The following is a 144,179-nucleotide window of genomic DNA, read 5'->3' as shown; positions in this document are numbered from 1 at the left end:
TGGAAGTACCTTGAAACATTTACAGGATCAAGAGAGCACAGTTCCCCTGGTGTTTTCATGTCCACACCTGTTTTTATTTTGTTTGCTAGTCTTCCCATGCACACTCTGCACAACTTAGGTAGCAAACCATGTGGGTGAGCCAAGGTTGCATAGCATACACCGTACATTTGTGTGCCGTCGGAGCCAGTACTCTTTTGTACCAAGCATGTTTGCCAAGAGATTTGTAATACTTGACTGTAAAACTTCGTCCTTGTCTTGCACCTTTTGAAGTAGCTGTGTAGCAGACATGTTTTGAAAATGGGAACCTGTTTTCAATGTGTGTGCAACTCCATAACATAGCGTTGCTAGTTCACTTTCAAAGAGGAGGTGAAATATGTATTGCACGTTTTGTCTAAATCTAAGGTCTTCAGAATACATTTGTAAAGAGCGGTATTCTGATGCTGTTATTTGTGTGCATCTTTCATCGTACCTTCCACTTTTTCCAGTCGGGAAGAGTAGAGGAAAGGCTTGTGCTTCTACACTTTTTTCCCATATACTGATTGGTGCTCCTTTGGCTTGCTGCATTTGATATGTTTCTAGTGCATCGTCTATGGTGTCTTTGGAGTGCAGTGGATGAATTTTATAGTGATCTAAAATTTTGGAGGCTGCAGTAGAATCTAGAATTTCAAATTGGCCAGTTGCTGAGGAGTCTTTAATTATTTTGGTGGTTTCTCTCAGGTTTACTTCAACATTTATTTCTTTGTAGTATTTATTGTTCTGTTTAGGGTATTGCAAGGCTTTCCTAACTTTGTTTAAGTCCACTAGTAATCAAATATTGCTCTACATTTTCTTTGAGATCTAATGGTAAATAAACCTCTTTCTCACAAATGCCTCTTAGTAATTCGATGGTAGGCAATTTTGCAGTTTTTGGTTGAAGTCGTATTATTGCTTGAAATTGGTGTACTGTTTGGATTATAATGCTCACATACAACTTAAGCTGCTGGAGTGCATTTAGCAGTGGAAATACTTCCAAATTATTACTGATAGCCCGTGAAGGCATTTGGTTATTGTCCAGTTTTACAGTGCAGTATGTGCACAGAATGGAGGTGTTAATCATTTCGTATTTGTTTTCAGTTATAAGGAACAGCGCTAATTATTATTATTTATTATTATTTATTATTGAAACCATTGGAATTCCTCATTGTCTTAAATTTTGTGCATTATATCTATAGTTTTGGTGTTCTTTCTATAGAAAGTTCTGCGACACCACACACATACTTGGTTTGGCACTTCAGTAGATGTGCTTTTGAATTTTTGTATTTCTTTTTTGTATGTGTGACATAGGAAGTTGTCACTATTGTTGTCTGAAAGTGCTGGAGTTTTCTAAGTGCTCTTCAGTTCCAAAATATTTCCTTTGGATATGCTATATTTCTTCAAGCAGTTGTTTGGCTGTACCGTGTAGGAGCATATCATTTAAATGTTGGCGTGCTAAAGCTGGACTTTTGCATGGTACAGTTTATAAACAAGATTTCTTACAGTAGAATGGTGTGTTGCTAACATTTTGATATGGTGGAAGGTGCTTTTGCAATTAGGTCCAGAAATACAGGCTAAGGAATGTCCTTGTAGTCCTGTGTATTTGGGCACTAGACAGGAGTCCATAGTTTGTAGAATTTAAATTTTTTCTTGTCTCGTTCACTTTCACATAGTGATTGAGGAACTTCTGCAAAGATTTGATAGAGTGTTGGCGAACGTTACACATTGATGTGCAGGCCATTTGTAGGTGAGGTGTATTGTTTCGGTGGAATGGAGAGTGGCATCTAAGTTTGATGGGGATATTTATGAAAGCAGTGTTTCTTTTCCCATTATGGTATTGTGTACCTTTGCATACCCTCATCCAATGCTATGAATGGCAATTAGGTTTGTTTGCTCTTGTATGTATGATTCTTCATTGAATTATGGCTCTCTGGTGGTGGTGTGACTCTACTCACCTGTACAGATGTTTCCAAAGGTATCTATGCTGATATTGCATTTGTTTCGAAGTAGCGGTTGTAGTTTATCAATTCATTTTGTTAGTGGTTTCATTCTGTTTAAAATTAATATAAACAATTTCCATTTCAGGACCATTGCACTGTCTACAAGAGCTTCCAGGATTACTTTTCTGCAGTAAGTTTTAGGGGTTGAGCGTGATTTCTAACCTCTATTTATAATGTTCTGAAGGACTCTGTAGTGGAACATTTATTGTAATTTAAAAAAAATTGGAATGCTTTCTTGTGGTTACATTACTATTTGTATGTGGTCTGTTAGCAGTAGTGCGAGTTGCACTCTTTTGAGTGCTTTTCTTTTATTGCCACATTTTGACAGAGGAATTACAGTGTCCTTACTGGTAGATGCTTCCCTTTTCGTTATTGACTGTATTAGCTCTTCTCTTTGAACATTCTGTATAAATTCTGGTAGGGGCCGATGGCTACTTTCTATGCTTTTAGGTTTAGCTGATCTAGTTCTGTGTTGTTTTCTATGGAGTTGCTGTTTGGTAGGCATTCTGTAGTAGCTGTCGGAGAAAAAAGGAAAGAGTGGGTGTGCAGGTTTTGAAATCTATATGTGTGCAATGTGCATGAGTGGTGGAATATGAGGGTAGGCATATAAATGGAAGTGTGTCACTGTGTAATGGGCTCTAACTTTCAGTTGGGAACGCTATATTAGTATCTGGGGGTTAGTATAATGGTGGCGAGATGATAATATACAGTGAGGAACTGTAGAGGTTTCATGAATAAGAATGAAGCACATACCGGTGGGTTGACGCAATTCTGTATCTTACAACACAAGAACACTGCACTCTCTCTTTAACACGTAAAACACTCTGATGGTATTGTACTTACTTTGTTGGTTGATGAGAGTAGGTTTATTCTAGGTTGTATTTTCAAGTTCACATCCCAGTGGCTTTCGGGAGAGAGGTGGGTACTGCAACTGTATAAGAAGATCGTAAGAAAATGTTTGTTAATGGCATAGTGACTGCATTTGGAGAATACATTCTTTAAAAGTGTAGGGGGACATCTTGGCAGGAAGAGTTAGTGTGTGCGTAAAAATGGATGGCATAGTCTATGAATGGGGGCTTGGGAACATCAGCATGTTTGATAAGGGGGTAAGTGGGTTATTTGGAAGTGTGTTGTATGACATATTCATTTGGCAAGTGTGTGCATTGGTGTAGGACTATTTACTTTGAAAATTGATTACTTCTCACTGTAGAAGGGTGACAAAAACATTCAGAAAGATGTACAGATTGCAAAGGAGAATCTTTTCGTGCATTTACTTTTCTGCATATATATGCTTGCTTCATGAGTTGAGGAATTGTTTTAGTTCTTTCATTTATTCATGCACATTTATGAATGGTACTGTTATCAATGCATACATCATTTTTTTAGTTTTTTAAGTAATTTTGAAATCTATGAAGTGGGCAAGGTACGTGGCAGGCAACCTAAGCCAATGTATGCACTTGGCTTAGTTTGATAGGATACATTTACTGATCATTTTCTGTGCAATTTGTACAAATTTCGTAGGAGGTGCGTTAATGGGGAAATGATCCTAAAATTGACTGAAAGGTGGCATTTGATGGTAGTTGATGGCAGAAATGACAGTATGCTTTTTGAGTACGTTATGGAGGTTCAGTGGCAGGTACCCTGTTGCGAGGCACTTATAACACAGTTGCAAATGTACTGTACAAAAAGTATTGATAAGTGTAGGTTGTGGTGATGGGTGGCGATGTGGATGAATCTGGATGCAGAAAACGTAGATAGTTTTACAGTACTTTCCAGTGGAGGTGCTTTTGATTCACAGAGCACTTGTACTCTGAGTGTTTAACGGGTAGTATGGAGTGCTCAACAGAGATGATAGTGTTAGATGCTGAGGTCTTAGATAGGATTGGTAGATGCGTGTGTGACTGTTTAACAGTAGCCAATGAGGGAGTGCTGGAAAAAGAGTACTGGAAAAGGAAGAAGAACTGCCCCTGCTTTACTGGGGCACGGTCCTCGCGGTAGTTGGGGAAGCCCACGTGCTACATACAGTCCTTCTTTCTATACTTGCCATGGAAATGGGACTGCGGATTATCCAATCAGGTGTTGAGGGTGTGCTTAACAGGAAGGGGTGGTCATACTTATTTAAATTACTGTGTACCGTGGTGGTGGAAGAGATGCAGAGAGTCAGAGTGCTCATCGTCGGTGATTTCTTTGTGGGTGACCAGCACCCATATGCCCAGCTTATTGGTGTTGATGAAAATTCTGGTGTGGACGGAGTGCACACTTTGTGGCGCATTGTGACTCTACCGAGTTTACAAGCTGTAATTGCAGAGTGCAGAGATGTGGACACTTGGAGTACTGTTCACATACTAGTTCTGCATTGCGGAGCACTGAATTTGGCTTTTCGCACTGCTGCAAGTTTGCTCGGTGAACTGAAGGAGGCGCTGAAAGTAGTGCTGCACATTTTTCCCACTGGGACAGTGATTTTTTTTCATGCATACCACCAAGACTAGTGTGGAACAATCCTGATGTACTTTCTTCCGAGGTAGAGAAGGACAGGTGTCTTGTAAATGGTGGCATGTCTGTTAATTGCTGGGATGTTCTGCTGTGCCCATGAGAACCTTAGTGTTTCTAATGCGAGGTTCTTCAGTGGAGATTATTTTTTTTTGTCCCACATTGAAAATGCTCTTGTGTTCTAGAATCTAAAAGATATTTTGGAGAAGTGCGTGTAATAATGTAAAAAGGAGAATACGAGAATAATCCCCACCCAAAAAAAAAATAGGTGTTTGTTTACAAGCAGCTTTACAAAAAAAACAAAAATAAAAAAACACACTTTTCACAACTACCAATAAAGAGGGGATTCTCTACCCTGCTTGAAATGTGTTTCCACACCCGCGCACCAAGGACAATATGTCCGCGGACACCGCAGCATTTGGAGGTGCGCACGTGTCACATGCAGGTCTTTTGATAGTGGCTGGCATGGAAATGGGACTGTGCAGGCATGGGGATTGTTTAATAAAGTTTCCTGGGTGTGGTGTGTAAGAACAGATTGTGCCAGAAGGTGTGTTTGCAAATAGGAGTGCACATGGCTATGGTTATGTCTGTGCTGTTCAGGAGGCAGAATATGGCTTTTGGGTGACTCCTTGATACATTGGGTGAAAGTGTACACAGAACGCTGTGGAGTGGCTGCACACCTTGGGTTTCATAATGTGGATGTGCAATGGTACGGAGTACGTGGGATGAAGTGGCTGCATGTGGGTCCTCTTTGTGCCACTTTGGTGATACTCGATCATCCAGACATTATTATTATTCATTGTGGAGGGAACAGTTTAGGACATGTTATCGGCATCTCACTGCAGTTTGCGATGAAGGAGATACTTTGGCAACTCATGGAAATGTTTCCAAAGTCGCGTGTCATTTTTTCACGCATTGCCCAGAGACAGATGTGGCTGCGTTCTTCCTCATTTGGGCCACAAATGGAGAAAGCGTGATACAATGTGAACAAGGCGTTTTGCACCTTTTTGCGAGACGCTGGCATGTTCTTCTTCCACAATGAAAACATTACGTTTCGTAGTACCAACATTTTTCGTACAGATGGAGTCCATCTCACTCATGCTGGCAATACGCTGTTTCTGCGTAATATCCAGAATGCAGTGCAGCTTTTCTTGCAAGTCTAGCTAGAAACACTTGTGTGTAGGCGTGTTACAAATGCCATATCATATCAAGCATTTCCCCAGTGGGTGTTCACCACTTCAAACCTTCCAAACACAAACAGCACAAAAAGGCTCTTTTCAGAGCCACCACTTCCTTTTGGGAATGCCTGCAATGTTTGTGACAGAGCCACACCTCACATTTTTTACTGCGCTGTCCGCAGAGACTAAAGCTTGCCGGATGGCCTGCATCCCTTCATTGGAAATCTATTTTTGAACTGTGAAATGTGGCTCCGAAAAGAGCCTTTTTCCCCACTTTCTGGTTATTTTGCATTTTTCATATTCTTCTAACACATGACACAGAAGGAAAGGAAGGGAAGGGAGGTTAGGGAAAGGGCACCAACCACAGGGATAAGAAAGGGCAAGTGGAGAGAGGAAGATGTTGGGTGCACCTTACTTAGGTAGGGATGCTCGCGGACCGAAGCCCCACTGGAGTGTCTCTAGTGGTGGCAGGAGCAGATGCAGAGCATGCTGTAGAGGAAATTAACCTACTGCCTTGTTCGAAGGGGACAACCCTCCGAACTGCTGCCTTGTGGTTCGATTTGAGGTGCCTCCGCATGGAGGTGGTGCGTAGCTGTACAAGCCAGGTTTTCCGCGACTGAGTGCTCAGTGCATTTCACCTGGTTAGCATAAGATTTGGGCATGTTTCCTACAGTGGTAAATAGTTTCCACAACCATGACTCACGCTGGCTGCAGGCAATGGGGAATCGCTCTACTTTATCCTCATTTTCCTCTCGATCTCTATCTACATTACCACGCCTGTTCCCTTGTCCGGGCCCTTTGGAAGGAGGTGGTGGTGAGGGTGTGGGTGCTGCTGAGTTAGAGGCAGTAGTAGCAGCTATGGTTGCCATTAGTTGGAAAGGTAATATAGCAGAACAGAATTGGTCACAAAGCAATTTCAGCACAAAGCTATGTGCACCGCTGCTCTGTACCGGAAAGCCAAATACAGAAAGCAGAGCATATGGCTGCTGTGGAGCACTTGCAACCAGAAAGCAGCCCTAAATATTTCCCAAAAATAGTTAGATGTACAAGGGCCGAGTGTAGGACCTCTGTAAGGATGCACTTTCACAGTAACACTGCATACATTGTAGAAAATAGTACTTTTTCGATGTCCAGGGGCCCGGATCGTGTGCGGGAAAGAAGGACCTACGCACAGCGTGGGTATGGTGATGTTGTGAATGTTCTCGATTGGGACGGGTGTCAGCAGGACGCATATTGGGCAGTATGATTTGTGCGCATGTGCAAAGGTGTCCAACGGACACCATTGGGATCCCCGGACTAATTAAAAGTGTGACACAAGTGCCCCGAACATTTTTGAACAAGCTGGGTGTTTGTAAGGTACAGCAGGTGGGATGTTCAGGTGCACAGCTACCCGCAGGACGTGGGTGGGCGCCTCAAACTACTAAAAGTACATCACAGGTTTCTTTGCATATCTTAGACAGGGGCGGTGTTACCAGGACACAGAGGAAGAGATAAGCATTTGCAAAGTTGCGCGACGGACAAACGTGCGCTCATACAACTAATTACAGGTGATTCACAAGATGCAGACATGCAGCCCATAGTGGCGTCCTATGGATGCCTCCATTGTGATTGCGGATAGGCCGGGCAGGTGCGGTGTCCATAGGACACCTTTATTTTGCTTATTTGCGGTCATCCCCACCGCAGAGTCATAACAGGATTTTAAAAACAAAGGAAAAGCCACATATACACTCAGCAACAATTTACATATCAACCTTTATTTCCACACATTCATAGATACTATTAGGAAAGGGAAGGGGTACCAGAAATGGATACATATGAAGGGGAATTGGGGATTTGTACACATTGGTCGTGAGGGGAGGAAGGGATTGAGGACTCATCGAAACGTCACTGATGACACGGAATTTGGGGGGATGGCAGGCTGAGAAATTGCAAAGGGGTATACGTGCAGGTGGGGCAGTGGTATTTTATTTTCTCCATAATATGTCTTTGTACGAAATCTTTAATGACGGCAAAATTGTTCAACAATTCCTCCATTTTGGCATCCATGCTGTCCAGTTTGCTATCTTCAGCGTTTCCTTCCGTTCCTGTGGCCGTATGCTGTTGTGGAAGAGGTGCCGCTTGTGGTGCATTCCTTTCATTTCGGGTATCGTCTGCTAAAGTAAAAAAATGTGTTAGGTGTACATGAATCAATATATAGTAATATTTTACTTTTCACACTGCAATGCCTACCAATGGGGTTATTATTGTAATTTATTTCATCGTGATGGAAATTCTCTTCCAGCCATTCCAGGGTGCTTGCCATTGCTGCGTACAAAAAAAACCATTATGCTTTTTAATGTACACTGCATAACCTGTGCAATTATAAGACAAACTTTGGTGTACTTACCACGTTGTAGTGACGTTCTGCTCTCAGTACTTTGCAGTCCTTACTCTGCCACTTCGTTGTTCGTTGCTATGTAAAGCAGCAGTGCGGTAAGATTGTTGAAGGCAGACGCTACTTCTCTTGTTGGTGCATTCCATTAATCTGCATAACCTATGCCTTGGCTGTTTGTTTCAAAAGTACAGAGTTTGCAGAACTACTCTATTTTTCCTTCCAATTCACGTACATGGTGTTGTTTGTATATTTTCCTTGTCTTTGCTGCATGGTACCACTATGTAAGAGAACCCCTGCCTTTCTCAGCAGGTTGGATGCCACCCGATGTCCGCAAACAGATGCATAGTCCGCGACAACTGTGCCTATTAACATGGAGCAAGCGGGTTCAGTATGCTGTACAATACATCTATACAAACGGAGGGTATCCTGGTAAAAACCAGCTACCTTGCAAGCGATAAAAGAGGCTGTTGATCCATATCTTTTTAAGACAACAGTACTCTGTATATAATGCAACACAACACTCTGCAGGGGGGAGCAATTTCAAAGTGCTTCTAAAGCTGTAATCAAGGAGTATTTGAAACACTGCCACCTCACCTAGATGTAACACTTGTGCAATATCTTCCCCTGCCACCTGCCCCTCCATATTAGTGCTTGGTTCTCTTCCCTCATTTCTCTCACCACCTCACTTTCGGACCACTTTTGAAAAAAAAAAGAAACTCAAAAAACAACAGAAAAAAGGTTCCTTTATGGACCACCTTTCAGTTAAAAAATAGAACTAAAAAAAGAATCTTATAGACTCCATCTACTTTCCATTTCACAGTAAAATAGATAGACTCAACAAGATTTTCCAACATTTCCATTAGCATTTTGAGGCTGGAACGGGGATAACGACCTAGTAGCCCAAGTTATCAGCCCAAGCTGATATTAGGATAGGACATTACCATGCCGGTTTGCCAAAGCGGTGACCTGGGGTGCTAATAAAAGGAATTTCTTTCCTACAGCGGGAAATTCGCGGCATCCCACTGTAGGAAAGAAAATCCTTTTCTAAGATGGCCACCATGTAAAGGGAAGGCAGGGTTTTGTACAGAGCCCCTGTTCCCTTTCCATGGTGGCCTGCGGTAGGCGAACCAAAGGAGCAAATGTGGTGGCAGCACTCACTGCCACTGAAATAAGGTAAGTAGGTGGAGTGGGGAGTGAAAAAAATAGAAAATGGGATGGAGAGTGGAGAGTAAGATGGCAGAGAGAGCTGGCCCTCAGGCGGATTGGAACGCAGGCTTGTAAAGGTGGTTCCTAGCCACATGATTGGCTTCCCCCCACCCCCAGAGTGCTAATATACAATTGTATATTAGAGAAAAACAAAAAAGACAGAAACAATTTACTGTCCCAAATACATTTTGCTAGCATAAAATAAGGACCATAATCGATGGACCTTTATAACTATCCACTGTGTCCCCAGTCCCATTTCCACGCCATGGATCATTAAATGACTCAGATGTCATCTGCACACCATCGCACAGGGCAGCCCTTCTACCCTTTTTAATTTTACATTTGTAACATTGCCTCAGTGCCTGCTTTCAAACAGTCACACGTGCATCCACCAATCACTTCCAAAAACTGTAGATAGAACCCTATGGCCATTTAAACATCCACACACCAACTCCCACTTAACAATCTTTTACACATCATTTGCATCTGCATTTCCCTTACTTATACAAAGAAAATGTACACAATGCTCCTATAAATGCACATATGCATTGTGCAGTGAGAGAAGTGCATATATTGAAGGGGCAGGACAGATGGTCAAGTGCTCATGAGAACCCAGGAGGGAAATGCCAAGGTATACCAAGTTGGGGCGCCATTGGGTAACTACTGGAGCAGAGAAGTCTCTCAGGTAGGCTGCATCTTAACTATAACATCCCTTTAGCTAAGTTTTCAGTCAATGTGATTTTTATGTGTGGAAATGTTTCATAGTGTTACATCACGGTATATATGTTATTAATAATTCTTCTTTTAATATATATAAAATAACTAAAAACCTTCTTTACAAAAGCTATTTTTTGCAACGCATACTTATGTCTGTCGTTATCAGCAGAACATGCTGGGGATGGAAATTATCATTCAATTGCCTATATCATAAGGCTCCACCATGACCCCAGCCGAACCAAACCACCCATTGTGTACTTACATTTTACACTTAAAAAAGAAACACTGTACATATTTGCAAAACCATGCTTTTCAGTTCTTGCTGACCCTCCTGATGCATATTTGCTGAAATCCCATCCAGCACTTCAACCTGTACCTATTTATTTTCAGTTTCAACCTATCCCAATTTCGATAAAACATTACCACATAGCCGGTCTCTGGTGGCCGTGCCCCCTTTAACCCCATTGGTTGTCCCTCGTGGTCATTGCCCATGGCCACAGGCTGTACCTCAGTCACCAAAGGTATATCACAGGTTTTTGTTCCTACATTATGACACTTTAAAAAAAATAAAACACAGACACATTTGCGAACCGTGCTTTCAAGTGCTTGCCAATGCTCCTTACAGACGTAGTACTGCAAATCCGCCTATGTTTTATTTTTTTAAAGTGTCACAATGTACGTACATGCCATAGTCATATAACTCAGCCACCACTTGACAAAATACATTCAGACTTTGCACAAACATTCAAGGTTGGGTCTATAATCTTTCTGAAAACATTTATCTACATTTGTCAAACGGCAACGTTACAAGCCATCTAGAAATGTTGAGACCCCCACTCTAATTTTGCCCCCTCTTGACAAAATCCCACCAAACGTTCCCAAAACATTTATATCTAGATTTAAAATCTTTTTGCAAACCTTTGGGCAGATTCATCAGATGGCGCCACATTCATAAACCTTTACAATATTTAGGACCCACTCTCTAATTTTGTTCCCTTTTGACCAAACAGCACCACACTTTGCAAAACCATTCAGCCTCCAAATTCTATCAGACTTGGAGGATCAGCATACTCTACCCTGGTACCTACTCTATGGAATTTGCTACCTCCTCATATTCGGCACAAGAGTCCTCTTATGGCCATATACCCATCCCCCTATGGCCTTTGTCCTATGAGAATCTGCACTAACCCGAAACAAAACATCACTGGAAAATCATGCAATATCCCAAGAAGTCCCCAACAACCCAACTCAAAATCCCTACAGGGACTCTGAAAATCGTCCCTCAAAGTCCAACCCCAGAGCGTCTTAAAAAGGACTGTGGGGTCTGAAATAAATCAACAGACCCTTACCGGCCAGGAACCACCCACCGACAACCACAGACGCTCATTCCTAGCATTATGCTCACTCTCCTCTTTACATCAACAAACAATAGAAAGCAGCTACACCCCTCAATCAATTCGGCCTAGCTGCACACAAATCTATATCACTCATAAAACACCACAACGGCCTGGTAGAACCCAGCGGTTCTACATATTCTCTTGTACATGCCTCACAGCAGCGAGAATGCAGACTCGAGACCAGCCTCCTTGCTACACACATCACACTGATTCTTCACACCCACTGCACCACACTTAGCATTAGAATGCAGCCAACCCACAAAAACTGCTCTGGCTGCTCACATACCAAGTGCACCCAAGCACTATATGCTTCACTAGTCTTTCATCTGATATGGACCAGGGTCCCCGAGGGGGTTCAACCCACAGCGCTTTGAGATAATACCAATAGTACATGAAGCGCGATACAAATGCACTATGACATAAGATAACATAACATAACATAACAGTCACAATAAGGTCTAGAATTAAATTACACAATTTCATGCAGTTTCATTGAGTGGCACCAAAATTATTAGCCATCCAAAACTGCTTTTTACCAACCCTGTAATGCAGAAATGGGCATAGTTGTCCCCGAACATCTCAGATGTTCGCGAACATCACAGGACTGCCTCGGACTGTTCGCAGACGTTGCAGAAGGAAAAAAATTAGTTTTCTGGTCTTTTTAAGGCCACATCCTATCCTATCCTCATCACCCCTCACCTCCCCAGACATTTTTTGATTAGTTTGAGAAGTGCAATATTGTGTTTTTAATCCGTTTGTACTGCATTGTTTGCAGACAGCAGCCTGTGTCCACGAATCCAGAATGGCGGGCGTTTCCAAAAATATGGCGCACTTCGCGCTTTTCACCATCCAATCTGTGGGGGTGTCCGATGTCCACAGACATTACGGCGCCCTCTGGTCAAATCAGAAGCCGATCTATGGACCAAACAGGGAAGTGAGTCTGCGGACTGAACCCAGATATCACTAATTTATTTGTATCTACTTTTTGGCCATTTAAAAAAACAACTACTGGACCGATTTACACCACATTTACAAAAGCACACTTTCGGAACCAAGCCACAAATTTGGTGAAAATCCATCTAGCATAAACATACAAACATATTTTCCATTCCACTATGGGAAAAACCACACATTTTGGGACTCCTCCATAACTTTGCCCCCCCTGCATGACACTTCACTGAACTTTGCAGAATCAATCTGACAGGCCATATACTTTTTTGCAAAGTTTCGTGAGGATTTATGCACCATAAAAGTACAATAATTTTAATCTGATAATTTTGGCTAGTAAAATAATGAATGCTTATAACAGAGTTTTGAGTAATGTTAAACATGGAATAAATAGCTGATATTTAAAGACTTGTGTTAGTACAAACAATTCATATGCAGTGCACTGTGGCAAATTTTTGGGGTTTTTCGGTTTTACTTGTGTGAAAAACCTGAGGGTGTTTCACTGCCTAGAACTAAGGGATCCCTTACTCAAGTGGCCAGGGTACGGCCAACGCCTTTGGATCCAGCCCCTGGGGGTAGATAAGTGCGGGAGGATCACCTGGGTGAGGGGTCCTCAGGGAGTGGGGGAGGAACACCCGATGGCAAGACATAGCATCCCCTTTCCCAAATACTCCTTTCTCATCCTATTTTATAGAATATTCCAACTTGCAAGATCCCCCCACTCCTTTCCTACACAAACACTGAGCTGAGGAAGAGGAGGTCTGAGGCTAAAAGGAGTACCACGCATGAGATAAATTGGGCAGGTCCCACTAATAAAATCAGGCAGGGTCAGGCACTTGATCTTAATTACATACACCTGGTACCTATTAGCTCTCCCCACATGGTTAAAAGGTGGAACACTGAGACACACTCGGAGCAAGGCAATGCATGAGAAGGAGCCGTTCTTCCAGGGTGACAGCGAACCAGGCCGAGCAAAGTGTCAGGCCGAGAGACGGAACCTAGGTACGGAGAAATCTTGGACACCCCAGCAAGAGATTGTTACCTCCGAAGGGCCTTGAAGGTTGCGCAAGGAAGCCCAGCCAGAGTGGAAAGACAACCTCTTGTGTGTTGTAAGGACACCCTCACGGGTGAATGGCAGAGTTGGGCAGGTACAGCGGCAGTGGTGGTATCCACCTTGACTTCAGGATCAGAACTGCAAAAGGCAAAAATGAATGAACACAGCCGGTGATTTGATGAAAGCAATGAAAGTCGGATCTGTGTTCAATGAAACTTGATGGCAACAGTATCCGACAAATGAAGGTTGCATGTGTGCCGATAAGACGCGAGAAAAAGCAAACAATTGTTAAGAACTGTAAATTAAAGATACAAATTAATAGAGTGGTCCGGCATTCACAAAGCAAAAGAGCACAGGGGAGAACAGAATATGTTCTGCCCATCACCCAACAAACACATATACATGAAACATTACTTATATTTACTGCACCCAAAAATACCTTCTTGTACAGATGATTACTTGAAAATGTATTTTTTTTATGTATAACACAATATAATGGAATGAACCAAACATAAACCATAAATTTACACCTCATATTATCAGTTCAATACAGCTGTTCATAGACTCACATACACAAAGTGCTTATTCAAAAACAATCCCTCACCAAACAGTAAGCACAATGTATTTACTTATTTTTTATTGCCATACATTATGTAGAGATTTCTTATAAGCAAATATTACGATTTTTTTTAATTTGAACAGAAATGGCAAACACACTTCAGTGGTGGAAGAAAACTTTCCAGCAGAAGAAATGAGTGATGATAACATCTCTAATGTTAAACAATACATCTTTTAATCTAAAGAAATAATGTAATTTGCACAGACCTCAGTGAAAACATTCTCTCTTTTTTTCTTATAGTACATATTTTACATCAAGAAACAACACACCAATTTAATTATGGAGAATCCGAACAATCAAAAAGAGCAGCCCTATCCCCAAATGGACATAATGAAATCATGATTTTGTCTGCAAAATTGGATAAACTTAGCAACAACTTGAAAGAACTTTTACATTTTTTTAAAAATCATATTATTAAAAATGTTGATTACCACTGTCCTTCTTGCACCTGTCCCCCTTGTCCCGATCAATCATCCCCATCAAATTCCCAAAATTTAAATGAAAGACGCTTTGATGAAACTTCACTCTCTTCCTCCCCTGATCTTTATTGTAAAGACATTCCAAATTCTCCCATTTATGTTTCCAATTTTGATACCCCATCCCTTTCATAAATAAATGTATTTGTTATACTATAAATATCTTGTATATTGTTGTCCCATAATTTCTCTTTTTTTAAACCCCAATTAATAGTCTACGGACAGCACGATTGTCTGTTCACAAAATGGGGGTGTCCGCAGACAGCAGGCCGTTTCCAGACATGTCAGTTTTCGCATGATGCACTTTTAATTAGTCCACGTATAGCGCGCCTGTTCTATGGACACTCATGCGCATGTGCCCTGAGTTGCACGGTCCACAGGCAATTCCTCTGAAGGGACCCACCCATTACTTCCAGTCATTCTCAATTTGGCTATCTAGGAAAGAGCAGCTTTCCGCACCTGCTTTGCAAAAGGCAATCCAATTGCATCTGCCATGACCATCCCTCCTCCCCAGCGGCCACCACCAGCACCACCCCCATCACCACCTGGAGGGCCTGGAAAGAGGAACAGGCACGCGGATGTAGAAGAGGATAAGGAGGAATACGAAAATGAGATAGAAGAAGTGCCTACCTCCAGTACCCGGATTGAGTCCTGGGTTGGTGGTTTTTCACCACCGTTGAGGGTATACCAAAGTCTTGGCAGCCAAGGTTAGATGCAAAGTTGTACTCATTCATGGAAAAGCAGGGCTGTACTCCTATGGGACCACCTCAATGCGCCGCCACACCAGATCCAACCACCCGGGTACCAAAAGGCAGTACCTTTTGCAGGGAGAAGCAGGTTGACGGCCTCTATCCCATCTTCCTCTACCGCTCCTGTCAACACACAAACTACTGCTACTCTCAGAACTGTCGGTCACCTTAGCCTCAAACAGAGGAACCTCGGACCCGAGTCCAGTAACAACCCCCTCACGAGGGGCCTCAAACCTTAGTTTGGTACAGAAAGCCTCCACAGAGGCCCCAGGGCGTATCCTGGTGTCTGTATGGGAAGCTCGAGACAAGGAGACCTCGAAGCAAGCTCCGGTACCCACTGCCTCAGTAGAACTGTGCCCACAAACAGCCCCCACAGGAGGGGCCTCGGATTATAATCCGGTGTCAATAGGCCCCTTATGGAGGCCCTCAGAGAAAACTCTGGTACACTTGTTAGGCCTAGAAGGCACCTCAGGGGAAACCCCGGTAACAGAGCTTTTGAAGCTCCTCCCGGACCAGGAAGACTCCAGGAAGGAGTCCCCCAGCCGGGGTGCTCTAAAAACTAAAGATCTTACCGGGCGTCTATTCTTCTTGTCGATGAAGCTCTGAAAATGCAGAGGAGGAGTGCGCTGAAACACCTCCTCCCACCGCTCAAGACGACGTTGAAGCACCCGGACCGAAAGGGAATTGCAGTAGAAGCACGAGTCCCAACGGTGGTCTGTACCCAAACAATCTAAACAAAGAGGATGGGGATCCGCCCTAGCGAAGCGTCGATCGCAGGAAGAAGAATTGGGAAAATCTAACCGGAACGGCATAGATGGACTACTACGCGACCACTAAGTTGGAGCAGGAGAGAAGGACACTGGAAGGAAAAAATCTCCCAAAGATGCAAGTGTGTCCAGTCCTGTTCGTGCGGAGAAAAGGACTGATGGGCGTTGTGCTGGGTGGAGCTAAGAAGGGCGGGGTTGCAGCTGCGTGCGGTACCCCGCGTAATGAGAGAGGAAGGACACATTTTTGAAAAATGTGATGCTTTTAACAAAGTGCTCTGGTCCCGTCCCACAGGACGGAGGAATGTCCCATAACTATGAAGGAAAGGGGACGGGACGTAGGAGTAATTAAACTTACACACCGAGTGCCACTTAAAAATGGTCTACAAATATTTTCCATCAGCTTTTATTTTCTTTTAGAAAAAAGTTACATACAGAGCTCCTATGAATGAACATATGCATTTCTTTAATTTCATGAACATGCTCCTAAAAAGAAACATTTTTGAACAGTCATTCAATATAAAAGTCACACTTTCTAACCTCACCCATCACATCCCTTACACTGCCACCATTCTCCATCTGCTCACACATATCTGTATACCGCCAAAGTATCTATATACAACACTTCAACTTACATATTAAGTACTCGTCTTTCCCAACCTATACTATAAAACACCAAACACTGCTGCAACAACAATCCACCATTGCATCACCACTAGGCCACTGTTTCCCTATTCTTTAAAACACTGCATCACAATACTAATACATTACACCACAAACAGAGCACTTCTTTTATTAAAATTAGCAGCACAGAAATTCTAAGGAGCAAAACAGAACTACTTATACTCCAATTCTTCTAACAACATAGTTAACACACTTTACCACACCACTCAAGACAAACTTTCATTAACGTTTTTTCCCAAGAACGCCTCCGATTTTCATAAATAACAACCCTGCTTACTAAAAGTACTTCACCATTACCACATATACCCACTAATTTTCTTTAAAATCAAAGGAAAAAAGATTGCCAAAAACAACTACGTAACAGGAAAAATACCACAGACCAGTTACCCATCCTAACACACAGAGGCGTCAAAAAGCCACAATCAAAACACTTGTACAGCTGACATAGCTAATAGAGACAAGGGTACCATGGAACATAACAAAATACAAAAAACAATTTCTAAAAACCAGGAAAACAAATCAGTATAAGTCAAACAATGGGAACACATGAGAAAATCCTGCCTATCACAAATAAATTTTGGCAGGTAAGAGTGAGGTTAGTACTTCAACGTGAGTAAATATAAATATTTAACCGTCATTGGCTTGTTTCGACATTCCTTTTTTCATCATTAGCATGTTTCAGATATTTTTGGAACAGCAACATTGTGTCGACCATTTGATGTGTTTCTAGGTCCTTGTGAGAAAATCTCACCAAGTCAGGAACTAGCGAAAAGGGCCTGGATCCCTGGAGCTTTAGCTACCTCATCGCGGAGATAGCGACTTACAGAAACCAATGACAAACAGGAGAAACACCAGGTGGAGCAAGACTCTTCTCCGGAGCATCGCCAAATAACGTTGGGCTCATGGAACACGAGAGGCTTCACTCATCTTCTCTCACCCAGTGATGTAAATCTAGGTGATTTCAACATTTCATGACTTGGTTAACTGAAAAACCATATATGGATGGCTACAAGACCTTTATTTTGCCAGCTTTGAAAGCTTCACACTGCCGACCATCATCAGGCTTGCTGACCATGATTTGCTCAGGTAGTAAACTTCATTATGTACAAACCCTGGTCTCACACCTATATTTCCAAGTGGTACACCAAAACTGGAGACACAAAGACCTCTTAGAACGTGAGGATCAGGGGGATGATATCATTATAATCAATACATATTGGAACCCCTTAGCCTTGAGCAACGCAAAATGTATGGAACTGGCAGAAAACATACTGGAAGAAATTTACACAGACTTGCAGCCAAAATATATAGCCTTATGTGGTGATTTAAATATGACCTATCTGAAAATTGCAAAAATTAATAACATAAGCAAAACCAGGTCTGCAGCTCTGCAGAGAGGCATTATGTAGGTATCTCTAATGAACTCACGAGAGCTATATAATCTTCACTTGATATTGAAGACCGATGAGGATCACACAAGCCTGGGAAAGGGATGGAAACTCTGCTGTAATAGATCAGATCTTTGTGTCAAGAGAACTCCTCGCACACATTAAAGCCTTCACAATTGTACGGACTGACCATAGTGACAATAACTTATTGATGGCAAAGTGGAAAATGAGGTGTGACATAAGAGCAAAGATCAAACCGATGATAGAAGAATGTGGGGGCAAAATACGCCTAAGACTGTCAGCAACTGCAGTTCAAAACTTAACATCTGCATACATCTCAACCGCCGTGAAGATCGATGATTTGGATGTACACAACATCGATTACAAATCACTGTTAGCCATCTACCGAGCAAAAGGCAAAAAGGGGAACACTACACCAGGAAACTTCAACAGACATTCTTATGATAAAAAAATCATTTTGGAAAGAAGATAACTAAGGGCAGTAAAATGACACGCAACAAGAACTAAAAACATGGAAGCCATAAAAACAGCTGAATTAGCAATAAAAACATACAAAAGCTGGCTGAGATCCTATCGAGCAACATTATATCAGTCAGAGGCAGATGATATGCTAAGAGTAATAAGTGGAAGAAAACAAAGAGAATTTTGGTCACTTATTAAAACATCAACAAGGGACACAAATAATGCATTACAAAATAACGTTATAGAAGAAGTCTGGATTGAGCACTTTGCAGTTCTTTTTCAAAAACCTCTTTCACTTACTCAGAATCTACTGGAATCTCCAACATTAGTCCCTAACACAATGTGGGATATCCCGTGTGATAGGGAATTGATATTGGAAAAAATTCAGAAACTCAACACCTCAAGGGCCCCTTGCCCTGACGGCCTAACCAACGCACATTTGAAGGAGTTTCCTACAGAGTGGGCTACCTTAATTTCTGAGGTTATAAGAAACACTATCGAAACACGGTCCATACCATCATCGTGGAGAACAGCTACAGTGGTGCCAATATTTAAAAACGGTCCCAGAGATAATGCAGGAAACTATCGTCTGATAGCATTACTGGACTTTATTGGAAGGATCTTTGGCTTGCTGCTCCTGGACCGTTTTCAGGCTTGGACTAAAGCAGAAAAGGTGGCTGACTCTTTCCAATCGGGCTTTGTTAAGAACGCAGGAACCTCAGTGAATATTCTCCTTCTTAGTGCGTTGAAGGGCAGAACAAATGATGGCAGCTCTTGGATTCATATGGCATTTGTTGACCTGGTTCAGGTGTTTGACCAGGTCAACTGTGAAATCCTTTGGGACAAACTTACTATGAAGAGATGCCCTAGGGAAATACTTGAACCAAATCAATCTTTACATAAAAACACGTCAAAGAAAGTCTGATTGGATCAAGTGGGAACTTTGCCTAAAGCAATTCTGACTACGAGGGGAGTTAAACAGAGATGTTCTCTCGCTCCCACCCTTTTTAGCTCATATTTGAGGGACTTCCGGGATTCAGAAGCGGACGGAAGATCTTTCCCTCCTGTAACAAGGTGGGTTAAGCTCTCTCATTTACTTTATTTATTTTATTTTATTTATTTAAATTTATATAGCGCGCAAGCAGCCCAGGGGCATTGAGGCGCTGTTACTTGCAATTACTTAGTTACATGGTACATATGATAGCGATTGTTGACACATTATGAATAGTACAAGAAATCATACTGTTGTTACAAATATTGCATTTGGTCGTATATTACAAACATAAATGATAAGTATTCGTGCTGATGTGTCGGTCCTTATGTGAAGAGGGTAGTTTTCAGTGTTTTGCGGAAGGTGGTGAGGGAGTCCTCGCCACGGATGGTGGGGGGTAGGGCATTCCAGAGGGTGGGCGCGAGGTAGGGGAAGCTGTATCCACCCGCTTTTACTCTTTTTACTAGTGGCACAGAGAGCATGTTGGTGTACGGGGATCTGGTTGGCCTGGTGGTGGAGACAGGGTGGATCCTTTGAGAAAGGTAAGCAGGAGCAGTGAAGTGAATGCACTTGTGGGTCAGTGTCACAATTTATGCGGATGATCTAATTTTATTAGATCAAACCGCTATAGGTCTACAGCGTCAGCTGGACAACTTGACTACATACATCAAAAACAATAACCTAGGGATTAATAAAAAGAAGACTAAAATCATGGCGTCTGAAAAAATCTCTACGAAAACCGAAAATCTCAGTGGTATTTGGAAGATGCTAAGATTGAACACGTCAAAGAATTCAAATATTTAGGAGTCATACTGAGCAACAGCCTAAGAGAAACAAACATGCAAGAAGCACTGCTCAAGAAAATTAAGAAATTATCAGCCAAAGCCAGGGCAAAAGACACAAAATGTTGTCATTTCACTATGGCACCACTAATACAATTTTAGAAAGCAAAGGTCCTTCCTTCCTTGACCTACGGGGCGTACGCAATGCCCATGATCCCTGTCGAAATCTGGTCTAAATTGGAGGGCTACTTTTGGCGTCAAGTTTTGAATTTCCCAAAGTCAACTTCATTAGCACCGATATGTCAAGAACTGTGCATATTATCACTGCAGTCTACGGTGGACAGAAGTAGTGTGATGCTATTTAGGAAAGTAATCCTACCAAATCGCACCGAACTCTTTGACATAATTAACACAGAGATGCAAGTAGGCAAGAACAGATTACTCTCGGAATGGACCCAGAAAAATCAATCCAAATTGGAAGAGATAGATTCCACGGAAGAGGAATTAAAAACCAATCCAACCAAGGTGAAAAAGAAACTGGAAGAGTGAGACTGGATTCCAATATTAGAGGAGGCCTCGGAATACAAGCTGGCAGCCCATCTCCCTCAATCAACGAAATGACTCAACGACATCAGGGCATCCTGGGGGAAATTCCCCAATAAAACCTTAAGAGCGACCTTCATGAGGGCACGGCTAAACCTCCTTCCGAGTAATGAAATAAGGGCCATAAGAACAATCTCATCCACCAATGCTTTTCGTTTCTGTACAAATTCAAATCAAGTGGAAACACTAGGACACTTGCTTCTTTTGTGTAAAGGTCTGTCAAGCGAAAGAAACGTTCAGATGGGTCACTTATTCAAAGACCTGTTAATACATGAAGAGGAATCCTGGTGGAAACGCCTAATTGAAGGGGAAAATACCAGTGAGGTGATAGCAGTGATTAAGTGTCTGCAAAAAATCAGCTTTCAAAAATAAGATATAAATGGAAGGAGAAAAGAGTCTAGACTGCGAACCTTGAGATTTGAGATGTCGAAAACATCTAAGGATGTATATTATAGTTTTCTTTCTCTTTCGGAAAAGCTGCACTCTCACCTGTCACTGTGAGCCTTCTAACTTGGACCCCTCTCAGTTTTTCTTTTGTTAGTTGGTGTTCTGATCTTCTATTTCAAGTGGATTGGAGGATAATATCCTGTAAACATGGTTTCAATTAAATCAAGTAAATAAAAAAATGTAAAAAAAGATATTAGATTTTAAAGAAAATGTACAAACTCTAGTAGTACAATGGCCAATAGATAACTCTTTGATTGAACGAGTTAATGGTGTACTAACAAAAGACGAAAGAATTTGGCAACAACTAGTTGACTTAAACAAAGTTAGACAAGCCCTACAATATCTGAAAGAAAACAATGAATACTACAAAGATATAAATCTAGAGGAAATCTTTTTTTTAAAACACCCAAATAATTCAAGATTCACCAGCAACTGGCCAATTTGTACGTGTAGATCCTGTTACTGCAGCCAACATTTTAGACCAGTATACAATTCACCCACTACACTCTGAAGACACCATTGAAGATGCATTAGAAACATATCAAATGCATCAAGCCAAAGGATCCCCAATGCGCTTGTGGAATAAAAGTATAGAAGCACGTTCTTTTCTCTACTCTTTCCTAAAGGAAAAGGAGTAAGGTAAGGTGAAAGGTCCACACAAATTAGTGATCAGAATATCGCTCTTAACAAATGTATTCTGAAGATCCCAGCTTCAGATAAAATGTAGAATACATTTTCCACCTCCTGTTCGAAAGTGAACTAGCAACTCTATGATATGTAGTTTCACACACATTAAAAACCAGCTCTAAGCTTTTAAACATGTCCGCTACCCAACTGCTTCAAAAGATAAAAGACAAAGATTAAGTTTTGCAGTCAAGTATCACAAATCTCTTGGCAAAACATGCGTGGCTCAAAAGAATACTGGTTCCAACGTCACGCTGATGTACGTTGTATGCTAAGGAACCTAGGCCCCCCACATGGTTTGTTACTTTAATTCGTGCAGAGTACGCATGGGATGACTTGCATGACTTCTTACATGCTAAAAACCAAAATAAAGATGGAATAGATATAAAAACACCAGGAGAACTCTGTTCTCTTGATCCTGTCAATGTATCAAGGTAAATTCATCATTGCTTTATTTCCATGCTGTACTTCAATACTGCAATAAAACAACCCCTCCGCTTAGAGAAGTACAATACTTCTTTTGGAGAAAAGAATATCAATCCAGAGGAGAACTACACAACCACATGCTTTTGTGTATAAAAGATGCTCCCAAATTTGGCCATGACAGTGATGCCACTGTTTATAGTTTATTTCAAAATACATTACCTGTAGCCTCCCTTCAGAAACCACAGATAGTGACCTATGTACACAGATCTTAAGATTCTAAAACAAAGGCAAATACTATACCAAATGTCGCTTTGCTTTCCTTGACAAGTTTGCAAAAAAGGACAAGCAATTAGCTTGATGTCTTCTGTTAGACAGAGTGTAAAAGGCAAATCGCATAAAAACACATACAAAATTAAAAGGGTTGACACATTCAAGTACATCAATGCAATCATTGACCTCTTGTGGAATGAAAACATAGACATGCAATCCATTGCAGACAATTCCACGGCAGTTGCAAATTGCAATACACGTCACAGCCTATCTCACCAAAGCTGAAAAAATAGAGCTAAAAGACCTTTGTGGTGACATATCATCTGACAAAACATTGTCACAAAGATTGTACAGCTTCGGTATAAAAATGCTCTCCCATAGAGAATGCAGGTGCTACGAAGCTGCAGACCATTTGACAGGTACAGACTTATATGGCAACTCTGAACACATTGGGTCTCATTACGAGTCAGCCAGTCCGTAAATAACGGTGGCGGTAAACCCGCCGCCACTGTTGTTTCCGGACCGGCTGATCTCGAGTTCTGCAGGTGGGAGGTGTCACTCCCACCAGGTCTGACCTGGCGGGTTTAACACCACCCGCCTGTAGGCGGACGTGGAAACACCGGCACCATTACAGCATAGTGCCGGTGTTTCCACTTCCCCATTCTCATGGAGTCCTATGGGACTGGAGAAGTGGAAACACTGGCACCATGCTTTACCCACAGTCAAGTATCACTTGGCAAGAAAACCTTCACAATAGTAGGCATAATACACCACACTAGTGCCACAACCACTTCAGGGAACTATACTGCATATGTCAAAAAAGAAGTGGCTGGTTTGAATGTAATGACACCTCACAAAATGTAGGTTACCAGCAAATCTAACAAATGCCTACTTAATATTACTTCAACCCAAATATATGCACCAAACACATATACAATACTACAATAGTACTTCTAAAAGTCAAGATAGTTAGAATATGCCAACAGGTATCTGACTACTTCAAAAAGACCCTTAATTGTAATACACTTCAAATATGCCATCACAGTTCTTGTTACTACAAAACTTCTTGTAAAGTATAATGTAGTTAGAATATGCCAACAGATATCTAATTACTTTAAACATTCCCTTAATTTCAACACTCCCTCGATTGTGCAGTCACCACAACCATTTTAAGATGGCCATTTTATTGATGTTAAATACTTGGTTCGGATCCCCCGACCAGAGACTCCCATCAAGGGTCGCGACTTTAAGGGCCTGTCTGCAGCTACTTTCGTCATTTCATCAGGACTCCCTAGGCAGGGCAGGAGCCCCCCTTCATCTGCAGAATCAGCGTTCTGCATCGGGATGTGCCTGCATCACAACGGAAAGAGACCAGCTAAGCCAGTTCTTTTTCATTATTACCTCTCCACAAGCCTTTCACTCGCTACAAAAGCTATCCACCACTGTTCCCCAGATTTCTGCATCAGAAGCAGTTTTATGCCTGCTGATTGTGCAGGCAAGAATACTTGCACCAATACTTGGGTCAGATTTCGACCAGAGGTGGAAGCTGGTTGCTCCCATCAAGGGACGTGAATTTAAGGGCCTGACTGCGGCTGTCCGCGGATTGGCCGTGAGGTGGCCGTGTAACCCACCAGACTTTCGTCACCCAGCTACGGATCCATATCCTGCATAAAAGAACGTTATCCTCTTTTGCAGAACTACCATGATGCCAAACTTTAAATTTGATTTGTAATTAGAAACTGTCGTCCACAGCGACCTACTAACCTACAGTATTGCCTAGCATGAACACTTGTATTGTGATATTCCAACTCCATACGTGAGACTGATAAACACTGTAAACACTCAATTGTTTTGCTCATGATACTTTCATATTGCACTGACAACTATACTCGCATATGCTATCAAAATGCTATAATCAGGATGGTACACTTATGGGAGCAATGTTGATATGCTAGCACTTGACCCTTATGCTTTTCTGAGATACTTAATAGATGCTTCTTAGCCAATATTGCAATGTTGTCGTAAATATTCCAAACCAGGTATATGTCACCAGACGAATACTTGTTAAACTGTTACCTCCAAAGTCATTTATAGTGCCTCGCTATTACTAAGATCTGCATGTGGCCACCGTGTGTTTATAAAATGGTGTAATAACTGCGTCTTATAACTTGAGTTAATCACCACACTAGCCAACCATTATAGGGCATATCCGTGCCACCACAGTGTCCTGACACTTTACTTTAGGACGTATTTACTCTTAGTTTACTGCCAATACATTACTAGTTTCCTACTAATTCTAAGCCATGCCAGGCTGGCTAACGCTCATTTTGTTCCCTTTTTGCATTATACCCAATGATCTACAGTGTACAGGCTCACATTTTCTGACCCACCAGAATGGTCTTTTCAGATTAGGGTACCCCCGACACCACCCTATTCCCTGTCCTACTCCTTTCTTACCCCACACAACTCCTTTCCCACCCACCCATTACCGGGCCAACACCCCTATTGACTCCATGAGCGGTCACAAGCTTAAAATGACCATCACTCCACCCACTCTCACCATTTTAAACCTCAGCCAAGAGGATCTCCTATCCTGTTCAAGGCGTATAGAGATGCGCCAGACTCAGTTCACTGACTCACACCACCGCATCCCATTTAGACCCAGTCCATTCCAAACACAAGCAGTCTAAACTGATCCCCATACAAGGCAGAACGAGAACCCAAAGGCTCGGGTCACGGACCACAAGCTGCTCTGGCAATAACCCCCCACCACAACTACCACCATACACACCAAATCCATGTCTGATCACCGACCTAAATCACCAAAAACAAATACCATAACAACTACCAAACAACATGCAACCCCACATGATGTCACTAGTTCACATTTAACACCAGTAGCCCAGACTTTACCTCCTACACAGCTCAAAGGAGCCCTTATCATCGCATGCTCTATAGGAGCCCATGCCCCAGTAAAACACGACTATATTATTGATCAGCAATTAGATTTGCTTATAGTGACAGAAACCTGGCTCCACCAAGCTTCTGGACCAATACTCACTATTGCCATCCTGCCGGTTTATACTAACCTTAGGACTGATAGAACTAAGACGGTAGGTGGGGTAGTAGCCATTATTGCTAAAACCCATCTCAAATTAAGAGCCTGCCCCATTGAAAACTCAGATGGGTATGAAATTCTACTAGCAAAGCTTGCCACTAAACATAAAACTACTATCAACATAGTAGCTATATATAGAGCGCCCAATACCAACTCACAGCCCGAGACAGATCTACCCCTACTACTAGCTCCACTCATCAAACCTAAGACAAAATGTATCATTCTTGGCGACTTGAATCTTAGAGTCAACGATAGCCACGATATAAAAGTAGAAGCCTTCCACAATGCTCTCAAAGATATGCTATTTACACAACTTGTGAATGCGCCTACCCACACCAAAGGTCGGATGCTGGAATGGATATTAGCCCTCAATACCACATTATCCATAGAATCAATCAATCCATTACTCTGGACAGACCATCACATTGTTAACTTCTCTATCATTTGTAATGAACCATGCCTACCTATGTCCACCACCCTGGATTCCTATGTAACTAGGAATATTTGCAAACTCTCAGCTGAGAATCTAAACCCAATTTTAAAGAATACCCTCACAGACAAGGAGATCACCAATGATAACATGGGCTCACTTGCAGATATTTACCATAATTGCCTTACCAATAATAGATACTGTAGCACCCTGTGCCACTAAAACTAGACATACCAACAAAAAATCCTCTTTCTGGTTTAATGATGAACTAGTATCACTTAGGTGATCTAAACATTTGCTCAAACACCTCCACAACAAATCCTGTACTCTTGAGTCTGCTGACGCCTTTAATACTGCTAACAAAATCTACAAAGCAGCTATCATTGCACATAAAGCAGATGCGTTCAATATCAGGATCAGTAATGCATCCTCAGATTCAAAAGAACTGTTCTCTATTCTTAGAGAATTGGAAAACCCTATCCCGATCGCTAACCCAGTTCACTCGAGCAAAGAATGGTGTACCACCATTTTAGATGCTCTTGCCTCCAAAATCGAAGTGCTGCAAAACAAAATCATCACCAAAAGAAAAGTACTAGCTGAAAAACACACCATCTCCAATACAACCACTAGACCCAAAGTATGCAACCCTCCAGCATTCCATTTCTTTTCAGTTTCCCAAGAGGTAGTGTTTAACACCATAGCTAAACTGAAAGCCTCTAATTGCAAAGGGGACAACTTCCCAGCCCACTTAGTTAAATGATGTGCCCCTACCCTTACTCCCAATATCACTAACTTCGTTAACGCCTCCTTTAATTCCAATTTGGTCCCAGCCAGTATCAAAGAGGCCTGGGTCACACCACTATTAAAAAAACCTTCTCTGGATCCATTAGTGCCCACTAATTACCAGCCCATAACTACGGTCCCTTTCCTTCTCAAAATTATTGATCAAATAGCATACAATCAAATACAAACACACCTTGAACAGAACAATCTCCTAGGAGACAGACAATCCGGTGTCAGGCCCAACCACAGCACAGAAACCGCACTCATCGACCTGAAAATCCAAATATATTATATCAGAGATTCAGGGAAAATGGGCATACTGCTGTTGCTGGACTTATCAGCAGTGTTTGACCTTGTAGACCATGACAAACTTTGCGACACATTAGCAAAAGGCTTTAGATTCTCTAACAATTCCACACTCTGGATTAAATAATTCTTAACTGAACGCACGTCCATAGTCACCATTGGCAAAAATGCCGCTGATCCCATAGCTGTCCCCATCGGAGTCCACCAAGGATCATGCATCTCCCCCACCCTCTATAATGCCAACACAAAGCTCCTATTTTCAGCACTAGATGATATGGGTGTCATCTACATAAACTTTGCAGATGACACTCAGATCCTCATCCCCATCACTGTGGACCAAGCCCAAGACACCCAGACAATCAACAAAGTCTACTCCATTATCCAAAATTGGATGGCAATGAATAGCCTCCGCCTTAACGATGAGAAGACTGAGGTTCTCATTGTAGGCCCCCAATCCAGATTAGGCACCCTCCACCCAGACTATGCACCCAGACTATGCAGCCATCAATATTGACGGCACCTTGATCCCAGTACTTAAGCAAGTCAAAACCCTTGCCAATCTCACCATGAGCAAACACATTTCAGCCCTCTCATCCTCCACAGCATACACCGCCAAACTCATTGCATTAAGCTGCCAATTCCTTACACCCACTAACTGTATTACGTTGGCCAGAGCTCGGATCTTAACTAAGCCTAACTACTGCAACACCCTCCTACTAGGAACCTCTAATAGCAATATCAGTAAGCTACAACTATTGCAGAATGAAGCCCTAAGAGCTGCTCTAGGCATAAAAAAATTTAGGAGAGAGACCCACTGGCTGCCGAATAAAGCCAGAATCATTTTCAAAACCTTATGTGTCCTATACAAATGTCTCATGAATAAAGCCCCTAGTTTCCTCAACAACACTATAAAGAAAAAACATCCAGTAGGACCCTCAGATCCAACAACCATGCACCACTGGTAATCCTGCTGTATAAATGCACCACAGCAGGTGGTAGCAGCTTTAGAGTCCTCTCTCCCGCTCACTGAAATTCTCTACAACTCAGTATTAAAAATGAGAAAACCATCTCAGGCTTCAGAAAAGCCCTGAAAACCTGGTTCTTCAACCAAGATTGACAATTTGTGCTATACAGCCAAGTCCTAACAAATATCGGCACTGGGATTCCTCGACCTGAACAACTGTAACCACAAGTGAATGTTCTCCTACACATTTATCATGTATTTCAACCTGTAGCACACTATTATAATCAGTGTGGCCAGTGGCCAGATTCTTGGGGGCATGGCCACAGGCCACAACCACCACAATAAAATAAAACCAAATAACAAGTACGTACACTACACTTTCAAATAACTAAACTCATCCTGACCCTCCTGCAATTGAAATAATGTCAGCGGACACCAAAATTGACCATAGACTCTGTGACATCTGCAAACCATTTTTTCACCTATAAAAATAACTCCATATCATCTTTGTTCCACCCCCCTACCCTTTCCAAGCCCTCTTTCAGCCATCAAATAACCCAAATGTGTTTTCCAAAGTGTATGTTGACAGCACTCTCCGCAGACTCCTGCGATGTCCGCGGATAGGGCAGCATCCACATCCACACCCACTTTTTCTCCCCAGAAAAACAGCTCCATAACATCTTTATTCCGCCCACCATCATTTCCAGCCCCTCTTTCAACCACCAAATAACATCAAATGTATTTTCCAGACATTTACCCCACTGCACGGACCCAAATGGTGACTGTTTAAAAAAATATGACACACCTCACACTTTTCGCCATCCAATCAGCAAGCGCATCTGATGTCCGCGGACTGGACCCAGATATCACAAATGTTTTTGTGTCTGCTTTTTGGCCATTTGAAAAAAAACTACTGGACGGATTTGCACATGATTTACAAAAGCACACTTTCTAGACCACGCTGCTGCTCCTGGTGCACATTTGGTGAAAAATTCATCCAGCGCTTTATCCTGTAGGCGTGAGCAATTTTTCCATTGCGTCTATGAGAATGTCCACAAATAGTGGCACCCCCTATAACTTTGCCCCCCTTGACGAAACCACAGCACACTTGGCAGTATCATTCAAATTGAGACATATACACTTTTTTCCAAAGTTTGGTGAGGATTTGTCCAGTGGGGTGAAGTCAAAAGCCACTCAAAAAGTGCTCTTTCTATGAGTTGAGCCACTTTACCATAACTACCGCAGGCCCTGTAGTACAAATGATATACTATCTCACTTTCTACAAGTATATCTATATGACAGGTTAAATAGTAATGTAAACAGTTGTATAAAATAAACATTGTGTCAAAAAAACCTAAAAGAATAACACTTTCAAAGAGAAGGGTTATGTACAGTGTAGTATAGACAAAAGAAATGCTGTATTATTACCTCAACTACACTAACCATTTAGGTAACTACCAACTTGGTTTTGTATCAGCAAATTCTAAATAGAATTGGCCACAATGTCAATAGTTTGTGCACCTAAAAAGGCATTTCACTACAATGAAGATATGTTTCAATAATGTCAAACTTGCAGATTAATTTATGCAACCTTAACCATGAAACCAAGACATATAACCTAACTATGTCTTCACTTTTACAAATTAATGTATGAAGACATGCCAACATTGTAACATACATTTGAGTACAAATCTTTTTAAAGTATACGCATATCAATATTTTAAATTCTAGGTAGACAATAAAAACCTTTGTGTGTGTAAATGCATTCACACTTAACAAAAGCTACACTAAGAACCTAACAAATGTAATTTCCATACTTCTTATGAAATCGATGAGCATCCTTTGTTTGGTCCTTGCACACATGAGAAGTTAATAATGACATTTCAAAATGTACACATCATATTTGAACTTTTTTTTAAACTAGGAATTGTTATTTAAACTTCTTTTTGCACAGATAGTTGTGTGCAGTGTGGAATTTCCATTACAATACTTCTTTATTAATTTGGTGTTCGTCCTTTTTTTGGCTACCTACACACTTAAGAAGCTAATGACAATGTTGTCAAAAAACGTCCATGATGTAATAACACAATACATTGTACAACTTTTGTGACAAACATCCACACTGCAAATAGAGCATCTTCAAACATTAAACAAACTAACACTTAAAGTAAGCAGTTTTCATTTTTTTATTGAAATTGAAAACTTTTTAAGAGGTTATGTGTGTCCTTATTTTGGCCTCCTACACACATGACAAGTAAACACAGTATATCTACACCCTTCCCTAAAACTCTTATTAGTAGTTAGTTGTCATTTATTTTTACAAACATTGTACTTTATTGTTTTTCTATCTACATCCAATAATTTATGTAAACAGTCACGAACTTCTACACGTGCAAACACTTCAAATAATGTACATTTAACAATTTTTGTAACCTATCTCTTATAGGGAATACTTGTACATATTAAAATATACAATGTTTTACACAATAAAACAAAAGTAGAAGATTGCAGAATGTTGTTTTCTCTTCTAATTTATGTAATCTTACAAATATTATCTGTACATTTATTTCTTACTGATTTTAAAATACACCCTGGTAACAATCCATCTTCTACTTTTCAAAAAACACTTATTAGCCTATTCTTTCATTTTATAATTTATGTTGATATTCACAAATAATGTACTACATATATTTGAAAACTTTGGTTCTAACAACATTAAATAAGCATCCTTTAAACTCTTTGGTGATCTAGTTTGATGTGTGACTATAGAATCATTACAAACAAGCCAATCTACTTCTGTACGGACTCATGTTGGGAAATGTCCACAGGGAATGGATGCCCCTCGTGAAAAATAATTGCACACGTCTTAAAGGTTTTCTTACTAATAGAAACTTGACAATTCACAACATGTATTACTGACGTATTAATTTTCCTACCATCAACACTATATATTTGAAACATAATCAATGCCTACTTATTAAAAACTAGATTTTGCAGTGTAGATTGTAAATTACAACCAAAGTCAGTGCATTGCATGACATGGAATGCTTTAGTTCTAAGTTCAGATTAAAAGATACACTTTTCTGATCAGGAATAGGAACATATACACATCTTTCAGAAATGTCCTGACTAGTGTAATCTTTCTTACATTGCGGACACATCTGAGTCCACTCATAACTAATTCCTACATACCTACACTAAGAGTTTCCTGCGCTAGTACATCGAAGACAGTAATTAAACATTCTTGACTATCTTCCTGTGTATTTTGAGAGAATTGCTGATTTCTATTGTCACGTTGCTCAACTTCCGCCCCCTGCTCCTCACCTGAAGTTTCTTCTTGTCTTTCTTTGATGGTTGAAGGCTGCTTCCGTGATACCTTGGGATGCTCCTTGGGTGGTTTCTCTCTAGACTTCCTGTCATGTAAGTAAGGCCTGGCTCCCTCGGAGGCCACCTCGACAGGAAGTGGGACCTGTCTTGGAGGGCCCCGAGGAGCCAAGTCCCAGGGGACAGGGAAAAAGCTGAATGATGGCACAAAAAACCCTGCAGACTGTTCCAGGAAGGATTCTTGAGTGGAGTAGTGCTGTTTGATAAACGCCAAAATGAGGACACTGTAAGTTGCCAGCCAGTAAAAGTTCAAGAGTGTCTATACTTTCATGAGATAGCGACACTGAAGCAACACCGGTAATGTCCCAGGTAGAGTATTTGGTAACCGTGTCCAGAGGCAGTAGGCAGTAGCTGTAGGCTACCGTTACGTAGTAGAAATAGAACAGAAGGATCCATTCCTATAACAACGAAGGACAGAAGATGAAGGAGCGTAGAAGAAAGGTACAGTCCTTAACCCAAAAGGATAGGATGAACCCCGAAGCGTACAGAGAGGAACGCAAGGAGTCGCGAGAAAGGCGGAAGAGGTCGCGAGTCGGAACGGCAAGACGCCAAAGGTAAAGGTTTAGGAAGCATACAGAGAGGAACGCGAGGAGTCGCGAGAATGGCGGAAGAGGTCGCGAGTCGGAACAGCAAGACGCCAAAGGTAAAGGATAGGGTGGAAAGAGACGAGCGGCAGAACGCCGTAGAGCAGAAACGAAAAAGTACAGATTAAACAGATGTCGGGAGCAGTGCAGGAAGAAAGGTGAGCGGGGAAAACTGTAGAAGGCAGGGAGGGAGGCTAATCGGAGGAGTAGCCGAGCGAGCGTATCGAAGAAAAAATCCACAGATACAACGCGCCGGAAGGAGGTCGGGGCTTGCTTAAATAACAGCGGCCGCCATCTTGGTTGAGGGCTAGTCTGTCACTGCCAGGTTCTTCGTGACAGTGCTTTCCAATCATTCCAAAGCTTCCAGGGATGGATCCTGACAGTATGACCTCTCCCTCCCTGGAACCCCCTGGGTTTTCCTGGATATCTCAGATGGAACCTCCTCACCAGCCTGGGAGTGTGTAGATGGTAACTGGGTTCCCAAGTCCTTTCTTCTATGGAATAACCCTTCCAATGGACTAGATATTGGAGAATTCCCCGGTAATAACGTGAATCCACTAAGTATTCTACCTCATATTCTTGGGATTCCTGTACTGTCAGGGTTTTAGTCCTCTGAGTCTTGCATTGAAACGGGTCCTCCTTGTATTCCTTGAGTAATGAGGTATGGAAGACTGGGTGTACCCTCTGAAGGCCCTTAGGCAGACGTACTTCATAAGCTACAGGATTTATCTGTTTTATAATGGGATAAGGACCCGGAATTGAGGCGCAAACTTGCCGGTGTGTATCCATCTAGGTAGATACTTAATGGACAACCAGACCCTTTGTCCTGACTTCCATTCCGGATTGGACCATCGACTTCTGTTGGCCCACCTTTTCTGTGTTAGTTGACTGTCTTCCAGTGTTTCTCTAGCCATCTTATGAACCTCCTTGAGTTCAGACAATCTGTCGTCTATGGCGGGTGATTTGGTAGGCTGCATTCCGGTCCAGGGCAATTGTTGTGGATGATACCCGTAAGTGCAATAGAATAGACTCATGCGAATGGATGTGTGATAATTGTTATTGTAGGTGAATTCAGCCTGTGAGAGGAATGCTGACCACTTCTCCTGTCTGTGGCTACAAAAACACCTCAGATATTGCTCCAATCCAGCATTGAGTCTCTCGGTTTGACCCTTACTTTGGGGGCGAAAACCAGAGGAAAGTGCTCGGCTGATACCTAATTGTTGACATAGTAGTGTCCAGAATGTGGAGGTGAATTGGGTACCTCTGTCTGATATTATGGTCCGAGGTAAACCGTGTAGACGTATAACATCTCGGAGAAAGACTGAGGCCGTCTCTGGAGCTGACGGAAGACCTGCAAGAGCAGAAATATGGGCCATTTTACTGCAGGTGTCCACGGTTACCGTAATAGCAGTCTTACCCTCGGATTCTGGCAGGTCCACAATAAAATCCATGGATATCTGTTCCCAAGGTCTAGCGGGTAGGATGGGTTGCTGCAACTTGCCCAATGGTTTTCCAGTTTGGTATTTATTAGCAGCACACACGGGACAGGTTGTAACATATCTTTTCACATCCTTGGGTAGTCCCGCCCACCAGAATCTGCGGCTTATGAGTTCTTGTGTTTTCTTGATACCCGGGTGTCCGGCAAGGGGGGAATCGTGGCACAATGATAGGATCTGTTCTTGTAGCTCTCTTGAAGGGAGAAACAGCTCTGTCCCGGGGTAGTACAGACCGTCATTGGCCTGCGTGACAGTGGTAGGTATGGCAGGTAGATGATCATATTGGGTTACCAGTTCTTGCAGAAGTGGTACGACTCTTGCCATAATCTTCAGATTTGGGAACAAGAGGTTGTGATCCTGGTGTAGGTCGACATCCTCTCCCTGACTCCTAGAGAGAGCGCCAGCCATCTTGTTTTCAGTTCCAGGTACATATGAAATGGTAAACTCGAATTGGGAAAAATAATATGCCCATCGGGCATGTCGAGCATTGGTGCACTCCATCTGCTGCAACACTCAGAGTTTGCGGTGATCTGTTAGTATCTGAAAGGAATGAGCGGCTCCCAGAAGCAAGTGTCTCCACTCTTGACAGGCCAACTTTATGCCCAGTAGTTCTCTTTCCAGACTGAGTAATTACATTCACTCTTTGTCAGAATCCTTGAATAATATGCAACTGGATGTTTGAGGCCATCGGCCACCCTTTGCAGCAGTACCGCTCCCACTGCTCCTCCAGAAGCGTCAGTTTCCACGATAAAGGGTCTTGTTTGATCAGGTTGCACCTGTATGGGAGCTGAGGTAAATAACTCCTTGAGGCGTAGGAATGCCTTCCTTTGTTCCGGCCCAAAAACATATTTTACTCCTTTCTTGAGTAGACCTGTAATGGGTAACATCAGGTCGGAATAATTCGGGATAAATTGATGGTAGAAATTAGCCAATCCCAAAAATATTTGAACCTCCTTGACTCCTCTTGGTTCTTTCCATTCAATTATGGCTCTAATCTTCTCGGGTTCCATCTGGATCCCTTCCTTTGAGAGGATATAACCTATGTAAGAGACAGAAGTTACTTCGAACTGGCATTTCTCTGGTTTCACTAGGAGGTAGTTACTCTGGAGTCGGTGTAATACTCTTCTAACATGTTCTTGGTGTTCTTGGAGTCTTTCAGAGTAGATAAGGATGTCATCCAGGTAAATGACAACTGACACAAACAACATGTCAGATAAGATCTTGTCTATGAATCTTAGGAAGACAGCCGGGGCATTCACGTGACCAAAGGGCATAACCCGGTATTCGTATAACCCGAATGGGGTTCGAAATGCGGTCTTCCATTCGTCATCCCTCCTTATTCTGAGAAGATGATAGGCTCCCCTGAGGTCTAGTTTTGTGAAGTAAGAGGCTCCACTGACTGCTTCCAGGATCTCTCTAATCAGTGGCATGGGATAACGATCACAAACTGTGACCTGGTTCAGTCCTCGGTAATCTATAGAGGGTCGCAATTCGGTGGTGTCTTTTTTGGAAATAAAAAATAACGAGGCTCCCCCGACGACCTAGATTCTTGAATAAGTCCGTTTTGAAGATTTGCATCCAAGTAGGTCCACAAAGCTTGTCTTTCAGAAGGAGACAAAGGATACATCCTACCAAAGGGAACCACAGACTCTGGATGGAGCTCCATGGCACAGTCTTCTGGCTGATTGGTAGGTAAGAGCTTGGGTATGGTGTCCTTAAACACTTCAGCATACTCCTGGTATTGCTGGGGAATAGATGCTACCACCTTAAGCTGGGGTGGTCTGTACTCCTTGTTCTCTTTCTGGGTCTGAGGATCAATGGTACAGTAATCCTTGCAATAAGTAGAGTCAAAACTAACACAATTGGTGGTCCAGTTGATCTGAGGGTTGTGTCTTCTTAGCCAAGGGATACCTATAACCAAAGGAAAATGTGCTGCTCGAATTAGATCGAATACCATTGATTCATGATGTTCTCCCAAGGCCAAGTGTAAAGGTAATGTCTCGGATTCAATGGGGCCTGAGGATAAGGGTTCACCATCTACCCTTCTACAGGGATAGGTCTTTCCTTTCATCTTATAGGGATTCATTGTTCCTTCACCCATTCCATATCCATAAAGTTTCCGTCTGCTCCGCAGTCTAGCATAGCATGAACCTCTATGTGAGAGGAATCTGTAGTCCATAGTCGAACTCGAAAGATCATCAGACTGTTGTCTTCCCTTACTTCTGAGGGTGTGGTAAGGTTGCAAGGACTGCTTCTTGTTCCCCCGAGACCTTCCTTGCAAAGGTCCGGGGGTTGGAGTTTTCCTTCCTTCGTGGAGGTACTTCAGGGCAGTCTCTGAGTAGATGCTTCGAGGAACCGCAATACAAACAGAGACCAGAGTCCCTCCGTCTCTTACGTTCTGCAGGCGTTAAAGGACCTCGGGCTGTTCCTATCTGCATTGGTTCTTCCGATGTAGACAAGTCTCTGGGAGGGTGTGGAGCAGGGCTAGGTGACGGTAGGTTGAGACGAGGTCTTCTTCTTTCTTGGCGGCGTTCAGATAGTCGGTATTCCAATTGCAGGGTCAGTGTCATGAGCTCTTGGAATGACGGGGGGCGAGCTACTCTAGCTAACTCGTCCTTAAGTTCGTCTTGGAGCCCTCTCCGAAATATCGTTTGCTTAGCTGAATCAGGCCAGTCTGTCTTTGCTGCTAGTCTCAGGAAGTGAGATATGTAGGTCTGCACGTCTGTATTCCCCTATGTCACATCGAGTATTGCTTCCAGAGAGGTGTAGAAGACCTCAGGTCGATCAAATCTCCCCTTGAAGAGTTCCAAAAACTGGTCATAATTTGTCAGAGCGGGATCAATTCTTGTCACTAAAGGGGTGGCCCAAGCCAATGCATTCCCTGTTAGGTTGGTGATAAGGAATCCAACCTTAGCTCTGGCGGTTTCAAAGACATGAGGTCGAAAGATGAAGTGAATTTGACAGGTGTCTAAGAATTCCTTTAGACCCCCGGGGTAACCATCGTACTTTCCGAAGGATAAGGGCGTAGGTGGTAAGTCCCCTTGGTCGTCTCTATGGAGGACAACCTGTTGGCGTAAAGCAGCATTTTCTCTTTTCAGCGCTTGCACTTCTAGGGTTAAACCCTGTAATGCAGCTACCAACTCCTGGTACTGTTCTAGGGAAGCCATGAGATTGTTCGGGCGTTGTATTCTGTCACATTGTTCACCTTCCGCCCCCTGCTCCTCACCTGAAGTTTCTTCTTGTCTTTCTTTGAAGGTTGAAGGCTGCTTCCGTGATACCTTGGAATGCTCCTTGGGTGGTTTCTCTCTAGACTTCCTGTCATGTAAGTAAGGTCTGGCTCCCTCGGAGGCCACCTCGACAGGAAGTGGGACCTGTCTTGAAGGGCCCCGAGGATCCAAGTCCCAGTGGACAGGGAAAAAGCTGAATGATGGCACAAAAAACCCTGCAGACTGTTCCAGGAAGGATTCTTGAGTGGAGTAGTGCTGGTTGGTAAACGCCGAAATGAGGACACTGTAAGTTGCCAGCCAGTAAAAGTTCAAGAGTGTCTATACTTTCATGAGATAACGACACTGAAGCAACACCGGTAATGTCCCAGGTAGGGTATTTGGTAACCGTGTCGAGAGGCAGTAGGCAGTAGCTGTAGGCTACCGATACATAGTAGAAATAGAACAGAAGGATCCGTTCCTACGACAACGAAGGACAGAAGATGAAGGAGTGTAGAAGCAAGGTACAGTCCCTAACCCAAAAGGATAGGATGAACCCCAAAGTGTACAGCGAGGAACGCAAGGAGTCGCGAGAATGGCGGAAGAGGTTGCGAGTCAGAACGGCAAGACGCCAAAGGTAAAGGATAGGGTGGAAAGAGGCGAGCGGCAGAACGCCGTAGAGCGGAAACGAAAAAGTACAGATTAAACAGATGTCGGGAGCAGTGCAGGAAGAAAGGCGAGCGGGGAAAACTGTAGAAGGCAGGGAGGGAGGCTAATCGGAGGAGTAACCGAGCGAGAGCATCGAAGAAAAAATCCACAAATACAATGCGCAGGAAGGACGGTGGGGCTTGCTTAAATAACGGCGGCCGCCATCTTGGTTGACGGCTAATCTGTCACTGCTAGGTTCTTCGTGACAGTGCTTTCCAATCATGCCAAAGCTTCCAGGGACGGATCCTGACATCTATTTGCAACAGCTACTACATTTGGGATTGACATTACCGAATGTCTACTATGTGGTTTTTCATCTACAGATATTTTAAGAAATGAAAGTTCCACACATAGCTGCTTGTCTGCTGTGGAAGCTATTTCTTGCATTAATGGTGTCATTTGAAACAACATAGACAAAGCTGCATTAGAATAGCATTTGACTCCTGTTTCATTTCTAAATCTGCAATTAGAGTATGTCATGATTGAACAACTCTCCAACTCCGGTAGAGTCTGTTGTTTTTGTGACTTAACAGGAATGATTTTATTTGAATGTCGTTTCACTGACTCCTTATGTTTCCTGGGTAAGTGCTTAGCAGGTACAGGTATAAGGTTCAAGTGAGGACCATACAATAGACGTAACCTATTATATTCATCAATTCAAGAAATGTCAGCTGTCACTTTTCTTTCATCAAACTTTGTTAAAAATAAACCTTCAATATGTTTCACATGTGACAGAGCTACATATGACATTCCTTCTTCAAACAATGTACAACGAATGTCAATAAGTGCTTCTTCTAAAGTCAACACTTTTGATTTATGAATAGTAATAGCATATGCAGAGCACTCACAAAGGTATCCTTAAAAAGCATGAAACGTGCAGGGGGTCGGAGAAATCAAATACATTTCTTCTACACAATCAAACTTTACTTCTACGTGTTCAATATTTGTACTGTGCAGAAAAGTGTGAAATGCAATCACTCTTCCCATCACTCCATTGACTAGACTAATTCCTACATTCAAGTTCCTCTTTAACATTACTTGTGCAATGATGCAGTTCTAGACCTGCTGTTTTAGAAATTGAATTCTCTAGTTGAACTAATCAAGCTTTTGCTCTCTTATCCAACTCTAATGGCATAACGCAACCATCTAAAACATCACACAACTTTATCTCCACAATATTTTACTTCTCTGACAGTAGCACTGTAGAGTCAAACTTGTTACACTCTGCAAGTGTGCACATCAAAGCAACACAAGAAATGTTTATTTCCTTAAGAGTCAATATGACATCAGATGGACTGTGATCTGCATGAAGCATGTTCGAAATCAGTCTTCCCTTTAAGACTGCTTTCACATTCTCCTCAAGATCACCTCACATTCTCCTCAAGAGCACCTATACTAATCTTATCAAGCATTTCTGCATATTCTGAGTCTGCAGAGTGCCTCAAATTAATGGTAAGTTCCTGGAATTCAAAACAATTGCAAAGGCTAAAATTACCAATACTTCCTACAGTTTTTTGACTATCCTTAGATTGCAACATTTTGAAAACGGGGTCTCCTTTCACAGGAGTTAATTGTAACAAGTCTCCAAAAACAAGTACATGTTTATCTCAAAACAAAACGTTGAAGTCAGTCTTCAAAACCTCTTGCAATCGCAAGTGAATGAAAGCTAGCATCAAGTTAGACACCATGCTTACTTCATCTACAATCAAGGTATTTCATTTTCTAAGAACCTTTCCTACTTCTTATGCTGCACTTGATACAAGTTTTCGATACTCTAGTTTGTGTGATGCTCCACTGGTAGCATCAACAGTCTATTTATAGTAACACCTCTGACATGAATGCTGCTAAACCTGTAGAAGCAGTTACAATACATGACAAAGAGCAAACAGTTACATATTGGATCATAGCTATTATTGCATGAATTAAAACAGATGTACCTGTTCCACCTTGTCCACTAACATAGAACAATACAGGTTTGTATTGGACACAAGAACATTCATGCTTATCATGATGTAAACCATGTAAGAACCTATCTTTAATTTTATAATAAACATTTGTTTGCTCTATATTAAGTGTACTATTTCATCATAATTTGCATCTGCAACTTTAGTTTGCTGCATTGCACTTTCTACTTCTGCCATGGCAAGCTGAACATCAGTTGAATAATTGGCTCACCAAGCACATTTTGACTTCCTGCTGCAGAATATTGACTTCCCTCAGCAGTCTCTTTTGCCAATTCAGATGGCAAAAGTTCTTGACGTAGTTCTTTGTCCGGTAACTCCAAGTACTGCTCAAACGTTGAATATGTAATGTTGCTTTTTTTTTTAACCAAAAAATGATTCTTCAAATGTTTCAAAACATCCAAGATAATCACTCTCTGGATGCCATGGGAAGAACAACTGCAAAAGACAAACATGAAATAATTCCCTTTTCTCTGCAGTTTGGCAAGACAGTTTCATGTGGTTGACGAGACTTGACTTCTCATGTGTCACTCGACAACCAGTACATCCATGGACTTTAAACTGTGCTCTGTCACTGTTTGCTTCCATATTTCGATATGAGTAGCGTTCTGCTACTTCATTTCATCGTTGCGTGATCTCAATCTCATCTGGCCTAGTTGCGCAATCTCAATGTCACCTGGCCTAGTAAGATCGTTTGTCTCTGTTTTCCCTCTGTTCCCCTCCCTTTGCTCATCGCGCCTTGAAACACTAGTGTAGAGGCGCGTTATAAATGCCATATCATGTCATATATCATGGGGGGCGTGGCCTGAGCTCATGGAGTGAAGGTGTGCCTTGGTGGAGCTCCTGCCCAGATCATTCATCCAATCCTTAAAAATCATACTTTTCCATGATACTGTGCCCAGCAAGCACCACTTGGCGGTAAAGGAACCATTTACGCATACAGCGGGTGAAAAGTTGGAGAAAATCAGGGACTGCTTCATGCGAAACAGGGCTGCCGAACACAGTCCCGTGGGCACACAAGATGGCGGTGTGATGCTGGAAATGCATCGGAGGGACAGGGCCTCCGTATCCTTGTCCTTTACTGCTTTTCATCGTGTGATCTCTCGTGTTTTCCGCACAGGAGTTCATGTGGGACTCCTGGCGGTGCAGCTCTCTTTCTTTTGGTTTGGTGAACCGACCTGTGGGATACCCTTATGGCACCCCTGGGTGGGGGTACAACCCTGTGCCCCTAGTGTATGTTTTTGGGCATCTGTGGGTGGCCCACAGAGCAGGGTATGGGCTGGTGGCAGCTCCATGCTGAATTTGACAGGTGCGCGGAGTATCCTCCATTTTGGGATACCCCGGCCCTGCTATTGGGATCAGTTGATTCCTGATGGAAAACAAGATGGCCCCGGTGGCCTCTTGCTTTCTATTACCCATTACCTTGTATTCCCAAAGTCCTGGGAAGCCCTGACTCTGTCCCTTCCCCCTGACTGGCTGTTGGGTGGAAGTGCCATATATGGTGTTGTTGTGAAGGCCCGGTCAGACTAGCTGGAGCCTTCCCGGTGATGTATGTTGTGGGTACCTCCTGTGGGTGGGACCTGGGTGAATAGAGTGTGTGACGAATATGTATTCAGTGTTGTGGATGTCTAGCATATGGTGGTTGACACAATGACTGAGACAACCCTGCCCGAAACCGGTATGAATGCAGCTTGGAGTGTTGAATGGCTCGGTGCTTGTCCCAATACACATAACTTGTTGTGAGTGTCTGAAGAGAAGTGAATGGCCTGAATACCTCGTGTGCCTGATTGGCTGCCTGTCTGCATAAATGCCCATAGTCATGATTGGATGCTTGAGTGTGGCCCAGCGGAATGAATGGGAGATCAACAGTATATCTGGGGACCTCTCACTGCTAGGAATCGTGTTCAGAAGCTGAAGTCCACTACGACGAGTAACTGGATTAACTGATGCTTGACCTTGAAGCCCTGCTGGATGAGAAGAATTGCTGTTGCTCTCCTTCACAATCCGAAAGCTGTGTGCCTCCAAGGACTGACCCAGAGAGGACCTGGTAAGGCGTCCTCTTCCTGAGCTACGAGGGACCATCGTGCACAGCTGATCTTTGCCAACGCTCCCTGGTAGACAGACCTTCGACAGGCTGCCGACCCGATCCGGGGACTGCTGCGGAACTCCAACGAGAAGCACTCAGACTGTTGTCTGCCACTGTCGACGACCGCCGTCGCCGACCGGAGCCGCCGTGCTCCCGTCTGCCTAAGAACTTCCATTGATCATCGGACGCTCTCGTCTGCATCGTCACCCGCTTGTCTCCCGCTGGAGAAGGCTTGACCGTCGACTCGCCGAGGAGCATCCAGCGGTGGGTTTCCCACCATCTAAGGACCACAGAGACGCCGACGACTCGATGCCTTTGCTGGGCCACAGTTCTTCATCATCTCTTTGCGGTCCAGAACTATCGTCACCGAGGTGCCCTGCACGCCTCTTCCTTGCAGGACGCCGACGCTCTGTCATCGACGAGCACCGCTAGGAACGAAGCTGTCACTTCCCTGCCGTAGTTCACCCTGTTCGCCGTCGAACGTTCGACGACCCGTGACTCCCGCCTTAAAGGGAGGGCACTCAAGAAGGGCCGTCGATTCCCCGACACCGAACGCCAAGTTCCCCGACACCTCTCGATGATCCGTGGCTCCCGCCTGAAAGGGAGGCACACAAGAAGGATTGTTCGGTGCATCGTCGGAGAACTCTACTCCACCAGGTACTTTGGGGGGGTAAAACCTTAATAGGAAGAAGTGAGACTATTGAACATATGGACTGGGCTTGTGCGATATATCTTTTATTTACAGGTTGCCCAGGTGGGGGGATCTCCACACAGAACTGCGCCTAGAGGTAGGGGACAGTGTTCTGCCTACTGTTTCAACCATCTTGCGTTCCTTCCTATCTCTATTGCTGGTTTCCTCGTTATTAATCTTTGTGACTTTTTAACCGCACAGTTGATGCACTTTAATGGGATTTGATAACGTTGGTGGTACCACTTTAGAATTATATATATATTCATCATTATTGACTTCTGAGTACAAAGTGCATTATTGTGATCGTGTACATACCTTTTAATATTAATTATATAAAGACTGTGTTTTCAGTAATACAGTGTGTGGACATTACTTTGTGGGGGTTCAGGGACTACACTGTACTTAAGAACCAGCCTGCATCACCTCCTGAGAAGCTAGGCCTTGATTGCTCGTCCATTGCTACCGTAATAGAGAATCTTGGCTGTGGTCTTCTGTGCCTCTCCTCTACCATATAGAGAGCGTAAGTACAGACACCCCCTACCAGTCTTTACAGGCGGCCTGAGAAGCGGCCCGGAACGTTGCGGATGAGGGGTGTCCCAAGGCGAAGGCACCCTGGAAGATGTTGAGGGAGATGGCTGCACTTCCCTGCGCTGTGGTTCTTGACCTGCCTGCCCACGGCTGTGCTGGAGCGACACGAAGAACCGAGGAGTAACGAGCATTGGACATGCTAATGAGGAGCCTCTGGACCAGCGCGGCGGCGGGGATCTGGACACAGGAGCCACTAACGAGGCTGCCTGCTGGGGGAGCAGCGGGATCGTAACACCGCTGGGGGCAAGGGAATCACTGAGGTGCTCGCTGCCATGGCGCGCCCCCGGCACCCCACGGAGCGACCACTGCACTTTGACGGCGACGACTAGAGAAAAGACCCGGAAAACTTGGACTGTGCCGAAGGTGGCTCTGGTGCTCGGAACGAGGGTAACGGTGCGCACTGAATGCAACACCTGTGTGAAGGCAGCTAGCTGTGGGAGAGCAGCACAGGGATCGCGGGACGCCTGCACGGTGATCTGCGGGGGCGGACTGCGGGATCGCCTGGGCAGCCGGCAGTGACAGGGAGCAGTGAACTACACGGTTGGGACCTGGACCAGATCAGTGATTGCTGTTAGCAGCGAGGAACCGTCGGGGCTGGCGCTGAGGCCAACACAGCTGGGGCCCGTGGCACTAGATACATTAAAACACTGAGCCACATTTGGGGAACCTATAGGCAAGGAGGCCCTGTCCAGGCCCCTTTCCGGAGACTGGTGAGCCGCAGCAAGCAGAACAGAATTGAGGGAGCTGTGCTGTGTCACACACCCCTCTCACGCATGTACCCGGCGACCTGGAGCCCAGCACCAAACAAAGAACTAACACTGCACAGCTGAGGGCTCACAGGGTAGCCCTCTACTAAGTCAGCGGTACGTCTGCACCTGACCCTGAACACACAAACTCCACTAATGAATCCAACAGTGGTTGGTGGCAGCACAATACCACAGCCCACAGCACCACAAATGGGGACAGGCCCAGCCTGATGCAGGGTGACACAACACTGCACTGTAGATACGACAGAGGAGAGCTTTGGGCCTGTGTCACACACCCTCTTGTGCGGGGACCCGGCGGCTAGGTCGAGCCCGCGGGGCCAGCGCCAAGCAAAAGACCAATGCCCCATTGCTGGGGGGCTCCCTGAGCACCTTACCACTAAAATCAACCGGTCAACTGCACCCAATCCTGAACCCACGAACCCCACTAAAGAACCCAATGGACTAGCAACTGGGGGCGGCAATACACTACAGTCTGCTCCCAACAAAGTCCAAAACATTACAATTGAGGACAGGCCCAGCCTGACGCAGGGTAACACAATACTGCTCTGGGGATACGGCAAAGCAGAGTTGTGGGACGCCAAATAGCACATAGCCTCAGCTGATCCCTGCACACCAAACCGACTCACGGCGAAGCCCTGGGACTTGCGCCGCCCAGTGGACTGCTGTGCGTGTTCTATGCCCGGCATCACCTGGTCCTTCCGCCTGCGACATGCACTCATCCAAAAAAAAGAACAGCCCCACTATAATGGAGTCTTTTGCAGCAGCCAGGCCGAGAGACCAACCGTCGGGCACCAAGGAGGCCCATGCAGACCAAACCAGCCTAGAGCAACCCAACAAAGACAAACAAGTACTGGAAGCAATCGCAGGTCTGCGCTCCTTCATAGATACCAAAATAGAGGAAGTCAAAGCAGACGTGCAGGTGATGCGCCAAGATATGCGCAACCTCATTGAACGGGTCACTGCCACCGAAGCTGAACAAAAAGAAACTGCAGACACGCTGCAAGACATGCAGTCTAGGGTATAAGACCTGGAGAGACGCAACAAGGTATTGTAGGAGAGGGCTGAAGACGCGGAAGGTAGATCTAGGCGGAACAACGTGCGCATCTTAGGTGTGCCTGAGGGAATGGAGGGTCCCAACCCCACGAACTTCATAGAAACCTTGTTGCAACAGGAAATAGGAGCTGGTCGCCTCTCGCAGGGCTTTGCGGTGGAGCGGGCCCACAGAGCCTTACAGAAAAAACCTCGGCCGGGATCACACCCGCAGCCAATGCTAGCCAGGATCCTGAATTTTCAAGACAGGGAAACTATACTTTCATGGGAGGGCGGTGAGATAAGGAGAGACAACGCCAAAATAGCCATATGCCCAGACTACACACCAGCAGTTCAAAGAGCGAGAAACTCCTTCATCCCGGTCAAGGATCGACTTCGGCAATTAAATCTCAAATACATGCTAATGTATCCGTCCCAGGTCAAAGTGATATATAAGGGGAAAGCAGTGTTCCTCAAGACCCCTGCATCTGCCACCATGTGGCTGGAACACAACAACATGGCGGCGGGTGAGGAGAAGGTGACATAGCAAGAGATACAACACCTAAGAGCCCGCGCCCAAGGATTAAGACACCACGCAGAACCACGAAATAGTCTGCTACTAGGAGCACAAAAACTCACTGCAATGGAACATGATTAGCACAATGGACAGGCAGCACACCTGGGTGCCTGTCCAGAGCCATCAGGAACATCTCCCACGAAAGGAACAGAGTCAGCCTGTTGCTGACTGGACACGTTCCGCACGGGAAGGCTCAGATGGGCCAAGAAGGTGCGAGGGCACCTGGGCATTGTTTCTGCGGAGCAACTGCTGGGTGCAGTTGGTTACCTTGTCTGGTTTATGACAATTGTTGTTTTACGGTGTTCCAATGTCTTCACGATGAGAAAAGGTGGGTGAGAAAAGTCCAAGCTCATAACACACATTGGGCTGGGTGTACAATGGAACGGGGAAACTGGAACCCCCGAAATGTAGGTCAGGGACAAGCGAGGGGGGCGGGGGCATGGAGCTTGAAGGTATCAGAAACCAATCATGGCAGCGCAACTTAAGATCATGACATGGAATGTGCGCGGGATGGGTTCCTACCTGCGCAGAAATAGAATTAAATCCTACTTGCACAGAAAAAAGGTGGACATAGCACTACTCCAAGAAACCCACCTAACGGCTGAAGCTATGACCAAGCTGATTGAACACTGGGGGGGCCAGGGACACAGGGCCACCTACTCCAAATTCGCAAGAGTGGTGTACACTTTGGTTAACCCGGGAGTATCTTTCTGACTGCCGGGAACTGAAACTGACATGGAAGGCAGGTACCTGGTACTGTGGGGAGCGATAGAGCAAACAGTGATCTGCATTGTAAACTCATACTTCCCAAAGCATGGTATACCCACACACTTGAAAATGCTTCACACCAAAATACTCCAGCACCAAGCGGGTCTGTATATATGGGGTGGGGACTTTAGCTTTGTTAAAGATATTGACCTGGATAGATCGGCGCCACCACGAAACCGGGCTGAGGCAGCCCCATTGGCGCTGAACTCCATGCTAGAGCAACTAGACCTGGTAGATGCGGGGAGAGAACACAACCCCAATTTCAGAGCCTACTCGCACTACTCCTCACCACACGGCCTGCACATGAGGTTAGATTATTTCTTCACAGGCAGAACACACCTAACACGAGTAGATTCAATACATTACATGGGTAGATCAATTTTGGACAATTCCCCATTACTCATGCACTGGACGATGACAGGTCCCAGGCCACCCATACCAATATGGCGAATGCCCGTGGATGCACTCTGACCAGGCCTTCAGGGGAGAGCTTGGGGAAAAACCTGAGGAGTATTTTATGATAAATCAAGGCAGTGTAGATCACTGGAGCACGGTATGGGAGGCCCTGAAGGTAGTAATAAGGGGGGAGGTTATTGCAAGTGCGGGAGGCATCAGAAGGTTACTGAAAGAGGAGCTAGAGGAAAGAGAGGAGGACATAAAACGGCTAGAATCTGCCAACCGGGGGACCAGGCAAAAGGAGGCAAAACTGACAGAGGCCAGCACTAGCTGTCAGGGCATTGGGTAGATTATCCAAGTTCGACTGCATAACACGCACCGCCAGAGCACACAAAGAGGGGGATACGCCTGGTAGGCTGCTTGCATGGCTGTGCAAACGAGAACACCCTAAGCACCCAACGACAACACTCAAAGACGAAAACAGGACACTGCAAAACACACAACAATCCATCAATGATACCTTCACGGCCTTTTACGCTAAGCTATACGCGCACGACACCCCGGTGCCATTGGCAGACATATGAGACACCCTGGAAGAAATCGAGCTCCCCACACTGGGTGAATCACAAAGGGAGGTATTAGATGAGGAAATCACTACAGAGGACATCACGGATGCTATCAGGTCACTGCCCACCTGCAAGACCCCGGGCAGCAACGGGCTCCCTCCAGAATTTTATAAGGCATACGAACCAACACTAACTCCAATACTCCATGAGGTGTTCAGGGAGGCATACAAAGTTGGATCATTGCCGAAAAGCATTAGGGAAACACTGATAGTACCGATACCCAAACCAAATAAACCAGCGGATGAGTGTGACTTGTATCGCCCTCTAGCTATGCTGAATTATGATGCTAAAATATTAACCACCATACTGGCCAAACGCCTGTCTAGAGTGTTGGGGAGTCTGATACATGAAGACCAAAGTGGATTTGTGCCAAGCCGAAATACGACTGCTAACCTACGCAGGCTTCAGCATATTATGGCACAAACACAGCAAGCAGGGGAACACCTTGCAGTAATGTCACTTGACGCCATTACGGCATTTGACTCCATATATTGGGAATGGCTGATTGAGGTCCTAAGGGCATTTGGGTTCGGGGCATGCTTTGTGAGGTAGGTCCAGGTGCTGTATAGTGCCCCGGTGGCAAGGGTAAAGACAGGACGGATGATATCTAAAGCCTGGGACATTCAGAGGGGCACCAGACAGGGATGCCCGTTGTCACCCATGCTATACATCCGAGGAGTAGAAACCATGGCGATATACGTCAGAAAGCACTTTTTCGATGCTGGGATAAAAATAGGTGGGGAATACCACATTATATCACTCTACGCTGACGATGTACTGTTCTACTTGCGGGACCCGCAACACAATGCCCCAACAATACTAGAGTTACTAAACAATTTTGCACGCTACTCTGGGATATGCTTCAGTAAGCAAAAGTCTTGCATGTTCCTGCTTGCAGGCCTAAGGGAAACAGAGACTGGGAGGTTACCGGAGGTGGGAATACGGTGGCAAGTGGGCACATTCAGGTACCTGCGGTATGGATTTGGCATACACCGGGTCTCCCACACAAATACAATACAGGGGCTGTGATACAGGGATTACGCAATTCAATTAAATTCTGGGCCAAGCTACCGCTATCAATGATGGGAAGGGCATCGATCACCAAGATGATCATACTACCGAGGTTCCTGTTCTATTTCCAGAACATCTGCCACTACATCAAGCCATCTTTCTTCCACATCCTAGTAGCAATGATCAGGGACTCTCTCTGGGGAACTACACGCCACAGACTAGCACTAACCATACTGACTGTGCTCTGCAGAGAAGGGGGTATACAACTCCCGGATCTGGAAAAGTACTATCTGGCGACACAACTCAGCCATATATCAAAGTGGCTGTCAGATGACTCAACCTCAGAAACGAGACTTCTGCGGTATCTGATTGCCCCCATGCACTAGAAAGAAATTCTATGGTCCCCGAGAAACCCCCCGAAAGAAGACCCTATGCTGGTGACACTAGGCAAACTAATATGGAACAGAGTCAAAGCACTCCTACATCTAGTGCACCCATACTCGCCCGATATGCCACTGCAAGCTGAATCAAATGCAAGTAATGAGGACTTCCATATTATAAGAAGCTGGCAAAGGCTAGGGTTATATACCTGGGGGGACATTTATGAGGAAGGGCTATTCAGAAACTTTGAATCACTGCATGAGAAGGAAGGGCTACCCGGGGGGCAATTCTTACGGTACCTGAGTCTTAAACTAACAGCAAAAAGAACTGGGAAGAGTTGCCGGAAGAGCCGGAGGCAAACCCCTTGATGACAGAAATGTACAACTTGAGTGATGGATGGCGACCGGTGGCGAGATTGTATACCCAACTAAATGACAGGCCCAACCCCTGCACGCCCACGCTGAAGGCTAAATGGGAGAAAGAACTGGGGGTAGACATTACATAAAAGGAATGTGAAAGGGCAATGTTACACCCCAAGCAAGTGTCTAGGAATGCGAGATTCAGATTGATACAGGTGAACGTATTGTATAGAACGTATATGACCCCCATGAGGGTAGCAAACTTTAACAAACATGCTAGCACGGCATTTCCGTGGTGCGGCAACAAAGAAGCTGACCTAATGCATATGTTCTGGGGTTGTACAAAGGTAAAACATTTCTGGGAAAAAATCAGACAAACATGTGTAGACACTGGAGTCTCCAGGTTTGAATGGTCCCCGAAAGAGTGCCTCCTGGGCACCTACCCCAGAAAGAGCAAAACAAAGCACATAGTGAAAATCATGGGCATGGCATGCATACTAGCAAAAAGAGCGATAGCAATGGCGTGGAAATCTAGGGGGGGCCCAAAATACTCCAGATGGAAATCAGAAATGGAGAGATGGACTGCAGCGGAAACAGAGGCCTAATAAGAGACATGTTTCTACCATCTGATGATAAACCCCCTGAACACACAGGTAAAAATGGACAAACACTTGCCAATACAAAGACACTAATAGGGTGATACCCCGCCCGCATTGACATCCTTGCGCCTACTGAATTTGGACTGGAAATACACCACCAGAGTTACAGAGTCGACTAATCAGCCTACTGAAATAAAAGAAGACAGTGGGCCTCATTACACGGTAGGCGGTGAGCCATGGCGCTATTAGCGCCATGGCTCATGCCGGTAAAATACCGGCACCGCCTTGGCGGAAAGGGGATTTACCGCCCCATTCCAAGGTTGGAGGGGTGGTAAATCCCCTTTCCGCCATTGCCCTTCCCCATTCCCATTTCTGCGCCATAGGGCTCTATGGAAATGGGGAAGGCGCTAATTACGCCACCGCAATTTTGCAGTGCCGTAATTAGCTCCGAGGTCCCTTAGCGGGTTGGATTTTAACGCCTGCAAGAAGCAGGCGTTAAATCCTCCAACCCGCAAAGGGACCTCGTAGTACGGCGGTAAGGGTTAACGGTCACCGTTGCCATTAACGGTGACCGTTAACCCTTACTGCCGTCCGTGTAATGAGGCCCAGTTACTGTTTTTACAAAGGTACAACAATGATGCTTATGATTGAAATGCAAGTATAATGTACAACTAACAAATGCCAAGAAAAAAGTTTTAAATAATAAATATCATATATCATATAATATATCATATCATTTAAACAAAGGTCCTCCACCTTTACAGATGGATTTGGTTAATATGTATCAATCAAGTTGGTTTTCAGAATCTCTGTACTGTCAGGTACTGCTTCAGCTAACTGCTGAATTTTACTCAAAGACTTCAGTACCAGTATTTCTAGTACTTGCTGGGCCATGCTACGTACATTAATGCTACGGCCATACAGAGACAAACTAGTTAGCTGATCTGCAGCCTCGCAGCTCCTCTCTATCTGAAAGCACCTTTAGACCAAAGATTAGAAGTTTCTGACTAAGAATTTTATTTGCTGATACATCTGCCCATAACTCAGCTGCAATGCCCTTTTCAGCTAGTCATGTATGCTGTGACATAACAAACAACAGCAGTTGTATCATCATCAATATACTGTACATCAGTATTTTCATTCGATATGATCGTTTATGATATGATCGTTTATTTATATAGCGCCTATACACAATGTATTTCACAGCTCTTCAAGGCAATGGAGGGAACAAGGAAAATACAACCAATTCTTACAGGCCATGAACAGTAAGGATATGAAATTAACTATCGTACTCGGCCTGACGACATTTCAGATAGTGCAAGAGCTAAAACATAGATAAGGAAGGGAGGGGGAGACTGGGAAGGAAATAGAAACAGTTTCGTACTAGGCCCTGACGACATTTCTGGTAGAGCTGGAGAAAAACAAAAGGTGAGGGAGAGGGGTGCAGAAAGGGAGGGGAGGAACAAAACAAGCGACTATCATACTAGGCCTGACGACATTTCAGATAGTGCTGGAGGGGTGGTGGGGAGGAAAAAAACAGTAATGGGAGGGTGGAGGAAACAGACGAGGTTGCTATCATATTAGGTCCAGGGACAATTCTGATAGAGTAAGTGCATAGAAGAAAGTAATGGGAGGAGATAGGAAAAGTGAGAAGGGAAAGGAGGAGAGAACAGAGAGTAAGCAGTCAAAAAGAGTGGAGAAGCAAGAGTGGAGAGCAAATACAATTGCAGAAGTCAGTAGTAACACATAATGTTGCAAGCCAGGATACAAGATGAAGATGGGAACAGCATGATTCAGGGCCACCATGAGTACAAGATGCAAAGGAAGTCCAGCATGAGAGTTGAGAAAGAGTGACGCCCCGTGAATGAAGTCCATAAAAGTCAAATCCAGCATTAGCCACAAGACGGTGATGGTGAAGGAAGGTACCAGGTCGGCGGGGCTTGCAAAGTGGTGAAAAAAGCGGCAAGCAGGAAGGCACCAGGTGGGCGGGGCTTGCTAAGTGGTGAAAAAGAGCGGCAGGCAGGAAGGCACCAGGTGGGCAGGGCTTAGGCCAGGTGACCGAGATCCACTTGCCCCTGCTCCCCATCTGCAAAGGAAAAGAAGCTGGAGGGCTCCTTAAGTAGGGAAACAGAGCGGCAAGCAGGAAGGCACTAGATGGGTGGGGCATGCTAAGTGGTGAAAAAGAGCGGCAAGCAGGAAGGCATCATTGGGGCGGGGCTTGCTAAGTGGTGAAAAAGAGCAGCAGGCAGGAAGGCACCAGGTGGGTGGGGCTTAGGCCAGGTGACCTAGATCCCCTTGCACCTGCTCCCCATCTGCAAAGGAAGAGGCTGGAGGGCTCCTTAGGTAGGGAAACAAAGCGGCAAGCAGGAAGGCACCAGGTAGGTGGGGCTTGCTAAGTGGTGAAAAAGAGCGGGAAGCAGGAAGGCACCAGTTGGGCGGGGCTTGCTAAGTGGTGAAAAAGAGCAGCAGGCAGGAAGGCACCAGGTGGGCGGGGCTTAGGCCAGGTGACCTAGATCCACTTGCACCTGCTCCTCATCTGCAAAGGAAAAGAAGCTGGAGGGCTTCTTAAGTAGGGAAACAGAGCGGCAAGCAGGAAGGCACCAGGTGGCCGTGGCTTGCTAAGTGGTGAAAAAGAGCAGGAAGCAGGAATGCACCAGGTGGGCGGGGCTTGCTAAGTGGTGAAAAAGCTGAGCAATGACAGGATTGTAATCAGTAATGAATTGGCATTCCTTATCTCTTTTTAAATGATATGTATTTCTCTGTGACTTACCAGTAACATGGTGTCAAACAGGTGACATCAAACATTTCACTCGAACAACTGGTGTCACAGGCCTTGGAAAGCCAAATCTGCAGAGTGTAGTACTTGTCTTTACTGTTGTATTTTCCCTGACAGTACTTTCCAAATGAGTGCCTTTGAAATATTTCCGCCTTGTTCCATAGATTAGCATTTACTTGCTGAGCAGGAATGGAACAAGTAACATATTTTTGTATGAACTCCATCACACAACCATCACTTTCTTTCCCAAACTGAGAGCATATTTAATCCACAACAGCATATGTATATGTGGAGCCCCATGTGCCTGGTAATCTTTCCTCCAAAATAAATGTTCCACGGTGCCTAATGGGCCATTTTCTTAATTACATGTAAAGTGTAACATGGCTAAAAATCTGTGATGAAAGAATCACGATACACTTGCAGGGTCCATGCAACACAATTCTCATGGTGCCATGTGTTCTTTGTTTTGTTTTCTTTCTGTAGATGTGTTTCACAAATTCACTCATCAGGATCATCCCAGTCATACGCAGCACGACTGATAGTCACAAGCCTGGTTGGAGAGCTCATATTTCTGAACATGCATTTTACCACGTCTCCTATACCAATATTTGTTGGTTCCACTCATTGTAACAAGAATATTGGTAGGTTTACCTTCTAAAACTTTAATTTTTTCTTTCACCTGTTGCAGCATCTCACATGCAGAAAGATTTTGAAATCTAGTTCCGGTCTGAAGTGTATGAGCAACAGCGTAACATAATGTTGAAAATTCACTTTCATACAATGGGTGAACAATATGTTCAACATTGGTGTGGAATCGGGAATCTTCAGAATACATTCTTGTAGAAAGATATTCTGTAAAAGAGATTGGAACCTTCCGATCATCCAATCTGCCTCCTGTAACAGTAAGAAAAAGCATAGGGAAACAGCAAGCTTCTAACGTCTTTTCCCAGACACTGATTGGTACACCTTTTGTTGCTTTAATTTGATACAATTCTAAACTGTCGCTCATGACTTCACGTTAGTGTAGAGGATGAATAGTGTAATGTTCATACAAACTATTCCCTTCTGCAACAGATAGATGTTTGAACTTACCTTCACTGCTTTTGTTTTTTGAATCTACATCAAGCATAGACAAGTCTGGTACAGTCAGACTGCCTTTGTATAAATCATTGTGCTCCAATAGAAATGCCAATGTGTTTTTCACCTTTCCAATATCTATAAGCTGTTGCAAAATATTCTTATCTTTAGTGGCAACACCATTTACTAAAACAAACAAAGAATCTGCAATGTCATGCTTCACCATGCTTCACTTCTAGAGTGTTGACATTGTCTTCAAAATTAAGAAGCAAATGCACAATTTTGCCTCTCACACCTTGCACTAATGATTATTTAGGCAGATTTTAGATCTTTGCAATTTAACAATAACTTGGAAAGGTTGAACAGTTTGCAATCACTTCAAACATGTTCAATTTTTAAAGCATAACAGGGATATCGGGAACTAACTACCATGTTATTCAAGACACTTCTTGGAGGAATACTTGTGTGATTATAAAACCCAACATTGTCTACAAACATAAAGTGCCTCGCGTATGTCAAATCGTTCTTCTACAAACAAATACAGATAAAGTTCTTTCCAAAATTCCAGCTGGTCCAAAACAATGCGATCAGAATGGTCAAAAAGAAAGCAAGAAGTGAACACATCAGTGACGCTAGGCTGTACCTCCATTTGCTGAGAATAGAGGAACGCATACAATTCAAGTCTATGTGCCTTAGTCACAAGTGTTTATGTAGCAAGGCACCAGCCTATTTGAAGTCCAAACTCACCTTTTACCATCCTTCCAGGGCATTAAGATCAGAAGCTAATGGGCTCATAACGGCTCTGAAACACAAGAAGGAACTTGGTATGGGCAGAGCCTTCCCTAACCGAGCGGCCTCTAACTGGAACAAATTGCCGAAGTACCTTAGATTGGAGTCCAATCATTTGGTCCTCCGCAAAAAACTAAAAACAGAGCTTTTCAAGTAACCCATGTTTAGGACCCAATGATTCAGCCAACCTGTAGTTTTATGTAGTTGTCCTGTTGCTTCTTCAGGCTCCACCTTGAGCTATGTGCATGTCTACATGTAAGCGCCCCGATGCCTGCGGGCGGTCGGCGCTATATAAATGAATACATAAAATAAAATAAATAAAATAAACATTTTAAACATCTTAAAGAATTTTGTCCCCAATGTACACTAATTGCAATTGGGACTTATAAAAAAGTGTGATGGGATTAATTGCGCAGAACTGGAAGAGCCCGAGGATCCCCACTGAGAGCGATTGGCTCAGGAAGATGTGGGACATTGTTTCCTTAGAGTGGGCCTCTTATGCAGTTGAGGGGAGGTTGGAGAACTTTGCAGCAGATTGGGGCGAGACTTTGGATTACCTGAAAGGAGATCTCAGGGTGCAATGGTGCCCCCAAAGACTAAAACTGTTAGACATCTACAGCTGTTAGGCCGGACTGGCTTATTTGAGTTTGGGTTGTTCTTATCATGGTGCTACATCAGGGTAAAGGGGGAGGGGGTTTGGGGGGGGGCCTAGGTTGTTGATTCTGTGTTGTTTTAAAGATTTGCTGGATTTGTGAAAATTAATAAACAGAAATTATTAAAAAAAAAAAAAAGTGTGTCGACAAGAGAAGCAAACAATGTCAGGTCTTTCAGTAGAAGACAACTCAAACATTGCAATACTTTTTTTATGCTGTTGAAAAATATGATCCTTTAAAAGCATAGGATCATTTCCACTTCCTGTAAGTGTTTCATCTATGTACACATGCTCTTTTAAATGCATGATATTTATCATTTGAACTGTAGAAACTAAACTTTCTACAGTTCCAGTAGGAAGCGTTTGATTTAAAGGTGCAAGAGACATAGTTGGTGTTTTGCACTCTTACAGTTAAAGTAGAAAGTATCTCATTTTAGTATGATGCGCAGCCAGCATCCATATATGATGAAACCGACTCTTACATCTACTTTCATGAAGACAAGCTAGAGAGTGACACAGAAGTCCTGTTTTTTCACAAACTTCACAGTCATCTATTCTTTGTAGCATCTTTATTTGTCTTTGAACATTAATATTTGTATCCAAAAATTGAAAAACAATCTTTAAGACTTTTCAAGAAAACGTATCAATATTGCACACAAAAAATGCAAGTGCATACCTGACATTGCTTTTTAGGTTTTATTCTAGACTGATCTAAACTTTATATTTCTGTTTTATCAGACCTTGGGATTTCGTCTTTTTTAGAAATCACACCATGTTGGACTTCATCGCTACGTCCACTCTCATCAATAGCAAGGGGCACATTCTTTCCTTGAGTGCAATTCTCTGTCACGACCCCCACCTCAGATGTTTCTGCTCCCACCAAGTCAGTAGCACATACATATACACTAAAAGTACACTCTCATAGGTTTGCACCAACTCATTGCACCAGACACAAGAAAAGACCCAGTTGGACCAGGGCTTGGCACACCTGGAACCAGCTCTGCCCATTTACACCTGTGTGTAACTCATTATGGAGGGAGAAGTGAGTTGCCAGGGTACCGGAAACAACAGACTAGTTGTTGTCGGACTTCAGGTGTGGCTGGCTATATAAGCCACACCCAAGCGAGAACCCACGCTTCGCGTCTCGTCTGTCTTGAGCAGCATACGCTCACCGCTGATCCGGAGCCTGGTCTTCAGTGAATGGAATTGACCTGCAGCAATTCTTACCCGCTTTCAGCACCGCAGCGTCGGCGGTCCCTCAGCGCGGCTCCAGTAGCTCATTAGTACCAGCGATCAGCTCCACAGCTCCTGCGGCCCCTCCTCTCCAATGATCTCGCACAGCAGCAAACTCATACGTACCAGCTAACCGCTCCACAGCGCCGGCGGCTCCTCCTCTTCACCAGGCCCGCGCGGCTTTGAGCGGTCCCATACAGACCTGTCTCCAGTCCAGCAGCGTCGGCGAGTCCTCCGCTTCACAGCCGTTCCGCCCAGGCGCTATCATTCATCCAACCCACCTACTCCATAACAACCTGAGGAAAAACAAGAGAAGACATTGGGACAAAGGAACACGTTACTTCATAACAAGCATAGGAAATCGAGGAAAGACATTGAGATAAGGACTCACAACAGTTGGAAGCAGTGAATTAAGAACTGTTCTATTTTTACCAATTGCTTGGGATTATCTCCGCAGACGCTGCGAGCAGCAGCAGGTCTGGGCTTCGAGGGAGTCAGTGAAGTAACTGACTTCAAAGAACTCACGCGCCCCTGCTTTGCATCGCCAAAAGCAGGACAGAGAGCCTCCTTTCCATATAAATAAGGTGAGCTTAGACACACTCAAAGGGTGGGTGGTAACACTGACAAGGTGGGTGCAGGAGTAATGTGCATGGAGCTGTTAGAGGCATTAGATCTTCTCCAATCTCATTGTCCCTTTCATCCTTGTTCCCACAGATCAGTCATTCCCGAGAAAGTAACCAGTAAAGCGGTGTCTCGCAGAGGTTCCGGATACCCCCGCAGAGCCAAGGTGAGCGTTACATTCTCCTCATTAAAAAATCTTTCTATATGAGAAGTGTGTTTCCACTCTCCAACAAACATGTCACAAAAGTTGTCACATGTAGTACATGAACTGTTTCTATATTTTGATAGAATTATGTAGTCACTTTAAGTAATTTCTTAAATGTGTTCAATACGAAAATGAACAATTTTGTTTTCATATGAAACGCTTTTATAATTATTACTTACCTTTTGCTAAAAAAATGTTGATCAAGTTTAATGCAATAAATAAAAATAAAAAATGGTTACTTCTACTTTTTTCTTTTCCAAAAAACACTTCACAACATATCTAGATTTTGGTTTCACACTTGTCCAAAGATTTGGAAAAACTCGAGAGCGGTACATTTTCCTCGATATATCTTTATTCCTCTGTTTCAAATTGATAGCATATGTGCTATCTTTTCTTCTAAAAAATCTTTTTTTTACTAGCTACTAACAGATTTGGTATATTTCTTCTTGTATTACTTTCACTAAAAACATTCTGGGTTCTGTTAATTTGTTCAGTTGGCACATCTATTTGAAATTGCAAATTTTCTAAAGTATTATCAATAATATTTATTGGATTATCTACAGTATTTGTAGCTACATATTTGAGAACACTACTTTTTAAAATATTATGTTGTAAAACTCTACTTCCCTGCACATGACTCTTCCTTATGGCACATTGTTGTTACTTGCTTTATGGCATCTTAGAGAAAAGTTGTAAAGAAAAATATGTGGGATGGTGAAGGTCAGTGAGTTTATTTCTTTATATTTTCCATATATAATATGAATTGTTGTTTATATAAAATGTATTTAGTATATTTAGCCTTGTAATTTAGTACAGTTTATAGGTATTACTTGGAAAGTAGGGTTTTTCATATTTTATTTCAGTGTTTTCTGAAGAGGGTTCAAGCAGTAGTACATGTTAAGCTATGGTTATGTGTGAACAAAAAAACATTTCCCATTTCAAATGTCCTTGCTTAGTTGGTGCATATCTTTCACTTCATATGTGCATCCCATATCATTAATTCTAAGGCTGTAAAACTATGATCTCTATGGTCACTATGATCTATACAATCAGCCCAGGTTTCATTCAGGGTTAGCATCTTGAAAATGTACTATACCAACGACAAATGCATCACAAACTGAGAAACTCAGCATCCATTCAAACTCTACTTTGCTCATCTTATTTATACTACATGCAATCCTTCACACGAGCTATGTCAGGCGATTGGCCAAAAGGCATTCCTTCACCAGTAATTTGAAGGAAGAGCACATGGTATTCTCCCTCTACATTCATTCATCACTAAAAACTAAACATGCAAAGTGGGCATTTTAGCGCAGAGCAGAATAAACATGACATAAATTATCATAACTTGTTAATTCATGCGGGGTGTGGCTAAGGGGCCATATAGGGAGACACGTATCCTCTGAGGCTCCTGCTGATCCGGAAGGCATCCTGTTGGAAACCTTGCATATGAAGCTGCTTTTGAGCTATAAACAGAGGATCGTGTGTATAAAGCCCCCAGGCATGCGTGGACACATTGTGGCGCCGCGGCACAGAACGATGGCTATACTGTAAGCCGGAGAAGATTTCAGATTTCACCCCTGTGCAGAAAAAGATGGCCAGCGCCTGGCAACAAAGAAAGAACAACGTACATGGGCGGATCGGGTGCCCGGATGGATGGCTTCCAGTTGTCCTTCAACGGGGTTGTCCAGGTAGTAATGTGGCTTGGGCCAAGTACACTGCCACGATGTGCTGAGCATTGGTCCTTGGACCGAAGCACGTAAGCGTGAGGCCCGGGCGAACACTGTGCTAGTCTGCCACAGTACGAGCGCTGGAATGGCACTGTGTAAGTGTCTGAATGACACTGTTATATTGTGAAAGGACTGCAGCAGAGACACGACAGCACAGCGAGGAGGCCGGGTTCGTACGCAGCCAGAAAGTAACAAAGGTGCGGGGCCGTGAGGGCACGCGGACAGGAATTGTTCCGCTCTGATACTGAGGCACGAACGAATAGTGGCAGGATACCATGTATCACAAGTTCTTTCTCCTGAGCGGAGCTGAAAAGGCAGCGTGATCCTGAAACACATCAGGAACATTGTTGTCTGAGCAGTGCACGTAGTATCTTACAGAGGAGGTGAACGGATGGAGCAGCACACAAGGCATTGAGAGAAATAACATTGCAAGTTACTTGATTGATGAAGAGTTTGTGTGAGATGAGCCTGCTGCAGGTGGCTATTACCAAGGGCAGAGCGCTCGCCTGTGGGTGTCCATCACGGAGGCTGCACGGGGGGAGAAATATTGCATCCTGCGCAATACCAGGGCAGCCTGTGACCTGGATGAGGCCTCCTCGCCGATCCGACACCCCCCGGGACAGCACAGCAGAGGAGAGGCAGGGATCTCCAGTTGATCGGCATGGCCCTGCACAAGCACACAGAGACCTGCAGAGCCCCAGCGAGGACCGGCCCACAGAGACAGCTGGAGGGGGAGAAATAGCATGCCCCTGTGGGGATGTGACCAAAAAGGACACTGGAAAAAAGGAGGTGCTCCAACAACAGACGCTACCCCACCCCAGGGCATAAGTAGCATGGGCCAGGAGGCCAGCGCAAAGGCCTCACAGAGCAGGCGCCGCTGCAGCACGATTACAATGCCAGTTGGGGAGGCACTGGACCCCAGATAAACGAGACAATGCAGCAGGTGACCCACGGCCAAAACGTAACAACCAGCAGAAAACACAATCCCTGGGACGCTGGGCGGAGGAGCCCGGAAGCCATTGAGCAACCGAACCGGAACAACCAGCACTACGGGGACCAGGGCCCCTGGCACCAGAGGCAAACATCCCAGTGGACGCAGGGATGGTGTCAAAACTCCCCAAATCAAGGGGGAAGCAGCCCACCATAGAGGAATACACCAGAACACCACAACCAACACAGAGCGCCAGAAATAAGGAGAGAAACCCACAGACAGACACAGAACCAGCGAGCAGCGAAAGACACATCCTGGAGGCGACAGCAGATCTAAAGGTCACGTGGGAGACCAAACTAGAAGCGGCCATGGCAAACCTCAATACGTCACTTGAATTTAAGATTGACGCAGTACATGTGCATGTCACCCTCTTGCAACAAGACGTCAGAGCAATAGCAGAATGCATTAAAGTGCTGGAGAAAGAAGTCCAATCAAACACTACCACCTGCGATGCCAACGCCGCCGAGATCCATACACTGTGCCAACAAGTAAGCAACTTGGAAAACAGGGCAGAGGAGGCCGAAGGACGAGCCCGGAGAAATAATATATGCATCATCGGACTTCCGGAAGGCGAAGAAGGTACAAACCCCACTGAATACATAGAAACCATCCTCCTGCAAGAAATTGAAGGAGGGGAGCTCACCCAAGGATTTGCTGTGGAAAGAGCCCACCGGGCACTGACACGCAGACTGGCGCCAGGTGCCCCGCAAAGGCCTATCATCGCCAAAATACTAAACTACCGGGACAGGGAGAGAATCCTAGAATATTTCCGCAAAGGGGGCACAATAAGAAGAGCATCCGCAGCAATAACAGCATACCCGGACTGCACACTTCAGGTATAAAGACACCGACTAAACTTTGGAGCAGTAAAGAGGAGATCGCGGGAGGTGAATCTCAAATACATGCTGATGTACCCAGCGAAGCTGAACATTTTTCACAAAAACAAGGCATTGTTCTTCGAAAACCCAGAAAAAGCTATGGACTGGCTGGACGCACAGAATGGCCCACAGGAGACAGAGGAACATTGAGGGGGCAGAGACGGAAAGTGAAATATCGATCTCCAACTTGAGGTGCTGTATACATAATGACACAGTAAACTTAATGCGGGAGACACAGAGATCCCAACTCGCACCCCACTAGATAGACTAGTCAGGTTGCCAGTAGCACTGCAACCACCTGCGGGGTTCCTAGCACTGAGCAAATCAGGGCAGGGCTAGATGCGGGAAGGCCTGAGATCCAGGGATGGAGCTGGGCTACAGTTGGGGACTGGAAGGGAGGGGGAGGGGGAGTGTTGGGGAGTTTGTGGTAGAGATAAAAAGGGAGTTAGTGTTGGGATGGGGGAGGGCGGGAGGGGAGTTTGTAGTGGTAGTTGTAAGGGAACGAGCTGGTAGCACCGGGAGCGAAGGATAGGGAGGGAGAGAGGAGGGACGAGGCACGGATGATAATGGGAGACCTTAGAATAATAACCTGGAACGTCAGAGGCCTCAACAGCTACCTGAAGAGAAATAAGATAATTATGTACTTGAGGAGGCAAAAAGTGGACATAGCCCTATTGCAAGAAACCCACCTAACTAAAGAGAAACAAGAGGTGGTAAAGAAAAAGTGGAAAGGGATTACCATTGGAGCAACGTACTCGGCATACGCCAGGGGAGTACTCATCGGGGTGGCGCCTCATGTGACCTTCCAGATGATACAGGCTACGGTGAAACCGGATGGGAGAATGGTAGTGATTCAGGGGCTGCTTGAGAATAGAGAACTGTGCATCATAAATACATATGCCCCGAATCAAGATACAGTGGCCTATTTCAAGACACTGGGCCTCATTACAACCCTGGCGGTACAGGGTAAACGGTGCCGTAAAAGGTGCCGGCGTCGTTTACCCTGTACCGCCTCATTACGAGGTCCCCTTGCGGGACCCAGGAAGCAACGCCTGGTCAAACAAGGCGTGGTTACCGGGTCCCGCGAGGGGAAGAGGGAGCAAACAATGGGCCAACTCGTAAGGGGCTATTCCCATTCAGCCCTATGGTGGCTGAATGGGAATGGGGAAGGACTGGGTTCGGGTCCTTGGAGGGAGGAATTATCGGGCCTTCCGAACTCGGAATGGCCCGGTTATTCCTTATTCTGAGGACCCGGACCAGGTCGGACCCGGACCAGGTCGGACCCGGACAAGATTTCGGCGGCAGCCATGCCGCCAATAGCGGCATGGCTACCGCCGAACTCGTAATGAGGGCCACTGTATAGTTAGATTAGTCCCCACATGGGAGGCCCAGTCATATGGGGAGGGGACTTCAATTGCACGCTGAACCCCAAAATGGACATATCAGACACAAAACTTGATAAGCCCACCCCTGCAGAAAAAACGTTACAAGCCCTGCTGAGAGACTTCGGGCTGGAAGATATATGGAGGCAGCAACACCCAGAAGACAGGCACTGCTCACACTATGCTGCCCCACACAACCTGTACACGAGACTGGATTATATGTTTGCCATTCCAGATCTCGCAGGGGAAATGACGGGTTCGGAATATAAGGCAAGAATACTATCGGACCACTCCCCTCTGGTCCTAGAGTGGCGAAACAAGCCCCCCAGAGCTAAGATCCCAACATGGAAGCTTAGAGCCGAGGCCCTGAAAGACACTGCATTCCGAGAGGACTTAAGGGAGGAGATAATTAGGTATTTTGAAAATAACACTGGAAGCGTGGAGTCAGAGGACACCCTGTGGGAGGCCTTTAAGGTGGTAATAAGGGGGGTGGCCATATCCAAATCCAAAGAGCTCCAAGGGGGTTTAGTGCAAGAATTACAAGAGACGGAAGCAATTATCAAAAGAGGGGGCACCTCACAGGAGGATGCCGTACGAGTGAGCCGATTACAACAGGAGTGCGCTGGGCTCTGGGAAAGATTATGCAACCTGAACTATAAAAAATACATTGAAAGACAACACGCAGGGGGAGGCAAACCGGGGAGGCTGCTCGCATGACTATACAAAAACAAGACACCCAGATCAGCAATCAGAGAGATAACGGGAGAAGCGGACCAAGTCTGGAATACCCAGGAGAGCGTGAATGAGGGATTCCTTAGATTTTACAAATGCCTTTACGAAGATGCAGGAGAAATGGCAGAGCAGGAGACCCCGGAGACGCTAGAAGACATAAGACTACCTAAACTGAGTGAGGAAGACAGGGAGAATCTGGAAGCCCCAATCACATTAGAGGAACTAGAAGCAGTGGTAATACACCTGCCCACGAGCAAAGCCCCCGGGACAGACGTGCTCCCCAGTGAATTTTATATAACGTATAGACAAGAAGTGCTCCCCCCACTGCTGGCAATGCTAGACGAGGCCTTCGAGAAAGGGAGACTGCCAGAATCTCTGAGGGAGGGGGTAATTATTCCACTCCTTAAACCCGACAAGCCAAGCACAGACTGTGTGTCGTACAGACCACTATCTATACTAAAGCAGGACAGTAAAATTCTCACGTCTGTGCTGGTGAATAGACTTAAACGGGTAATAAATAAACTCATACACCCCGACCAAACCGGATACGTCCCAAGCAGAAGCATATTATGTGGAGGAGACTCCATCACATTATAGAACAGGTAGAGAGCGACCCAAGCGAAATAGCAGTAATCTCGCTAGACGCAGTCAAAGCTTTTGACTCGGTGAGGTGGCCTTGGTTGATAGCGGCCTTGAAAGAATACGGGATGGGTCCAGGGTACCTGAGCTGGGTGAAAATGGTGTATAGCTCCCCAATAGCTAGGGTCAAAACGTGAGCGATAATCTCAGATAAATGGCAACTCAGCAGAGGCACGAGAGAGGGCTGCCCATGGTCCCCGGTGCTGTACATTTTGGCCCTAGAATCCGTAGCAATCTGCCTAAGACAGCAGTATGAAGAAATAGGGGTTTACACTAAAGGCAGACCACACTTGATATCATTGTATGCGGATGATATGCTTTTATACTTGCGGTACCCAGAGGAAAACTTGCAATACATCCTGGAGGTGCTGGAGCGCTACGCGACTCTATCGGGCATAGTGGTGAATCCCAAAAAATGGTGCATGTTCCCCCTAGGAAGGTACATAGGAGTCCCACGGGAGAACCTACCTATCCTGCAGATAGCCTGGCAGACCAGAACATTTAGATACCTGGGGATTAACATATATCACACGATCAAAGACAAGCATAAATATAACACGGAAAGGGCAGTAGAAGGCATCAATAATAGCATGGGGTTCTGGGCAAAGCTCCCCCTAGCCATGGTGGGAAGGGCGGCCTTACTCAAGATGGTGGTCCTGCCGAGGCTACTATATTTTTTGCAAATATCCCACACATGTTACCCAAACGCTTTTTTATTAAACTCCAGAGTTTATGTAGAGGTTTCCTGTGGCACACTTCCAGAAACAAAGTGGCCCTATGGAAGTTGCAGAATACGTACGACAAAGGGGGAATAAACCTGCCTAATTTTGAGATATACCAATTGGCTGGGCAGTGACAATATGTCGCTAGGTGGCTGTCGGAAGAGGAGACAGCAGAATCTAGATTGCTGAGGGGTGAATGTGAACCTTACTTCTTAAAGGAACTGATATGGTTACCCAAATCAGAGATGCACGGGCGATCGAGATTGTTAGAATTGGGCTGGAAGACATGGCACAAAGCGTGTCAAGCTATGGGAAACCCGACTCCATGCTCCCTGCAGGCGCCACTTGTAACGCTACGCGGGGTGGATGAGCAACTGAGGAAAGGGATCCGCAAACATTGGGACCTTGGGAGATATATGGCAAGAGGGGAAGGCACAGGACTTCCAAACGATAGTGGATAAAACTGGGGTACATACGGGGCAATATATCACACATACTAGAATAGTTAAACGGGTGAAGGAAATGTGGTCCGAAATAGCACTAGCAGAACCACCTGATACCGCCATAGAAACGATGTATGATATCTCGGAGGGAGGGCATGAAATATCCCGGATCTATGAACTCGTGATGTCCAGAGTGGGTAAGGAGCTGCTCCAATTGAGACGAGACTGGGAGGAGGAAGCGGGAGAATCTATGCAAGATGGCCAGTGGGAAAGAGCCCAGAGATATCATAAAAAGGTGTTCAGGAATGCAAGGTTACAGCAGATTCAGTTATATGTCACCCACAGGGCGTACATGACCCCTCAGAAGATTGCCAGATTTGGGGGCACAGAAGTACAAAATTGTCCCAAGTGCGGGGAGGTGAATGCCGGGATGATCCATATGTACTGGGCGTGCCCGGAGGTGGGAAAATTCTGGGATGAAATCAAGCTACGACTAGCTGGAAAGGGAATCAAGCTAGATGTGGAATCCGTATGGGTGTGCATGATGGGGGGATTTACCAGACCACGCAACCTGAAGCACGTATGCAAACTCAAGGACCTAGCCTACATCCTGGCCAAAAGGAGAATAGCCATGAGCTGGAAAGCAGCCCATAGACCCAGAGTAGAGGTGTGGTGGAACGATCTCCTGAAATGGGCAGATGCTGAGACAGCAGCATGGCACGAGGCATCCAGCAGAGGGGAGGATGCTGAAGTGGGACCTCTGATGGCATGGAGGCAAATGGTAGCCACATTGTCGGGATTCTCCCATGCCAATTCCAGTGAAAGTGACATGCCCAAGAACGGTGATGGGGATTGACCCCAGGAGAAGGGAAGTCCGGAGAACCAAGGTGGAAGCTTGAGTTTAAGGGGGGCAGAGGGGAAGACAGTAACAAAATACATGCAACTGTACGCTACAAAGCCTGCAACCGAAAATGTCGGGTGTGATGGTTATATTTTGTTTGTTGTAAAAACCAATCAAAAATTGTTTACAAAAAAAACTTGTTAATTCACATACATAAAGTTGTTGCAAGATAATCTGGTACATATCTTTGGTTTGAAGTAGCAACCTGCCATTCATTAATCTCTGGTGTGTCCTCAATTCATGAGAAAGGTTATGAGGAGGAGAGCTGGAAGGTAATTCATTGCCACTTAGTTGCTCCACCCAGCTCCAATTTTCACACCTTACACGCCTCTACATAAGGACTGTAGGTCAGCTCCAGGCAGAGAACATTGAGTAGGCTGCTGGTCACGTGACTGGGCCCTGCCACACACTCTCTCCTCCCCCCAACCATTAAATTAGTCCTCCTTAGGCGTCCTCATCAAATGACGTGCAAAGACAAGCAACTCACCTGGTTGTACCTGTTCAGGCATCATGGGAGTAATACCTGCCATACTGTAACTATAACATCAGAGTACGACTTCTAAAGAGAAGAAATGTTCACTGGAAACTTACCAGTTCAAATTAAATTTCCCTGTAACATGGCAGAATCCTTGAATTACCACAAATAAGTAAAACAACATTTGCTAACAATCTAACCAAGTTAGCATTGATCAGCTGCTCTCCATCATAAAACTTGTCATATTTAAAAACACATTCAAACACTTCTACAAATCGGACACACAAGGAGTTACTAATATGAGATCATAGGGAAGAGCTTGATATCCAACTTCGAAGCACAAACACAGGTGCAATATTTTGCAAGGATAGAGGTAAACTGCTTGTTTGATTATAGGAATTGCTATGCACCCCCATACATTTTACATCTTCCTATATCTGTACATGGTGTAACAACATATGTGAACACATAGCATGGAACCCAAGTGGGTTCCTGCCCTACCAAAGCATGCCATTTCAAAACAAATTGTGAAAGTACCTGATATGGTTGCTGTTTATTATTTATAAATTACTACCAAAATGTTGTTTTGTCTACCCCACAGGGTAGACTCATGTGCATGCACTGGTGCTCCACATTATAGTACTCATACTGTCCTACATACAATGCAGTGATGGAATCTATTTTAAAATCTGTGACCGAAATGTTAGACTCAATTTCACATATATTGTTGGTGAGGAAAGTACACATAGCAGAGCTACATAATACCACCATTATATGAGAGTCGAAAAACTGCAGTATTAAAAAATGCCCCATGTAGACCTCTGCTCTTAGTGCTTGAGTAATATGGGAAGGTATTGAGTAGCTCATATAGCATAAATGAACAAGTTACTTACCAAACTGGTAATGTTCTTTCGATGGGATGTTCCTCCGACGTATTCCTTATCTTTGATAATTCATTCCAGCTTGCTGGCCGCCTGAGCAATTTTTTCCAGTAGAGGGTGCTGCGCATCAGCGTCCCTCGAGTCGGTGTCCCTCGACAGCCTCCGTATCGGCGCAGAGTTCATCATGAGTACAAATAGACTCGCGCAGCATCCGTTGCTCAGTTGCGTTTTGAAGTTTAGTTTTGCTTTGCTTTGCATGAATTGGTTAATAACCTTGAAGGAGCGTAAACTGCAACTACAAGGGAAGTTTTACTGCGGGGAAGGATGGGAGGGGCGATAAGGAATACGTTGGAGGAACATCCCATCGAAAGAACATTACCAGTTTGGTAAGTAACTTGTTCTTCGAAGGGATTGTGTCCTCTGACGTATTCCTTATCTTTGATAGACTCCCATAGCAGTAGTATATAGAGGAGGCGGGAGTAAAATGAAATGTTTCCCTTTAAAGATGTACAGAATGCAACACAGCTTTTCCAAATGTTGTCTCCTGGCTAGAGGAGGAATCAAGACTGTAAAATTTGGTTAAAGTGTGTGCAGACGACCGTGTGGCAGCCGCACATATGTCCTTAATTGGAACTCCTCTTTGGAGCGCTGAAGAGGCTGTCATACCCCTGGTTGAATAAGCTCTAACATGTTGAGGGGGCTCTTTTCCTGCCAATTTATAGGATTCTATAATAGTTAAAATAATCCATCTTGAAATAGTTTGTTTTGCAATTGACAAACCTAATTTGTGCCCTGCATATCCCACAAATAATTGGTCTGCTTGTCTGATTCTTGCAAGTCTGATAATGTAAAAGCTCAAGGCACGCCTTGGATCCAGCCTGTGTAATCTCTCTTTCTCTTTCCCTGGATGGGGAGTAGGATAGAACGAGGGTAAAGTTATATTCTGAGTAATGTGGAATTCTGAGAGCACCTTTGGGAGAAAATTGGGCTTCACTTGTAAAATAACCTTATCTTTATGAAAGATTGTATGGGGAGGTTTGCAAGATAACGCTTGTAATTTGCTCACTCTTCTGGCAGAAGTTAAAGCCACTAGAAAAACTGTTTTAAGAGTGAGGAAAGTTAATGAACAGGAATGAAGGGGTTTGAATGGAATACCCATTAGGAATTTCAAGACTAGGTTTAGGTCCCACAATGGAACTTGAAAAGGTGTTGGGGGATAAACATTAGTTAATCCTTTCAGAAATTTAATTACTAAAGGTAATTTGAAATATGAAGGCTTCTCAGCAGTACGTTTAAAGATTGACAGCACTGCGAGGTAGCCATTGATCGTACCAACTTGAAGACCTGAATTTGCTAAGTAAAGCAAGAAAGATAACACCATCGGTGTATTACATGAAAAGGGTTTAATATTCTTTTCTCTACACCAGCTGCAAAATTTGTTCCAATGGCAGCGGTATGAAGTCTTTGTTGTTGGCCTTCTGGCTAAAAGCAACACCTCCATGATGTCATCTGGGAGATCCCAATCAACCTTTCAGAAACCAGGCATGAAGGTTGAGGGTTCTGATATCCGGTTGGAGAACCTGACCTCCCTTCTGCGAGAAAAGATCCTCTCTTTGCGGAAGACGAATCTGTCAGGATTGCTAACGGCTAGGTCTCTCTCCCGTGACCCCTCCTCACCTGAGGTTCCTGAAGATGTGTTCAATGTTCATGCGGTCCCTCTACTTCCTCTAGTAGGAGCCGTCTGGGTCTTCTTTCCTTGGCCCTTTACCTTCTTATCGTGGAGGTAGGGACGGGCTCCACTGGAGGCCACCTTGGCAACTGGGGAACTCCCCGCCAAGAGGGACCCCCAGTAAGCCCGTCCGTGTATCCAGGGAAAAAGCTTCTACGGCACCAAAAAACCCTGAAGCACACAGGCAGAACGTGGAGCTTGATCGGACCGGCGGTAGAGATACTGTAGACCGTAGAAATATCCAATATTCAGGGGGAAGCTCCGTGGAAGGTAATAGGGAAAGGCAGAAAGAAAAGGAAGACAGAACAGAGCGAGGTATAAGGATGAACGCCTAGAGAGGCTTTAGTGAGTGCAGAGGCACAGGAAAGGAAAGGAATCCTGCGGCCCGAACAGAGATGAAACTGGGAGCCGGAGGCGAGCAGAAGGAGAGCACTCAACCGAAGCCGGATGAGAGAGAGTGGGAGCGAGGGAAGAAGGTAAGGAAAAATGCCGGGCGGAGCGAGGAGGGGCGGAAGCCGGAGAAAACTCCCGCAAGCAGGACCAGGACCAAGAGCGAACAGCTGGCAACTCGAACTAGAATACCGAAGCCAAAACAGGAAGTGGAAGCGATACAACGCACTGAACGTAGGTTTCAGTGCGTTGTTATAGAAACGCTGCCTGGAGGCGGCCATCTTGGAAGAAGACTAGACCGTACGTAACGGTTCTAGTCATAGACCGATCACCTAAGTCGGGAAAGGGACCATCTATGCCAAACCTTCCATGGCCGGAACATAACAGAATCGGAGGGCAGATGGACATGTCTAGAAGATCTGGGTACCACGTTATCCTGGCCCAATCCGGGGCAATTAGGATCATGGATTTCCAGAATCTTCTCAAACTCCTGATCATTCGAGGAATGATGGGGACTGGAGGAAACACGTACAGAGGTGGATACTCCCAGTCCACTACGAACACGTCCCCTAGAGCGCCTCTCGGGGGAAATTCCCTTGAGCAATACTGATCGCACTTCCTGTTGATGCTGGTGGCGAACAGATCCACTTGAGGGGTTCCCCAAAGGGCGAAGATCTCTTAAAAGACTTCCTGAGCTAGTTCTCACTCGTGGGAGACTGTGTTCTGCCTGCTCAGAGCGTCCGCCGTCAAGTTCTTCTCTCCGGCTAGATGAACTGCTGATAGAGAGATTCCTTCTTGAATTACCCAAAACCAGAGCTACATTGCCTCTCTGCACAGTGGCAGTGACCCTACGCCTCCTCTTTTGTTGAGGTACTGCATGGCCACTGTGTTGTCCGTCATTATCAGGAAATGTTTTCCCTGTACTGATGGCAGGAAAGCTTTCAGCGCTAGTCTGATCGCTCTCAGCTCCAATAGGTTGATGTGTAGTCTGGACTCTAACGACCACTGATGGTCAAGTCGTTGGCATGGACTCCCCACCCTGTGAGTGAAGCATCCGTGACTACTATTATCTCCGGCCATGGTTGCCAAACTGTTCTCCTTTTAAGATGTTCTCCCGACCGGCCCACCAATGAAGGTCTCAAGCTACTCTGTCCGGAATTAGTAGGAAATCTGACATTCTCCCTGAGAATTGTGACCACTGGATCCTTAGTGCCCACTGGAGGGATCTCATTCTCAGGCGAGCCTCAGGCACTAGGAAGATGCAGGATGCCATGAGGCCAAGCAACCTCAAAAAGTCGAAGTCTGGTAGACGTTGGGCATTTTGAAACTTGGTGACCATCTGTAGAATATCTTGAGCCCTCACCTCTGGTTGCAAGGCTTTTCCCAGGAATTAGTCCAGGACTGCTCCAATGAATTGGAGTCTCTGTGATGGTATTATCTGTGACTTCTTTAAGTTGAGGGAGAAGCCCAGCTTGTGAAGGAAGTGGCAAGCATAATCTAGATGAATCTGAGCTTGTTCCGGGATACTGCTCTGATCAACCAGTCGTCCAGGTAGGGGTAGTCATGAATCCTTTCCCTCCGTAGACTTGCAGCCACAACCGCCATTAACTTGGTAAAGACCCTCGTGGTGGAGGTCAGCCCAAATGGCAGAACTTGAAATTGTTAATAAGAGCTGCCAATTGCGAACCTCAGGTATTTCCTGTGTTTGAGATGGATTGGCACATGACAATAAGCATCCTGAAGGTCTAGGGATACCAACCAGTCCTGAAGCTGGAGGGCCTGAAGGATCTGAGAAAGGGTTACCATCTTGAACTTGTCTTTCGTGAGGAATTTGTTCAATTCTCGCAAGTCCAAGATGGGTCTCAATCCTCCGTCCTTCTTTGGTACTAGAAAGTAAGGGGAATACCAACCCTTGTTCCTCTCTGCTACAGGTACCAGTTCTATGGCACCTTTCTCTAGCAGGTCTGAAATCTCCTGCAGAAGGAGCAGGTCTGGAAACTTCAAAGAGTTGTCCCCTGGTGGATGACTCTGAGGAGTTTGTAGGAAACGCAGGCAGTAACCTTGGGCAACTGTCTCCAATGCCCAAGCATCTGACGTAATAGCCTGCCATTCTGCCAGATGCTGAGTTAACCTGCCCCCTACTGTTGTCTTGTGAGGGGAGACCTCAGAGGGGTTTAGAAGCGGCTGACGCAGATGCTGAGGGTAAAGTAGCACCTGCCGTTTGCGGATTTTGTACCTTTGACCCATTGTCACGACCCCCATCCAGAAGACCCCCTGGCAAGCCCATGGGCCTTGAAGGGTCTTGACTCGGGTCTCCACTAAAACCAGGCATCCTTGGCCTAGGCCTTCTTGGGGCCAGTCCTGGCGCCTTTTTGCGCCAGGCTCATACTTGATTAAGGACTTGTATTGGGAACTACTTTATTTCAGTGCCAATCAACTATTTTACCTGGACTACTTTCTTGAAGCTATTTAAACCACACCCGACTGGGATAACACGCTTTGCGTTACTTTGCAGTTCTGCAACGTGACACTCACCGTGTTCAGCTGCCCCCGCGAACCTCGAAAGAACAGCATCTGGTAAGGAGGAAAAGGATATCGTTAGCAGCAGCAGCTAACCTGTAATTTCATCGTTAGCTGTCCACGGCTCTTGCGATCAGCATCCCGGAACCAGCGCTCCTCCCGAACCGACGGATCTGCAAAAAAGGAAGAAACAAGGCATTGGACATTTTTACAATTTGACAAACGGTGCCGAAAAGCTTACCTCGCAAGCCGCTCCTCGACCAGCATCGCCTCAGGAATTCCATGCACCGGGTAAGCACCGCGACCTGTGGGGAAGACAAGACAACAGGTTAGCAAAAGACAAGGCATCATAGCACTGCGCTTAGCGCCTACTCACCGCATCAAGGTGCTCTAAAAACGCCATTACTTACCGGCGAGACCCAATTCAGTCTATGCCACATATTGGACTTCTGTGCACCTAAGGAAGAGAAAAGACATTAGTTAAACCAAAAAGGGCATGCAAGGACAACAATATACCACAGCAATAAGAACTACCTGAAAGACTCAAAGCGGGCCAGCATCAGTGAAGTAACTTGATCGCAATCGTCCACCAAGCACAACGCGCCCCTGCCAAGAAGGCAGGACGGAGTACACACCTGCATTAAAAACAAGGTGAGGAGAGGTCCAGAGAGGCCGCGGGTATACAGGGTGGTGGGGGGATGTTTACCCCAGTTGCCCAGTCTGTATTCCAGGCAGAACCCTCCCGCTGGCCACACCTGGGAACCGCAGAGAAGGATACCTGAGTCCCAACTGATGGGTGGCGTCCCTGTGGAACCAGGTGAGCGTAACATCCATCCACCATGGGTGAATCGTCTCTGGCCCCTTTGAGCTGGCTGTCCTCTGCCTTTTCCAAATGCGGAGTAAAAGCAGAAGGACTTACCCCTCCAGGATGTACCTGTGGGGTGATTTGGAGTTTGCCAGATTGCAGCCCCAAGGGATTTCGCTGCTGCTTTGGATGTTTGCAATTTCTCCAGGCTATCATCAGCCTTCTTTCCAAATAGAGAAGTGCCGTCAAAGGGCATATTCAGAAGTCTGGCTTGCACATCTGGAGCAAACCCAGACTTCCGCAACCACGCAAATCTGCGTATTGTTGTACTCAACGCCATGGCCCTGCTGATGCTGTTGGCAGAGTCAATGCCTGTTTGAAGAGACTCACACATTGCATCCTTTCCATCCCTGATGATGTTTAAGAATGCTTCCCATTCTTCCCCCTCTGGGAGACAGTCAGCCGCAGATGAAGCACGCTCCCAAAGTGTGTGGCTGAATCTTGCTAGCGTGCAAGTGGCATTGATAGATTTAAGTGCCATACTACATTCCGAAAAGACTTTTTTTGACATGGCGTCAAATCTTTTATCATCTCTGTCTTGTGGAATAGTGGGGTATGCCGACTTACTATTTGATGAAGTCGCTGCCTGCACACCTAAACTCTCTGGAGTTGGATGTTTGCTTAGATATTCGGGATCTGAAGCTGATACTCTGTATTTAGCAGAGAGTTTTTTTATTTACTGCAGGGATAACTTCAGGAGTCTCCCAATTTGCAGATATTTGCCTTTGCAGAGCAGCATGAAAAGGGACAACGGGATCCTCTTGGGGTCCTTCATCTAATATATCAGTAAGGTCATCTTGCTGAAAAGAAGGTGCAGGTGTAGTCCACCCCATAAATTCAATTATTCTAGCCATTAGAGCCCTATAAGGTATCTCAGCATGTTCCCCAGGTTCTGGTTTAGCAGACTCTACTTCTGGAGATGTATCTATACCACTTGCCTCATGAAGAGACTCCTGTAGGTCTTTTAACCTATTTTCTTCAGAGAGAAATTCCTCTAGAATGGGTACTATAGTCCTTTGTAGACCAAAAGGTCTCTCATTGTCAGAGTCCTCCCCTTCTTCATATATGAAGGACAAGGCTCTAAAGTAATCAGACCTAGGGCATGGAGTAAAACCCATTTCTAGAGAAGAAGGAACCAAATTTGTTGTTACTGCCTGAGAAAACGTCATGGTTGTCGACGTGGACGGTGTAGGCTTCGACAACCCTGTAAAAGGTGTTGAAAGCGTCAGAAAAGACCTTGATGAACTCGAGAGGATTAGGATCCTACTCGGCGTCGTCGAGATTGTCGATAGCACTCTCGACGTCATGGTCGGGGCTCTCAACGACACCTCTGGTGCCTGTGACATAGAGGCAGTTCTAGACCTCTCCTTCATCAGAGTCGACGATGGCATCGAAGACGGCGTCGATGAGGCAGATGTATGCATCGAAGGTCCCTTCGATAATGGCGTCGATGATGCAGATTAGTGTGTCGAAGGAATCTTCGACGACGGTGTCGATGACGCAATCTTATTGCCTTTACTTGAGGGTTCATGACGCTCTTGAGTATTTTTATTCGCCGGGTTCAACGACTCGCTCCGTTTTGATGTTTCGGGTCTTTCACCCAGGGTATCACCTTGAGACATCTCCGAGGGGGTCAAGGCGGCTTTCTCAAAGACGCTAAGCATTTTTTTACGTAATTCCTCCCACTTAGCCGGAGAGCTGTGTTTCGTGGGGCAGGTGACCCTTTCCAGGTAACTAGATGAAGAAGATGGAGATCTATGGCGCCTAATCTTAGAATGTCTCGATCTTGCTGCTGCTTTGGATGTTTGCAATTTCTCCAGGCTATCATCAGCCTTCTTTCCAAATAGAGAAGTGCCGTCAAATGGCATATTCAGAAGTCTGGCTTGCACATCTCGAGTAAACCCAGACTTCCGCAACCACGCAACTCTGCAGATTGTGGTACTCGACGCCATGGCCCTGCTGATGCTGTTGGCAGAGTCAATGCCTGTTTGAAGGGACTCACATGTTGCATCCTTTCCATCCCTGATGATGTTTAAGAATGCTTCCTATTCTTTCCCCTCTGGGAGACAGTCAGCCGCAGATGAAGCACACTCCCAAAGTGTGTGGCTGAATCTTGCTAGTGTGCAAGTGGCGTTGATAGATTTAAGCGCCATACTACATGCCGAAAAGAACTTTTTTGACATGACGTCAAATCTTTTATCATCTCTGTCTTGTGAATAGTGGGGTATGCCGAATTACTATTTGATGAAGTCGCTGCCTGCACACCTAAACTCTCTGGAGTTGGATGTTTGCTTAGATATTCGGTATCTGAAGCTGATAGTCTGTATTTAGCAGAGAGTTTTTTATTTACTACAGGGATAACTTCAGGAGTCTGCCAATTTGCAGATATTTGCCTTTGCAGAGCAGCATGAAAAGGGACAATGGGATCCTCTTGGGGTCCTTTATCCAATATATCAGTAAGGTCATCTTGCTGAAAAGAAGGTGCAGGTGTAGTCCACCCCATAAATTCAATTGTTCTAGCCATTAGAGCCCTATAAGGTATCTCAGCATGTTCCCCAGGTTCTGGTTTAGCAGACTCTACTTCTGGAGATATATCTATACCACTTGCCCCATGAAGAGACTCCTGTAGGTCTTTTAACCTATTTTCTTCAGAGATTAATTCCTCTAGAATGGGTACTATAGTTCTTTGTAGACCAAAAGGTCTCTCATTGTCAGAGTCCTCCCCTTCTTCATATATGGAGGACAAGGCTCTAAAGTAATCAGACCTAGGGCATGGAGTAAAACCCATTTCTAGAGAAGAAGGAGCCAAATTTGTTGTTACTGCCTGAGAAAACGTCATGGTTGTCGACGTGGACGTTGTAGGCTCCGACAATCCTGTAAAAGGCGTTAAAAGCATCAGCAAAGACCTTGATGAACTCGAGAGGATCGGGATCCTACTCGGCGTCGCCGAGATTGTCAATGGCACTCTCGACATCATGGTCGGGGCTCTCGACGACACCTCTGGTGCCTGTGACATAGAGGCAGTTCTAGACCTCTCCTTCATCAGAGTCGACAGTGGCATCGAAGACGGCGTTGATGAGGTAGATTTATGCATTGAAGGTCCCTTCGACAATGGCGTCGATGACGCAGATTAGTGTGTCGAAGGAATCTTCGACGACGGCGTCGATGACGCAGTCTTATTGCCTTTACTTGAGGGTTCATGACGCTCTCGAGTATTTTTATTCGCCGGGTTCAACGACTCGCTCCGTTTTGATTTTTCGGCTCTTTCACCCAGGGTATCATCGTTAGACATCTCCGAGGGGGTCAAGGTGGCTTTCTCAAAGATGCTAAGCATTTCTTTACGTAATTCCTCCCACTTAGCCGGAGAGCTGTGTTTCGTGGGGCAGGTGACCCTTTCCGGGGAACTAGATGAAGAAGAAGAGGGAGATCTATGGCGCCTCTTCTTAGAATGTCTCGATCTCGCTGCTGCTTTGGATGTTTGCAATTTCTCCAGACTATCATCAGCCTTCTTTCCAAATAGAGAAGTGCCGTCAAATGGCATATTCAGAAGTCTGGCTTGCACATCTGGAGTAAACCCAGACTTCCGCAACCACGCAACTCTTCAGATTGTGGTACTCGACGCCATGGCGCTGCTGATGCTGTTGGCAGAGTCAATGCCTGTTTGCAGGGACTCACATATTGCATCCTTTCCATCCCTGATGATGTTTAAGAATGCTTCCCATTCTTCCCCCTCTGGGAGGCAGTCAGCCGCAGATGAAGCACACTCCCAAAGTGTGTGGCTGAATCTTGCTAGCGTGCAAGTGGCGGTGATAGATTTAAGCGCCATACTACATGCCGAAAAGACCTTTTTTGACATGGTGTCAAATCTTTTATCTTCTCTGTCTTATGGAATAGTGGGGTATGCCGACTTACTATTTGATGAAGTCGCTGCCTGCACACCTAAACTCTCTGGAGTTGGATGTTTGCTTAGATATTCGGGATCTGAAGCTGATACTCTGTATTTAGCAGAGAGTGTTTTATTTACTGCAGGGATAACTTCAGGAGTATCCCAATTTGCAGATATTTGCCTTTGCAGAGCAGCATGAAAAGGGACAATGGGATCCTTTTGGGGTCCTTTATCCAATATATCAGTAAGGTCATCTTGCTGAAAAGAAGGTGCAGGTGTAGTCCACCCCATAAATTCAATTATTCTAGCCATTAGAGCCCTATAAGGTATATCAGCATGTTCCCCAGGTTCTGGTTTAGCAGACTCTACTTCTGGCGATGTATCTATACCACTTGCCCCATGAAGAGACTCCTGTAGGTCTTTTAACCTATTTTCTTCAGAGATTAATTCCTCTAGAATGGGTACTATAGTTCTTTGTAGACCAAAAGGTCTCTCATTGTCAGAGTCCTCCCCTTCTTCATATATGGAGGACAAGGCTCTAAAGTAATCAGACCTAGGGCATGGAGTAAAACCCATTTCTAGAGAAGAAGGAGCCAAATTTGTTGTTACTGCCTGAGAAAACGTCATGGTTGTCGCCGTGGACGTTGTAGGCTTCGACAATCCTGTAAAAGGTGTTAAAAGCGTCAGAAAAGACCTTGATGAACTCGAGAGGATCGGTATCCTACTCGGCGTCGCCGAGATTGTCGATGGCACTCTCGACGTCATGGTCGGGGCTCTCGACGACACCTCTGGTGCCTGTGACATAGAGGCAGTTCTAGACCTCTCCTTCATCAGAGTCGACAGTGGCATCGAAGACGGCATTGTTGAGATAGATTTATGCGTTGAAGGTCCCTTCGACAATGACGTTGATGACGCAGATTAGTGTGTCGAAGGAATCTTCGACGACGGCGTCGATGACGCAGTCTTATTGCCTTTACTTGAGGGTTCATGACGCTCTCGAGTATTTTTATTCGCCGGGTTCAACGACTCGCTCCGTTTTGATTTTTCGGGTCTTTCACCCAGGGTATCACCTTTAGACATCTCCGAGGGAGTCAAGGTGACTTTCTCAAAGATGCTAAGCATTTTCTTACGTAATTCCTCCCACTTAGCCGGAGAGCTGTGTTTCGTGGGGCAGGTGACCCTTTCTGGGGAACTAGATAAAGAAGAAGAGGGAGATCTATGGCGCCTCTTCTTAGAATGTCTCGATCTCGCTGCTGCTTTGGATGTTTGCAATTTCTCCAGACTATCATCAGCCTTCTTTCCAAATAGAGAAGTGCCGTCAAATGGCATATTCAGAAGTCTGGCTTGCACATCTGGAGTAAACCCAGACTTCCGCAACCACGCAACTCTGCAGATGGTGGTACTCGACGCCATGGCCCTGCTGATGCTGTTGGCAGAGTCAATGCCTGTTTGAAGGGACTCACACATTGCATCCTTTCCATCCCTGATGATGTTTAAGAATGCTTTCCATTCTTCCCCCTCTGGGAGACAGTCAGCCGCAGATGAAGCACACTCCAAAGTGTGTGGCTGAATCTTGCTAGCGTGCAAGTGGCGTTGATAGATTTAAGCGCCATACTACATGCCGAAAATACCTTTTTTGACATGGCGTCAAATCTTTTATCATCTCTGTCTTGTGGAATAGTGGGGTATGCCGAATTACTATTTGATGAAGTCGCTGCCTGCACACCTAAACTCTCTGGAGTTGGATGTTTGCTTAGATATTCGGGATCTGAAGCTGATACTCTGGCCCTCATTACGACCCTGGCGCTAAGTGAAAAACGATGGCGGTAAATGGTTACCGCCATCGTTTTCCGCTAGGTCCGATCATGACCCGTGACCGTTAACTACGATGCCATTAGCGGCATCGTAGTTAACGCTGCCGCTAACTGCGCCAATGGCGCGCGCACGCAACCTCCCACACCATACTTAGCGCCATGGCGTAAAGGTACGCGAATGCCGACCCAAGCGGACATGCACCTAACGCCATCACCCAGCCCGTTAAGTACCTTACCGCCATGGTGCTAATTACGCCATCGCGAACCAACCGTAAAGGGCCTTGTGCAGTGAATCCAGCTGCCACAGGCGCACAGAATCAGCACAGGTGGAGGCAATACAGAGTCAGGAAGTACAAAAAGAGCACACCCAACCCCTTCCCAGACCCAGTCACACTCCACAATGATTCCAATAGGACTAGCAATGTTGGGGCTGGAGGACCTGATAGCAATGCAAGTGCTACAACTTCAACTACAACAACAACAACAATAGGCTGCACAGAAGAGACGCAGGAGGAGAAGGAGGGCAAGGCAGGGCCAGCAAGCCCCACCAGCACAGCCAGTGGCACCACGCAGGCAGCCCACAATCCCACGCATCAGAGCCAGTCCATTCAACCTCACCGCTGGGCAGATCCACACCCTGTACCGTTTGGACCGGGACACCATCAACACCATCGTATACATGATACACAAACAGCATGATAGAAACACCAACCGCCATCCCACCCCTACTGAATACCCCACCTGGCTGTGAGTAGCAGAGACAACGGAGCCAGATCATACCCTAAAGCAGCACAAACCTCAGCTGACACCACTAAACCTAATGCCCGATGTATGCAGCCCCACCACGTGAATGAAGGTGTGCCCCAACATTGACACAACCATCTGCAAGTGCATTGTACCAATTCACACCACATTGACCTCAACGAAATGCACCTACATGCACGTCACCAGACACCATCCACTGAAAGGCCTGTCCCCATAACTGCGCACGAATGAGGCACATGACGGACAGAAACATCAACACACCATCACACAGACAGCAAGGCCCACAAAATGTCCCTATCAACATCAGTATTGCTCACTGGGGTCATGATGATGCTGACAGCAATGTTGCAATGATGTGAGCGTTGACCTCACAGGACACGTGCCAGGCCACCAAAACAAACGGCATGAACGAACACAGTGGATGGACACTCACAAGGCACTTGACCCCCCTGCATACATTGGTTGATGGCATGCACCACATTCCATAGGAGCCATGAGCATATACTGGTCGCATAGTGTGAATCAATTAGTGCATTCAAAAGAGGTCCGAAGTAACAGTTGGATGCAAGCCATGGTGGCACGTCATGTTTTGAAATAGACGTCATGACTGACACATACATTCTCGCCCACATACAGGTGATGCAGGCTATCCCCTGAAGAGGTGGCTCCTTACACCAGTCTGGAACCCACAGAACCAGCACGAGGAGGACTCCAACCGTGCACATACACGTACCCATGTGGTGATAGAGCAGGCATTTGGCCTATTGAAGGCACGGTTTCGCTGCCTCAGCAGGTCTGGTGGGGCACTCCTGTACCACCATGAGAAGATGGCAAAGATCGTCATGGCATGTGTCATGCTACACAATATGTGCGTCAGACGCAATGTGCCCCTGCCCCCTGATGCTGAACTGCAACCACCTGTCGATGAGGATGATGAAGGTGGGGATTCGGCAGCACCTCATGGAGGCGGCGATGCACAGGAGGGGCGTGAAATGCGTAGTACTCTGATCAACCAATTATTCTAGCACACGCGAATGGGGGGTGTCATCTGGAGATGACGATTGTGGCACTGTGTGCGTCTGTTATATGAACACTGGGGACTGTTTACCAATAAATCACACATACGCAATGAGCAATGTCCACACATCTGATTTGTGCAAATATGAAAAGTGTATTGTGAAAGTGATTTTGTTGAACACACCCACTCCCCCCTCCCCCCTGAACTCCCCAACACGCCCACTCCCCCCTCCCCCCTGAACTCCCCAACACACCCACTCCCCCCTCCCCCCTGAACTCCCCAACACGCCCACTCCCCCCTCCCCCCTGAACTCCCCAACACGCCCACTCCCCCCTCCACCCTCCCCCCTGGAATCCCTACAAAGGTGTGAGTAAGTCTGTGCAGCAGTGTCTGATGTAGGATTTCTCCACTGTCCGGCCACTATTGGCAGCCCCCTCCCCTGGCCCCCGGGGCACCCCTGCCTGTGCTGCGCAGGTTCCTCCCCGATCGGCGGATGGGGCTGCTTGGTGTCGAGCTGGCAGCCGAGGAGGTTCCTGCCTGCTCATTTGGACGCATGTCCCGAATTGTCTGCACAAGTTCTGTGATGACGTGCCGCACAGCGGCGAGTTCTGCGCAGATGTCCTTTGTGGAGGACTCTATAGCAGCCTTCACTGTCTCCGCACATTTCTCCATTGCTGCCGTTGACCCCCCACATTCTGCAACATGCTCATTGAGGAGCGAGGATAGTTGCTGCTGCCGGGTGACGATCTCCTCCAGGCTTTGTTGTTCTTTCTGGCCCATAGCTAATGGCAGTGGTATTCCCATTGGGCTGCTCACCTCCTGCAGCAGGGATGGAGAGCCTGGCCAATCGTCATCCTCTGACTGCCCCTGTGTAGCACCCGCATGCGGGCTGCTTAGGGACAGGTAGGGGGAATGAGGGTGGGCAGTGGGGCTTCCGACATCAAACTCCTCAATGATCCCTGCTTCGCTATCGGAGGAGGCTGCGATGGCAGCAGTTTCCCCAATAGTGCTGCTTGCAGCAGAGCCTGTCCCTTCTGTGGGCACGATTTGGGTAATGTCTGCTGCTGCTGCTGCTTCTGTGCTGCCTGCTGGGGTGGCTGTCAGTGCCCTGTCCTGTTTTCCTGGCATGGATTTTGGCTGCTGTGGGGTTTTCCTCGGGACGGCAGAGGTGGAGGGTTGTTGTGTTGGCACAGTTGTCCTGGCCCTCTTCATGGGTGTGGAGGCAGTGGTGTCCTCATCCTCAAGGTCGGAATTTGAGCCTGTGGTGGAGCAAAGGAGGGAAAGTGTTATTGATTGGTCTGTGGACATTGGGCGGGCATTGTGACGACTGACATCTTATCAGTTAGTACATGCGGCACATTTGAGGCAGGGCAAAACAGGTTGTCTCCCTTTTGTGTGGAAGTAGCATGGAGGTATGTGGGTGCCTGCAGTTAGGGTGTGCATACTGCATGTGTACAGGGTGGAGATCGGATGTATCTGTGGGCAGTCTCCTTCTGATGTGCTGCATTTACACTATGGGGCAACATTGTACTTCACATGAATGGACTTTGGTGAATTTTGCATGGCTTGATTTGAGCCACCTACCTGCATCGCCTGATGTCGGGGCTCCTCTCTCCATTCCTCCTACTCCTTCTATGCTCTCCATTCCGATGGTGGAGGCACAGATTTCCTCCCATGGCTGCAATTTAATAGGGGACGCCGATCCTCCCCCGGTTGCCGTGGCCAGGTTCCTGTTTGCCGATAGTATGCTCCTGACTCTGAGCCGGAGATCGTCCCACCGCTTGCGGCACTGTCTCACATTGCGGGGTGTTGTTCCCACGGCACTAACCCGCTGAGCTACCAGTGCCCATATGGCCTTCTTCTTGGCTATGGCCGGTCTGGTCATTTGGTTGGAGAATACCACTGCGGCGTTCTCCTGGAGGGTCTCCGCAAGCATGGTGAGCTCCTCTCTGGTAAAGCGGTCTTGCCGCTGGCGGTCACAGGCTTTTTTAACCACTTTAGGCATTTTCTTGCAGGAAGAAGGTTGATGATGGTATTAGCCGGGTCCCAGGCTCGGATGTCCAGTGGTTGTGGAGGATGGCAATGGATTGTGTTTTTAAAGATGGCCGCCGTGCTCTTTCCCGTTCCGCCGCGGTGACGCTACTTCCGGTTCCGCTTATCTACGGTCACCGCTAATTGCGGTGACCGCTAACTACGGTCACCGCTATGAACGGTGGTCGGGGTGGCGGTGGTGCACCTTGCGCGGCATACGATGCCGGTAGGTGCCGATTTGGGGGCATTAATGCCATGGCGCAGTTTACATTACCGCCATGGCATAATGCTTGTGCGCGATGGGTCGTAATATGGTGCTCTTATCGCCATCGGACCATGGCGTTAACGCTCATTACGCCATGGCGGTAATTTCGATTACTTACCGCCTGGGTCGTAATGAGGGCCTCTGTATTTAGCAGAGAGTTTTTTATTTACTGCAGGGATAACTTCAGGAGTCTCCCAGTTTGCAGATATTTTCCTTTGCAGAGCAGCATGAAAAGGAACAATGGGATCCTCTTGGGGTCCTTTATCCAATATATCAGTAAGGTCATCTTGCTGAAAAGAAGGTGCAGGTGTAGTCCACCCCATAAATTCAATTATTCTAGCCATTAGAGCCCTATAAGGTATCTCAGCATGTTCCCCAGGTTCTGGTTTAGCAGACTCTACTTCTGGAGATGTATCTATACCACTTGCCCCATGAAGAGACTCCTGTAGGTCTTTTAACCTATTTTCTTCAGAGATTAATTCCTCTAGAATGGGTACTATAGTCCTTTGTAGACCAAATGGTCTCTCATTGTCAGAGTCCTACCCTTCTTCATATATGGAGGACAAGGCTCTAAAGTAATAAGACCTAGGGCATGGAGTAAAACCCATTTCTAGAGAAGAAGGAGCCAAATTTGTTGTTACTGCCTGAGAAAACGTCATGGTTGTCGACGTGGACGTTGTAGGCTTCGACAATCCTGTAAAAGGCATTGGAAGCATCAGAAAAGACCTTGATGAACTCGAGAGGATCGGGATCCTACTCGGCGTTGTCGAGATTGTCGATGGCACTCTCGACGTCATGGTCGGGGCTCTCGACGACACCTCTGGTGCCTGTGACGTAGAAGCAGTTCTAGACCTCTCCATCATAGTCGACGACGGCGTTGAAGACATTGTCGATGAGGCAGATTTATGCATCGAAGGTCCCTTCGACAATGGCGTTGATGATGCAGATTAGTGTGTCGAAGGAATCTTCGACGACGGCGTCGATAACGCAGTCTTATTGCCTTTACTAGAGGGTTCATGACGCTCTCGAGTATTTTTATTCGCCGGGTTCAACGACTCGCTGTGTTTTGATTTTTCGGGTCTTTCACCGAGTGTATCACCTTTAGACGTCTCTGAGGGGGTCAAGGCCGCTTTCTCGAAGACGCTAAGCATTGTTTTACGTAATTCCTCCCACTTAGCCAGAGAGCTGTGTTTCGTGAGGCAGGTGGCCCTCTCCGGGGAACTAGATGAAGAAGAAGAGGGAGATCTATGGCGCCTCTTTTTAGAATGTCTCGATCTCGAAGAATGATGGGAACCGCTTCAATATCTCGATCGAGAATGTTTCTTTTGACGACGATGAGACGAATGCCTCAACTCAGCGGAAGAAACTTTTGAAGGGGTACAAGTTTTAAAAGCCTTACCTCTTTCTAACTTCCCCTTACGCTCCTTCAAGGCTTTTGCCGTCATGGACATACAGTCCTCACACTCCGAACAGTGATGCTCCGATCCCAAGCACCACAAACAGCTCCTGTGAGGATCCGTTAAAGACATTTTCTTTCCACAGTCTCAACATTTTTTAAACCGGACCGTGGAGTTGATGGTTCGCATGAAGATGCCATCATTATAAATTTAGATTTTCTAAGAAAAAGAAGATATTTAGGAAGAATGGAACCGAGCGTTACGTTTCTGAGGCTCACGAAGCGCGGAAAAACAGAACTGAGCAACGGACGCTGCGCGAGTCTATTTGTACTCATGATGACGTCAGCGCTGATACGAAGGCTGACGAGGGACACCGACTCGAGGGACGTCGATGCGCAGCACCCTCTACTGGAAAAAATGTCCAAAGCGGCCAGCAAGCTGGAATGAATTATCAAAGATAAGGAATACATCGGAGGACACAATAACTTCGAAAAGAGGAGTTACACTAGGTGGGCACTGAGTTTGTAGGGTTGTGATATATATGTGGTTGGCTCAGTATATTTTTGGGATGATAAGCCTAAATGAAAAATGAGCTAATCTTATACGCTACAGTAACCATTTCTTTCATATCCTAACAATTCATGATGAAACATGCAAATATTAAGAGAAAGTTATACATAAACCATGTGATTTGCAAGGTCATACCTATAGAAAAAGAGGCAAACACATTTGATGGATTACTGTAGAAAAGCTGAAATGCAAACTATGAGGCCTTAGCCACTTAGCCACTATGAATTCACCTTCTTACTTTATTTATTGTATTTATTTATTTCATTTGTATAGCACGCACAAACCCTTAGGCATCAGTGTGCTAGGGATCCAGTTACACGTAGTCCGAAGGCAAAGAAAAATATCATGGGAACAATGTTACAAACAGATCAGGCCCTTTGCTTCATAATTTCTCAGAAACGATTTGCCTGGTGTATTTTGCCTGAAACGCCAAAAGACTTCAATATTACCTGGCATATTCTAGCCATATCTTTAGAATACAATTCCTAAACCACTTTGCAAGAGAAGAAATGTTCACTGCAAACTTACCCGCTGAAATTAACTTTGCCAGTAAGCTGGAAGAATCCACAAATAATCAAAAGAACATTGGCGAACATCATAACCAAGTTAGCATTCACCAGGTGCACTGACTCATAAGACTTCTCAAATTTAAAGCCACATTCAAACACTTCCACTAAACTAACCAAGTACAAAGTCACTAATATAGGGTCAAAGGAAAAACCTTCATATCCAGCTACAAAGCACATACACACCTGCAATATTTGTGAAGGGTATAGTTATGCTGCTTGGTTGTCAATAGGGTTTCTTATGCCCTCCCATTCGTTTCACATCTTCCAATGTCAGTGAGAAACAACCTTTAATTGGAAATATATTTTTCCTCAAAAATAACCATTGCAAAACATGTGCTACTGCTTGATCACTCTCCTGAAAACACTGAAGTAAAATATGGAAAACCTTTCTTTCCAAATAATGGAGAAACCTGTAAACACCAATTCATATTATACATGAAATATAGAAAAACGCACACTCACTCACCTTCAGCTGTTCCAAATAATGAATAGATCTTCAGAATAGTCAAACACAGAACATGTACACACTCTGAGTTCTGGATCAGAATGTCAAAGGTTCACTAAAAGGTCACTTTCATAGCTTTCAGAAATCAATAGCGCAAAAAGAGGACTGTACAAAGCAAACAAGTAAAATGGCCAAAATATTTTTATTATAGCCTATAACCGTCAATAAACCCCAAAACTATCCTTCTAAAGAATACTTTGTAGAACATGTAGAAACACAATTAAATAAAACCATTTTTTTCTATTTGCTAAATTACATAACCGCGGCTATAACCCGGTTATACTGAGTGGACCTTCCCATAGCCGCCGGCACACGTACATTTTTTCAAAATGTTCAAATGCACTGAAGAAACGCAAAGGTTTTAAATTGAAATCACACATACTTTGACGTGAGAACATCCAAACAGAGAGACATGCAAAAATCTGTGCTAAAACATCCATAAAATATTATGATCACTGCATCATAATCCAAACAGCTATAACCTTGGGTACAATCAGTTAGTTCATACCCGCGATTACCAAAGCCTGCCATAAGGAACGACATCCAATTGGAGCATGGGTAGCCATGGGTCTGGTCAACCGCCAATAGCTGCGGCTACCCGTTACATTTTTTTAGATTCAAAAAGACCTATTAACAAGGTGTGAAAATTCAAACAACACAAAGGTACACATGAGAGCATAGAATTAAAAACACATGTAGAATTGTGTACTGTAAGATCCATGAAATGTATTTTATTTATTTATTGTTTGCTTGTTAGGCGCTTATACAGGAAATAAATACTGTTTCAAAGTGCCCCTAGGGCAGCAGGGAGGGAAAATGGGATAGCAGTACAATTAAATACAAAGAAATACGGTGGGGGAAGTAGCGGCTGAACCTACTATGCCTTGTGAGTATTCAGAACATGCAGGTTCAGCAAGGAAAAGGGCAGTGGGGTAGGTGCTGTGGTGTCTGTGCTCGAGGTTGGGCTGCAGTTGAACTGCAAGGTATGGTATGCGCTATGCGGCCAGGAGCTGCGTTGGGTTGAAAGCGTGAATCTCCAGTGTGGAGGGTGTGCTGAGGAAAGTGCTGAAGGAAGACAGAAGCTGGGGAGATTGGGTGTGAATGTTCAGAGGACCCGAGGATGCATAAGGGTCCATGACACTTATCACAGAAACTGTGAGATTAGCAGAGAAAGGAAAAAAGAAAGGAGGAGGAAAAGAGGAGAGTCTTGAGGTGCTTTTGGAACTTACAAAGGTCCTGCTCAAGAAGCAGAGGGAGGGGGAGAATGTTCCAAAGGAGGGATGCAGCTGAGAAAAGCGAGCAGCCTCCTGCTGTCTGTTTAGCAAAACAATTTACAAAGAGAGAGTTGGTGCCAGAGCAGTGTAGCGGTCCAGAAGAAGAATATTTGGTAAGAGAAGTTGCAGATAGTGGGGTCCCCGGCCCCAGACAGCCTTGTGGATGATGCAGAGGGATTTGAATTTGATCCTTGCAGCAACCAGGAGCCAGTGGAGGCTTTTAAGAGCAGGAGAGATGTGGTCCTGGGCTTACGGCCAAGGATAAGTCTTGCTGCTCTATTCTGGACTAGCTGAAAAGGTCACAGAGTGGAAGAGGGTAGATAAAGGAGGAGGCTGTTGCAATAGTCAATCCTAGAGAGAACAAGGGCTTCGGAAACATTGAGCTTCTGGGGGAAAGTGAGAAATGGGAGAATTCCTTTGAGAAGGAAGAGTTGGAAGTGGGACTTCTTGTCAATTTCCTAGGTGTGAGGGAAGAAGGATAAAGAGGAGTCAAAGATGACTGCAAGGTTTCTGGCTTCAGAAGAAGGAGCAGGGGGATATCCCAAGGTGGGTGGCCAGAGAGAAGGGAAGAAGGCCGGAGCAGGAGTCCCAATCGGAAGGATCTCAGTTTTGCCTGCATTGAGGCAGAGATCAATGGAAGAGCTCCAAGCTTGTTATATCATGATCAATGCACAAGAATTGGTACTGTTGTACCCGCGGCTAAGGCGATAGTTATAGCCGTGGTTGCAACTACCAGAAATATATGAAATCCCATTGGCTCAGTGGTACCTATAGCTACAATCCCTCTCACAGGGTGCAATGTTTCATTGGCTACTGTTGTAACCGCGGCTATTTAAAAAAAGGCATCAAATGTATTTTTTTTCTTTTTCCAATATACTGAGAAAGTTCTCAGGGTGGCTCTTAAAAGGGCCTTTGGGTTCCTTTACCAATATATAACCAAAAAAATAAATTTTCAATCAGAAAAATACTATTCACCTCTATTATAATGGAAAGGATCTTGGAACATGTCATATCTCTGTGCTCTTTCTTTAGATGATTAATTAATGTTCTTTTCCTGAAAAGAAAAAAAACTGTGCTCCCTGTCAAAAATATTTATCCACAATTGCTACATAAACCTCTCATTTCAAACACTCTGTCTAAAATAATACTTTGTAAGCCAATGCTTTGGCAACCCATCACCTATGTCCTCAACATCACTATGAACCCCAATCTCAAAATTCTCAAATTCTCTACAATATTCTGAACAATGAAATTCCTCTCCTTCTAGAATTGGCTCTATGTTTCAAATATTCAATGAAACAATAAGTAAACCCTAAAAATAGCACAATCTCCTAAGGATACACCTCACGCTCAAGCAATACAAATATACCATGCAGAAAAATAGTATCTACAGTTGTATTGGCATATAGAACATCACTCAACTAAAGTACATTCTCTGATTGGTTCAACAGTTGAACAGCATCTGAGGTACTTGACATTCTTTTGGCAGCTGCCCACCACCGAAACAATAAACAACCAATCAGAAACTAAGTACACAAAATTCCACCTTCTCTCCGGATGTACCCTTCCTCCATTGCTTATTCTAATATCTGAAGTGACAAGCAGTATTTCCTTCTAGCACAGTAAAATTGAAAACTACATGGAATGGCTGGAGGAAAATAATCCTGCAGAGGAAGAAATTAAAAAAGAGTATACTCAAGGAAATACACGACATTCAGGATTTTGTGAATCTATTCTTTATATTTATGTTCTGTTAAATGTTGATGCAACCAACACAAATATTTTTAAAGTGTATTATATTCAATAGTTTACAAATATTTCAAATATTTTCAAACAAATGAAGAAGTCATTCAAGTGTCAAGACAAATTATACAAGAAGCACCGCAAGAACTAACCACCAAACTAATCATTGATACATTAAAAGAAAAAAAACAACTATTAATTAATGTTCAAAAAGAAGTACAATCAATGACAAAGGAAATTGACAATTTAAGATCATGGACAGAAATAAGCCAGATAATTGGGCTAAGGAAGAAGGTGTATCATGTGTTCAAAGTAAAAGAAAATGAAAACCCACAACCACATTTCCCACCAAATAAACCTGTTTTTAACAAACTTTGTTTGTATATTTATTTACCTTTTCAAAGTAGTTACACTTATATGTATTAATGAATAAAATGTATTGAACATGTTACAATAACGTTTCACAAACAATATACTCAATAAAACTTTACAAGACTACTACCCACACATATATGTTTATAAATATATTTTAAATAAATGTTTATAGGTGTAGCTACACCACGTATGACCTGCAGGTGGTTGCTTATTTTCCGTGGCCGCACAGAGCAACACTTATTTGTATTTTGTATTTTATTGATTTATAAAGCGCCTTACGCCAAAGCATAACAACAATAATAACAAGGATAACAACCCAGCACATGTGGATGAATGTGGGACAGCCACAGGTAAACATACCTAGTCGTTGCCGTTCCTAAGCGTGATCCTCATTATACCAATGCCACTCCTTTTTTATGTAGCCATGGTTATAGGATTGTTTCTTTTTAAACTGAGTATGGAATATGAAAGGCAAAAGAGACAGTAGTAATACAATGGTAATTAAAATGAGTTATGTGAGGTACATGATGATAACGAGAGCTTGCCAAATGTGCAAAAATACAACACTCAGTATACCCCAAAACAGTCCTTTTAAGGACTACTTATCACATATAAATACACAAACGGAAAGGGGGGTAAGTCACATAGATTATTATACATATATATATGTAATAGATCATTTTCTATAAAGGACTATTTTGGGTAGAAACAATGTTATTTTTTGCACACTTAGGCATATAGCCTCGGGTATGGTCCAATGAACCTGCTGCTACGACCCTCCCCAATCATTAACCGCACACAGTCATTCCGCAACCCATTGGGCTATACCGTGGTTATTTATCCTTCTATCTATAAAGAAATAATTAGTTAAAGAACACACACACTTCAAGAAACACGATTTAATACACACATTTTTATGACCCTCATCTCTTATATGCAGTGCATCACATGCATTGTGTAAGATACAACATTTGAGCATACACCACTGTGGTTCTCTTTGCACATACTAATCATTGGATCATTGGGAAGAAAATCCAAATTGGATTTAAAAAACCATACAATAATATAAAAAATATTAAAACTACCACTATAATAAACAACAGGGATATATAAACTGGGTAAGACTAAACAAAGAACGTTATAGTGGGTGGTTGCAGGACAGAGGATGGGGAAGGTTAAGAAAACTTGGAGAACAAGAGAGAACAGGGTGGGGTAAGAAAACTTGGACAACATGAGATAGAAAACAATCAAACAAGTAGAAACACAAGTACTTTAAAAATAAATCATATTGTTTGACAAATAAGAAATGGAGAAAGTCCAATCCGCCTTGTGCAAAAAGGAAACTAAGACGTGGCCCTTAAAATGTGTCTAGATAGTCTGCCCCATACTAGGCTACAGCCTTTTTGACTTACATGTAGTCATCCCTCTTCACTGAAGCTGTGAACGGTTGTTGAACAAAATCAACTTCCTCACATTAAAGGTGCTGCCACCAACAGCCAGACTCTTGAAACACCTGAAGCACTGGAGCACTACATGTGATGAATCATCAGAAATGCTAAAAAGGTTCACAAAGGAGACTTTTCATGAACTGTCTACATATGTGCTGCTCCCAACTTCAGCAGTAGCACTATGTTTTGAATATGGGTTGGTCTTCACGGTAGTCAACTGTACAACCTCTAGTGCAAGTTCACTTGGACGATGTGAACAATGCAGCTACAGCAAAATACAGAAATATGAGTACTGCATAACTGAAAGTGATTAAAATTACAACAAATACAATCTAATAAACCTTCAACCTCACTAACCTGAATACAAAAACAAAATGCCTACATACAAATACCATTGATTGACAAATCTATTTTTGTAGGACCATATTAGTGAAACTTAAAAAATACATAAAAAAAACTTGCCATGCAATAAAAGCAGATGAAAAGAATTATAATGAACACCACATGATAGCACTGGTTAATATAACAAACACAGACAGCAATGCAAATAAACCTTCAAATATATAAATATTTATTAACATTTACTTTCACATCAGCCACACTCCTGCCATGTGCACAGTGAGAGTTCTGGAATCAAAAGGATATAACTGCATAAAATCGTGCCTTTTATACTTTCAAAAACAAATACCAAATAAGAGCCCTATATACTTATAAAACTATCAAAATGGATGACACATTTTTACCACAACAGAGAGCTACACAAATAAAAAAGCAACAACAACCAATAGCAAACATTACAATACAATAGCATGAAACTGACAGAAATCTATTTTTCCCCAGCCAGCATTTTTCATAGCTGGGCCATTTGTCACAGTTGCAGATCTTGGTTTGGATCCGCTGCTTGTAGTTAATTTTTTTGCAAGCCCAAAATCAAGTTAAGCGGGCCGGCAAAACTCCAAATGAAATAAACGAAGACCTAAGAACATAAAATAACACACACAAATAACATTATATGCTGTATCATCCACATAACAATATGATTATTGCACAGAAAATGAAAATGTATGTTTTATAGGCGTGGCTACAACTAATGAAATGATGAAAAAGGTTGAGGCACATGCAGGTGCTTTTTTTATAGACGTGGTTATAGAAAAGACCTTCATGGCCATTTGTTGGCAGCTACGGCTATACTAAAAAAACTATGAATAAGACAATTATTTCCACTCCCCCAAACTCCAACCAAGTGTCCCTAACATGCCAACCAGTCCTCCTCCACTCATCTAGTCTCTCCCAATCCCCCAAAACACTCAATGTATCTTTGATGTTACATCTTTGATGTTACTCCACCCAAAATGTCGTATAGCCGTAACTATCACACGTCCACAAACACACAACGTGCTGCACAGGGTGCCACTTTTACCCATGGGTAGCAACACTGCGCACTGAGTGGGAGCTGGATAGCCACGGGTAAATACCCCAGTAGTTCATGTTGCTCAGTGCGATCCTGAATACACTAATCACTCCCTTTTTGGATAGCTCCGGCTATCAGAATTCTTTTAAAAAAATCTGAGTATGGAAAATAAATGACAAAAGAGGCAGTAGTGGTAAAATGCTACTTAAAAGGTGTTAATACAACACATGACTGTTCATGGAGGTTTTTAAAGTGGATGATAATAAAGTATACACAGTAGTTAAGATGTAGAAGATTGGGGTTAGTTAGGGTGGATAATGTTCAAGAACAGGTTGGACACAAACAATGAGAGTATATTGCATAGAGAGTTCTACAATCAGAAGGACACAACTGCATAAAATGATAGCTTTTATATTTTCCAAAATCAAAATCACAAAAAGACGACTAGATTTACTAACCAAAATACAAAAATGTCCAACACATTTTGAGTGTAACCTACCACAGACAAACACAGAATTATGACAGTAATATCAACCAATTACAAACACCAAAACACACACACATCATATATATACCCTATTCCTAGAAATTACTAGAAATTCAAACTATGAATCATTTTCCTGGAAACAGAGAAAGACTGCAAACATCTGGTTTGAAAACTGTGTGGCTGATCGGAGATCGTTGGCTGTTTTGGTTACTGGTTTTTGTGAGAAACTAAATATTGACATGGACCTTGAGAGATTTTACAATTAAATGGTTTGGATTGCAGGGAATGCGTTGGTTCCAGATTTTTCCAAAATGTTTCAGTCTGAAAAGTACAGGGCACCCAGACATCATACTAAGTCATTGTGGAGGCAAGGATTTAGGGAATGTACAAGGCGTGTCCCTTATTTTAATGAAGAAACAAGACTTGGAAAAACAAATGAAACCTTTTCCTCACATCGTCTTTATATTTTCCAATCTGACTCAGAGGCAAAAATGGAGATTGACCATCAAATTTAATGGTAAAATTGAAAAATCGCAGAGAAATGTTGATAAAGTAGTTTCAGCATTCATGAGAGACCACAACTAATTATGGATTTCAAATAACATACAGTTCTATATGGCCAATTTCTATTGACATGATGTAGTACATCTCACCGCTGAAGGAAATATGGTGTTTCTTCATAACATCAAAATAGTACTTCAAATGTGCTAGAACACTACGCTCACTGTACCCCAAAACAGTCCTTTTAAGGACTACTTATCACATATAAATACACAAATACAATATAATAATGTCAAAAAACATTATTTTAATATAACCACAGTTACACATTTCTAGTTAAAGGGGGGCTCACTTTGGATTTTATAATACAATAGAAGTTAAAAGATTACAGTAAAAGACTGCTCAATTAGTTATGTAAGGTAGATGAAGATAAAGAAAGCAGAGTATAATACATGAGAGTAAACTAGGTGGGGATACAATTGATAGGTACAATTATACAAGATATAATAGCATGGGTGAGAATACACAGGCTAAAATACAGTGTATGGGGCATCTAAAACTAGGGGAGGGTGGGTCCTTCTGTATTGATTTTTCTAAACAGTGGTCATATTTTTTTCTCCAGTGTCATGTGTAAGAAAGTCTGGAAACACACAGCCAGAATAGATAAGACTCCCAAATACCTTCTGTGTCACTGACCATGGCCTTTGGCAGTGCTTTCCTGCACCCCCAAGCATTCATCAAGTGGCCCCCACATGGCCCCACTCGGCCTCCTCACCTCCCCTGTCCGCTCCCTTTTTCCCCACAACACACACTGTTTCTGTTACGTAGTTTGCTTTGAGATGTCGGCTATTCGATGCTATAGCTATGGCTACAGAAAGCTTTGTGCTGTAAACTCAGTCTCTGGTCCTCCTAGAACTCCCAGGTTTCACTTGGTATCCTCTAGCAACCTCCCACCTCTAGACATGTGCAATTATTTTAACCTGCAAATAGCTTTTTTACTACTTTTCTTTATCCTCGGCTATAACTGCTGTGCTCTCTCAAATTGAGAGAAAAACAAGATGAAGGCTGTTTCATTTCTAAAAACACCCAGTTTGGGGTAAATCCCAGAGATATAGCAATCTATTTTTGAGAAAGGGCACCCTCTTCTCTGTCAAATATATAAATAACTACTGCACGGAGTAACCGCAAGTCATGCATGGATCGCGAGTCAACGCTTCGTGCCCATGTCGTGTCAGACCTTGTCCAAATCCATCTAGTGGTTTGGGCTGTGCACTTTGGCAAAATGTACCTTGTTTGTCCATGGGAAAATGAATGGGAAGTAGGCCGCACCTTTGGAAAAAAATGTTGTTTGCCTTCTTAATTATGTTTTTATTTTTTAATGAAACATTAAAAAGCTTTGCAGTCTGGGAGGGCCCACAAGTCCTTAATCACTTTTGAAATGTTTGTCAAATCTGTTACTCAAATCAAAATTTATTAACAATAGAATTTTGAGGGGGCCCTATGGCAGCCCTACTCACCTTAACTATAGTGCGGCTATTGCTACCCTATAATATATTGCATGGGTGGAAGGTTTTTTACCAAGCGTTTTTAAATCCACCAAAGCTTTAGTGGTGTTTGGTAAACATGCCTCAATGCTCCAGCTACAAAACTGTCAGACTATACTACACGGATGATCCCTAATACAGATGAAACCAGGTATGTCGTTTTCTGCAGTCTTGAGAAATGTCTGCCTGGGGTTGATTAAGCTATGTATGAAGCAGCACTGCGCTGTAAGACCGAGTCCATTTTCTGAAGTAAAAGGCTTGCATTTCAGCTCATTTGCATACCCACAATGCCTTGCTGGTGTACTGCGGGTTGCCTTTGAACTCACCAATAAAAAATAACAAAGTAATCCAAAAAGGAGTGTACACCAGGCAAGAAGTAATGCAGTTTTATTCAGGGCCTCAGACGCAGCTTGGACTGCAATATTCAAACAGAGCACAGCACAGAACTGCATGAAAGGGCGCTGTCAAAGAAACACTCCTAGGTCTATAAATTTTATAATCATCTAAACTAATTAACATCAAATCGGTTAAGCCCCTCGCCACTCTGAGGGCGCTGTGTTTGTGAATTTGCTGGCCGTTATTGCAAGCTGCGCCTGCTGCTGAATCTCTACCACGCTCGCAGCTGTCAAGGAACTTTGGCCCGCTCCCTTGAGGACGATAAACGGATAAAATCACCTGACCAGCACCCTTGCAGAGTTAAGCCCTTCGCTGCTCTAAGGGCGTTGTGCCTGCTGTTTGGGCTGTTTGGCTGGTTGTGGGTTGCCCCGTAAAAGACTCAGCTTTCCCCTTCTTACGTGACAACACTTATTGGAACTCCAAAAATGGGAAGTGTACCCTGTTTGACTTCCACAGTATAGCGTTGGTCTGTGGTACCATGGTGAGATCCAGTTTTATCATCTTGAAACGTATAAAATACAGACACTCAATCCCCATAGCACTTTTACACAGATCGATACTTTTTGGCAGAGTGGGGACGGGGGGGGTCGGACTAAGGCAGCTCCTTAAGCTGTCGGCGTGCCCCGTCTCTGCCCACAACAGTTCGAAACCTTTCTGCCGTAAATTCAACATCCCGAATTATTTTATATCTTTATTCCTCTTGGGTGCTGTTATCTCTTTGGGGGTTGTGAGGTTCTCTCCCCCATTCCATGGACGAAACCACATGGCTTTGTAATTGTTATTTATACCAAACATACTGCATTTTTAGGACACTATTTAATGAATATATGGTATCGATTGAAAGTTTAAATACGTAGCAACCTTCTTTTATGGCTAGTTACCTGGTATTTTATACTAACTTCAGGAAATTGAGATTAAAACTAACTATTGTATTGTTATATGGCGTGAATTAATTTTACACATTTTTCTTTTTACCACACACTAAGACTTTCATTTGTGAAAAGCTCATGAAAGCTGTATTTTAGTGCTCAGTCCTTATTGCACTTTAACTTCTGATTTCTGAACTTAAACTGTAATTACCTGAACAGAGTATCTGAAAAACGGGCCGGCTTTAGAAGCCCGTCATCGCACAAATATTTTAGCATCCAAATTCATTTAGCTAATTGCACCCTTTAGGCTGCTTAATCTTCTTTTCCCAGTTTTGCAGCCTGTCCTACTAGGATATAGAACTTAATATCAATACCAGTACTTATATCCATATTCTTTGCACTGTGTTCCCCTCAAAGTGGAACACATTGAGAAATTCCACCCTATTACTTTTTAGAATCTCACCCCTCTGATTGTAATAAGGAGGGCTCCCAAATTGCGCTTGCAAAACCAAAGGGTGAAAACATGTAAAATCCTCACTATGGAAAACAGAACAAAAGCGAAAAAGGGATTAAGGAAACAAGGAAAAACACAAAGGGGCAGTAACAAAAATAACACTAACCATTCTATAAATGGAATACTTATGTTGGATCAACCAAAAATTATATGTTTCCTCACTAAAGGGGACAAAAACAATGAATAAAGAAAGGAAAATATCCAAAAGGCCCTGAGAATAGTTCTATGATTGATAACAATTCCCTCCTAAACTTTGTGCAAGATTTTAAGAGACAATCTCTGGGACTTAACTCAGGCCCCACAGCACCACAAGAAGACATTAGTATTGAAAATATGGAAGACATGGGTAACATTGTTGGTATAGATTTATCGGCTACTCCAGATTTAGATAAATATGCCCGAGCTGAAGAAGCAAGTATTGCAGAAGATGTGCCCTGGGGCGTATCAGATAATCCTAATGATAGCTCCTAAGCTTGGATAATATCATGGAAAAATCACTGAATCTGAATGAAAAGGTTTATGCCATGACAGTCACCATAGATATACTTCTTGGGAAATGCACAAAGTTATTGAAAGATCAAGATGTGATCAAGAATCTGGTCATAGAATCAGTAGAGAATACAAGAGCTTTGGGGATAATGATTGAGGATATAAAATATACTCCAAAGAAAATACTGAGGACCGAAGGGGGGAGGTAGAGGAAGATTCAGGGGCCCTGAGTGAGCTATTTATGATAATTGATAAGGAAGCAGAAGATCGCAATACCCATGAGATAGAAAAGGATGGATTGGAGGAAAATAAATAAAAAAATGTAGATATTGATAGCAATAATAGCATCTCAGAAGAAGATCTGTACCCCACACGTGGATCAAAGAAGCGTACAAGACACAAACAAAAAACAATAAAAACAATAAAGGCAGGGGAAACACAACAAAAATAAGTTTAAAAAAGCATACAAAAAGGAATAGTGCTGCCCTGGCGGAAGTATCCTCAACCGATACGGAATGCATGGAAATAGGGGATACATTTGAGCTCTCAAACAATTGTAATAAAATTAGTGAAAAAAATAAGACCCCAGCAAAAAAAAGGACACTCTAGAAAAATGGCTGAAAAACATCCACAGGAACCTATAGAAATTGAAATCAAAGCCGTGGAGAAGGAAAGAGAAAATGAGAGATGTTTGAATAGTGAAATTGAAGATGAAGAAATAAATGAAGTAGGTAACAACTTCCGATGCTTAAATGTACCAATAAGTAGAGCTGCCCCATCCCTCAAAACGCAAGAAAAAGAAACATATATTAGGGAAATGGAAAGATTGGCCATGTGTGAAAATCAAAATAAGAACAATGCTACTGAATAAAAACAGGATAATTATACTTTGGGTAAGAGCATCAAAATTATAGAAAAACAACCTCGGAGGAGAGCCCATTTATGAATAGATCTTGGTTACTAGAACAACTACATAAGATCCCCCAACTACATGCTATTAAATCATCTGACATTGACCTAGTTATATTACCGCAACAAGGAAGCTGGGAAAACTGGGTTATTGTACAATTCGGTAATGCAGTAATTGTAGACCTAATTAGGGAATATTCAAAACTACAATAGCGTACCAAATTTGAAATCCTCTTTTGTAATAACATAACAAAATTTCAATCTGTAGTTAGCATGCCCCCAAATATATCTCAGAAAATGCAAAAAGGAAGGGAGATGAATGAGTAAATAATCAGGATTTATGGGGGCCAGATAGAGAATACTTCCCTGACCATGTAGATGAGTATCACAGAATGATATTTACATTTCTCTCTTGGAATAGTAGAGGTTTTAATTCCATCCTTCATACAGAAGGAATGAAACTTTTAAAGGAAAGTGACGTATTTGCCCTTCAGGAAACTTGGGTGGGGGGAGACCTATCATTGGACGGGTATAACATCATTTGTAAAACAGCCATTGGAGGAAATAAGGGACGATTGGTGGGAGGCATATGTATTGAGGCTAAAGATCATCTCCCCATTAGAATTTATGAATGCTCTACTTTTTCTCTGTGTGTCATGAGTGCCATTATTGGCAACATGGACTTTCTTGGGGAAATTCTAAATATTAATGTATACTCGCGCCCAGGTGGGGCAAACATGGTAAGTATAGGAGAGATAATAACAGCCACAATTGAAGGCTGGTTATTGGAATCCCCTAGATCTGAAATATTAATTATGGGCGTTTTTAATGCCTACTGTGACGTAGCAAAAGAGACGATGGATAAGTGGGACCAATTAGATGACAAGTTTATAAACACAGCTCCCTCGGTATTAGGAAAACTGTGGCCGAACCTCAAGTCACAAATCCAAGTTACTTGGATAAAACTATTTTTAAGATGGGGGCTTAAATATTTAGAACCGGATGAAGGGACTCCAAATAAAGATACCTGGTCAAATGGTAAAATGATCTCACGATTAGACTACATGTTTGTTAGCCAGGGGATAAAGAGAATGATTGGATTCTTTGACCATATATCCACCCCGCTGAGCGATCACAAAGAACTCAGATGTAAACTTCAGAAAATAATTTCACACCAATGGGAGAGTGGCGACAATATACGCATCCAGAGCTCTACGGGGTGAAATAGGATCATATAGACCGAAAAAACTCTGGTAAAGTTCGATAATATGTTTTACATACTCCCCCTGGTGGGCCAAGACATAGCATTAAATGGTCTTAATTTCATAAGAGATTTGCTGAGTATGATCCAAAAGGACAACTGAAGATCATGGATCAATCATTAACAGGGGAAACTGCACTGGAACAAGCATGGTAGCCAAATAGAAGAGAGGAAAAAAAGAGAAGAAGGATGAAATTAAGAATATTAAAAGTAACCCTGAATTAACAGAAGAAGCAAAAATGTTGAAAATTGGAAGATCATATATGTACTTTGCAAAACATATGATTCCAAGAAATGTTGGTACCTCTACCGCCAATATCTATTAGTAGATACGAATAAAATAAATAATGAGGTAGGACAAAATGTCTGGGAAAAATATATCTCTCAACTCCTGTATAGGGACGATAGATCTGCCTCTACATATGGACAGCGCGTGATAAATAGACATCTGATATTCCCCTACAAGGTCCAGGATACATTAAAAATCATAAATAAAATAAAAACCTCTAGAGCACCGGGACCTGACGGGTTCGGAAATATCATATTGAAGCACAACACAAAAAATGGGCAGTATTTCTACACCTAATATTTTCAAATATTTGGGAAAGTGGGATCATCCTGGAAAAATTGGCACAAGGCGATGGTTGTCCCGATACATTAAAAAGGGGATAGGACAAATCTGGACAACTATCACTTATTAGCCATGATCGATAGTAGTGGCAAGATATTCTGCTCCATATTGATAGGTAGCATAACTATATGGAGTAATGAAAAAGATTTCCTACCTATCCAACAAACTGGCTTCCGAAAGAACAATAGCACTCTGGCCAACCTGGTGATGCTAAAACATATAATTTCTGACACATTGGACAAAAAAGACATGAAATTGTATGCTGTCATATTGATTACTCTAAGGCGTTCGACTGCGTCCATAGGGATATACTCTGGAAGAAATTAATGGATAAGAAGCTATGCCCTACGATTCTATATTTCCTACGAGAAATGCACAGAGAAACCACTATGGTTATCTGCTTGGGTAAAGGTAAAAAAAAAATCTCCAGAAATTAAAACTAACATAGGCCTCAAGCAGGGGTGTGTAACCTCCCCAGTGTTATATAATTTCTATGTGTTGGATATTTGGGACAGATTTATCGGAATAACTATAATTTCCCTCCAAAAGTGGGGGGGTTGGCAATTAATGGACTCATGTATGCCGACAATATCATACTACTAGATAAAACACCAGGGGGGGTGCAGAAGATGCTTGAAATCTTACACCTTTACTCTAAAGAACATAACTTAAGTATAAATATAAATAAAATGAAGGTGGTGGTTTTTGGGGGTTCTAAAAGGAAAAAAGAACAAAGATCATATAGATGGAAGATCAACGCTAACACTCTTGAGGTTGTTGACATATACCCCTATTTAGGGATACTCATTATGAACCAACCCCCCAGGATTGTTACTTTGAGATGGTTGAAACTAAAGCTTTGAGAAAAATGGAATATTATGAAAAAATACATGACGAATAAAGGCGGATACTCCATCGAAGGTTACTTAGAAATATATAAGAGATGCATTATTCCTGGCGCCCTATATGCATTGGAATCAGTGGGAGCCTCAGAAATTGAAACTATTGTGAAACTAGAGGGAAAATTATGGAAACCCCTTTTGGGACTCCCTAGATCGACCCCTATTAAAGAAATACAAAGTGAATTAGGGCTGATTTCTCTCTAAACGCTCTGGAAAATACGGTGTTGTAAACTTTACATGAAGATTACCATGGGAGGGAGTGAGCCTCTTAGGTCTTATTGGCAAAAATATACATATGCAAAACAAACTGAACACATATATGACCAATTTGAAGGGAGTAACATTCTCTTTCCTTATGGAAATTAATATGAAGATGCCCACTTTTATGGAAGAAATGAATTTGATTTACAACCATCTTAAAAAGAAAGCTTTTGATTGGGATATATATTCAAATCTGTCTCACCTTGCAAAAAAGAACCGTTACTCTACATGTGCACTCCAAGGTATAAAACCTCTGACTCCTAAACATTATCTGTTTAAGTCTGGAAATAGAAGCTTGATATGATTTACTATCCTCCTTAGATTTAACATATTGCCATGTATTGATGAATGGTTGTTACAAGTGCAGTTGCTCTCACGGTTTGAAAAGATTAAATACGGAGCTTTAAATAGAGAAGAATTTTATAAGGAGCAATGGGAAGCTTTTAATGAACTCTACTCTTGAAATGAGTTTTAGTGGACTCTGGATTGTTTTACAGTCAAATTTAGAGTGGTTAATCTGGGGAGTTTTTTTGTCTTATATTGTGTTTTGTGATTCTTTTCATATTTTACTTCCTTCTCTTATTTTTTGGCTTTCAGTCATTTCAAATTGTATTTGTTATATTTTATTGGGGATGTTTGAATACTTTTACTTTTTGATCCTACTTATATCACAATTACTTAATGATGTACGGTCTTCTTTGTATTTCTGTTGTTTCTCATATATATTGTTTTGGAATGATGTCTTTTTTTGTGGAAATTTTAAATAAAGTTGTCCAAAAAAGAATATTGCCATGTAGGGAATATACTGGTGCTTGGTCGGGTCTAGCCAGGGAAGAAAGACTGTGTAGACACTGTAAAAGGGAGATAGAATCTATTAGACACATACTCACAGGATGTGAGCAATTGCAAGAATGGTACTTTAAAGGCTATGGCAATTTTGTATGTGATCTAAGTATGATTCTATCTGGTCAGTTTTGGTCTGCCATATACATGGCAGAAAGTATGGTCTACGTTTGTGCTGCCTTTTATATTTGGAAAGAGCAATCCCAAGCAATTCAATTTATGGAGAGGGGATGCTATGAGACTTAAGATCTCTTATGGAGTAATAGAATGACTTAATGGATCTGAGTTATCTCGCAATGATGTAACATATTTAATTGTAATATGAAATGCTTTGTGTAAATCTATTAAGTATTTAATTTGTATTCATGCCATGTACTGTATGTCTTGCTTTTTATGTATTATTAATTTTTATTGTAATACTATGTTGCTATATACTGTATAGGGTTTTAATTAACCAATTTGAACTTTAAATTAAATTAAATAAAAATTAACATCAAAGCACATTGACATAATTTGTCCAGCCTTTGAATGAAAATCATTGGGCAAACATGTAATTCCACTATATCAGCCCTCGATGATTGGGTCCCGGAAATCTCACCACGCCACCCTAGACCTCCACTGTGATGTCACCGCCCAACCCCCAATTCCCACATCATGAAGCCAAGGCATTGAATCATTTGGGATGATCAGTGGATCTTTATTCATCTGCCGGCGATCATCCCCATCCACTTCTCATGAAGATACTACCGATCATAACACTTGCAGGGCCTTGAAGCAAAGACAAGTTACCATTCTAATGTTGCATCTTGAGAACACCACAAACTGCTTCCCAGGCTAAGTTGTGCTAAAGGGTAATTTGAAACCGTCATGGGTGCTTCGAAAATGCCAGGAGGCCAGTTTCATAACTAATATGCCAAATTATTAAATGAGGTTTTGTTCACTGCCTTTCCCCTGCACCCGTGAACTCGGCTCTGTGACATCGGAAGTATCATGAATTGTTCATTCCTTCCCCCTTGTACAATCCTGTAAACGTGTACTCTTCAAATGTGCTTTCAGCCCCTGTGGTTGCTAAGCAAAAATGTAACTTGTGAGCTGATTTCTACTAAAACAGCATGTAATGAGGCCTGTTTACAGTACCTCGATCTAATGTTAAACACTACATACCTGTAACCTATCTTTATCGTTTAAATGCTAACTACTTACACTTCAATTGTTTAGTACATTCTGAAGTCTAACACCTAAGATTATTTAACCATCAGTGAGACCCCTCCCCTTTTAGCGTGCTATACCCACAACTGATATGTGCGTGCCTCTTTTCGGTGCAAAGTTTGCATTTCCACTACACTGGTATGGCTCTGAACTGAAGGTGAACTTTCAGTAATAATGCCCTATAGTTAAGGTGAGTCAGACTCCCATAGGAAACCTGAAAAAAATGGATTGCTAATAACGCTTAACTAATGTGACAAATTTGAAGACAGTTAGGGATGCACAGGCCCCACAAGACTGCAAAATGTGGGAAGGTTTGGTTATAAAATAAAAAAGTTATTAAGAAAACAATTAAAAGAAAATACAAAGTTGTGGCCTAGTCCCTGTTCATTTTACCATATACAAAAATGGTAAATGTTTGCTCCACCGCATAGCCCAAAGCCCTGAATAGATTTGGACCAGGTTTGAAACAACTTTCGGCCTGAAGCTTTGACTTGCGATACATTTGTGGTGTGGGGTTATTCCATCCAGTAGTTCTTTGAATATTTGATGGAAAAGGGGGTGCACCCTTCTCCAAAATAGATAGCTATAGCTTGGGTAAATTGCTGAGAAACTGGGTGTTTATAAACAAAAAGCCATCATCTTTTTTTTACTTGATGCAAGAGCTAGTCGCTGCTACTGCCGAGGGTATCGGAAAATGAAACACAGAAAAAAGGCTTTTGCAGGTCAGAAAACATGCAAATGCCATCAGGCTAGAAGGGGGGTTGGCAAGAGGACACTAAGTGAAATTTGAGTGTTGGAGGTGTTCTAGGGACTGAGTTTGCAACACAAAGCGTTTCTGTAACCTCGGCTATCAGAAGAATAGTCGTGAATAGCTGACATCTCAAGGCAAACTGCATCACGGAAACAGCGTGTGTTGTTGGGGGAATCGGAGAGGGCAGGGTAGGTGAGGAGGCCCTCATGGGTGTATGGGCAGCAAGCACAGAGGAGAGGGACACTTGGTGAGGGCCTGGGGGGCATGGAAGCCTTTTTTCACAGTTTTTCCAGTGTTTGCGGCTTTAATGACTACAGATAGCTGAGGGTATCTGTAGTTCTGTACCCGCAGCTATAGAATAAAAGTTTTAAAAAAGAAAAAAATATATGTTTACAGCTACAGTGACTTTGGGGTGAAAAATATCTGACCATGGCCAGTGACTCCCATCCATTCAGTAACCATGACTGACACTGCTTAGCTTCAAAGCTAAGGTGGGGCTGGCCTCCTCAGGCCATGTTGAGCACATGTTACAAGCCAACTTAGAGCAACATGGCCTGAGGAGCCAGCCCCTTCCTTGCTTTGAAGCTACGCAGGGTCCATCCCGGTTACTGCATGGATGAGAAACTGTCCAGAGTCTAGGATGCCGTATGTTTTCTTAATTTTAAATATCTCATAATACACTAAGAAAACACACGACACCTGCATTATTTTTTTAAACCATGCTGTTGTCAGACCTTGCAAGTTTTGGACTCAAAAGGTCAAGCTGCCATGAAGCCCACATGAAAAAAGCAGGTATCTCTGGGTATGGAGCTGCAAATACATGGATAATTGCAAATTCAGCTTGCAGGTGCAAGGAAAGAAAACAAGAATAACCTTTTGTGTTATATATATAATATGCTCCAATATGGTTTAAAGATCTTTTGTGTACCAAGTGCTCTCTGAGAGACAATTGTTCTGCCTTTTGCTGAATTGCATTATGGTATTTGTGGTCTCCTAGTCAAGATGGGGGGAATAATGCCACAATTGTACACATTGTTGCCTAACATAGTTCTATGAGGATTTGTATATTTGAGTGACACTATGGTATGTGTACTTTTCAAGTTATCTTTATAAAGCAGTGTATTGTTGAAAGTCAGACATTGGGGTGAGGAGGGGAAATGATGAGATGGCAAGTAGTTATGAGAATTGGCCCAGGATATGGCAAGAGCGGTTGCAATCTTGACACTGGAGCAGTTATTTTGGTCTAGTAGTGTTCTACAATATACAGTGGGCATGGCCAAAGGGCGTGGCTAATGACGGAAAAAAATCAATTCAAGGGAAAAACTTTAGTTGCAGGGATGTTAAGGTGAGAACTTAATGCAGCAAAACCGCTAAAGCAACCTTAACATTGCGCCCCTGTTGTGCAGCCTATGACCACAGATGGTATCACTAATTACATTTGGCCCCCTTCCCCCATTGCCCTTCCCCATTCCCATTTTTGCCCCATAAGGCTCTATGGGAATGGGGAAGGCGCTAATTACGGTGCCGCAAATTGCGGTACCGTAATTAGCACCCTGGTCCCTTTGCGGGTTGGTTTTTAGCGCCTGCTAAAAAGCAGGCGTTAAAGTACCAACCCGCAAAGGGACCTCGTAGCAAGGCGGTAAGGGTTTACCGGTACCGGTGCCCTTACCGGTACCGGTAAACCCTTACCGCACTACGTGTAATGAGGCCCACTATCTATGACATCACTGATGGAATCTCTGAATACATCACAACACTAAACGCTCTGGCCAGTGCCTACGACCTTTGGCCGTGCCCACTCTATAGTTTAACACATTGAGTGGCCACTAGGCATGGTCTTCACCCATGCCCACTGTACATTTTAACATATTAAGGGGCCACTAGACATGGCCTTCATCCATAGCCAGTGGCAATGCCCTTCGGCATCCCCCAGTATATTATAACACATTAAGAAGCAGATGCCATGCCTTTTGACCATGGCCAGCGGCTACGCCCTCTGGCCATGCCCAATGAATATTTTACAATACTCACCAGCCACTAGCCATGGCCTTCAGCCATAGGCAGTGGTCCAGCCTTCGATTGTGGCCACTGTATATTGTACAACACTCATCACCCACTAGCCATGGCCTTTGGCCATGCACAGCGTCCACAGCCCCGGCCATGGCAAAGGCCACGGCCTAAATTGCTATTTAGATAATCAAAGCTTTTATCAGCTAAGCCATAAATTATATTATGTCTGATGCCATCACAGATGTAATCAGTGATTTTATATATGATGTAAACATTGATGTCACCAGTGATTCCAACAGTGATGTCATAGATGGTGTAATTAGTGATGTCACCAGTGATGTAATCAGGGATGTCATCTGTGATGTCATCATTGTGGTTATAGGATGCACAACAGGGGGCACAAAGTTAAGGTGGCTTTAACTGAATTTCAGGGTGTTTGTTGTATTAGGTTCTTACCTTAACATCCCTGCAACTAAAGTTTTTTCCTTCAATAAATATATATATATATCAAAAAACTAGTGCAGACATTTCCACACAGCTTGGAAACACACATTTTTTATTTAAGCATCTTTAAATCCAGTTTGGAGCAATATACCAGCTCCAGAAACATCAGAAAGGAAAGGTCCGGGACTTGTCAAAGTTAAAAAGTTACCTTTTATGTAGTTGAAACCTTAAAGGTATGTGTTGTATTAACACAATCAACCAATATTTCACCACCTCCGATGTGGAATCATATATACAATTCTTCTCGGATGGGGGGGCGTGGCTAGGCAGCACACTATGCAGACGTGCCTGCTGTGAGCTCTGCTGGTGGGCGCCCGAAATAATGAAATCCTGGTGTTCCCGTGGCTGCGCTCTGGTCTCAAGGGAGCAGTACTGCGGGCGGAACCTGTGATGGTTCTCTGGGTCGCTGCATTAGCGAGATTGGATGCCTCATTTTCCAAGAAATTGCAGGAGTGCTGGTTCCCCCCTCGCGACCGTTGGAAACAAGATGTAGGTTTGCGCCTTTTCTCCCGCTCGCTCCACGGCTCCCCGGCGGACCTGAGCTGCGGCGAGTGCCCTATCCCTGGACTGGTGCGGAGTTGAGCTTGGGCATTGGGCCCCCCCCCACTTGGGCTCATGAAGCGAGCTGTACGAGGTTGAGCCTGTCGTGTGGGAAGGGGACGCCGCTGAAGTGGGCACTGACGCCCTGGGAGCCTGGGGGAGCCCTGTCACTCGGAGCGACGCGAGCAGTAGAGGCTGGTGTGATGGACGCCGGTGAGTTGAGCACCGGGCCCTGGGAGCTTGTGGAAGTCCTATCTCTGGAGGTGGAGCGGGCTGCAGAGCGACGGAGAAGGGGAGCCCGGAGTGGAGCTGGCCATTGCTGCTGAGGATGAAGCGACGCTGGTGCTGGTGCTGCTGCTGACTACCCGGCCACCTGGGGAGGAGTGGCCCGCCGCCGTGGGAGCTGGACTGCCCTGGCTCCGTGATCTTACTGCCCCGGCTCCGGCGCTGTGCCTGTGGGGGTGGGGTGATAGCTGGAGACCGGCGGGGGGGCAGCTGCGAGCCTTCCTCTACTAGTACGGGGCACGCTGTTGCTCAGCTTTGAGCACAAACGTGAGTATGGGGGGAATCTGGTCCCCAAATTGGTGGTGGCAGAGGCTCCTTGGCCCCATAGCGCAACTTTGTGAGGGACTACGCCGGCTGCGGGCATACCTCTCCAACATCCGCCCATCAAGAGGGGCTTTTTGGCTTGAGACTGGGCGGCTTGGCCAGGGGGCATAGTTTCTTTTGATTGTCTGGGACGCCTGCTGGACCTCTGGTCCCTCCTGATATTTACTACATAGTCCTGGTTTATTGATGGGATGTTCCGCAGCCCATTGCTCCATCCTCCTGGCGATGCCCAAGGTCGGGTCAAGGAAAAAAATAAAAGCGCATGATATTAAGACCTTCCTGACGCCCCAGGGGTCCCCCGCTCCCCAAGCACACACTGTATCAGTGGACATCCATCAGCCTCCAGCTGCCAACCCATTCCAGATATGGCTTTCTCTACGTCCGCTTTGGAGGACTTGTTTAAGGCTTTTAAGCAGGAAATCACCGGCAAAATTAAAGCAGAAATAAAGACCTCTAGTGACGCCCTGGCCAAGTCACTGGCTGATCTAACCACCCACTTAGGGGGTCTCGAGACGAGGGTAGATGAACTGGAGATTGCTACATGCGAACAAACGCACGAGACTGAAATGCTCATGGAGCGGGTGCGGACAATTGAAGAGCATCTGGAAGATATCTGGGCTAAGCAGGCAGACATGGAAAATAGATCTAGGCGCAATAATGTGCGCATCCGCGGTATTCCTCGACAGATTCTAGACCAGGATTTGACCGACTATGTGAGTGATCTCTTTCGAGAGTTGTTGAGCCTCCCGCCTACTGCAGATATGGTCCTAGATAGGACACATCGAGTATATTCTTCCATTCAGCAAAAGAGAAATTTGCTCCCGGATGTTCTCACTAGAGTGCACTTCTTCCACCAGAAGGAGGAAATTATGTCAGCTGCCAGGGGGTCGGAGGTGGTGCACTTTCGAGGTGCCTCTATTCACTGTTCCAGGATCTCTCTTCATATACTCTAACCTGCCGACGCCGATTGCGAAGGGAGACGGCATGTCCCAGAAGGTCCGCTACTGGTGGGGGTTCCCCCGCAAATTGATTTTTGACTTTCGCAACCAGCATTACAGCATTACATTGCGTCCTCGGAAGCTGAGGTGTGGGATCTGCTGGGTGAAGGATCTGCTGGAGCCACTCTCGATCGGGACCCCCACTTGGAGGCGGACCTCGGCTCTCAACCCAGTCCAAAAGACAGAAGAAGGAGACCAGGGGTTGGCGGCGGGTGGGCGGCCCTGTGCATCGGGAGGGGGGATCTCCTGACAGTGGATATGCACGCCTTTCCATAAAGGCACCGGATGGCCAGCAGGCGCTGGCTGTCACCCCTCTGGCTGACACCTGATGTTACTATACAGGGTCCAAGCCTCGGCTTACATGGACATGTCTTCCCTGTGCACAAAACTATATTGTATTCTGCAGATACTGCAGGGGGCAAGATCGGCTTCCTAATGAAATTTCTTTTTAAACAATGTTGTACCCCCAGAGAGTGCTTGAAGTTGCCGAGTATAAGTCTTAACAATGTTTATGAGGCCATTCAGAGATATTGTTTTGTTGTGAAGTGTACGGCCCGCGAATGACCAGTATGGATCGCTAGGTTTATTTCAGCGTCTGTCATGGGGCGCCCCAGACGGATTGCGCCCACTGTTATTGAAAGTTTGTGGTTATTGAATTTACTGATGAGGCTAATGGTAGCCTCAAGGGTTTTGCGTGTTACTAGCTTACAAGCTTTCACACTCCATTTTCTGGAAATGTTTATTTGTGCTTTTTTAGTTTGGATTGCTTCCTTTATTTTGTCTTGTCTTTTGTATTTTAAACTTGGGTCTGCCTGGACAGAACAAAATAGGGGTTGTCAAAAAGTCTATGGGCCTCATTAGGACTCCGGCGCTAAACCATGGTGCTATTAGCACCATGGTCCATGCCGGAGTCCACCATGGCGGAATGGGGAATTACCACCCCATTCCGAGGTTGGTGGGGCGGTAATTCCCCATGCCGCCATGGCCCTTCCCCATTCCCATTTTTGCCCCATAGGGCTCAATGGGAATGGGTAAGGCGCTAATTATGGTACCAGCCGTTAAGGTCGGGTCCCGCAAAGGGACCTCGTAATTAGGCGCTAAGTGTTTAACGACGCCGCAGCCTTTTACGGCGCCGTTAAACACTTAGCGCCTGGGCCATGATGAGGCCCTATATCTGTAAAGTCCCTATTGGCTTAGGAAACACTGCGTGCTATTGTATATGCGGGGTTATCCGAAGTGGGTTCCATGCTTTGCTGGGTGTTAGGTACTGTCGTTTTATAGCTTGGGCTGAGAGGATGGGCATCCTGGGGGGGAGTATAAGGCCCTATGGGGGTGGCCAATCGGGTGATGATGGTATAAAATTGGAGCGAATACTGGAATGACTGCCCCGAATGTGATCTGTCTAACCCTTAATGTCCAGGGTCTCAACTCCCCATTTAAGCGGAAGGCCTTATTCCAGCACTTAGCAACATATAACCCCACTATTCTATTCTTGCAAGAAACACATTTAATGGTATCAGATGAATTCCGGTTGAACGATAAGTGCTACCCAACCAAATGTTGTGCCTCTTTGGGTGTGAAACGTCGTGGGGTGACCATTCTAATTCAGAGGGGGACGCCACTAAAAGTCCATAGGACGCTCCGTGACAGGGAGGGGAGGTATGTTCTGGTAGTGGCTACGCTATACGGGAAGAAGGTGTCCCTTTTATCGTTATATGCACCCAATGTCGGTCAAGATTCATTCTTTGCCTCTATCTCCAACATCTTGGGTGAACAGGCTGAGGGAGATCTTATAATCGGGGGAGATTTTAATGCTGTGATTAATCCATTGGAAGATTAATCTCTCCCTCCGACCCCCACTGATAAAAAACATTTCATGGCACTCACTACCCTCCTCCGAGAGAATTCCTTGACAGAGGCCTGGCGGTTTTTCCACTAAGGGGAACGGGAATACACCTTTTATTCTGCTGTGCATAGGGGATTTTCTAGGCTGGACATGTTCCTCCTCTCAGACACTCAAATCTCCCAGACCATAGGAATTGAGATCCTCCCGAAAGCCTTGTCCGATCACGCCCCGGTGTTAACAGTTTTGTCCCCATTTACTGAATCCCCAGTCTCTCCCCAGCCATGGCGCTTAAATGACTTTATTCTGATGGATCCACAAGCCTGCTCCAATATCTCAAACTGTATAAATCAATACTTCCTACTTAATGACACTGGGGACGTAGATTTTGGTGTGGTGTGGGATGCAGCAAAGGCTGTTATTAGAGATCAAGTCATTGCACAGGTGATAGAATGCAAGAAGGCTCAGAGTCAGGTACAGGCCCACTTGGAAGCGCAGCTCCGGACCGCGGAAGAGGCGCATAGAAGGAGAGCTTCTCGGAGAGCCCTTAGAGATGTGCGCATTGCGCAAAAAGCACTTGAAGCCCACCACATGGGTCGGGTGGCTTACGGCATTATGTGCGCCAAACAGTATTATTATTCTAAAGGGAATAAGGCGAATCGGCTTTTGGTAGCTAAACTCCAAACACAGGCTAAACGTAACTATATAGCCTCTTTACGAGGGGAAGATGGGAGACAGATTTTCACTGAATCCAAGAAACTTCAGATCATAGAGCGGTTCTTTATAATCCATGCGGCGCGCATATGACAGATCCACTGTTGGCTGGAGATTTTCTTAGAGAGGCGGATCTCCCGCAAATATCTGTGGAACTTTGTGAGAGTTTAGAGGCCCCAATAACTTTGGAGGAAAAAGAAGCAGCAGTTCGTTCCCTCCCGATGGGTAAGGCCCCGGGGCCTGATGGTTTCACTAATTCATTTTATAAAACTTTCCAAGCAGAGCTTTCCCCTCAATTAACAAAGCTTTTTAATGCCGTGTGGAGAAACAGGGTGGTGACTGGGTCAATGGCAGAGTCAGCAACCACACTGGTGTTGAAACCTGGGAAAGATCCTCAGATTGTGCCTTTTATAGTCCGGTTGCGCTATTAAATATGGATGTTAAACTACTTGGGAAAATAATTGCAGGTCGCTTAAAGGCAATTCTCCCATCCCTGATAGCTAATGACCAAACAGGTTTTATATATAATCGGTCTACGTATGATATTGTGCGACGTGCTGTCGACTTGATTGCTCTCGCCCCGAAAATCCCAGGGAGACTCTCACTACTCTCCTTGGATGCCCATAGGGCGTTTGACAGCATGTTGTGGGGATATTTAGAGATGGTTTTGAAGGGGTTTGGCTTTGGCTTGGGGTTTATTAAATTAATACTCTCTCATTACCAGATACCTTCCACCAAGGTGAAAATGAATAAGGATTGGACCCCATTAATTCAATTAGCCAAGGGCACCAGGCAAGGCTGTCCCTTGTCGACCCTAATTTTTGCCCTTGCAATGGAGCCCTTGGTGCAACATGTTAGATTGTACCCTAATATTTTAGGTTTTGACTGGCAGGTTCAGTGCAGAGGTCGCGCCTTGAAACACTTGTGTATAGGCGTGTTATAAATGCCATATCATATCATATCATATATCATAAAATTGTATTGTATGCCAATGATTTGCTCTGCTTGTTGAACGATGCCCTGCGTTCGCTCCCTCCCCTCCTGGATCTCTTGGATAGGTTTGGTTCGATCTCAGGATTTAAGATTAATCCGGCTAAATCGAGGGGAATGATACTAACTGAAAGCCCCGAGAGACTGGAAGTATTATGAGGGTTGTCACAGATATCCCTGGTCGAGAACAGAGATTCCTTATCTGGGAATTAAACTGACTCCACATTTGCGGGTCTTTATGGGGCGAATATTCCCCCCATGTTCAGGGAGGCAGGGGAGTGGTTGCAGCGTTGGGACTCCCAGGAGATCTCCTGGTTGGGCCGTGTTACAGCGGTCAAGATGTCGTTGCTCCCGAAACTGCTATATGTATTCCATTCCTTGCCAATCTTTATCCCGGAGTTCGAACTTCTGAATATCCAAAAAGAGATATACAGATTTATCTGGCAAAAGAAAAGATCCCGGGTAGCTGGGAGGATCTTGACAAGGAGTAGAATGATGGGGGGCCTGGGTCTTCCTTCGATCCCGCGTTATTATCGGGCAGCTCAAGTAGCCGTAATGCTCTCCTGGGGAAATTCCCCAGACCCTCCTAGGTGGTTGAGGATTGAACAAGCTATAGCCCCACTCCCTCTAGCTCATTATCCATTCCTGGCTAGGGAGGCTCGAAATTATGGAGCGGGACTGTTGTCGTCTACCTTATGTACGCTTAAATGTTGGGATAAAGCACGCTCACAGAGAGGGATCCCTTTGGGCCTGGGCCCGCTGTCTCCCGTTACCCTTGATCGGGCCTTCAAACCTGGTCTTGCAGCCGCGGCATATCATGCTTAGTGCCAGGAGGCCCCGTTATGGCTGAGAGACCTATATGTTAATCAGGAGCCACTGACCTTTCAAGAATGTAAGGAGAGATTTGGTCTCCCGGAGTCTGAATGCTTCCGTTATATACAAATGCGGCATTGGCTCACTAATAGGGGGGCCCGACGGGCGAGCAGGAGGGCTCCACTGGGCATCGAACTTAGAATACTCGAGGGCCAACAGTCACACAGAGTATCCACGTGCTATCAACTACTGGAGAGAGCCTCAACAGACGAGAAACTCCCGTACATGAAAGCTTGGGAGGGGGAGCTGGGGCTAGACATCATGGATGACTCCTGGCAGCGGATTTGGCGCAGAGCTCACGCTAATTCCCGCTGTACGCTTGTGAAATAAAGCGCCATCAAAATTTGCTTTAGGTGGTACTTGCCTCCAAGTAGACTCCACTCAATTAATCCGGAATACCCAGATTCGTGTTGGCATGGTTGTGGGCAGCGGGGTGACTTGGCTCATATGTGGTGGCATTGCTCGGTCATACAAACATTTTGGTTGGAGATTAGATCAAAAATTAAAGACATCACAGGTTCTTTGCTTCCTATGGACCCAAGAGTGATCTTGTTGGGGGATGTATCAGAGGATGGGACCTTTCCTATGTCGGGGCAGAGGGCAATTTTGATCTCGCATCTGCTCACTGCTGCTCGCATTATTAGAGCCCGATTCTGGAAATCGATTGAGGGCCCACAGCCTGCCTATTGGTGGAAAAAAGTATGGGTGCTATTGGGGTTTGAAAAACTTACAGTCATCTTAGAGGGTAAGCTCCTGAGATTCCGGAAGACCTGGGACCCTTTCCTAGAATATGTTTCTGACAGAGAACAGATGTTTTTCCAACCGCAGTTACTAAAGCACTTTATGAACCCGTAGTAGGGCTGCAGATGTCATGTTTATGACCCCTTATTGTACAAGGATGACCCAATGAAATTATCATTATGAACTTTTGACAGGTGATGTTACTTTAAGGATTTTAGACTTATGTATTTAATATGGATGATGGACCCAATTCATTCAATTTTTTTTCTCTCTTCTCCTTTCTTCTCTTCTTCTTTTTTCCATTCATCTCTCCCCTTATCCCCTTTCTTATCATCTTCTTTCCTGCTTTCCCGCTATTTTCCCCTACAACCCTCGGATAATTAAGTGACATCGTATAATGAATTTAGCATTGTAGAGGGTTTGACTTAGTTGCTGTCATTGTAAACCAATGAGTGGACATTATTAATGAATTGTTGTGGGAAATGTGGAGGGATTTGTATTTTAGAAAGTTCTACTCTTTGTACTCCTGTTAATTTTGTATTCGTCAGCTGAAATCAAATAAAAATATTCTGAACAACAATTCTTCTTGGATGGCTGTGCATGGCAAACTGAACATGTGGGCACACATATATCATCTCCTTGCTAACCAGCTCATATGTGTAAAGGGTCTCCGGTTTCCTATTAAGAAACCACCTTTACTTCGAATAGAAACAGGGAAGTTGGCCTCTCGCAGATGCCATTGTTTCGCATGAAAGTTCCTGAAACCCTGACATTCAACTAGTGGCGTCCCTGTCAGCCTCTGAGAGAGAAGACAGCCCCATCCAGCAAATGGAATCAAGAAATAGAACATTTGTTTCATGTTTGTCTTTGAGTTCCGTGGAAATGTCTTGACTGAGGCAAAGAAGGGTAGTGCAAGGTCGGATGAGGGAACAACTGTAAACGAGGACCGAGTGACCTCTGACGGGCCCATAGAATCAGAGCTCTCCCTTGAATACCTTAAGACAAGATAGCTGCACCTCGAGGAGTTTGGGGTGCAGGATTCACATACTCCAACACAGTTCAATATGGACAACTCAAATATTTGGCAAAGAGACTGATAAGTTCATAGATGTTTATTTCATGCCACTGCAGGCACAGAGCATCCTTAGTGCCGTGGACGAGCTCCCAGCCTCAACCAACCCCCAGCATCACACAGAGCTCACTTTTTATAGCAAAATGTGAGGGAGCAATCTGCCCCCACCTTTCCTGCACAGTCTTAAGCAACTTCATCATTAAACATTAGCTCATTGGCAATTATTTTTAATTGAACTAACCCCTCAGAATGAAATGCGCTCTAGCATGCATGTCTGATTTTTCCTCCGGTGTTCCGTTCAATTTATAGTTGATGCAGCTGGACTCTTCAGATAAGGTTTCAGACAAGGCCTAATTAAAAGTCTAGGTTCTGCCCATTCGTCAAGTTTCTGAAAGCATGGTGTCGTTGAATGTCTCAACTTTAAAATTACCTCATCTTACACACTTTGAGCACTACTCAGTTTCTTCTCATTTTAGCCACATTTTTCTTACATTCATTTTCAATAAAGGCATTTAGCCAAAACGATTTTCTGTCTGTGTACAGAAAATCTTATTGTCCATTCTGTGCCTTGCCACCTTATTACATCATGGTAATGACATTTTCGACCTTATAAATACAATGCTTTTTCAAATACTAGTATATTCTAACATTAAGAATACTATTTACACATAATTACAACATCAATTAGTCCATACAAATTTCTCTGCTTAGGTTTAAGTGGGGTGGAGGTGCCCTCCACTTCATTTAGCTGTTGATTCCCTATCTTTAATTCGGGTCCTCCACTACACACCCCCGTATTAAAAGTTCTTTGTTTGAAAAACAACAACTTTGAACCATATTCGAACTCCATTCTCCTTAATATTTATCTAAACACATCTTAACACGTTCTTATATTATGGCACATACCGTATTGTTATTCTTAAAAACGAACATGTGTGTGTCATCTCCTTCCATGTAAGCCCCACTTCCTGTAATCATGTGCCTCTAATCTAACTGTATGCCTTGGACGATTCACAGCCATTGTGAGACTCGAGAGGTTTGGTCAAGCTTTGAGGTAACCCTTTAGCTCATTGTTTCTTCGTATGTTGTACCTTGTCTGCAACTCCCACCCCAACAAAGTACAGTCTCTCCTTGATCACCTTCTCCTGCCCATGCATATCATTTTCACTTTGTCGTTCCCTCTTTTCCACACTCTTTTCTTTTCCGTATCTTCCTTTTTTGTCGTTATTAGTTGGCATTAGTGGACCGTCTGTGTCCTGTCGCCTTTTCCTTTCCATTGTGCTGTTTTCACAGTCGGTCTTCCAGGTTCTTTTGATGCTTAGACCAGAAGTCCATTGTTTTTTCCTTTTCACAAGAAGTTCAGTTTTTTTCCAGAGTGTCTCTCTTTCTAAAGGGTTCATTGTTCAATGAGTCCACAAGAAGGGACGGTTCAGCATGGGGATGCAGGTTTGGGGGAGTATTTTGTTCACACAAAAGATTAGGCAACACACAACTGTGTAAAAGCTATTAGCAGCTAACAAAAAACCCAAGACTAGGTCCAGTTCGTAAAACCAAGCCCAAAGCGGTTTTTTACTGTGGGGTGGACTCAAGTATATTCATAAAAAAGGGAATAGAACAAAGTTGTGGCTGAAGACAGAAGGATAGAGCGAAACAGATGTACTATCCCTGCCTACTGTGCACTCTCAACTAGGTTGCGGTGTTACAACGCCTGTCTAATAGTGACAGAATAAGAATTAAATTACCCCTTCTATGATGTGTAATGCATTCAACCTTGAGAGTCCCAACCCATTCTCTTCCGGTTAAACTTGAGTAGGAAGAGACGACCAGTAAAACATGGGAAAGGAAAAAGAGAGTTAACCCAGGACGATAAAGAGAATCAGTTTTTCTCTTTAGAGCAACTCATGTGAGATCTAATGGGATAGACAATTTTTTTAATAGCCCATTGATTGTCACACTAATCCTAGGTTGCTCAAGTTTAAAAATGACACAAAAGAAGGAAATGGGATAAATTCCCAATCCAAAACAACAGAGACAATACAATCAGCACTTCCCATGTAGGATCGACTTTATGCTCATGGAAAGTGGGACAATGTAAAAAAGTTTGCTCAAACTAAAATGAGGGCAAATTGGAGCCCTTTTAGATGTAACAAACACCGTCGACCAGTTTCAGTGGCCTATCTTTAGTAACGCCACATTCATCAGGACAGTCTAAGCTTCCTCACAAGCTGGTGTGTTTCATTGCTCGACAACCAGTTAATGAGAAAAAGGTTAAAAACGGTAGATGGCATAGTACATTACCACCATGCCGTAGGTGTCATGGGAATGGAACAGTCTGGGGAGAGACCTATGGGATCAAAAAAATGAACCATAGTTACTACGCAGCTGCTTAATTCCACATATTGGATTAGGATGGCACGACATTGGTGTGCCATCCAAACACACACAGCCCATGGCTATCGCAAAACACCACTTAATCTCTCAATCTCAATATTTAAATCTCATCTCCTTATTGTCAAATATGCCACCTATATTAGTTAACCACAGTGCTATTTAGATATCAACACACCATTTGCAGTTATTCTAACAATGGCATAAAATGCTCATAAAAAATATATATTGAAAACAGAGAGAACATGACTCACCCTTGGTGTTCTCTCCCTCTTGATCTAAAGTATGGTATGCCTCAGAGCAGGGCACATCTTTACTGTTAAATTTGCATGTGATGCATCTGTAAATAATGACAGGAGTATAGCATAGTAGGAAGTACTGGGTTTCTCAAGATGTCAGTTTTAAGAAGCCACAATATAGTTCATGTAGACAATTTTTAGGGGCAGCGTGTATTAAAACATTAATTACTAAGGGCAATACCCTGTCAATTTGTAGAAATTGCCCTATTGTTTGTTTATAAGGAGTCTTTTTGCAGACACAATTCAGCGTCAGGCTTTTACTGGGTTTCTCTTTGACCTCCCTCTCTCCTCATGTGGTTCAACGTTAATTTTCCAAGGCATCCAGGTCCCTCGACGTATACCTGTGATATAAAACGGAATGAGTTTCTTTTGGAAAATAACAGGTCTCTACTATTTAACACATTTCCTACCAACCAATTTCCTTAAAACCTCTTTTCTCATTTGCTCTTATACCTTATTCCCTAGAAATTGCAAGACATTCCTTCTTATTTGACACCCCTGCCTCCTAGACAAGCTACAAAACATTTTCTTTTAAACATTTACCTTTTGTGGGTCATTTTCACACCATAACTAAAATACCCCCCATTCCTAGCTCTGTGTCAGCTGGCTTAGAAAATGATTTTTGTTTCCAATAACACAAAATACACCTCGTCCTTCATAGGACACATTTTCCCCTTCCGGTTGCCACATGCAACCCTAAGGAGACAAAACAAATTAAAGAAAGATGTCTTCTTCTTTCCTGGTCGTCTAGGCATGTCCGCAGTAGATGACAGAAACGTCCTTGGGGATCCCCATTGTCTGTAGAAAGTCAAAATAAAGGCAAAATTATTCGGGTATTGGCAAGGGGTCCGGTTTTCTTCCCGACTTTAACCCCTTTTCCTCCTTTTCTCTGGGTCATTCTCCCCTATTTTCTTGGTGCACATAAACAGCTATTTTCCAAGCACCCCACGGGGATACTTAGTTTTGGCTTGATTCTTTGGTCAGCTTAGCTGCATTCTTCCAGGTTAGCAGTAAATACTTTCTGGTTAGCTGCACATATTCCTCAGTTTAGCAGTAAATTCTTGCTGGTTAGCTGCACATACTTCTTCGGCTTAGCAGCCATTCTTCCTATTCTTTTCTTGTCGTTAGTTGGACCATGGTCTATGCTTGTGCCTTGTGTTCATCCTAGGGAGATAAAACAGAGGCGTTTCGTTGCACACCATCCCTGTCTAACTTGATCTAGCCTACCCCTGTCTTCCAGGACTATGGCACCAATTCTTACTACGTGCCTCCAACTTTATTGTTCCCATTAATGTTTGCCTATTCTAATGCTTGCATACCTCTATCATAACAATCCTTTTGACATTATGAACATGAAAATGATTAGTCACCTTCAATTTTACTTCTGTTTTCTGTGGTCGTCTGAAATGGCCATGTTGTTATCTATTTTCTACTCTTTCCACACCTGTTGTACCTGTCTTGGGAAAAACAGCTAACTTTTGAAGACATTGGGCCTCATTAAACGGACGGCGGTGGACCAAGGTGCTATTAGCACCTTGGTCCATGCCGGTAAAATACCGGCACCGCCTTGGAGGAAAGGGGAATTACCGCCCTATTCCAAGGTTGGTGGGGCGGTAATTCCCCCTTCCCCCATTGCCCTTCCCCATTCCCATTTTTGCCCCATAGGGCATAATGGGAATGGGGAAGGTGCTAATTACGGCACCGCACATTGCGGTACCGTAATTAGCTCCCTGGTCCCTTTGCGGGTTGGTTTTTAAAGCCTGCAAAAAGCAGGTGTTAAAGTCTCCAACCCGCAAAGGGACCTCATAGTAAGGCGGTAAGGGTTAACGGTCACGGTACCATTAACGTTGACCGTTTACCCTTAACGCCGTCCGTATAATGAGTCCCATTGTGTCTCTTTCTCCCTTTTTCCTGTTACTCACCTGGATCCTATTACCTTTAGTGTTGATCGATTGTGTGTTCACACCCTTTTGGCGTGAACTAGTACTTACCTTTTTTCTTTTTCTCCCTAATTTAAGGCCATGCAGACGATTTCTTGTGCTTCCACGCAAGAGGTTCATAGCTTGTCTGTAAGATAAATCAAAATGGTTACTGGCATTCACAAGTTGTTTTGCTTACTTCACCGTATTTACTTAAAATGGCTTGTGCGAGTTTCCTTCGTTTAATTGACCCAATTTTATCAGCCATACTCCTTTTCTTGGTCTTCATGGTCTCTTGATGTTTTTTTTTACTGTCAAACGCTCCATTTTTCTGTTGGCCAGGAAACCTCACAAGTGCTATTTGTTTTCCACTTTTTGCTTTTTTTCCGCTTTATGCTTTTGAGTATATCCCTTCTCCTGTTATTCATTTGCCCAATTGCTCCTATTTCTCAATTTTCCCTTTATTAATTTTTTATTCAATATAGCCACTCATTTTCAGTATTTCCTAATTTATTTATTTAGTTGCTTATTTAGTCCTGTGACCAATCCTTTTGAGCTTCCTCGCCTCTTCTCTAACCCTATCTTCTTCCTTTTCTCCTTATTTCTACGTTCATCTTTCCTTTGAACTTCCTCATCCCTTCTTTCACGTACCCTTTGCTTTTCTTCTAACCTCTACTGTTTCAGTCTGTCTCGTTCATAGGCTGCTCTCTGGTTTGCGATCGAGCTACTTTTCTTGCTCTTCGCGATAAAGCTTTACTCGCCTTAGCCTAACTTTCCTTCTTATCCTTCCGTCCCTTAACTCCTTCTCCTTCTTCTTTCCTCTGTGCCTCATCTAACTTCTTTTTAGGTCTCCCATCATCACTTTCTTTCCCATCGAGTTTCAATGAGATTTGTCCTCCCATCTATTCATCCATTCTAAATGCTATCTCATCAGTTCTGTCTTCACTTCCTTTCCTCTTCTTTCCCTCTCTCCCCTTATCGAGAGATGTACTTGTATGTGCCTGATCCCCTCCTTTATTAACGCATCATCACGTCTCCCGTTGTCCCTTGGGGCTAGGGATGAGAGATTCTTGTCCTTATCCTTCCCGTGATTTTTGTTACTACTTTATGTAGGCGACTCATAAGCGGGCTTGCTATACCTTGGGGCTGCTTTTAGCTTTCTTTAATGGGTAAAGTCCCTCAGGCTTACTTCCCTCGGTTCCTGTTTCAGGCGGGGCAGGTGTTGCTGCAGGTGTCTCACCCCCCTCAGTGCATATTTTTTGCAACCAAGCTTCTGGAGGCTCTTCCTCCTTTCCTTGTTCTTATATTTTTCACAATTTGAGAACAGCATAGCATTTTCTAACTTTTTTCTTGTATATGCGGCATGCAAGTAAGTTGCCATGCGTTGTAAGATGGCTTTAGATGAAGACTCAATTTGTAGCCGCGGCATAAACATCTTGTGCCGGTACCTTTAATCCACTCCTCCAATTAAAGCAATGTTTTCCGGGTTTAACTCTGTTTCTAACGATATCCTTATGTGAGTCCAACACTCCCATTACTATGAGCAAGCACCAAATACCGCAAGCTCCAATCCAGTCTCTTCCTACCAAATTATTTATACCGCCAATTTACTCAAAGAACATCAATCTGTGTGCGATTCCCTCTCAACTATAGAATCGCATAAAACTCTTACTTGATTTCAACCAACAAGGAGACAAAATTCCTTACAGGTGACATACAACAGGACATGTATAACAGACACTTGACAGACTAGACAAACACCAGCTGGACACACGTATACCTGCCTTCTAATCAATACCCCGACATGGGGTGTAAACGAACCCCTTTGATGCCGTCTTTAATCGTCACCGTAGCCGATCGTCCCCTATTATGTGGGCTCTGGGTTCACGTTTCTTCTGACCGCTGTAATAAAGCGCAGGAACAAGGCAAATCCTCTTATGTTTTTCTCTCGGTGCCCCCCGGTAACCTTACGTTTTTCTCTCGGGTGCCCCCCCGGAAACCTTATGTTTTTCTCTCGGGTGCCCCCCCAAAACCTTACGTTTTTCTCTCGGGTGCCCCCCCCAGAAACCTTACATTTTTCTCTCGGGTGCCCCCCTCCCCGGAAACCTTACATTTTTCTCTCGGGTGCCCCCCCGGAAACCTTACTTGAACCACTACTGTCCTTCATGATTCTTATTTCATTCTGCTTGCTCTTTATTTATTTGCCATATTTCCCTATTTTATGGCTGCCTTTATTTTCCTGGAGGTCATCTGTTTCTACCTCGTGTCTGCAAACATTCATAATTTGCGGCCTGTGCCTGAATTTCAAAAAATCCTTCCTCTCCTTTTTCGTTATTTCTTAACCAGGTCATACAGCTAGCTGTTCTTTACCATGCTGCCATGATAATGAAATCTTTTAGTTTCGCACCCAAACATTCTCATTGACCTTCTGCCGCTTTCATGCCTCAAAATCGTGCTTATCCCGAAATGGGGCATGTTCTACATAAAACAGGCTTCCCTTGGCAATCTAAACGCTATCATCATGCATTCACATATTGTCATTCAAACCTTTCTTCATTCGTCTAAATCGTATAACACCTGAATCACAACTGCTCGTCTCAAATCACAAAAGGGGTTTCCTTATTTAATAAAAATGTTCTCCACTCTGGCCGTCGAGGCCTCAAAATTATAAAATACCACCCCTGGTATGACTCCATGCAAACTGTTCAACCCCTCACGGTGGAGCTCCTAGAAAAAGCCTTTAGGAGCACCCCAAAAACCCCCTTCACTAGATGTGTGTTATCCCCAAAATTCCCCAAAAGCAGGTCGCAAATGACCCAGTAACCTCCTTCAGTTTCAGGGGGTATTCTAAGTCAAAAATGATAGAACACATGAATGGCAATGGACCATTCAGCTACAGGGCAGTGCCTGCTCCTGCCCGCACGTTGATTTAAAACCCCATGTAAAATCGCTTGCTTCTCATCTCATGAAGTTTATCACTACCTCTTTTAATTCTAACACTACTTCCGTAGCTTGTAAAATAACCCTTGCTCATGTCTTGCCAGGTTACATACTACACTCTGCAATGTTGCACTTATCGTTTGAGTGTCATTGCAGGGACGTCATTTGGGGGTCGCCAGGGGTTGTGGCTGCACCCCCTGAGGTATCCCTTGTTGCCCCGCGGTCTCCTTTGCTACCCTAAAATAAGGAAAATGTTTAAAACTTTTCCTACAGTGATATCATCAGAGGTCAAGGGTCATGAGATGTCACTTCTGCTACCTCCATCATTTTGGTGGAATGACATCCCTGTGTCATTACTTCCTTTTCACTACCACATATGCTAATGCCTCCAGCCCTTTCCTTTCCCCGCCATACTTACAACACCTGCTCATTCATTTCTCGTGTCATTTTCAGTGTTAAATTGTATTACTACACTGCCATTCTTGCAGGCATCTTACAGAATCTTCACAAGCTCTAAAAGTGTGGAGTGCTGCTGTGTGCAACTCTCAGTATTCATTGAAAGAATACACATGATTTTGCGTCAGACGAGCTGCGCACTGGCTACCCATAGAGGAAAGGCTATTTTTTTAAAATCACGAATGTAAGTCTTACACAGCGCTAGTTTATCTAACTGATGCTGCTACTAGGGTCAGTTCAGCCCAGTGGCGGCTGGTGACTTTGGAAGTTGGTGGGGCGCATATATCTTGGTGGGAATTTGGGAGCAAGCTAGGCCACCTCACACCAACCAGTGTGCCAGTGGCTTCTCTCTCTGCAAGGCATTTTGGAAAAAATGGCTTCCAAGATGTGCAATTTACTGTCCAAACCTGCAGAAATATGACATCACAAATCCTGGCCTAATTCGGAAACAGCCTGGAATCCACTGAAATGTCGGCAATGTTTTTTTCCAGCTCAAGTATATCTGGACTGGACTAATGTGAAAGCATTAACAAATAATGCATACAAATACATTTTTCTAAAATGAAGCACCTATCAACACCATCAAAGGCAGTTCACAAATATGGGAACACTCTGCCTCTGCCATACAACGCACATACACAATAGACTTAACTAAAAGTCCACATATCAGAAATACAAAGCAATATCTGTGCCAAGGTGTCTGCAAACAAAGGGTATGAAAGCCAAGTGTCCAAAAGCACACCATTGAGTGACATGTATGAGACTGGTGGCATTCACAGTTATGCACAGGCACAGATTCTGCCCTTTGAAGGATCTCTGCCAGCCCAGAAAGGGGTTGAGAGCGGGGAGTCAGCTAGATGAGACTATAACCCCCATTCTCTAGCTCTTTCAGAGCCACACATGCTATAGGGAGCAGCATTCATACCCTGACTGCCATATTCCATTTGCCTAAGTTACTGGTAGTCCTGCATGAATGCGTCACTGGGACTGCTGGCGCACTGACCCAGCCAATATCTTCTGTGATGCTCAGCCAGGTTCAGGTTGCCTACCTGCACCAGGCTGCTTGCCACCCCACAATTTAAAGAAATAGAAATGGAGCTAAGACCTGTTTTATTGTCATCACTGGTTCCCCTATTGGGTGCACAGGATGGTCATACACAGCTTTGAATTCCCCCTCCCCATGCAAGGAATAGAATCCCAATTTAACAAGTCAATTAGGAGCGCTCACCCTGCAAACTCAGTGTTAAAATTCACCACTACTGCTAGCATTCTGTTTCCATACAGCACTTAACAATATATAAACACATGCACACTCTTCAATGCAGTGCCTACCTAGATGAGAAGCTTTTTCGGCATGCAATACGTGAGGCAAGCACTTCTTAAATCCTGAGCTACCCCCAGTGCTCATGCTCATGGACTCCTTGTCACCAGCTGCTGTCCCCATTAACCAAAGGAGCTAATGCCACAGGGCTAAGCTCCCCCGTCTTGTTCCCGAACCCTGGAATGCTTTGTCTAGCGAACTTAGAGCGGAGCCATCCCTCCTCATTTCCAGCAAAACTCTCAAACCTACTTTGGTTACATACCTCTATCAGTTCCCCCAGTGGTATCTGTGCTCATCCCACTTTTGCTAAATTAGCCACTATGCTGTGTTTTACTTAATATACTCTATCCAGTGTGAGCTTAACATGCAGCTCATTCATAGTAATTCCAATATATATCTATTTGTTTTATAACTACAGGCGATGCTTCGTCACGCAGCCCCTAGTGTATGCCTTTTTATTATAATCTGCAAGCCCCTTCCTTATAATAGCACCACAATGCCTACGGGCTTCTGTGTGTTCCATGCTACTAGGAATCGCTCATTCCTTGCCAGACGACAGTAGACCCCAGAGACGTTTTTATTGGAGGGCACATGGGGTGGCAGCCCAGGATCCCCCACGATGCTGCCTGGCCTGAAGTAAGATTCCAGTTTACATCAGGCTTGAATAGCACATGCCAGGAAAATTTGATTGCATGCTGCTGAGGCTCCAAACCCATTGCCTGTCGGTTTTGACAACTACATTCTGCCTTGATCAATTAAAACATGCAATGCCTTTCGTTTTCATTGTGGAATGCATAGTTTGGGTAACACGACCTTTGTAGCGTTACTTCCCCTCTGTAGGAATGTTGCTGATCGTGTGCAATAGCCAAAGTTGAAATCCATATTCATCCACGGAGGTTCGGAAGTTGTCTCAGTGTGTTAAGCACTTATTGCAGGGATATGTGTTCATGTGAAAGATAAGAAGGGCACATCCCAGTAAGACTGGCTGAACCGTCTTTAAATCTGAAGTTCACAAACATACCTACACATTTACTTGGGTTTGCAGCACAAGCGGCGCGATTAACAGCACTGTTCCTGCACCAGATAGGGGTTGAAATTAGTTTGCTCAGCTGGGCATTCTTAAAACCTAGGCAATCCCTTAAAAGATGTGCATAGAATATCTGTCCAAGTGGCAAACAAGCATGCAAATTCGAGACTGTGCAGCCAAAGTGTTCATGCTTGTATCCTGGCTATGCCAACAGACGGCACAGTGATCCTGGTCAGATCATATAGGATCCCTTGCATTACTGTGCTGTCTTCTGTGAGGTTTTACCTAGTTGCATGCTGGAACTCCCCTTGATAATGGAGAAACTGATTCTAAAATCATTCCCAAGTTGTGTAACCCCCTTCTGTAATATTTTGGTTTTTAAAAATTGTCAGGTTTGGAAATGCGGGTTGTGTACCTTTGCAAGTCATTTTATAACATTAGATTGTTTTAGTTCATGTTAAGAGCTGGAAGAGAAAGTGCTCAACTGCAGGAATTGCAATATTGGCACAAATCCCAGCTTCACCCCTTAAACACTGTGTGATCCTGGGCATCTCATTTAATCTTTTATTGCCTAACATTTCTTAATTGCCAGTCTCTAAACCTTTCAAAATCGTCAGCCCTTCAGGGTGATTTCTTTCTCAGGCTATGTTTTTCATCGAGGCACCACTCATAGTTTCACTGGCTATGGGGTTGTTTCTATAATGATAGTGAGCATTGACATATTGCATACTACAGGCACTTGTCCCCTCGATCTCTAATGGCAACGCAATTCGAAAACCATGTCCCATTCCTACTCTCAGTCTGCCTGGATAAAGACACCTTCCTGGCAGCTCCTAATCTGCCTATTCTGGTCTGCATGTATCTTTTCACATACAGTCCTACATTAATGCTGCAAGCTGCACACTTTCCCGGATGCTAAAAGTCACCAGTCTCTCCCCTTCTCACCTGTTTTTGTTGTTTGCTTGAGACCTTCAGTGGTGACTTCTTTCGCACGGTCCGGGATTTGTATAAACTCGTGTGCTGGTCTTCGGATTCTAGCGTGAGGATGACAATCCAACTCCAGGATACGTTCAGATGTCCAGGACGGAGACCAGGAAGGAACAAGGTCTGAGCTCGGAGACACGGAACGCCGTGACCCTGTCAAACGAGAAATTATATTGTACCTCCGATTGAAACAAATATATGTATATTGGCCTACGCCAAGCTGCTTGTAAGCCACTTGCGAAGAAATCCGTGTTGCAAGGTCCTGACTTTAAAATCAATGTAAGCCACCATTTTAGGTCAATCCGCCATTTTAGGTTCTCTCTGTAAAGTCACCCTGTGAGTTAAAATGGTGGACGATGTCATTCCGAAATACAACATGACCGTCTTGACCTCTGTGTGTAATTAATATGTAACTTGCCTGCAGGCCACTTGTTGGGGTCGTGAACTGAGACCTTGTCCTTCGCTGACCTGTGTGTAAAGGATTACTTGCACCAATGAAACTAATACGCGAGCATATGTTAAGAACAATGTATCCAAATACTGAACTAAGAACACTTGTTTAACTACATTGTATTAATGTATGAGAAGACCTGTATGGGAAATCCCAAAATACACAGTTGCCATGTAGGCTTGTTGACATATGTATTAAAGGCAAACTAGTTGCATATGGATATGCGAACTCGGCATGAACCCTAGATCAGTAATGTATTAGAGGAATATTAACCCGAAGTAGGGTTGGACATCATGTTCGCAAATGGTATAAAAGAGCGACGAATTCTAATGTACAGCGTCTCTCACTGAACACACTGTCTCTCACTGAACACACTGAACCACGCTGGAGTTCGTTGTGTTGTACTGAGGGCCGATAGCTATCTGTTATTTTTCTCTGTAACTAACTCTCGCCTATAAATTAAAGATCTTTGTATGTTCCTTTGTAACCCGTGTTCGGTGTATTTCCTTTTGGGGTACTCAGCCTCGACATTTTGATTTTGTTTTAACAGTTGGCGCCCGAATAGGGACCCTCAAGATTGATGCCGGATTATCAAAGGTTGACCCTCGCTATCGGACCGGGATCGGACGGTGTGACAAAAAGGGGCCCCACTGAACGAGACGAGACACCTCAGCAGCGCTGCACGACCCGATCCCTGGACGATTAGCTTGTTGTCCGAGACAGCATCTTGACGAGGGTCCACTTATCGAGGCGGGAAGATTTGCCGAGATCACCAAACACGAGGTAAGATTAGTTAGGTAAGATTATTTGTAATCTGATCGGGCTTCCTTAGGAATTGATCAGGTGAGTCGTGACCCGACTCTTAAATAATCCTGATAATTTGATTTTGGCGTATTGTATCTGCAGACACAATTATTGACCAGGTAACACCAATAATTTGATATGCCTGAGAAATTGTCTACCTGCTTCAGGGCGTTGTTCCGCAGCGATAGACAATCTTTGTAATTTAGCCATCCAGCACCATAGGAGGAGCCGCCGGCGTGTACTATGTACTGTAAGCATGGCATTGGAACTATAGTGTTTAATGATATTTGGCACAGACAAACCAGACATGCCTCCGAACTTAGGTGGCCATTCAATTTTAGCTTTGAAATCCCTCGTATTGAGTATTTAGAGTCAATTCTATTAAAGAAAAAGGCTAGACCTGCAGCATTCAATGTTTTGCAGAATTGGAAAAAAGAAGCGTTGCAGCAATTTAAGAGTAGAGAAAAACATGCATGCCGTCATAAGACGAACACCTAAAAAGCATTATTGTATGACCAACATAAACATTCTGAGGCGACTAGGAATATGGATAGGGCTTTCTCACTTGTCATTCAGAAAATCTATCCTTCCAAAGATCTTCATGTTTCCGAAGAATTCATCGACAAATTGTTAAATGAACGAAGGCCTGGTGCCTCTGCGCCACCTCCGTATGTTCCTCTTCCTGCTGCTTTGCCTCTTCCTGCTGCTATTCCTGCTCTACCTGCTGTTGTTCCTGTTGTTCCTGCTCCTCCTAATGTCCCTCTTCCTCCAGTTACTGTTCCTCCACCTATCCCTCCACCCCTTCCTATTGCACCAGTAAAAATACATCCATTGAATTTGCCTGCTCCTCCTCTTCCAAGTGGTCCTGTGCCGCTTGTAGTCGATCAGGGTAAGGGGTCAAGGGTTGTCACTCGCAGTACTGTACCGCCAGAGAAGAAGCATGATTTGATTGCATGGGCTAAGCATTGTATGGAGAGAGATGATCAAGCTAATGTTTTTACCACACTTTTTAATATGGATAATTTTCCTGAGAAAAATGTTTTTATTGCAGGTTTAGGGATTCATTTATGTGTAATGTGGGGCAAATTAAATAATACAGATCTCCCGGAAGGGTTAAGGGATCTAAACACTTAAGCGTTTTCAAGAGACACTGTGGAGAAAGTAAATGAGCATGTCGAGAGGTTATTTGAGTATAGAAAGGAGTTGGAAAGGTTACAGAATGAGGATGACGAGGGGGAAAGTATGTATGTACAGAAACGGTTCCTTCCTTGTCGAAAATCGATATCTGAGGAAGCACGAATTTGCACGAAGGATGCGCTTAGATGGATTTCCGATATGTCGATAACTCCAGTTGAGGTATATGACACATATAGTCAGTATACGCCAGAAATGTAGAGGAAAGTGATACAGGTAATTATAGAGTACCTACAGGATGATTGTGTAAAAAGAAAGATTAGTTGTCCCGCAGAGTTATTGAGTCTTTATAAGAGAGCTTTTTCACTTGACACTTATTCGACTGCTTTAGCGCTCGACTTAGCTCTGTTGCTTATTAAGCGTTCGGAGTCACCTACTTCTCAGTTGCCTATGAGAGAGGTTCCTCCGACATTTGTCCCGAAGGTTGAGATTGCGGCCGATGCTGCACAGGGTATAGTTGCTGTGAACATTCCTACACATTATATATCACAGTTTGTTCATGTCCCGTTCTCAAGACAAGAAGTGAATACTATTAGACAATCTATTCCTGATATTAGGAAAAATCCGACAGGATTCTATAAAGAATTAGAGTCCGTCTTGCAGTCCTCAGTGTTCACCTTAGGCGATATTGATTTGTTATTTCCTGTACTCCTGCCCGTAGATTTGTGGAAACAAGTTAGGACTATAGATGACGTACCAGGGTTGGGAGATACATGGGCAAACATAACTAGATTCGATGGAGAAAGGCCAGCTGGTGAAAGACCGCCCCAGGTGATACTAACTTTGCCCGATAGAATCATTACAAAATTGAAAACCATAATTCCCGAGAAAAGAATTATTTGGGACAAGCTTACGGCCTGTGTCCAAGGGAAGTCTGAGGGTGCTACCGAGTTCTTTAATCGGTTCGAACTGGTATTCTCGGATTTCAGCAGACAAGACTTAGGCACAGAGTCGGGGAAAAGATTATTTGTGGACAAATTTATGCGTGGATTGCTGCCTGACATCCAGTCACAAATTATGTCTTCTGAGAGCGCTTGGCAGGAGAAGTCCCAATCAGAAGTACTGCACATGGCTCAGTACTACGAGAATCGTGTCAACAATGAAAAAGATAGAGTTGAAAAAAACGAAAAGGTGATTTAAAGACTAAAGTACTATTACAGCAAATTGTTAGAGGCCCCAGAGGGGGTAGTTCGCAGATTAGAGGTCAGTATGTTCCGCAAGGGAATGCGGCCTTGGGTCCTGTGAACATTAACCAGTGTGCCTATTGTCGACAAGAGGGTCATTGGCGTGCACAATACCCCGTCCTTCGACAGAGGTCAGATAACACATTTGGGAATATGGATAGACGATCCAGAGGTCGCCCGGGTTTAGGGGGCCCTGGTAGAGGTCAGTTTGCACAGGATCCTCAGCAACCTTTTTCACAGGCTAATCAGACTCCGAGTGTGGATACTAGGAACATATTTGATCATCCTTCTGCTGGACCACAGAAGTGTTCCATTGATCATTCACGGGTTCCAAACATTCCACTGTCAGAGCAAATGTTTCTGTAGGGTTTTCTGGCACACCAGTTGTTTGTCCAGTTTGATACCTATTATTTTGGGTCCCTTTACGGACCACTGTCCATTCCTTTTGACTTCAAATTGTGGAGAGAATTTGCTGGGTTTAAATCTATTGAAAGAATTAAATGCAATAATTTATTGTTCTTCCGATGGAGTGCGCTTGACGATTTCACCACAGCAACTTTCTGTCTCTCAATTCTTAACTAGACCTTTGCCGCCAGAATTCAGTGATGTACCAGAGTGCTTATGGGCAGTTGACGACAATGATGTCGGTGTTTTACAGATTGAGCCTGTTAAAATAGTCTTGAAACATGGACTTGAGCTGCCACGCATTCCCCAGCATGAAATTTCAGTTGAGGGCGAGAGAGCTTTGAAATGCATTGTTTCCGATTTTGTGCATCGCGGGGTGATTGAGGAAATTTCAGGAAGTTTGTGCAATAGTCCTATTTTACCCGTGTACAAGAAAGGCGATAATGCAATTCCATTCCGTTTCATAATTGATTTACGTGCCATTACTAAAGTCGTCGCTCCGCAATTTCCAATTGTGCCTGATGTGACGACAATATTGACAATGATTCCAGCTAGAGCTACTTACTTTAGTGCTGTGATCTGAAGAATGCTTTCTTTAGTATTCCTATACACAAGGATAGTAGATACTTCTTTGCGTTCACCTTAGGGGGACGCTCGTTCACAATTACTCGTGCAACTCAAGGGTACACAGAGAGTCCTAGCATCTACAGTAGGGCTTTAAAAGAACAGCTTGATACCCTTGAATTGCCCTCTACTTGTACATGGCTTCAGTATGTTGATGACCTGCTTTTGGCTACTGATTCTGAGAGTGCCTGCAAGGAGGGCACTGTGTTGTTGCTTATACATCTAGCTAAAAATGGTCACAAAGCTTCGCTTAAAAAGTTTCAATATTGTTGCCAAAAAGTTTCAATATTGTTGCCAGGAGGTCGCCTATTTAGGCTATCTCCTGTCAAAGGAGGGAAGAAGATTGACACCTGAAAGAATAAAACACATTTCTGGCATGTCTTTCCCAAATACACAGAAGGAAGTTAGAGCCTTTATACGTATGGCTTCTTACTGTAGGTTGTGGATCCCACATTTTTCACTAGTGATCAAACGATGTTGGCTTTGACAAAGGGCATTTCTTCGCCATTGCCGTGGAACGCGGAACACCAGCAATCGTTTGATTTGCTCAAGACTGCATTATGCTCGGCACCAGTTTTGGGCACACCAAACTATGAAAAGGCCTTTGTGTTGTTTGTGCATGAATGTGATGGATGTGCTTTGGCTGTATTAACGCAGGAACATGGAGGGAAGAATAGGCGGTGCGGTTACTTTTCTTCCGCCCTTGATCCTGTAGCATGCGCTTTGCCAAGATGTTTGCAAGCTGTCCCTGCTGCTGCTGCGTCTGTAAAACTGAGTGAGGGAATGGTCCTAGGCCATGATCTAACCCTGATGGTGCCTCACTCTGTAGATGTTCTACTGAACCGAACCCAAACGTAACACCTCACTTCCGCACGGTTGACGAGATAGGAATTGATCTTGTTTCCTCCTCGCATCCAAATTAAGAGGTGTTGTGTTCTTAATCCGACTGAACTCCTACCTTTCCCGCAAGGTACTACTTGTGGCGATGAAGAGTCACATGACTGTCTGTATATTACCAAACAAGAGACAAAGGATAGAATTGATTTGAAAGACACTCCTTTGAATAATCCAGAAGGAGAGCTATTTTGTGATGGCTCCTGCTCCAAACTCCCGGATGGTACATCCACAGCTGCTTATGCAATCACCACTTTAAAGGAATGGTTCGCCCAAAAAATTTTATTTCAAAAATAGATAGGCAATATAAAAAAAAACAATTGGCATTTTTTTTTTCGAAGTCCCTATGTAAAATTTTGAGCAATTCAAGCTCAAAGATAGCACATGGGGGCATCCATTTTGTGAAATGGATGCCCGCAGCTGTGCTCGCTTTGGCTTTTGCGGCACTAATGAAGGAAAAGCCAGCCAGCTGTAGTAAACAAAAGCTACCACTGGGTGGCTTCTCCTTCATTGGTGCTGTATGCGGAGGACGGGGACCGGAGACTACTACAGGCAGAAAAGCTGCAGCTGCATCTCGGTAAGTGCTATTTTTTTAATAAAAATAAACACTAGCTGTGTTTTTTTTCTAAGTTTTCCGGGCTGGAGGAGCCCGGAAAACTTAGAAATAAAACAGCAGCTTTAAAAACGTTGTATTTATGTTTGCGGTAGCTTTTGAAGCGACCACAAACATAAATACAACGTTATTGTGTTTGAAAACGCTGCGGTTTTTCTTTCTAAGTTTCTCAGGCTCCTCCGGGTCGGAGGAGCCTGAGAAACTCAGAAAGAAAAACCGCAGCGTTTTCAAACACAACCGCGTTGTGTTTCTGCCTGCCGTGACTATCACTTTGGGTCTCCGGTGCTCCCCCAGGAGAGCACCAGAGACCCAAAGTGAAAGCAAAGGCAGGCAGAAACACAACACGGTTGTGTTTACATGCCACGGTGTTTCTGCCTAAATCTGCTTTCCCATTTGGGGCTCTAGGGCTCCCCGTGTGTAGCCCTAGAGCCCCAAATGGGAAAGCAGATTTATGCAGAAACACCGCGGCATGTAAACACAACCGTGTTGTGTTTCTGCCTGCCAAATGGGAAAGCAGATTTAGGCAGAAACACACGCGGTTGTGTTTGAAAACGCTGCGAGCCGGAGAAACTTAGAAAGAAAAACCGCAGTGTTTTCAAACACAATAACGTTGTATTTATGTTTGCGGTCGCTTCAAAAACTACCGCAAACATAAATACGTTTTTAAAGCTGCGGTTTTATTTCTAAGTTTTCCGGGCTCCTCCAGCCCGGAAAACTTAGAAAAAAAATGCAGCTAGTGCTTATTTTTAAAAATAAATAAATAGCACTTACCGAGATGCAGCTGCAGCTTTTCTGCCTGTAGTCTCCGGTCCGCGTCCTCCGAGTCCCGGCACCAATGAAGGAAAAGGCACCCAGTGGTAGCTTTTGTTTACTACAGCTCGCTGGCTTTTCCTTCATTAGTGCCGCAAAAGCAAAAGCCAGCACAGGCAGGCATCCATTTCACAAAATGGATGCGCCCATGTGCTTGCTTTTGCACATTTTTTAGCTTGAATTGCTAAAAATTTTACATAGGGACTTGAAAAAAAACAAAAATGACAATCGTTTTTTTTTTTTATATTGCCTATCTATTTTTGAAATACATTTTTTTGGGCTAACCATTCCGTTAAGCACGGTTGTGGAAACCAAGAGAATTGCGCATAACTCCGCGCAGGCCGCAGAGATTATAGCATTGACCCGAGCTTGTGAACTTTCCGAAGGGCTTACAGTAAACATGTATACTGATTAGTCAGTATGCCTTTGGGGTGGTTCACAACTTTGGGAGACTTTGGTCAGAGAGAGGGTTCTTAACTTCACATGGCACCAAGATCCAACATGGCTCCCTAATAGTACAACTGCTCTCAGCGCTTGCGCTCCTTATTCAGTTAGCCGTCATAAAATGTGCAGCACATCGAAAGATTACAGATGACATAGGAAAAGGGAATGCTTTCGCTGATCAGATAGCTAGACAAACTGCTACCAATCGATGTATGTTTCAAGGGAGACTGTAAATGCTTATGCAATGGACGAGGGTGTTGGGTCTGTGCGAGATATCCAAGCTGATGCCACGTTAGAAGAATCCAAGAGGCGGGCTGAAGGCTTGGGGAAACTTGATGATGACGGGTGTTGGGTGGACATAGTTGAAGGGAAATGGCTACTCCTTGACGCTGATGTAATGATGATGGTCATCATGGCCCATGGTCCTACGCATGTATGTTCCCAGAAAGTAATGAAAATATTAGAGAAGTTTGGGTAAATGACAACATTTCGAAAACTGCCCAACGCTATGTTCAGGGTTGCATTATTTGCCTGCAACACAATGTGGGAAAGGGGACAGCAACTCCAAGGGGAAGTTTTGGGCCACCCTCTGTCCCCTTTGAAGTCATCCACTTTGATTTTATTGAAATGGAACGCTGTAATAATATGAAGTACATATTAGTGGTCATCTGTGCTTTTAGTAAATGGGTTGAGGCTTTCCCTATCAAAGATGCTACAGCCATGACTACGGCGAAAACCATGTTAAAAGAGTACTTCCCGCGGTTTGGTCTACCAAGAGTCATCTGGTCAGACAATGGTCCACATTTTGTCGCTGCTGTAATTCTGCAGATATGTGTGGCATTACAGATCGACAAACGGTTCCATTCAGCCCGATACGCTCAGAGCGCCGGACTAGTAGAAAGACACAATGGTATCATCAAGAACAAGCTCGCTAAGATGTGTGCCAGCACTAAATTAAAATGGCCGGACGCCTTACCGATCATGTTATTATCCATTTGTACAACCCCTCAAACTAAGACTGGGCTCTCTCCATTTGATGTGGTAATGGGGAGACCTGCCAATATCTGGAACCTTCCTAAATGTAGATCTTTGAGAAATGTTGAAAATGTATTACTTTCAGATTATTGCAGCCAGTTGACCAAAAACCTGTATTTGATTTATCACCAGGTGCGAGAGGCTTTACCTTTGTGATACGAGGGCCCGGGCCACAGCATACGGCCTGGAAGCTGAGTGCTCCACAAGGCATTTGAGCGCTCTTCCTGCTTTGCACCTCGCTGGCGGGGCCCATTCCAGGTCCTGTTGGTCACACAAACGGCGGTGCGGGTTTCTGGAAGAAAGAATTGGATCTACGCATCGCATGTCAAGAAACTTCCTCACCCAGTGCCACACGATACAGAAGAAACAGAACCCCTCGCTAACGCTGCAACCAACGATCCCAAAGCAGTAGATAGGGCTGAGAGTGTATCAGAGAATCTTTCTGAGCCTGTGAGGCTTGGGAAACCAGCCATTTTGTCTCCACACTCTCCAAAAGTTTTGCATCCAGAAACTGCTGTTTCAAATTCGGCATCTTCACTTGTCTCTGATACGTTGCTTGCAACGGGAAGTGACGACACATTGTTTCCGGATCAATCAGTACTGGGAGAAGCAAGGTACGATCGGAGTCAAAGAAGATAGACTTACGGCACGGTTCGGCTGTGCATTCGGAGAAGGAAAGGATCATCGAGGGCTTGTTTTTGCCCAAATTTGAGAAAGGGGATTCTGTTGGCTAGGGTTGTGGAAGGACTAAGAAGTTGCGCGGCCGAGAGGTCGCCAGCAACGAACATTGGGGGTTTCCATTTGAAGACTACAATGCCTGCCACCGCTACCGCTCGTATGGGGCTTGTAAATGATTGTGTGACCAACCGGGACAATGGACATAGAGCTTGGGTCCCGAAAACGTATTGCTGTGTTTTTATAATAATATTTGGTTTTATAATAGTCACTGTTTTAGGCTTATGGTACCTCGAGGAAATTCATCCTTTAGAGTCCTTGTTACCGACTGAAAATGTACCTACTGTTCCTACTCCCTTCGTAAATTTGCATACTCTGTCCCCTAGGGACTCCCAGCATAGACAAAGGTACCACAATAATACTCTGCTACTTATCATGAATGCCACGCATGCCATTTTTAATAAGTCCAAGTGTTGGGTCTGTTCACATTTACCGTAACACGGGGATAAGGGGCTAGGTTGGTATATTCATCCTTTACCTTTGACAACTGCTTGTTATGCTTCTCTTAGAGCACTGTTCTTTGGACGTTGGAATGATAGCATCTGAGAGAACTTTAATGGCACTAATTTGAATAGTTTTGAGAAACGTGTCTGACTCCCCTGGGATGCTCACTTTTCGCAAATAGGAGTAAGCTCAAGGTTGCTTCTATTAGGCCTCTGACAGACTGTCTCGTCCTTTCCAATCTTTGATTTCCTTTAAGATGGCTCCGATAGGCAATAAGGATGCCATGCCTCCTTCTTACACTGTTAACCATAGCCATTCAGTTTCTTTTTGCATACAGAGGAATGGAACTCAGTGAATGGGAGATTTTAGAGGTTGTGCCAACGTTGCAAATTTGACTGAGGAAGATAGACCTTTGTATGTACTTTGTTTGCGGTAATGTAGCATTTCCATGGTTGCCCAGGAACTTGTTATTTAGGGATCCTGTTACCTGGGGTATTTATAGCTAGTACAGTAGAGGTTTCAAAGATTCGTCCACGGCGGGACGAGAATGGTGACACTTCAGCACAGATCTTGGGAGATATAGCAAAATCATTTGTGCCATTTTGGGGGCAGATAGCGAATTCCGAAGATATCAGAAGACAAGCGAGAGTTCTGGAGAGAACAATCAACCGGACCACGGACATACTCTATAATATGACATTAGAACAGAAAGCGATAAGACTAGTAGCGCTTCAAAACCGAATGGCATTAGATGTCATTCTGGCTGAACGTGGTGGAGTGTGTAAATTAGTGGGGTCCGCTTGCTGTGTTTTCGTGCCGGATTCCTCCTCAACTATCGTCAAGGAAATACAGAATCTGCACGTCCTTAGTTCAGAAGTGCATGTTCCAGAGGGAAATCGGGATCTTAGCGCTTGGTTCTGGGACTTCTTGCGATCTTGGGGTTGGAAGGTACTTTCGGTCTTACTGTTCATTTTGGGAATTCTGTTGTTCCTTTGTTGTTGTATCCAGTGTCCACCTAGTATATGTTCGATGCTAGGGGGATGTTGCGCACAAGCGATAGGTACGATAGGACATAAAGTGTATGCCCCGGATAAAACCTCCAAGGAATACGTGTTAAAGGAAATTTTAGCGAATGATCTGATGGCAATAGATATTTCTGACAGCGATTCAGGGTGCATGGACGATGATGCATGGAGTTATTTCCAAGGAGATCCAAAGTAGTTTAGCACTTGGCATAGGCCAAAAGGAGGGTTTGTCAAATGAGAAATTATATCGTACCTCCTACTGAAACGAATATAGGTATATTGGCCTACGCCAAGCTGCTTGTAAGCCACTTGCGAAGAAATCCTTGTTGCAAGGTCCTGACTTTAAAATCAATGTAAGCCGCCATTTTAGGTCAATCTGCAATTTTAGGTTCTCTCTGTAAAGTCACCCTCTGAGTTAAAATGGTGGACAATGTCATTCCAAAATACAACATGACCGTCTTGACCTCTGTGTGTAATTAATATGTAACTTGCCTGCAGGCCACTTGTTGGGGTCGTGAACTGAGACCTTATCCTTCGCTGACCTGTGTGTAAAGGATTACTCGCGTCAATGAAACTAATCCGCGAGCATATGTTAAGAACAATGTATCCAAATACTGAACTAAGAACACTTGTTTAACTACATTGTATTAATGTTTGAGAAGACCTGTATGGGAAATCACAAAATACACAGTTGCCGTGTAAGCTTGTTGACGTATGTATTAAAGGCAAACTAGTTGCATATGGATATGCGAACTCGGCATGAACCCTAGATCAGTAATGTATTAGAGGAATATTAACCCGAAGTAGGGTTGGACATCATGTTCGCAAATAGTATAAAAGAGCGATGAATTCTAATGTACAGTGTCTCTCACTGAACACACTGAACCACGCTGGAGTTCGTTGTGTTGTACTGAGGGCCGATAGCTATCTGTTATTTTTGTCTGTAACTGTTCAGTATAAATTAAAGATCTTTGTATGTTCTTTTGTAACGCGTGTTCGGTGTATTTCCTTTTGGGGTACTCAGCCTTGATATTTTGATTTTGTTTTCACAACCCAAGCGCGGGCGAAAATCCAGGAAGTTCGAGTGTAAGTTTTGAGGGAAGGAAGGAAGGGGGAATCAAGGAACCGGGAAACAGGATTCAGAAGAAAGCCCAGAGCGAACTCCTGCGACACACGTCCAACTACAGCAAGCGGTAGCGTTGAGACGCGCAGAGCGCGGGGGACTTGTCTGTTTAGTAGAACGCAGAGCGTGGAGCGCAAGGACTGGCAAGCAGCGTTCCGTATCAGGCGGCCATGTTGGAAGGATTACTGCATTCAGGGACCACGAAGTCCAGAAAGGACATAGGCGACGGTTCATGACAGTATCTTGTTTCTATACTAGAAGAGAAGTAACCTCTTCGTAAATTGCTAATGTTGGCCTTCAAATGCTACTTGTTTCTCATTCTGAATAGCGCAGAAATGAAGAGGGTAGGGGATTTAAAAGGGCATAAGTATGCTTATCTTGAATGTTACAAGGCAGCATAAGTATGTATCACAGAGAATAAGGCCTCCAGGCGCTACTGAATATTCCCATACAGATGCCTCTCATAAGACATGTGAGAAGCGCACAGGTTATCAGTAAACTAATCCATTTCTCCTATCTTTAAATGTGGGCCTTTTATTCAATAATCTGCAACAATGCTTCAGGATGATTCTTTGCATTCTGCGATCTGCATTTCACATGAAGTACAGCCTGTCTTTTTACATGTTAGCTTTCAACTGTGCATTCTTCCAGCCAGTTGCTCTGATGTTAAACCATAAAAAACACTACATTTGATCACTACTTGTAACCTCATACAGACAGTCTACTTTAAGACACACTTCGCAGGCTCACAGTTCCTTGTTCTAACCGGACCTCCCCTATACTTCAAAGTTAAACCATTACCACATGGTGCATTCCTTTCTTCTCAGCTCGCGCTTAACGCACAAGAACAGTACTTCTATAAATCAATATAACTTTGCTATTTTAATGGAAAAATCCATCGTTCCTAGCACGATTTATTAGTTATATTTCCTGCTACGAGGACATCACAAATTAAACTCCATAGCTGCTGGTTTGAAAAAAATGTGTTTGCTTAAAGTGCACCAGCTTTTTGCACTTTTCACAGGCTGTTTAACTCTTTTTGGGGTGAAATCACCACAGATTTGTGTGCCTTAAACCATAATATCTGATCACCTATTTTAATGCAATTGCTTTGCAATTTCTTGGCTTGACGCCAATTTCTTTTTAAAATTTAGCTTAAAATATCATTTTTTATACTAGTTCCAATGTTTTTACAGTGCACACAGACAGTTATGCCATGAACAGCCATAGCATGCAAAATTAGACATATACATACTGTGACATGTAACAAAGTCAAACACAACTCTGGCCGCCTGCATACATGTCTGCCTCTCATTAATATTTTACTCTTGTTATTGATTTTTAAATGCTGTTACGGTTTTGGTTTGTTCCCAAATCTTGACTACCATTATTCTTTTTCCCCGTGTCCCTGTCTCTATCGGCTAGGGCACTTACCTTTTTGTTCTCCCAACCCTCACGATCACCGCCTTCTTCAGGTTTTCGTCTGGTTAGCTGCCCGTAGGAATGGGCATGGAGATGTTTATAAGCACGAGCCCCTTTAGGTCCTGACTGCAGTCTCAATTACACTACCATTGTCTACGGGGAACTTCACAGTCTACTCAGCCCGAAATGGTGAAGGACTCATGATTTTTCCTAAGACCTAGAGTTACTTTGTGTCAACAGCCATTAGGTGTCTTATTTTAATCAATAGTTGATGGTCAATAACCACCCTCCTCGCTACCAAATGTAAACGAGGACCGAGTGACCTCTGACGGGCCCATAGAATCAGAGCTCGCCCTCGAATACCTTAAGACGAGATAGCTGCACCTCGAGGAGGTTGGGGTGCAGGATTCACATACTCCAACACAGTTCAATAAGGACAACTCAAAGATTTGGTAAAGAGACTGTTAAGTTCATAGAGGTTTATTTCATGCCACTGCTGGCACAGAGCAGCCTTAGTGCTGTGGTCGAGCTCCCAGCCTCAACCAACCCCCAGCATCAAACAGAGCTCACTTTTTATAGCAAAATGTGAGGGTGCAATCTGCCCCCACCTTTCCTGCACAGTCTTAAGCAACTTCATCGTTAAACATTAGCTCATTGGCTATTATTTTTAATTGAACTAACCCTTCAGAATGAAATACGCTCTAGCATGCATGTCTGATTTTTCCTCCGGTGTTCCGTTCAATTCATAGTTGATGCAGCTGGACTCTTCAGATAAGGTTTCAGACAAGGCCTAATTAAAAGTCTAGGTTCTGCCCATTCGTCAAGTTTCTGAAAGCATGGTGTCCTCAAATGTCTCAACTTTAAAATTACCTCATTTTACACACTTTGAGCACTACTCAGTTTCTTCTCATTTTAGGCACATTTTTGGTTACATACATTTTCATTAAAGGCATTTAGCCAGAACGATTTTCTGTCTGTGTACAGAAAATCTTATTGTCCATTCTGTGCCTTGCCACCTTATTACATCATGGTAATGACATTTTTGACCTTATAAATACGATGCTTTTTCGAATACTAGTATATACTAACATTATGAATACTATTTACACATAATTACAACATCAATTAGTCCATACAAATTTCTATGCTTAGGTTTAAGTGTGGGGGGGTGCCCTCCACTTCATTCAGCTGTTGATTCCCTATCTTTAATTCGGGTCCTCCACTACACAACAAAGGAGTAAATGATAATAGCACTTGTAAATGGATAAAGAAACACAAATATATTTTTGCTTGTAATATTTATGTAACCGCAGAAAAAAAACTCACATTTTTTTTCTTCGTTTTATTTGCTAGGTGTTTGTGTCTGCTGTTAATCTGCGTTTATTAAAATGCCATAATCTCAAGCTTTGATATATATACATATATTACACGGCCACAGTAGTGGCCGTGTAGTTATGGTTAAGTTGCTGTTTACATAGGAAGAGCACTTTTTGGGCGGCTTATAACTCCGCTCCCCCTGGACGAATCCTCACCAAACTTTGCAAAAAAAGTATATGGGCCACTCTGAATCTGGACGGGTTTGGGCCAGGGGGGGCAAAGTTATAGGGGGGTCCCAAAACATCTTTTTTTCCCATAGACTGAATGGGGGAAAAACTTTGCGCACGGCTACAGGTGAAACCGCTGGACGGATTTTGACAAAATCTGCGGCAGGTACAGGGGCTTGGTCCAGAAAGCGTGCTTTTGTAAATTTGGTCACCATCCGTGTAGTATGTTTCTTTATGATTATCAAAAATTAGGTCTGAAATAATTAGTGATATCTATGTTCGCTCCGCGGTCACACTTCCCTGTTTGGTCGACGAACAAGATACCGATTGGCTAAGGAGCTGGCATCATGACCGCGGACACGCGACGTCTCTGCCCATTGCCTGCTGCGAGACGTGTTCTGCGTCAGATGGTTTGGATGCGCCCGACATCTTGGATCTGTGGAAAGCGGAGCAACAACCAGCATACACATGCTTTTTGTCATGAAACTATTTTGCTGTGTCACAGAGCATTGGGAAAGGTTCAGACAGGAAGACATGGGTGATCAATGCATTTGTTCTTCGGTCGTCATGATGTAATTTTTATGGACACCTTGCACGCACAGTAAATGTGGGGTGTAATAACAATAGCACTTCAGTCCATGTAGTGGGTAGGAAATTTGTAACACTTCAGTCCATGTAGTGGACAGGAAATTTGTAACTGTTGAAAGCACATGCGTATTGGTAGGCAACATTTAAATTGACAACATGCCGTGAATGCATTATTTTTTCCAATGGCTATTATTATATTCATTAGTACGCCGCCATGGGTGGCACATGCTACGGTGGTTGTGGCCAGAGCCTAGAGTCTTCGATGCATGGCCATCGGCCAAAGGCCGAAGGCCTTACTTCCAAGACTGTAGGCCCTGGCCACAACCACCGCTGCAAGTGCCACCCATGCATACACCCGTAGTGTTGCATTTTGATGGCAAGTTGTGGTTAGTGCGTGCAGTCTTGGGTGCATGGCAAAAGGCCATGCACCCAAGAACAAAGTGGTAAGTGCTAGACTTGGAAGACACTGCACATCCATCCCATTGAAGATCTACAGACATACAGCTAGGAGGGAAGCCTCTGGGTAGAGGTACTGAAGGATAACACACCTATAGAATAACCCCCACTACCACACATCACCGAGGTGGTTGTGGGGAGACCCTGCACCCTTGGGTGCATGGCTAAAGCCCATGCACGCAAGACTGAAGTCATAAGCAGTGGAGTTACAAGTCAATATGGGTGTGGTGGAATGTGCTAGTTGTGTTGATGCCCTAGTGTCTTAACTTCATGGATGCAGACGATGGTCCGAAAAAGTAAATTTACAAAACGCTAATTTACAAGGACCATGGTTTCCATATGCAGCGATGGTTGTGGATAGGAACTATACTCCTTGTACCTTGGTTGTAAGGCGTAGGTGGTAGGTTACTCACCGAAGATGGAAGGGCAGCCTACAGGCACTGCAGCATATTAGTACCATAGATTAGACATGTAGATTCCCATGTGTAGAAATCCCTGCCAATATACTTACTCCTTACTTTGTTCAGAATCCACATACTTTTTTTTTATTGGCTATCGTATTTGGCGGAAGTATCTGTTTTTCCATTTCTGTGATGAAAGAAAAAGGTGTGTTAGTGTTTGCATTTTTTTTAAATGTACTACATTGCGTAATAGACAGTTAACTTTTTTTTTACCCTCATATTTAGTTTACAAACCAGTGTACTATGCATTGCGCTCAGTTTCTGTGTTTGCTTTTCTAATCCTTGGGTCTGGGGAAAAAAATCATTGTCGAATAAAAAAAAACTTAATTTCCTATGGTACTAACTACTTCATTTGTTCATTTCAGTGTTTTCTTTATCTTTCTGATCAATGTTATGTTTGTTGCCTCCCTGTCCATTTTTAACAACAGTTAGATACATGTTGGCGTATTCTAACTGTGCATTTGTTCCTACAGATTTGTGATACTCATTCATTTGTGTCGTTGTTATATCCTGTTTCCTTCATCTTTCCCATTAATGTTTTCTTTGTCGCCTTCCTGCCGATTTTTAACAACAGTTAGATACCTATAGGCGTATTAACCTGTGCATTTGTTTCTAACGATCTGTGATAATCATTTATTTGTGACATTCTTCCATCCTGTTGGGTAGTTAGATACCTGTGGGCGTATTCTAACTGTTTGTAGTATTTCACATACTTTGTTGACAATCTTGAAGTACACATTATTTCTTAAAATTTTGGCTTCAAGAACATGAAATACGCATTTGTTAGGTTAGCTGGCAACCTCTGCTTTAGAGTAATGGTGCTATCATTACATTCAAACCATACATAATTATTTTTAATGTATGCAGTGTAGTGACCTGCATTGGTTGTAGCTCCTGCATGGTAGATTATTCCTACTGTTGTAAAGGTTTTCTTTCCAAGTGACACTTGACCGTGTGTGAATCCAGTCAGTTTGCAGTTGTTTTTGGTGCCATCTGCATTATAATGTAGAAGCATAAGTATCATGTAGACACTATGTGATTGTATCAGTAAGGTGGAGTGACTGTCTGAATTGCAAATACTACATAATCTGCCATGGTTTGCATTTTGTACAAGTTGCTGAAATGGAATGCTCTCACTATTTGGTATGGAAACATACACAAATCGCTCATTTGGAATTTCTTCCTGTATCACTTTGCTACAGAGAGTGCATGTATGTTTCCACATGTACGAAATTTGGAAGATTTCATTTACAGGTATGCTTTTGTTTTCCAATACTAATAGTATGTACATTAGAAATTCTTGTGGATCTTCTTGTGAGTTCATTGTGAATCTCACCATTCCAGCACAGTCGCCCAATTGTTGCCTTATTCCATGAACACTGTACGTGTTGTCAGGATTGCTTGTTGCATTTCTATGCAGCACTAACATTTGCAAACACAATTGGTCTGTACTGTGTAGGTAAATATTGTTAACAATTGGTGGCAATTGAAATAGAACATTCATTGCTACATTTGCATAGCAACTTACCCCACTTTCATTTGTAAATTTGAATGGGCCAGCAAGTTCTGTATCTGAGTGCATTTTTCGTTTTTTCTGTTGCCGACGTGCCTGGTTTACATTCCCTAATAGGTTCTTCTATGTTTGCGGCAATTGATGAAACTTTAGCTTCTTTTCTTTGCGGAATTTGCTGTTGCATTCTGTTGCATTTCTGTTTCATTTACTTTTCTTTTACCATGTTTCACTTTATCTGGAACAGGGTATTGTTTCAGATGAGGGGTGTACAGTGAACACAATCTATTGTATGATAGAATGCAAGGAATATCAGCTTTGACTTTACTTGAATCAAAGTTTTATTAGCAATAGACCGTCAACTGTACGTAAGCGTGATAATGCTACGTAGCTCATGCCTTCCTTAAACACACTCAGGGTAATTCATAGAATTTCGCACAAAAGTGCTGCACGCGGCTGGCGCACAGTGTCCCCGTGCGATACACTGCGCCAGCCGCGTGCGATAAAATCCATTTAATCGCACAGCGTATTCATGGATTTTAGTCTCCAAAACCAGCCGTGGCGCAGAGTGGCGCAGCGACCCTGCAGCAGCGCCAGTTACGCCCCCAAGAACGCCCACACGCAAGGAAAAGCCATCAAAATTCCCAATTCATCGCAACGGGCTGTGCTAACCCTGTACCAGTTCACAGGGCTACCAAATAGCAAACGCCAAGCGGGGAACGTGTATTTCAGTGGTTCGCGGGAAGTTTCACACGCGATTGTCCTGGGTACGTGTACATCAGGGGTGCGCGTGAAGTAACACACGCAATTCCATCAGGGCACGTGTATTCCATGGGTGCGCGGGAAGTATCACACGCAAAATCAGCAGGGTACATGTATTTCAGGGGTGCGCGGGAAGTATCACACGCGATTCCATCAGGGTACGTGTATTTCAGGGGTGCGCGGGAAGTATCAAACGCGATTCCTTCACGGCACGTGTATTTCAGGGGTGCGCGGGGAGCACTACACGTGAATTGGCCGTGTGGGTCCTCCCAGGTGTTCCCTCTACACCCTCCACGGCCCCTGCAGCCAGCCCACACCACAGGGGACTACCCTGCACCCCTGCTCATGTCCCGCAGGCAGCCCATCCACAATGGCCCTGCCCCCCAGCCAAGCCACATGTCACCTTGCACTACTGATCAACAACGCATGTCTCCCAGCACCCTCACCCCCAGCACTGTGGGGCACCTGCCAGCAGGCCCCCACACATGGCCAACTCATGTCCCCCTGCACCCCCACCCCCCAGCACTGTGGGGCACCCTCCACCAGGCCCACACTCATGTCTCCCAGCACCCCCACCCCCCAGCATCCCAGGGCACC

Source organism: Ambystoma mexicanum, chromosome 1p (genome assembly GCF_040938575.1).
Source record: "Ambystoma mexicanum isolate Mex_15411 chromosome 1p, UKY_AmexF1_1, whole genome shotgun sequence".
In the NCBI taxonomy this organism is placed as follows: domain Eukaryota; kingdom Metazoa; phylum Chordata; class Amphibia; order Caudata; family Ambystomatidae; genus Ambystoma; species Ambystoma mexicanum.
The sequence above is the reverse complement of the archived record's forward strand: the minus strand, read 5'-3'. Positions refer to the sequence as shown.